The sequence below is a fragment of the Mytilus trossulus genome, chromosome 10 (assembly GCF_036588685.1).
Source record: "Mytilus trossulus isolate FHL-02 chromosome 10, PNRI_Mtr1.1.1.hap1, whole genome shotgun sequence".
Taxonomy (NCBI): Eukaryota; Metazoa; Mollusca; class Bivalvia; order Mytilida; family Mytilidae; genus Mytilus; species Mytilus trossulus.
This window is the reverse complement of record NC_086382.1, coordinates 19,139,783-19,259,904: the sequence shown is the minus strand read 5'-3', so window position 1 is coordinate 19,259,904 and position 120,122 is coordinate 19,139,783. Positions and strand designations below refer to the sequence as shown.

At 31.7% G+C, this 120,122-nt stretch overlaps 3 protein-coding genes across 6 annotated transcripts; 2 read left to right on the top strand and 1 right to left on the bottom strand.

Moving 5' to 3' along the window:
- The first annotated feature begins 10,643 nt into the window (after window positions 1-10,643).
- Window positions 10,644-78,625, top strand: LOC134687012 (uncharacterized). Of its 2 annotated transcripts, none has more exons than XM_063546922.1 (40): window positions 10,644-10,858; window positions 24,778-24,956; window positions 25,270-25,397; window positions 31,557-31,627; window positions 32,237-32,294; window positions 33,012-33,215; window positions 34,025-34,120; window positions 35,545-35,695; window positions 37,247-37,314; window positions 37,517-37,717; window positions 40,119-40,214; window positions 41,006-41,156; window positions 41,522-41,616; window positions 43,887-44,087; window positions 44,725-44,820; window positions 45,260-45,410; window positions 45,805-45,956; window positions 46,215-46,415; window positions 47,874-47,975; window positions 49,451-49,601; window positions 50,539-50,618; window positions 51,083-51,289; window positions 51,768-51,866; window positions 52,380-52,533; window positions 54,924-55,042; window positions 55,555-55,752; window positions 57,266-57,361; window positions 58,400-58,556; window positions 59,262-59,398; window positions 60,250-60,447; window positions 62,134-62,229; window positions 65,933-66,089; window positions 69,276-69,389; window positions 69,777-69,892; window positions 70,424-70,510; window positions 72,468-72,548; window positions 73,806-73,905; window positions 75,084-75,224; window positions 76,485-76,531; window positions 77,859-78,625. In XM_063546922.1, exons 2-40 carry the CDS (start codon window positions 24,788-24,790, stop codon window positions 77,949-77,951), a joined length of 5,019 nt encoding a protein of 1,672 aa, XP_063402992.1. In that variant the 5' UTR covers window positions 10,644-10,858; window positions 24,778-24,787; the 3' UTR covers window positions 77,952-78,625. The 2 variants fall into 2 exon arrangements, with proteins under 2 accessions (XP_063402992.1, XP_063402993.1); XM_063546923.1 differs by lacking the exon at window positions 10,644-10,858 and adding an exon at window positions 17,335-17,411.
- Window positions 78,626-83,466: 4,841 nt separating this feature from the next.
- LOC134687014 (uncharacterized) lies at window positions 83,467-100,670 on the bottom strand. Of its 2 annotated transcripts, none has more exons than XM_063546927.1 (5): window positions 100,566-100,670; window positions 89,312-89,590; window positions 87,919-88,053; window positions 87,275-87,365; window positions 83,467-84,198 (listed from the first exon to the last, which is right to left on the bottom strand). In XM_063546927.1, the coding sequence occupies exons 1-5, from the start codon at window positions 100,594-100,596 to the stop codon at window positions 83,784-83,786; spliced, it is 951 nt and encodes a 316-aa protein (XP_063402997.1). In that variant the 5' UTR covers window positions 100,597-100,670; the 3' UTR covers window positions 83,467-83,783. The 2 variants fall into 2 exon arrangements, with proteins under 2 accessions (XP_063402997.1, XP_063402996.1); XM_063546926.1 differs by lacking the exon at window positions 100,566-100,670 and adding an exon at window positions 90,358-90,536.
- Window positions 95,994-115,416, top strand: LOC134687013 (meiosis-specific protein MEI4-like). Of its 2 annotated transcripts, none has more exons than XM_063546925.1 (4): window positions 95,994-96,093; window positions 110,416-110,652; window positions 114,076-114,455; window positions 115,031-115,416. In XM_063546925.1, exons 2-4 carry the CDS (start codon window positions 110,436-110,438, stop codon window positions 115,397-115,399), a joined length of 966 nt encoding a protein of 321 aa, XP_063402995.1. In that variant the 5' UTR covers window positions 95,994-96,093; window positions 110,416-110,435; the 3' UTR covers window positions 115,400-115,416. The 2 variants fall into 2 exon arrangements, with proteins under 2 accessions (XP_063402995.1, XP_063402994.1); XM_063546924.1 differs by lacking the exon at window positions 95,994-96,093 and adding an exon at window positions 108,316-108,369.
- The last annotated feature ends 4,706 nt before the right edge of the window (window positions 115,417-120,122 follow it).

The following is a 120,122-nucleotide window of genomic DNA, read 5'->3' as shown; positions in this document are numbered from 1 at the left end:
GGAAAACAGTGTTAATGAGTTTGACAAAGAACAACATCTAGTAGACTACTTAACATATAATTAAAGTAAACAAATATATGTTTAAAGATTTGTTTAAGTGTAATATGAAGGTATAAAACTGCGGTTGTTATTTAAAGTCTTAGAGTGCGAATGATGTGTTGTCTGAGGATGTTGTCAGTGTCTTACCAAGGCACATTGATTCTAGACTGAAAATGCTGACCTACCTAATGTTACTTATTGTTCTTTTCCGGTACATGATCCTCAATGTTCCTCTTTACCATAACAAGAGTAAGTTCTGATGTCAATTATTTCAGTTGCATAAAAATCGATTTTTTCGTTTACCCAATGCTATTACCAATGTTATTTCAACTGATCGGGCGGAGCTTACGTTTTAATTTGCATAAGGACAGTCTATTTGAAGATGTGTGTGATAAGGATGATTGCCGTTATACCTATAAACGATTTCTAATCACCTATCAGTGTCATCAAAGGAATTTACAAAAGAATAACTGGACACTTCATTGATGAGTTTATTCTAAAATACCTATCTATAGATGGACTAGTTTATTATGAGCGAACCGGTTAAACTCCGCCCAGTCAAGTGAAATAAATTGAGTAATAATAAAGTCAAATCTTGAGAGCGCTCATTGATTGAGTTTTTGTTACTTTATCTGGTAGCTTGTTTCATATTTTTGCAATTTTTATTGCAAGGCTATTTTCTCTCAAATTACTTTTAAAATGTTGGTGAAAGATTATGTTACGATTAAAATGATATCTCTTTTTTCTTCGTTGATATTGATTTGAAAAATGGACTCCTTTTTTGGACCGAATTTTCTTTAGGTATCTTATACACTTAATGAAGTTAGCCTACATGCAAGAGTTCAGTAGATATCACAAAGTTAATTTAGATTAATAACCTAAACTTTGTGATATCTAAATGGTGTTTTAATTCAAAATGGGACTTCACAAAGGTAGTTTGACGATAATAATATATTTTCATTTTTTTTTCTCAACAAATTTAAGAAACTGACCAAATGATGAATACACAAGCCTATAATTCACCACATAAACCAGGGGGCATAGACTATGTTTTCAAAATGGCTGATCCAGTTCAAAATGATGTATTTGACAATGTCTTCAGTTTAAGTTAATGTTTACATTACTTCAGAAAATATTTAAATTTATTAGCAATGAAAATTATCTATGAAACCATTTACATATACAATGCTAAATATTTCCATTTTTATAAATGGGAGCTAATGCAGGATAATCAAAATATACCATATACTCAATAATGTTCTGTCTCAGTTTGTTGAGCCACAGTGATTGAGTTCTTGACACGATATTGCACTTTCTGAATGACCCGACCAGGAAGGTACTTATCTTGTTATGGCGTACCAGGGTTTGCGACGAAAGAATTGACTCAAATAGCACTGCCTAGTTGAGCTAAACCTTTCCTATGATGTCGTAGTGCATCTCGTACTGGAGGTATATTGCCATTTGTCGTCTTCGTCTGTGTGGATAAACGTGTTTGATAATTCATTAACTGAATTAAATGAACTAGACCGAGCATACAGAAGAATAACATACAGTTCTATATTCTTTATAACTTTTAACATTGCTCAATGACCATTGAAATTGAAAGTTTTATCACTGTTCCATGCCTTCACCGGTTGTGACATAGTATCACCTTTCTGGAAGGGTAAGAAATCAGCAAGTGACACATTGCCTGTCTATGAAAAAATGCCAAAAACATGCAGATTATTAAAAATTTAAATGCAGCAGAAGTATTAATTGATAATGAATTTATCGGCAGGAATACAAAGCTAGCTCGTTGTTAAGAGTAAAAATAAATTGAAATAGTTATGAAACCTATCATTACGCGTTCACCACGTTGGGATATTTTTGTTCGGTTGTATGAATGAAGTAGCGTCAATTCCGTCCTATGGACCTTATCTCACGACCTTGCTGCACTGATATATGCCGTCATTGCCTTAAGTTTTCGAGTATCAAATCCTGTCCATGATCGGAAAAATATTAGGCAATTAGATCAAAGCGAAAATGTACAAATTGGCGATAAAGTGGTTTTTGTCACCGGTATTATGCGTCTCAATTCCGTTTGATCAATACAATACTAGTTTTGATGCAAGAACTTAATAAAGTTGACCTTTAAAGAGAAGTAATACTGTTCTTGGTTAATAATGACCTGTCCTTTCAGGGAGGTGAATACTAATAGTTATTAAAGGTACCAAGATTGAAATTTTATACGCCAGACGCGCGTTTCGTCTACATAAGTTCATTTGTTTTTAAAAAATTCAAGGTTTGTAAACAGGAAATTTAAAAAAATGAACATATAATTGATATTCATGTCAACAACGAAGTGCTGACTACTGGACTGGTGATACCCTAGGGGACGAAACGTCCACTATCAGTGGCATCGACCCAGTGGTGTAAATAATAAAAATGACAAAATTGATCAAACTTGCAGAAAAGTCATAATTCTATAAATTGTTGTTATCGAGAAAACAAGGTTGAACGACTTTAGGGTGAGGACATTTCGAATCATATACAACTAATGTTTAAGAAAACAATTTTTATAACCATATACACTTTAAAACTGAATAAAAAATTATCAAACACATTTGAATTAAGAAAAGGTTATGAACATATATTATATAATTTTATTACTAGTATTGAAAATATGTATAGATCTTCATTAAATACATCTATAAAACAAAATCAATTACAAAGGGTTTATTTCAAAATTGCAAGCACCTGTCATGAATAAAATATGACGGAAAAAGTGTATCCTCTGTTTATAAACATATTTCCCTGATCAATATAGCTATTTAAGAAACCTATGCAATTCGAATGTAGTTTATGTAATACGTACTTTACTTCTTCCTAGTAGCAGTAAGTGTTTTAAGAATGGTAAGAGTAAACCGATATCACATTCACTTCCTGGTAGAAAAATGTTTGTTTCTATACTAGTACACCAAAACAAGCTTTAAACCATCCGAAAAAAGTAAACTATCAGTTTGACTTCAACAAATATGTCATATATAAAGATATAAGTGTTTAAAGATAACAAGAGTAAACTATTAACACGTAATTAGTTATTTCATAGCGTACACTAGTTTTTAATTTAAGCAGTTTTTTTAAACACATCCAAACCATATGTTGTATCCAAAATCTAAATCTTCAAAATTATGAACTGGACGTTGAATCGGCCATGATGTACTTTGAAACATTGAATTTTAACAGAACGATCACAATTGGAATGATATTAGCATTGTCATTTGTTACAACATCATTTCCCCCCAGTCAAAACTAAACAAATGGAATAACCATGAAAAGAAACATGAACAAATCAGGACACCATATATATTACAAAAAGTACAGAAACTTATTACTAAAGAAAAACAAATCCAGAGTGTTGGCATTTATTGACAATAAACCGCTTTTAAGAGTATATTGTTTTGTATATCAATTTAATTAAGCACTATTGGTCTAATGGTATGATAAAAATACCGAAGATATTGTGTGATGAAAATTCGCGCACTGTCGTGCTGGATAATTATTTCTGGACCCTTTTCACCACCTTTTCCCATGTAAAAAAATACCTTTAAAAAAATATCCACAATATAAAAATAGTAGTCAACAATATAAAATTATTACTTTGAATTTTACTTAAAACATGCTATACCGAGGATCAAGTGATCGGTATGTTTCTGTACCGTACTGACAATATATATTGCGTCCCTTTGAGACATCTATCTCGACTTGACCGAAGCAGTCATTTCAGTACCAGAATCTGTGACAAACGACACTTTTTATTGGTCATTCAAATTCTTGCAGTTGTTTATCAGAAAACGTCATCATTGTCTGAGTAGAAAACTGATGAAACTGGGTTGCAGCAAATATCGTCCGGTCCTTTTTCAAACAAAATAGTTCAAGACTTTTTGATAAATAATCTGTATTAACTTCACTAAAAATACATGTTGGTCTTGAAGTATAGATTCTAAGTGCTGACGTTATTTATCATTTTAATTACGTTTTAGTATTCTCTTTTTTGTCTTTGTATATTTTTATCCTTTACTGTTCATTCCATTATAGGCTCATCTTTCCTTAATTGAAATGAGGGATTTTGTCATCACTCGGCGCTCGTCATCGAAAGTCGTTGTTGTTGTCCCTCCGGTGCAAACTATTCCAAATATCTTCTCCTCTGAAACTTCTGAACCAATTTCAACCAAACATACGCTGAATGATCCCTAGAGCATCTTGTATGAAGCTCATATATTTTTTTTGGTATCTGTTTCGATTAACAAAAACATGGCCGTCATTGATAAAAAAGAACATAAGTGTAAAAAATAAAGCACTTAGAGCAAATCTGACATTGGGGTAAACGTGCTACTTATAAACTACCTACCCTGAATTTTCAGACGGAAGACGATAAAATTTTGGGTTATTGCCCCTCAATTTATAGTTTAAATGAAATTTTGCAGTTTTTTTGTATTATCTAAATGTTCAAAACAGTTCGATATTTTTTGTTATTTTATAATTTTAAAGAGAGGAAAAAAATGTAAGTTGAACGCAATAACTTTTTAAACAAGTGAATTTTGCGGAGATATAATTCATTACCATGATTATATGGTGCACATGTGAAACATGTTTCGTGCATTCGTAACGCGCCACTTGCCGATATGGTACCATATTACTGACTTCTAATTTTGAATGCAACGAAAAGATATTTATATCACCCTCAGCATCTGATACTAGTAAGTGGTATATTATACCTTAACCGATATACATTTTATCTCAACGTCATGTGATTTTTCTCACGATTTCAAAGACGTAAATATGTTTTCTCATACCTGCAGCGTCAGTTAGAGTTGATGGTTCAGGATGATATGGTAACGAATAGTGACAAAGGGGCAAAGAAGCGAGGAAAAGTTAGCATTTTTCAAGGAAGTTCTTAAACAATTAATTGTCTGTAAATTAATTACTTGTATAGGGGAAATAATTAAGGATGTGACAAACATTTATTCAGCTTTTTAGCGGTAATGTAGTTTACAAAACATTCCCATATTACTAGGTGATATTGTGTGAGTCAAGTTAGGACGATATCATTTCCTTTGCAAGAACAAAGTCAGCTTTCCGTTCAAATTGCGTAACATAATTCGTTACATTTCCATTAAGCACAAGGAAATGTCCAACCTATTCATTATAGAATGACAATTTATCGAATACAAGATAAGCGGTATCAGTCGTAATTACTATTAATCTATAGTTCGTAATTTGTATTATAAAACACATATCAGAAGTGAAGTAATCTGAAGAAAAAGACTGATCTATGGTAAGTTTGTTTTCCTTATATAACAAGTTAACATAAAAAATATTACTCATAGAAATAAATAACCTATTCTATTCCCCCTTTGCCCAAAGAGAGGGTATTATAGTTAGATAGACCACTGACAAATTAAAGATATTTAATTGGTTTTAGGTTCATACCTTAATTCAGACGGTTACATATCGTGAAACGTATTTTTCACTTTCATTGAACCATAAAAGCAAAGTTAAAGTTTTGTCCAAAGACTACAAAAAGATTCAAATATCAGAGATTTTTTTTTCTTCTTAAAAAAACCCACATGCTTCAGTTCTACTCGAAAAGCCTGTAACATGTAGGTTTCACTATTTCCCGTTTGAATACGCAGTTCTCTACATGTGCGTTGGTTGCCAATGGAACAACTAACCTTTTAAGCAACCTACAAAAGATCCGAATGAGTCTTCTGAACGCATAACAAAATTGGGGAACTCGATTTTACAACAGAACCAGCACAACCCTTTCAAATACGAATAAGACATTTGGTATGACATGTTTGATGGAAGAACTCCTATATATCAATTCATTTGTGAGAAAACCCCTTATAGTTATGTTCAAGTTGCAGAATAAGTGCTCATTGAGATTATCTAAAAAATCAATACACCGTGCAAGTATCAGTCAATATAAAAACATCTAGATCTCTTTGGAGTATATTTCTAATGCTTCCACATTTAGTACTCAAGACATTACTTATCTAAGGACTAAGTTATAAATTAACGATTTGATAAATAGCTAGTAAATAGTATCTTTATGATATTTTAAAGTTTATAGGATATGTGATTTTAAGAACGTAATCGTCTCCCTGTTTACACGTGAAGTAACAGTAGACGATCGTTCCCTTATATTTGATGCGTTTCACTCAGTTTTAGTTTGTAACCCGGATTTGTTTTCCTATCGATTCATGAATTTCGAACAGCGGTGTCTCATTTTTTTTATACTTATCCATTCGTTTGAACTGTTTAACTTATTGTTTTGCTATTTAGCTCTTGATTTTGCCATTTGATTAAGGACATTAAGTTTTGAATTTTCCTAGGGGTTCAGTATTTTTGTGATTTTACTTTTTTCTAATAATTTTTACTTTTTTTACCACCGATATATATGATGTTTTAATATTTTTTGTAATAAAAGCATTATAAATACATGTATATGTTTATATTTTTTATATGTATTTATACACACAGTCCTCGGTTATGATTTTAACAATTTAAAAATGTATTTTTCCCATTTCATGTTCATTGCTTTTCTTCTATTTTGAAATAATTAGTTCAATACTATTTGAAATGTTTTAACGTTACAAAGCAGACACGTGGTAGAATCACGATGTTATCAAGATATTGAAAAGTAAATTTCTTATGGTTTATTATGGTGTTATCTTCTTGGTTTTGGTATTTTGTTCTGGAAAAGGTTCTCGTGTGGTAGTGGTTTTTGAACAGCGGTAAACTACTGTTGCCTTTATTTAGTAACACATGTAAAGGAATGGTTCGTCCTGAATACAGTGTATAGGGTTTATTTCTAGGCAATTTAAATAATACTCAAAGCAGTAAATTAGATAACAATTTACCGGAAAAAAAACCTTCATTAAATGGTGTCTTAAACCAGGTTAACGAAGCCATCAAGTCGCAACATAGCTTACATGTAGTGATTAACATGCTTCGCAAAACAGACAAGCAACCCGACTTCACCCGTTTTATTCATAATGTGCATTATAGTGCACACAGACAGGCAAAAACGTCTTCAGGTGACTTATTCATATTCAAATTATGATATTTCATTGATATACGTTTCAAAATGGTCAAAACAAACACATAACAATGCAAACGTCAAATATATTGAGAAACTCAAATGTCATTCTTGCTCAATGTATAATACTAAATAGAATAAAGCAAATAGAAATGAAATATTATCAAGCACATACATTTACAGCCTGAAATCATTTCTATATAAAAAAAAAATTGCCTGTACCAAGTCAGGAATAGTAAAGTTGTTATCTATTCGTTTTATGTGTTTGAGCTTTAGAATTTGATTTTGCCTTGATTAAGTACTTTTGTTTTCAATTTTACCTCGGAATTCGGTAATTTTGTTACTTTACTTTTCACAACAAATAAGAGGAATAATCCATACCTTTCACAAACAAATGTTTGTTACTCATTTATAACGAAAACCTACTGTTTAAGGTAGTGACACATAATCTAGAGACAAGGAACACAGTGATTTAAAAACTAATATACACTAGAATTAATTACAGTTTTATTTTCGATTTATGAGTTTGCCTGTTTCTTTGGTATCTTTCGCTCCTCATTTCTTTTGAGATGAACTAATAAGAAAAAACTAAATTATGCATTTTCTAATGTATAAAATGGAAGATGACATGTCTAATACTGTATTCAATCAACACTGAGTTTGTGAGTTCGAACCCCGCTGGTTTACTCTACTCAAATCTTAATTGACTAGGACTATCAGTTTTCCTATCGAAGGTCGCTAGTTTTCCCCGGACAATCGGTCTCCTTTCACCAATAGAGATAGCCAAGAAGTGGCGCCTAAAAGATAGCATTAAAACACCAACAATCAATCAATCATTATATATAGAGAAAATGATCTGTGAGCAAAACAAACAAACATAATAGGTAAAAATGTTAAAAAAAATAGGGGTACACCTATCAACATTAATGTATGATCTTAATCACTGTAAAAAACAAACAAATATATGTCATAAAAGAAAACAAAAAGTCATATCGCCGAAACAAAAACGAATGATGAGAATTTAAAAATTTAATTTAGCACAATAACACAATGACGCGATGTATTAGTACCAGAGTTGCTTGAAATTTAGTTTTAAAAATATGAAAAAAAGTAGTAGAATATATATACCACTATTTAAAAAATGTCATATTTCAAGCGACCGTGATAAGTACCGAGCATAGTCAAAATAATATTTACAAAATTAGACTGAACAGAAAGGTAATAATAAACAAAGACAATAAAAGAATGATATAACACGTAGTTAATATGATAAACAAAGTCAGTACCTAAAATCTATACTTTAAGACCATCGTGCGTTATTTTTCATGTTGATAAGGAATATTTTGTTCATCAACTTTCTGCTCAGATACTGGTGACGTTTAATAAAGTCTGAATAGCAGCTGCAAGCTCTTGAATGCCGAATGAGTGAAGAAATGTACACCCCTATGCATGGGAGCTTGAATTTTTGCTACTACGGTGGGGGAAACGGATGATTTTAAAAAAAATACTCTCGTTGGTCATAGATTCTGGTACTGACATAACCGCCTATGTCAAATTCTCAAATACAAAAAATGTAGAAGAAACAGGAGGACGTATTTGTTGTTTCTTTAATTTCTTGTTCTGGAGGAAATTAATAGAACCCGATCAGAAAAGTTTGTATTGTTAATGGAAAGATAGTTATCAAAAGTACCAGGATTATAATTTTATACGCCAGACGCGCGTTTCGTCTACATAAGATTCATCAGTGACGCTCAGATCAATATAGTTAAAAAGCCAAAACAAATACAAAGTTGAAGAGCATTGAGGACCAATAATTCCAAAAAGTTGTGCCAAGTACGGCTAAGGTAATCTACTCCTGGGGTAAGAAAATCCTTAGTTTTTCGAAAAATTCAAAGTTTTGTAAACAGAAAATTTATAAAAATGACCATATAATTGATATTCATGTCAACACCGAAGTGCTGACTACTGGGCTGGTGATACCCTCGGGAAAAGAACGTCATCACTTTATCTAAATTTAAAATTAAATCATCTGGCTTCTTTGATATTCTTGTTTTTGAAAAGTTTCGTAAGGAACTCCGACTCGTATGAAAATAAGATTTATGTTGGACAGCATTTGGAATTATTTCTTTTAGATGATTTTTCGATTTCACATAGAGAATGGTGGTACAAGTATACAGGGTTGAACAATCCGTTGTCAAACTCTATCACTAACAATATTTAAGGTAGCACAATACAAAGTTTTTTTTTATTTCCAATCTCCAACCTTTAAAATGCTGTTACTTTCTTTATACTGCATATAAATTAATAAAAGAGGGATATATAGATAGATAATAAAAGATTAATCTTTAGGTTGGTATTTTTGTTATGCAATCATTATGTAATCAATTAAAATGCAACAAATGAAAGTGAAAGTGGAAATTTATTGAAAAATTTTGTAGACACTGTTAACATAATAAATGATTAAATAATTGTTGTATAATACTAACATTGCATTATTTTGAAAGAGTAATCTGCTAGCTATCCATAAATACCATTTTTATAAATTTTCAAGCATTATAAAGAAAGTAACAAAATTTCAAAGATGGGGGGTTGGAGGTATTAAATATTTGTAGTGTGCTAACTTAACAGAGAATGACGTATTATATTAGGTGGCGTCTTAAAGTGAGTGAATACAAAAACTCCGTGAAATCAATTGTCGAAAACTTGTCATAGAAATAAAAAGATGTGGTATGAGTGCCAAAGAGACAAATCTCTATCCAGGTAACAATTTGCCAAAAAAATCAATTATAGGTGAAAGTACGAACTTCAACACGGAGCTAAATTCCAAGCTATAAAGGGTAGCAAAATTGTAAAACAATTCAAACAAGCTATTTGTGATAATTGATTAAAAATATGTAGGTTTTGTAATTATTTTTGTATTTCAGTACGACATAGATTCATAGTCGAAAATAAAAATTACTTGTTTTCACTGTTTGTTCTAAATAAATATAAATCATCTGTTATGTTTGCAAAACCCTCGCATTCAAATAACTTGACGTATGCAATTCTAAATACGGAACAGAACTTTGAATGTCTTATATTTAATTGGATAATCTATTTCATCTACGTTATTATAAACATAATTTGTATCGGTTTTTACAGCGTTTCTAGTTTTTAATAGTGAAGGTTCGGTGTGTTCTATACTGTTGTTTGTGTTTTGGTCGTTTTTCTTAGTTGTTTTTGCCATGACATGGCAGACGAACTACTATTGTAATTGACAGTTTGTTCTCGGCTTTTTTTTTTAATGTTTCGAATATCCTAAGGAATGTGTCGCCTCCTTTTTTTTTTGATAGTGTAGCTGTTTCCAAACGTAGGTTAAATTATCGATTTTATAAGAAAAATGAATGACAAGATAAACAAATATTTTCTTAACAATTTCATTAGATAAGTATAAACCCCGTCTCGATCCTCTACACAACTAGACATGAAATGGTTTTCCTTTGCACACACGTCATATTACGATAACATAATATGTGTCACACGGTGATATATTATGCACAGAGAATATTTACACATCGGGAAAGTGAAACAAAGTAAATATAACGTCGTAGAAAATTTAATTCCTACTAGCAACAAATATTATAAATTAATGATTGCATATATGGATGGACACACGCACAAGAAACGACGACCAAAAAATAATGCCTAGCCTGCAATCCAAATTCTATCACAAAATCATAATAAAGAAGAAAAAAGGTCAGTAAAATATACATGTAAGTGAAAAACCTAACTATCTGGATAGCTCTTTATTTAATAAGTTACAGTGATAAGTGCAAAAAAAAACCATTCTTATCGAATCAAACAAGAAATTAAAATCATAAAGATGTTTTCTTACAAAAATGAGAGGTGTGCGCAAGGATGTCCTATATTTACACTTCTCTACACCACAACTCCCTCTTCCACCCCTAATTCCCAACGATAATCTGCCAATTCTTTACCTAATCTTATCCCTATTTTTACCATTCCTCTAAAACTCACGTTTCCTTATCCTGGCTCCCGCTTTCCTTATGATATATTTTGGAAGATGTGGTGTGAGTGCCAATTAGAAAACTCTCCATCCAAATAACAATATTTGAAAGTTAACCATTTTAGGTCAAGGTACGGCTTTCAACACGAAGCCTTGGCTCACACCGAACAACAAGCTATAAAGGGCCTCAAAAAATACTAGTGTTTAACCATTCAAACGGGAAAACCAACGGTCTATCTATATGAAAAACGATAAACGAGTATAAATAACATAAACAAACGACTACTACTGTACATCAGATTCCATATTTATTAAAATATAAATAAAGGCAACAGTAGTATACCGCTGTTCAAAACTCGTAAATCTATGGACAAAAACAAAATCGGGGTAACAAACTAAAACTGAGAGAAACGCATGAAATATAAGAGGAGAACAACGACACTACAGTAAAATGTAACACACACAGAAATCGAAACGGACTATTAACATTAGACAAAAACCGATGAGAATAACAAATATAACATCAAAACCAAATGCATGAATTTGGGATAGAAAAGTACCGCGACACGTCTTATAGTAATGTGAATTCACACTCAAATATAAGAGAAAAAACAAACGACACAACGGAAACACAACGTTTAAATGTAACACACACAGAAACGAGTTTAACAATACATAAACACAATATGCTAACACATACTTAATAACATAGAATGTCATTTGATGAGTGAAATACCCTTCGTGTACGGATAAAATCTTCTGATATTTTATCAGGGTTAACACATAAAGCATTGAAATTGTTAACAATTGGGTCCCTTCATTTAACACACAACTTTATCTGAAAAAAAAATCATCATATATAAATAAAATTTATAAAAAAAAATTTGATAATATAAAAAGAAGTCTGAAGAAGCTTCACTTTAACTTTTGGTCAAGTACTTTTTGATACTCATTTATTTTTAATATATTCATGATATATATTTTTTATATATTTTATTTACATTATTTAGCATTATTTATTCTGGGTTGAACCCAGAGGTTATATTCACTTAGTGTTTTTTCTTGTGAAATTATGATGAAAATGTTTCACCTTTGTTACCCCATTGGAAATAAGCTTGTTTGCTTTCGTGGATAAATAGTTATCAACGGTACCAGGATTATGACTGAGTACGCCAGACGCGTGTTTCGTCTACATAAGACTCATCAGTGATCAAATTTGGGTTCAGGCATTAGTGGTATCTATGTAAAACGGTTTATTATTTTTACATAAATAAAGCCGTTAGTTTTCTCGTTTGAATTGTTTTTCATTGTCTTATCGGGGCCTTTTATAGCTGACTATGCGGTATGGGCTTTGTTCGTTGTTGAATGCCGTATACGGTGACCTATAGTTGTTAATGTCTGTGTCATTTTGGTCTCTTGTGGACAGTTGTCTCATTGGCAATCATACCACTTCTTCTTTTTTATTTTTTGTGTATTATGTATTGGTAGATATAGCCTTTATCTGAAGGAATATTATTTTTATTATTATTTGTAAAAATGTATATACATATAAGTAGGACAATTGTAGTTATAAATTTAATGAACATGGTTTAGTCTTTTTAATCTTTACTTTTCTATTACCTATTGTCATCTATATCCATTTTTTTTTTTACAATTTAAGACATTTGGTGTTTTTTTCTATTTTTTCTAACACCAGCATACCATGCGTAACAATCATAGTCCAAACGACATTGAATCAAATCTTTGACTAAAGTTTTCCTAGAATCTTATGATAAACATTTGACCTGTATAGGAACTTCAATCATGAAATTGTTTTTTGTTTTGATATTATTTTTAAAAAATTCTCCAGAAAGAGATTTATCAATATTTAGTTCCTAAGATTTCAAACAATACTGTGATGCAATTGTGTGTGATTATTAAAAGAAACATCAGAGTGTCGATTATAGATAACTTTAATACGTTTAGACCCAAAAAGAATAGTCCCTGTTTGCCCTTAATGAGGTGATAATTTATTATTGATCAGCCATTTTCTTCGAGATTCAAGTTCCGTACCCAGTTTCTGAGATATAACTTCTGTGCTCTTATAAGAGTTTAAGATACCCCCTATCTTCTGTTTCCTGTCTTCTTATTCCAATCTTCCATTAGTCGCCCTGTTCACCCCCTTAAAACTGAACTATCAACATGGCAAATTATTTTCAAATACTCTTATAAATAAAATGTACAAGATTTGTCACAACCATCTGCCAAATTGTGCTCCTGTAATCTGTGATATTAATATCTTACATTAAGATTAATTTTGTTCATAAATAATAAAACCTGAGCGGTGAGAGCGTCTTCAAGATACTCATTTATTTGAATTTTTCACAATTTATAAAATACTTTTCACAATTATCAACAATTACTGCACTAGCGATTTTTTTATCATTATTTTTTAAAAAAGAATGTATATGTCAATTATTTCATAATTATTACAGTATCAATTATAAAAACTTTCTTTTGAAATACAGTGTATTTGTTTCGGTAGGATATTTTCCAATCCTAGCCCCTACTGATAAGGAGCCTGTTTATTAAAGCACTCTTGGGACTGTTAAATGTACTATGATATTCTTATGACATATCTTTGTTCTTGGTGCGTTTAATATACAAGTCGGAAAAGACATAGGAATCGTCGTAGCTTTATGACACCTTTTGACACCATTGAAACCATTGGAGTGCCCTCTCCACACTAAGAGGTAGTACAGAAATAATCACATGCATAAACAGTCAAGAAATTCATCGCTTCGTGTTAAAAGTAACTTGACGTATGGGTATCCATAGCTCTATTGTTTGGGTATCAATAGCAAGTGTTTTCTTAATGGCTAAGTTCGGATGGATCTCGAGTTCTGACTAGAGTTTCATATGAACGGTAAATAATTTTGAAGAGTAAGGTCTCTAGATTACAGGAAGTACAAGGACCCTACTCTGAAGATGTTTACATTCAAAATGGATTGGATTGACGTCATAACATCCGGGATATCGAGTCGATCTCTAGGAACCCTGCCACAACACAGGGCTCCTCGAGTGTTAATGGCGGGAAAGCTATATGCAATCATAACAGGTGTTATATATGACCATGTCAGTCCCAACTACTCTATATATCCATCAGAACTTGGTAAATGAGATGCTTCATCAAATTTTAAGAAATTGCACCATGCTTATCATTGAAAATATTTAGACTTTTCGACATGGAGACTAGACAATTTTCCATCAAACTTTAGGTTTTAAGAAACAATAAAGTGAAAAGGACTTTTTAATTGATGTGCATTTTTTTTATGAGTATTAGATAATCTTTCTAAAGAATAGTTTATATCATGACGTTGGTATATAGTTATAACAAGTTTTTTTGTCTCATCCGTAGTTTTACTGAGTGTTGCTGGTAGGCTTGGAGTAAAAGTGTGACCTGCTTTCCGACTGATAAATGCTGCATAATTGCATCACAACTTGAATTATAGATACGTCATTATGTATTGGGTGGGAATAATAAAGGTTTCCATTTCTCAATTTTTCTCCATTCTCAATTTTCTTCTATAACGTAATGTGGAAAATACCATTTACAATCAGTTATACATTGGAGGGGGTTCAAGGATCTTCTATTGGGATATTTTACCAATTGGTTTTGATACATTATGCCTTCGCCAATGAAATATGTTTATTCATAAACATAGATCAGCTTAAAATTAAAAATAAAACAATAAAAAAACAGAACAACGGATAAATATTGTGTTCTGCAGCGCCAAACAGGTTAAAAAGATTTATATGTGAGATATGTTGCGAAGATAAGATACGATAAGATTTAATTCCGACTCGAACGTTCCATATATAGATATAAAAGGTTCTGTATAAACTGAATACATTGTTCAATCATTTGCAGTGTTAGTTATAGTTAATAGCACGCTCTTAACAATGTTGAAAATTCAATAAATCACTCCTGAAAATTGCTTTTTAAAGACATTTATATTCTTTTTTGTTTGTTTCAAAACATGCATTACTACTTGTGGTTAACACAATTGGAATCGACAAAATGACTCTTGACATGACACATTTTAGAACATTATATTAGTTCTGATTTTCATCTTCTATGATTAGTTCTGATTTTCATCTTGTATGATTAGTTCTGAAATTCGACCTTATATTTATATTTTGATTGCACAATCACACGACATGACTTGCATTTAACTGAACACAATTGTTTGTGCCGGCCAACTGTTTTGTTTCGACCTCTACCTGCGTATGAGTTTACGCGCGTCTTGTGTACTTTGTTAAAAGCCTGTTTTCAAAGATATTTCCCGAATTTGTGAGTCCACTATGTTGATGCTGATTGAACAAACAAAAGAATAAAGTTCACTAGTACAAATGCACTTTACTAATTTTGTTATGTCATTAAATAATTGTGTAATCAGCTGACAATGACCCTTATTATCAACGTCATGGGAAGGGTCAATAGTATACAGATAAACTACTTTATTTAAAATATATTTAAACATTATCTCTTCCTAAGAATAGAAAAAAATATCAGCATACTCGATTATACTTCTTTGGAATTAGAAAACTGTCTTATTATTGGTGTGGATATTGTGAAGGTAATACTAAAGCAGATTCAGTAATGATACTAGTAAGTTTGTAAGAAATTGTTAACACAAGACGCTGTTGTGTGATTGCTAATGAGATAATCTTCCGCTAGTGCCTAAATGAAGTATAAGTTAGCAAATTACCGCCTTCAATAATGAGTAGAACACATATCAAGCTATAAAAGGCCCCCAAATGACAAATGTTAAACAAATAACGGCCTATAACATGTGCAAAGGAATAAACGAAAAACAAATATGACATATAGCAATATACGTAAATGACATAATGGTTTCGGGCTACCAGCTCTTCCCCTAACTTCGAACAGTGGTTGGACACAACAACATAAGTCCAATTAAAATCAGTTGAAAAGATAACTCATCAGATCAATCAACAACACACAAGACATAACGTTCACATCTGAGAAAAACTGGCAGTTGTCTTTAGATTATAACACTATGTTGACAATTGAACCCATAGTTTTGACATTTTGATATAATGTCTGTGTATTCTGTTCACACATCGTTGTCAATTGCAATATAATGCAGTTTTATGCTTTTTTATCCGTTTTGAATTTTCCTGGGAGTAACCCGGAATTATTTTCTTTCAATCGATTTATGACTTTTGAACAGCGGTATGCTACTGTTGCCTTTATTGAACCATCATAGTCCAATTCAGAAAGTGAAGCGGAATAAATCATGCAAAACTAAAGGTTTGTTATACCAATTACAAATATAAATGAGCATTTGTAAGATGTGATAGTTTTCATGGATTTTATCCCAATAACGAATAAGCGGGAACAGATATATCTTTCGCCATCCTTTTTACGAGCATCAAAATATGGTACACGATCATTCACTTTTTCTTTTTACAAATATTACCTTTTTAGCAAAGTTTCTAATTGAACTAAATAAAATAACCATACAGCATGGATAACATTTTTCCAAACTAAAACAACTATTTTAAACAGTAATATTGAACGATATTTTTAAGAAAAAGTAGTATGAGCATGAAAATTTTTAAAAATAAAATGTTCGTTTACATTTTTATTCGATGAGCAATCTGCCTTTTGTAGTTTTAGAAAAGCAGTGTACATTTACTTTAAGACTTGATTTTTTTCTTTCGGATACTGCTGGTCATAATGTTTAACTATTCTGGACAGACAGTTTTATTTACCGATATTTGTCTTAAATATATATTTACTGACGTAGCATGATTTTTCTCGAAAAAGATTACCTTCATGATCCTATACTAGATCTTTCACGATCCAAACAACATTCTTGATCGCCGTTACGTATTCATTTACGATTTTTCTTGATATACCAAATGCCGGACGTGATAGCGGTGTATCAAGAAACTCAATGAAGGAAGTAAGTCAAAAAAGTAATATCGACGAATCGTCTTGCTCTGAAACTATCAGTTGTTTTAGATACAGATATTTGACAATTTATCTACGAAAACTAAGATAATGGAAATTAGTAACCCTGTCAACGTAAAAATTAGTGAGTACATTGTGTAAACATTAATAATCGACTGTTACTAAACTCTAGCTTAGCACGTTTGAAATCACAATCAATAATTTCATTTATAAAGATAACAACAAACAACAAACAAATAATGTCTCGTGACGAGACCTGACCGGTGATAATTTAAGGGAGATTGTATCTCATGTGTTAGGTAAGTTGATATTTATTGTTTCAGTAATTTTGTCCTACTTATATATTTCGAAATAATGCGGGGTTGTTCATGGAATTAATGAAGTATCCAGGTAAATGTTTAAAAAAAACTACGGTTTGCCTTCAGTGATAGTTAATGATTATTTTCGCTTTTTGATCCAGTGTTCAGAAACCAAATACTAAGTTTCTTGGTTAAAGATAAATTAGTGGACAGTACAGGGTGTGTGTTTCATTCACAATTTAAATCAGGACGATATTCAGAAAAATCTTCTTGTAATAAAGTTATTTCAACAACTGAACGTGTTGATAACGTGAACTGAATGATAATGACACTAATTTACTGTAGAATAAGACCCAATTCATAACAATATTGAAAAATTAACATGTTTTTGTAGAACTTTGCATCGAAGGGTACACTAAAATGAATAAATTTTGTATTTTAAAAGTAATAGATTGCAATTATCCAACAGAATTTTGTTTTTGACTATATTCCTCTATTAACTCTAAACACATATCAATGATCAAACACAATTTGCTAAAACCTTCAAAATTGTAGTTTTGAGCTACATAGAACTATCCAGTAATTTGAGTCAACGAAAAAATAAACCCTTCATATCAACTAACGATACGTTGTCATTTCGAATACATAAATAAAATAAGATAACACATTTCTTGTTAACACAACGTTCACATTTAGTGCTTAATGGTACTTGTTATTACTTTTTCTTCGCCTATTGTATTATGTTGTCATTTCAATGTTATATTTAACATTGCCATTAAAGTGCGAGGTTTGGCATGCCACAAAACCAGGTTCAACCTACCATTTTTCCTTTAAAAATGTCCTGTACCAAGTCAGGAATACGGCCATTGTTATATTATTGTTCGTTTCTGTGTGTGTTACATTTTAACGTTGCGTCGTTTGTTTATTCTTATTTTTGATTGTAAATTCACATTGCGTTAAGACGTGTCACGGTACTTGTCTATCCCAAATTCATGTATTTGGTTTTGATGTTATATTTGTTATTCTCGTGGGATTTTGTCTAATTCTTGGTCAGTTTCTGTGTGTGTTACATTTCAGTATTGTTTCGTTGTTCTCCTCTTATATTTAATGCGTTTCCCTCGGTTTTAGTTTGTTACCCCGATTTTGTTTTTTGTCCATGGATTTACGAGTTTTGAACAGCGGAATACTACTGTTGCCTTTATGTAATAATGGAGGAGCGATCTAAACTTATAAAATTTAGGATATATTGAAATTAACTAGCTATCCACCAGAGTGCAAAGTAGTCAAGGTTAAAATATAGACTACGATTTTTATTCTGAGACCATGAACTCAAATTCAATGTCATATAACGAGAGTATCAAATAAAAAAGGTCCGAGTCACTTACAGCATGTTGTTTTTAAAATAAGTTACACCAAAAGACGTCTTATGTAAAATAAACTTCAGTATATATTCCAGTAGTCACCGAATCACCGGATTAATATTTATTGGTAGATATCGCACCGATCAAATCAGAACATTCTTTTGGTATTTCTAACTGGTCACAAAATAACATGTTTGGGGACAACACTTTTCAAATAAAAAGATATCCATGTTAAAATTTTGGTTTGAAGTATCATTTTCAAAAGTTGTGTGCGCTTACGAAAAGGAGGTGTATGTTTAGGAATCGCATTATAAAAAAAAATCAGAAGGAATGCAGCAACGTTTTGCTCGGAAAAGGGAAAAAACATGGTTCAAATTATAGCCTTACGAGTTATCATTTGAAATATCATTCTTTTTTTTTATGGATATGTGATTGTTTAGCCAAGTATTTGATGTATTTTTTTTGTTTGTTTTCGAAGTTTATAAGGTCATTGCAACTTATGTAAATTGAGACCCATTTTAATGAGAGAGGAAGAAAAAAACGATTAAGTAAATTAATGTGAAATGAAAATAAATAAGTTTGGAATGTGTATGAGTTGTACTGCCCACAAAGATTAAATCTAGTTGATTAGGCATACTTTAAATTTATCAGGGACGAAACTGTCGAAATGTTTCCTCCTTTTATTAATATCCAAGCAGAATGAGCACTGTGGGAAAATTTATTTTATTGTAAGTAAAAGGATTTTTGGCAGTAAATTTAAGTTCTCTTGTTAATCTGATCCTCACGGTGGGACAATCCTTATCAATATCGTTGTATGAAACTGGTAAATTTCCATATCCACGGTCTATGTATTACATGTATTATGCAGTTCGTAATCAAATGTAGTCAAGGTCTACATGGTCATCTCATGATCATGGTAAATATTAGTTGCAATTGACTATTTACAATTAGAGTGACCAATCAGGAAACCGCGCATGATAGCATCATTGCATGTGAGGGGCCGCTTGGTCATTTACGATTACGTTTTGAAAGCAGCCAGACGCCATTTTGTGATTTCAAGAGAGAAAGCCAATTCTGATAACCCACTCTCCCACACCTTTGAAAATATTGTTGATATCATATGTATAGATATTGTAGTGTTTGTACTGACGGTTTTTATTCGCCACCTTTGCTATTTTTTTGTCATTTATTCATGTGTGTATTATTGCATGCATTGCATAATTGATTATATAATTCAAACTATTATGATATTATGGTACTTTGAATTAATTACCTTTATCGCAAATTGTTATTTGATTTACTGCAAATGAACTCAAACTCCTTGGAGATTAAGGTATGTTTTTTTATAAGACTGATACTTCTGGGTTTTTTTTCGGAGGTTGGGTTTGATCCTCTTTAGTTTACTCGACTGTATTGCTTATCCCTATGATTGGTATGAAAATTTAGATGAAAATTGACATGTCACCTGTTTTACTCGCGGGATCTATACACCATATTTATAAATTCTGAAGCTGGGTCGATATATCTCCGCTATAGTTGGGTATTTGAGGCAGAGGGTATCATCGGTTCAGTATAGTCGGTACTGTCCTTTCAGTATCATGATTCATCTATTACTTTCCTTAAATTTTCCGGATATACACCAGGAATTCATATATCGAATGCTTTCAAATTTAAGGCTTGGTGCGTTCTTAATGAAGGTTAATAAAGAACAGCAAATGTTAGAGAACTTAAATCCGGACGCACGTCTTAAATTTAATTTATTTACATGATACATCTGTACATGATATTTGTTCATAATCCCTTTGATTGACAATACATCAATCGAACACTACCTTTATATAGTAAAAATTATATTCTTTTGATTGAAGTTTCTTACCTCATAAATCTGCAAATGACTCAGCTAAACGTTAAATCAATATCTGAAAATGAAATTTCAATATTCATGTTACCTCCTTGGTTTATCTGTCATACAACACATTCCTTTGATTATCTTTTTTTTTATGTTCATTGTTAAAAAAAAAAGTTCATATCCGAACTAAGTGATTGTCTTATGTCATGTAATACCTGCTATTAGGTTACTCTGTTGAATTATTGTACGAATTGTCATTTAATATCTTAAAAGATATGTTGTTCCTTCTTTAAGGTTATTAGATATCTGGAGATATGTTGTACCTACTGTGTGGTTATCTTAAATATGGAAAGATGTTGTCCCTGATGTATGGTTATTGTAAATTTGGAAAGATGTTGTCCCTGATGTATGGTTATTATAAATTTGGAAAGATGTTGTCCCTGATGAATGGCTATTTTGAATATGATGTTGAAAGGAACTTTTTGAATTTTGGGTCCTCAATGATCTTTAACTTTGTACTTGTTTGGCTTAGGTAGCAATACACAGTTAGGAGTTTAGTTTCGCATTATGGCCGCATTATGGCCCCTGTGGATTTTTCAAATAGGAAAATTATTGTGCAATAAAATTCATTTTTAGACAGATGAGTGCTTATTTAGCCTTCAAATATGGTTTATAAGAGCATCAAGATTATTTTTTACATGTTTTATGGGCTGTATTCTGTTTGACAGTCCGTATTTTCATAGCTAGCCCGGCCATCGGTCCAGAAATTTATGTACTGTTTACAAACACTCTTTTTCTAGAGGGGGGATAGGAGGGGTCCTGATCCCGAAATCCCGGGCTTAAAAATACGAAATCCCGGGGTCCCGAATTTAAATAAAGTAAATCCCGACATCCCGAAATTCGAAAAAAAGAATTCCCGGATCCCGAGAGGGTCAATCCCGAAATCCCCAGCTTACAAACACCCGATCCCGGAGTACCGATAATGGTCCTATCCCCTCTCTTTCTACACGAAGTTTTTGACGCAATTTTACAAAAAAATGAGACGAAAGACATATGATTTTCATTGGATTTGCTGAATGATATATGTACACAGTTTCAGAAAAGGTATTACTTAAAGCAATTGAAATTCTACCTTTAGACAAATTTTGGGGAAATATGTGACATCTTCCCCCCCCCCCTTTTTGCAATATTTTATAACTAATAAATGCAGATTGTTGCCATGGATACACCAAAATGAAATAAAATTTTATCATTTTATTTACTGGAAATAAAATCTATGGAAGATTCTGATCACATACATATGCCCATATATGACACAAACAGTAAGCTTGATATTGCAAGAAAGCATTGAAAAGGGAATGGTAAAATTCATAAGGGCAAATTTTAGTGTTTTTTCCTAACTGTTTATTGCTACCTTAATAACTATTTTGATCTGAGCGTCACTGATGAGTCTTATGTAGACGAAACGCCCGTCTGGTGTAATGATTTATAATCCTGTTATCTTTGATAACTATTGTCCCTGATAATATGTTTTACCTACTGTTGGCTTATTTTACAATTGGAAAGATGTTGTCTCTGATGTATGGCTTTTTTAAATCTGTATATATGTTATATCTTCGCAGGGTTTGTTATGATATGGAGAAATGTATGTATATGTGTGTGTTTTGTTTTTGTTTATATCTTAAAAGATACTGTTCTTACTGTTTTGTCAATCTATCCCTGCATTTTGGTTATTTTAATTCAGTAAAGATTTTATAAGTCTTGTTTCGTTATTTCAATTCAGTAAAGGTTTTAAAAGTTTGGTTTGTTATTTTAATTCAGTAAAGATATTAAAAGTCTTGTTATGTTTATTAAGTCTCGAGAAATGTTGCACTTTATCTGCGGTTAGTTTTAATCTTAAGAGATGTATTTCCTGTTTTGTGATTATTTTAAAAATGTTGTGCATATTGTTTTTATCATTTTATATATTGAGAGATTGTTCGGGTGTTCTTATCCCAGACATAGATAACCTTAGTCGTATTTGGCACAACGTTTTATGAATTTTGGGTCTTCAATGTTCTTCAATTTGATACTTGTTTGGCTTTCTAACTTTTTTATCTGAGCGTCACTGATGAGTTGTATGTAGATGAAACGCGCGTTTGGCATAGCAAACTATAAGCCTGGTACCTTTGGTATATGTTTACACCACTGGGTTGATGCCACTGCTGGTGGACGTTTCGACTCTGATGGTATCACAAGGCCATTAGTCAGTCAGCCTTTCCGTGTTGACATGAATATCAATTGCATGGTCATTTTTATAAATTTACTGTTTGCAAAAGTGTAAATTATTCGAAATAATTAGCCAGGTATAGATTACTTAAGCCTTATTTCGATAAACTTTTCGGGAATTTCGGGTCTTCAATGCGCTTCAACTTTATTCTTGTTTGGCTTTCTAACATTTTGGTTATTCAAAATCATAGGGAGGCTATATACAATGTTTTATTTTTCCACATCTGCACCAATGCTGTACCTTAATGTTTGGTTATTTTTTATCTAGTGAGATATTGTAAGTAATGTTTGGTTATTTAAAGGATCAGGTGGTCTTCCCTGGAAATATCTTAATTTGTACTTTTTTGTAAAGGTTAGACCAAAGAAGCCTGAGCGATAACATCATTTAATTATACATACAGGTGTATTGAAAATGTTCTTTCTATCAACAATACGAACTTTTCTGATTTGGTCCAATAAAAACTCATTATCTGAAGATTAAACATCGCGTTTACAGCTTCTTCTGTCTCGTTTCTAGACATTTACCCCGAATCTACATGTATTTGACTACAATGATTATTTCACTTGATATTGGTTATCAATTCGTTTGATGTGTTTGAGCTTTTGATTTTGCCATTTAATAAAGTACTTTCCGTCCTGAAATTTCCTCAGAGTTTATGACAAACTAGATGATTTCAGTTTTGAAATTACTAGTTTTCCTCACCATAGCAGCGATTTCCAATATCATTCGTGTATAAATAGATATAGGAAGATGTGGTGTGAGTGCCAAGTATATATTTCTCAACTAATACGATCTTCATTTAGATTGCAGCTGCTACTCAGAGTTTGTAAAACGTTATATACCAGTGACTGGACAATACATTAATGAGTCAGTCTCTTAGGGAGAACTTCTCGTCAATTTTCTTAAAATTTCAATTTGAAGCTACCAAGAGCTATTAAGTGAATACTTAACATATAATACAGGATAGTCTTGAGTTATAGATTCTAGGTACTGACTCTGTAGAATTTTATCAACTTTACAGTTTTACCGCTATTTGTGTTTGTACTGTTATGTTCTATTTGATCTTATGATTCTTGGTGTGGTTCGGTATTTGTGAATCCAGCTTTTATTTTTTTATGTCTTTTCTTATGCGGATTGGTACAGCAATGCGATTCGGACACATGTTTTTTTTTTATAGTATTGTTTTATTTTGTATACCATCGTATTTATATTATACTATTATGTATGTTATCATGAAAGTGTATATGGCACCCAGATTTAACCAACTATTTCTTATGAAAATGCCTGTAGATTTTTCAAAATGTTTTTCTTTTATTTTGTCAAAAAATCTACAATGATCTTCGTATTAAAGATATGACTGCATAAAAAATAATTGAATTAAAATCCGAAAAATCAATTGTTTACTACATATATCACCATATCTGCAAAGTTTCTGCTTAAACTAAGTCAAAGTGACTTAAAGAACTATTTTAAACAGTTATGTTGAGCGATATTTTTAAGATAAAGTAGTTTATGCATTAAAAATTTGAAGAACTTTTAAAGTGATCATGTTTGTTTGCGTTTTCATTTCTCTGAATTGTCGATGAGCACTCTGGCTTTTGTATAGTTGTGTAAAAAGTAAAAAACGTTGTTCTTTTAAGTCTTGAATTTTCTTGGACACTGGTCATAATGCTGAACCATTTTGACAGTCAGTTTTATGATTCCAATATTTGTCATAATTAGACATTTTAATTGATATAATTTATTTACTGTCTTCTCAATAAGATTTCCATCACAATCCTGTACCAGATCTTTCACGATCATCTTTCTTGATATCCCAAATGACAGCCGTGTATAGGGTTGATTTTAATCTGCAAAAATATTATAAGTATTGTATTTTTATTTTAGATCTGGGAAGATGTGGTACCTGTTGATTACTGTTATAGCTTTATGTCATGGTTATCCTTATAATGACCATCATGAATTTTCATGCAAAGAAAACACAGAACATGCTAAAGTTGGACCTCAGGGATCGAAGTCTCCGTATGTTTTATCAATTGAGAAAGGAAATACTCATGTTTTATTAGGTGAGAACAACTACAGCAATTTATTTAACAAGATAGTTGATCTATTTTACTTGCCTTAATTTTTTTATAGTTATACATTCCAAGATTTACAATAAAAAAGAAATAATTATATTGAAATTGTATTACATGTATTTGAAACAAATCATTGTTACTTTCTTTGAGATAACATTTTTTCTTTGTAAATATTTCGGTTTCACGTGAAAAGAGAAGTCTGAAATGAATATTTCAGTCCAAAATGTGTAATTGTGATACAATCAGTGAACTTAAGCAGACAAATAGCGAATATAAAATTTATGATAATATTTTGTTTCAGTGACGATACATTCACTGACAGATCTTCCCTTTAAATGGTTTACTATACAATCCAGTTCGATGTCTAATTTACATTCCCACTTTACTTTTGTTGGTGATAGTGGAGCGCTGCATAAAAATTGCAAAGAGGTAAGTATATCATGACATTTCACTGTTCAATAACAAAGTTATGAAAAAGATAGATTATAATCGATTTTAAAGAAAACTTCAAAAAATGAATTAAAAAAAAAAATAGAAGAAAAAACGCGTCTACAGAAAAACTCAAAACTCAATTAATGTACAGCAACTGGTCTTAAAATAGATTTGTTTAACATGCAGTGACATCAATAAATGAATATGTCATCAATGTGTGTCACCTACTTTATCAGTAGAAAGATATTTTACCGAGTACAGGTTCAATATATAGGATACTGTATAGTTGCAATGGGAAAACTAGTGATTTCTAATTTATCATTCTTTCGGCTAAATACATACTGCACCCAACCTCCAAAGTTTCAGTTTTATCTGCCTAAAATTGACTTCATCACCTCTTTCAAATCCCAAAACTATACGTATCAGTATAACATGTATAACATATTATCAATTTAGGGTTTATACTAATGTAAGAATTTATAGTTTGAGTATGCTCACCATAATGTTATATGTGATCACATATTTTATACAGGAACAGACTTCATAAGTGTTGAGACGTGCTTGTTAATCGGTTCATGTCTGTCACGTTACTGTTTTCGTAAATTGCCTCGTTGAAGTATGTCTGTCAGTTGTTTCTATGTCTGGATCTTTTGTTGCCGTTTAACTCGGAGGAGGGGGGCTACTAGTACGATTCTTAATTGATAGGGTTGCCGCTGGAGTTCTGTTACCCCACATTTTTCATATAATTTAGATTAAAAAATACATATCTTTCCCGTAAAGGTAAATGTAACCTTTCCTCATATTGTTTTGGTTTCGTGTGGGTTGTAATCGAAGAGTGGAATACTAAGTTGGCAACCTTTTGTCAAAAGAGAAAAAATGCGGTTGAAAAAACACATCCAGATACATCCTTGTAAAGATAACAGATGGAGTCATGGGAGCTTTATTGACCTTATCATATATTTTTTTATAGTTTTTTCCGACCTTTTCAAATATTCTAAAGCTTGAAAAAGTGCCCTTTTTTAGCGGCGCCGTTCATTACCATTATACATGTATATAGGAAATGAACCCCACCCGAGCCGTTTAAACGTAATTGGTTTTTCTCATTGCTGTATGCCTATAATTGCTACAATGTTTAAGGGATATATTATATATTATCAAAGATTAATTTCAAACAAATTCTTTGTTTTATATATATATATAGCCTACGTGTAAAGTAACTATGATATGAAATCTTTAAAAGTTTTTTTCAAAAGTATCGTGACAAGATATCATATAAACTTTTTAAGATATTTTCTAAAATACAAAATATATATTTAAAAAAAATCGAAATGGAGCTCCAGCTCCACATAAACCTATCACTGTGTAACCTATGATCACCTATCAGCTCAGTCCTATCAATAGTCATGGACTTTCTATACTAGTATTAGTAAGCTATAGCAGAGACATATATACACATGTGTATATATGTCTCTGGCTATAGAAAGTCCCTGCAATATTTTTAAGATCTTTTTTAAAGCTTACTATGATTTGTTACTTAACTCATGCTATTCCGACTTATAGTTTCAATTTTAGATTATGGATTTTTTTTGTTAATTTCACCATAAGATCATCTAAGACTGAAGAAAGTTCTAAGATATTTCAAGGGTGTGTAACGTTACTGTGTAGCAAGATCTAGCAAGTCTTTAATATTTCAGATATAAAAAATATAACAGTGCAATCGTCGTTCCATTCCCCGGTCTTAATTTGCCCGCCCAAAGTGATTTTGCAAATCCGCTATTAATGTGGTTTGCTCGTTTGCTGGTAGTTTTTGCTTTAACTGGACGAAGAATGTTCCATATAAAACCTGAATTTAAGTTAACTCATCTATGGATCATATTTGGTTAGTAAAATCAGAGACTTTAATTTTTGGCTTTTTCCCTTATCCCCCCAATTAATTATTTATGTTTTATATATAAGCTATAAATCCTGATACACACCAAACAGGGTGAGAAAATTCTTACATGGTTTACCTTTTTACATAACTTTGAATTTTTCGAAAAACTAAGGATTTTCTTGTCCTAGGGATAGATTAAAGGTGCTGATCCAGGGGGGGGGGGGTTCTGCCGTTCTGGTGGTTGGAACCCCTCTTTTTTTTTTGACGATCAATGCATTTACCCCCCCCCCCCCCCTTCCCCCCTTTTAAAATGGCTGGATTACCTGAGATTTACTGAGTGTATTTGGCACAACGTTTTGAAATTTTGGATCCTCCATGCTCTTCAACTTTGTACTTGTTTGACTTAATAATTATTTTTGATCTGAGTGTCCGGGGCTGGCATATTAAATTATCATTCTGGTACCAAATACTAATTATATAATAGTGCTTGAAAAACTGGTCATTATTGTGATATATGGACTGCCCACAGGACAGTGGTATTGACTAAGATAGTGATAATAACTGAGCCGAAGGCGAGGTCATTATCGCTGTAGCAGTCAATACCACTGTCCTACGGGCAGTCTATGTATCACGATAATGACCAGTTTTTCAAGAACTATTATGTTTATTTCATTGAGAAACCATGTTTTGGAAAATTCTCATAAATTCAAAACGCCTAAAGCGAACTTAAGTAGTTGTACGATTTCTATAGCAAAGAGTGAAGACCAGTCGTAGTAATATTGCCATTTATTTTAGTGCAACTGTTCAGTATATAAATTCTTAATTAAGTTCTCTTTTATTTCACAATTAACGAAAAAATGTAATAAACAATTCAACAACTTAAATGTAATATTTAAAACAGGAACATGTTTTATAAAAGGTACATCTTTCTAAACAGAGAAACCATGCCCAACCGGTCATTAACAGAGAAACCACGCCCCAACAGTCATTATCAAACGGAAACCACGCCCCAACGGTCATTATGAGAGGTAAACCACGCCCCACTGGTCCATATCATGTAAAAGTTCATTAATGACTGGTTTTCTGGTCCGTATTGATCTGTTAATGACCGATGGAATTTATTACTGAAGATTAATGAATGTCATATGACCCCTTTTTATCCAATAAGATAATCTTATTCTCAACCGATATGAAATAACTTTTTTTAAAGCAACCGGAATCGGTCAATAACACACTGTCAGAAAGGTGCAATAGCAAGAAATCTTCAATTGAAAATAAATACAAATCTTTTAACCACTTTCAATGGGTCTTTTAAATTCTTTAAATTTTGTGGGTTCTAACCTTTGTATTTAGGAACTCCCCATTATTGGGTACTGTAAATTCAGAAATTATTAATATTTTGCATTTTAGACTGAAATGCAAATTCAAGTTTTGGCAATATAGAGAAGTCTTGTTTAAATCCTACAAAATAATGGGACTGATCTAGGACATGATGAGGATATTGTAGAGGGAGAAGTGACTTCTGCTTTTTTTAGATAAAAGGGAGAAGTGAAATTCATTACCGATATTTGGTGACACAGAAATAGGGCGTCCATCCGTCTGTCCAGTCTTGTTAGCTCTTTCACATGTGACATTCTTGCCAGATTTTTATGAAACTTTTATCATAAATTTCTTTTTGTTCTCTAATTTAAGTTTGCCTCAACAAAATGTTATCAAACTTACATTTATACACAATATTTATTACCACAAAACACTGATCAAGCTGAAATTTGGATGGAGTAACTTTAGTTTTCTAGAGTAATGTCCCTTTACAAATTGAAAACTTGCTGAACTTTTCGATTCCTTTCTCTAACTTAAGTTTGCCTAAACCAAATGTTTTGAATCTTATATATCAGATTTATTGAATGCTTATAACCACAAACACAAATCAAGATTGGATTTTGGTTGTGTAAGTTTTACCGTTATAGAGTTATGCGGCAGCCCTTTACAAATAGAAAAATTGCAGAATTTTTATACGACCGCAAATTTTGAAAAAATTTCGTCGTATATTGCTATCACGTTGGCGTCGTCGTCGTCGTCGTCGTCGTCGTCGTCGTCGTCGTCGTCGTCGTCGTCGTCGTCGTCCGAATACTTTTAGTTTTCGCACTCTAACTTTAGTAAAAGTGAATAGAAACTTATGAAATTTCAACACAAGGTTAATGACCATAAAAGGAAGGCTGGTATTGATTTTGGGAGTTTTGGTCCCAATATTTTAGGAATTAGGGGCCAAAAAGGGCCCAAATAAGCATTTTCTTGGTTTTCGCACTATAACTTTAGTTTAAGTTAATAGAAATCTATGAAATTTTGACACAAGGTTTATGACCACAAAAGAAAGGTTGGGATTGATTTTGGGAGTTTTGGTTTCAACAGTTTAGGAATTAGGGGCCAAAAAAGGGCCCAAATAAGCATTATTCTTGGTTTTCGCACAATAACTTTAGTTAAAGTAAATAGAAATCAATGAAATTTAAACACAATGTTTATGACCACAAAAGGAAGGTTGGTATTGATTTTGGGAGTTTCGGTCCCAACAGTTTAGGAATTAGGGGCCAAAAAGGGACCCAAATAAGCATTTTTCTTGGTTTTAGCACCATAGCGTTAGTATAAGTAAATAGAAATCTATGAAATTTAAACACAAGGTTTATGACTATTAAAGGAAGGTTGGTATTGATTTTGGGAGTTTTGGTCCCAACAGTTAAGGAAAAAGGGGCCCAAAGGGTCCAAAATTAAACTTTGTTTGATTTCATCAAAATTGAATAATTGGGGTTCTTTAAAATGCCGAATCTAACTGTGTATGTAGATTCTTAATTTTTGGTCCCGTTTTCAAATTGGTCTACATTAAGGTCCAAAGGGTCCAAAATTAAACTTAGTTTGATTTTAATAAAAAATGAAACCTTGGGGTTCTTTGATATGCTGAATCTAAAAATGTACTTAGATTTTTGATTATTGGCCCAGTTTTCAAGTTGGCCCAAATCGGGGTCCGAAATTAAACATTGTTTGATTTCATCAAAAAATGAATAATTGGGGTTCTTTGATATGCCAAATCTAACTGTTTATGTAGATTCTTAATTTTTGGTCCAGTTTTAAAATTGGTCTGAATTAAAGTGCAAAGGGTCCAAAATTAAACTAAGTTTGATTTTAACAAAAATCAAATTCTTGTGCCTCTTTGATATGCTGAATCTAAACATGTACTTAGATTTTTGATTATGGGCCCAGTTTTCAAGTTGGTCCATATCAGGATCTAAAATTATTATATTAAGTATTGTGCAATAGCAAGTCTTTTCAATTGCACAGTATTGTGCAATGGCAAGAAATATCTAATTTCACAATATTGTGAAATAGCAAATTTTTTTTTAATTAAGAGTTATCTTTCTTTGTCCAGTAAAGTAAGCAAGAAATATCTGCAAGAATTTTTTTTAATTGGAGTTATCTTTCTTTGTTCAGAATCAACTTAAATCTTTGTTATATACAATATACAATGTATATTCACTTTTTACTACCAACTGATAAATTTAAATAATCTTTACCATTCAGTGATAACAAGCAGTTTTTTTACATCTTAATATTTTATGATGTATTTAAATGAGTAGTAATTGTTGCAAACTCCATTAGAATATTTTAATTGGAATTAGTTTTGGAATAAGGGAAAGGGGGATGTGATTAAAAAATTGGGTTCAATTTTTCTCATTTGAAATTTCATAAATAAAAAGAAAATTTCTTCAAACATTTTTTTGAGAGGATTAATATTCAACAGCATAGTGAATTGTTCTAAGAGAAAATAAAAATTTTAAGTTCATTTGAATACATTCATTCTGTGTCAGAAACCTATGCTGTGTCAACTATTTAATCACAATCCAAATTTAGAGCGGAATCCAGCTTGAATGTTGTGTCCATACTTGCCCCAACTGTTCAGGGTTCAACCTCTGCGGTCGTATAAAGCTACGCCCTGCGGAGCATCTGGTTTATTTTTGTTCTTTACTCAACTTAATGTTATATACCTATACACAATTCGTGTAACCACAAAACAAAGATCAAGTACAAATTTTGGTAGTGTAAATTTTACCATTCTTGAGTTATGTCCCTTTATAAAGTTATATGAAATTGAGGGCATCATCTGAGTCCATTGACATATTCCCTATTTATTTTTGTTATTGCTCTTGTACCTTGGATAGATAAACTTGTTGATAAATTATGTGCCACAAGAGATATTGTAACACATTTCTTTAGATTTGTTCTCTTATTCTTAGGGAAAAGCAGAATACAAAAGAACTCTTCATTGGACAACACAAGATGAAATGAAGGAAGATATCAAATTTACGTAAGTCTCCTCTATCTTAATAAACCTTTTTTTTCTAAAATGTATTCATCATTTAGTGTACTCTTTGAAAGAGAAACTGTTGTTTACTTTTTTATTTCATCTGTGATTCATTTGTTATTTGTACCTGAAATGTTAATGATAAAAGTTGTTCATATCCTTATACCCAATGTTTATCACTTTAGCATGTTAATGATAAAAGTTATTCATATCCTTATACCCAATGTTTATCACTTTAGCATGTTAATGATAAAAGTTATGCATATCCTTATACCCAATGTTTATCACTTTAACATGTTTAGATCAGTTTTAGAATTGAGGACAATAATATGTTGAAGTCATTGGGTCATCTTAAAGTTATTATTTTTACCCCCGACATAGAATAGATATCATTTGTTCATTTTACCATGTTTTATCATGCATGACACCTTCAAAATTCTGAGACCATTTATTTTTGGTTGGTAGTGTACACAATCATGCAACAAACGTTTGAATAAAACCAATTATAAGAAAATCGTGAAAAATAATGCCATACAATTGTAGAAAAAAAGCTTAATACTAAAAAGATATTCATAAAATAAGTTTGGTGTACAATATTTGTTTTATTTACAGGGCATCTGTGTGGTATAATTCTACAACTTATTGGTCTGACATCAACACTGTATTCCAGGTAATACTTAGGATAAAATAAAGTCGGGGAAACTTTCAAATTCAAAGTGCTTGACAGGCATGCATATACAAATATATACAAGTAGAAAATGAAAATGCCAAATTAAGAAAAATGGTATAACAAAATAAAAGCAGACCTGCCCATTTGTAAGTTGTTGCGTTGAGTCTGGTCAATCAAGATTTAAACCAAAACATGCACACTACATTTGAACAAATATTACATGATTTTTAACGAACTTTTCCTATATTCTTAGTTGATATACATTTACTGGACTTAAATTTATGAGCTTAAACATCAGGATGGTGTCTTATGTCTGTTTTGTGAATAAATCAAACAGAATATAGCTACAATCTGCCATCAACTCCAAATACTAGTTCTCAAAAAGCAACTTAAACTTGTCCAATGGGTCACTTGATATACTGTAAATTCACAAATTATTGCGAGGTTTTTATTATTGCGAAAAATGCGACAGAGTTGTAAACGCAATAATTTAAACTCTCATTTTGAAATACTTTATATGAATTAAACAGGATTTTTCTCAAAATAGTAAAAAATAAAATTGCACTTAAGTCTAGAATTACAAAATCGCGATAATAAATGCACGCAATAATTTCTGAATTTACAGTAGCCCAATAAATAGTAGTGTAAAGATGTGTAGGATTGCCTTAAATGCTTTATGGAGATCATATTTTATTTATCTCTATTTATCTTTTATAGTCTCAAGCTGTACTTCCACCCAATCCTTCATGTGGAAAAACAATTCGATGTTTATCCAACTGTTCAGCAGATGATTGTGACTACATTGTCGGCTGGTTACAACAAGACAATGAAACAGTAACCATCAAAATACAAACCAAGGTCACACCAGGAACAATTAGCAATTCATATGCAGCACTTGGTCTGTCAACAAATCAGTCAATGGTGAGAAGATTGTTCTTGAGTATTTATATTGTTTCAACATTTTATTTTATAACTTGCTATTTTTAATGTAGAGTAAAACTTTAACTGAATGGAACATAAGTATCAGTACTAATTTGGTTAATGATAATGTTAGACAATGTATATGTTGTGTACAAAATATCATTGAATTACACACATATATAAATCACTCATAGCTAAGAGGGTGATAGAGCAGATTCCCCATGAGAAAGCACTGTTAACTGAGATTAAACCAAGGTTCACAATTAATGCCTTTTCAAGGGTGACAATCTGCTCTGTTACCCTATCTAAATATGTTATTTGATTTATGTTGCTAAAAGTTCTGTTATTACTGTCTTTCAAATTTCAAAGTAACAAACTATGATGTCTTGTACATACCATGCCAATCATCTGTATTTTTTAAAGCACACACTTCAGCGTCTCCATGAAGGGTAATAGAGTAGTTGTCATGGAATAGAATAAATTATCTCCCTTGTATTAACCAATCAATATCTGGCATTTTGACAAGAAGTATGGCAATTTTATGAAATATCTCTAGTAGGGTACTTAACACATAAGTTTGATATATTCCATACATTGTTAATCACCAGCTTCAGGATTCTTATCATCTTTATAACACTTTCAGCGTTGTAGAGATGTAAATTTAAAATATATAATTGTGTGTATGGTTTTTTTTTAATGATTACATATAAAAAAGAAGATGTGGTATGATTGCCCACTTAACTCATTGAGACTCTATTTGCTTTCATTTTCAGCCTGTATCCAGTATAATAATGTGCTTTTGTTTTCAGCCTGGGTCCAGTATAATAATGTGCTTGAATACAAATGGGAAGATGTCAGCTGAATTAGGATACACAAACGGTCATAAATACTCAAAAATAAGTGATGTATGAGCTTTTTCAGTAATGTTTTACTTTTTGAGAGGAAAAATTGCCAATGTTTATTTTAAAATGCCCCAGTTGACAATAGCTATATCTCTATTTGTCTGTCTGTCCATCCTGCAGCACTTCTATTTTGTAAGATGATTTACAATGACCTCAACAGATTTAAATAAAAGTTGTATGAAAAGTTATACTTTATTAATCTTCTATACCATCATTATATGCCTATTTACGGGACGTATTATGGTATACCATTGACCGTCCATCCATCGTCAACATGTTCGACATTAACTCAATAAAACCTTTATCCAATATGCATGAAACTTTGGTGAATTATTTATATTGAGCTTGTTTTTGTTTTTTTTTTATAAATTTTGAATTTCTTGTCTCTGAGTTTTTTTGTTTTTATTAAAAAAAAGGGATGATTTTGAACAATAACTCAAAAACAATTTCAGCAATTAGCAAAAATCTTTTGTGATTTGTTTATTTCTATTGACATGCGTTTGCTTTTGATTTTTATGAATTGTAGACGATAAGTTTTCGATTTATGGGATTTTTTTCTGTACTAAAAGATTGTTTTTCCAGTTTTTTTATGAAACTTTGGTAAAATATCTATTGTTGTAATCTCCCCTGATTTTTATAGATTTAATACTTTACGTTTCTGACAATGCAGTTTCTGTTTTGTTGTTGTTCAAAGTTTACTTTATGGAAAGGTTCTGTAGCAATCATTAAAGTTTCCTTATCTGGTTCAACATGATTTATAAGAATAAAAGAATTATAGGAAGGAATACAATGTAGACAAAAAATGAGATAGTGTCATAAATATAAGTAACAATTGATCATAGACGTAACCATACTTAACATGTAATATCTTATCTGGACAATAGTTTTATCAGGTCCCTAGCAATGAAGTACATTATTTCAGGCTTTCTTTCAATATTGGATGCAAAATAATAACATTTAAAGCAGGGTTCTCACTTAGGTGAGTCCATGAGTCTTGGACTCATCAAAATCTGTCTGGACTCATCATTTCCAAAACTGGTGAGTCCACAGATGCATCAAGATTGAAATATTTTGTATAAACTGAACACAGTTAGCACAAATATCATCATTTTATAGCTTTAGTTTAAAAGAAATCTGAATTTAATGTTATTTCATTGCTGTGGTAGGCCATGGAGACTTAAATACTACATTATTATATTGCAATAAATTATCTTCTTTTTGCTGTTGGACTCACCATGGCCAAATATGACGAGTCCCTGGAAAAAATCCTTAGCGAGAACCCTGTTAAAGGCAGAACTAAACTGATACTTTTTGCAAATATTACAAAATAATCATCCTTATGTCCACTTCATTTGAATTTGGGGATAGTTGACTCTTTGGCAATCATGCCATATCTTCTTATATCTATCTATATGCTACACTTGTAGACAAAAGGAATGCTTCAGTATGTGTCTGGAGAAACAAATGGAGATATCTTTCAGTGTGAAATAAAGAGAAACATTGTATCCACAGATGACATGATATTTGATCTCAGGAAAAATTGGTACCTACTGTTTGCTCATGGAAATGTCAGTAATGGTATGTATAACTCTGCTGTAGATGTTTACATGGTGGTCTGCACAGTTAATAAATGTAAAGATTATTCAGTAACTCACGTCGGGTATTAAAAAAAGGTTTTCCACTGTGTTTGTATAACAGTAACATAATACTGAAAACCAAATTATTTAGTTTTGGCAAATTTTATGTGTAGAAAGAAAATGTAAATATAAATTTTCATGAATATTTATAATCTGGATCCTCCCTTGAATGAATTAATGCATCATGAACATAACCCCAAAATCAGCTAGAATGTGCTCAATGTTAGATAAAACCCCCAAATCAGCTAGAATGTGCTCAATGTTAAATAAAAACCCCAAATCAGCTAGAATGTGCTCAATGTTAGATAAAACCCCCAAATCAGCTAGAATGTGCTCAATGTTAGATAAAACCCCCAAATCAGCTAGAATGTGCTCAATGTTAGATAAAACCCCAAAATCAGCTAGAATGTGCTCAATGTTAAATAAAACCCCATTATTATTTAATGAATATTATTGAAACAAGCACTAACTCCTGTATATATAAATAGCATTCCTAATGTTATGGAGGATTGGATAAGATACCAATATTTTAAACTATCAATTGTACAGATTTCAATAGATATGAAGAAAAAAAATAACAAGATGCATGTTGGTAAAAGATTCCAGTGTGAACACAACATTTACAGCCTATATTCATTTCCAGAAGATTCTAATCCTGTTATATAGTTACATTTGTATGTACATCCTTGGCATGGTTTGGTGTCTGAAAACTTTCATGTTAAGGTCAAGGTAAATGGACTATGTGGCAGATTTTGCTACAACCTTGGCTTATTGAACTACAACTGAAAATCAAAAAATATATTGCATTTATCTCTTTTATTATCTGAGATCTTGCAGATTGATTTCTTTTAATATGGGTGAATATTTGAATAGAAAGCACAAAAAATCAGCAAAAAAACCTTCTAAAATTTGTCCTAAGGTGATACATAACACTACAGGGAGATAACTCTGTAAAATCAGTGAAACATTTTAATTACATTTTATTGATAACAAAATATAAAGCTTCTTAATGATGGAAATGAGTGTTTGTCAAACTGCTATAATAATATCCAATTTTATACGAGATTGATTTTTTCGCTTGAGCTGGTACAGCGAAAGTGAGAAAAGCAATCAAGTTGAGATGACCAATGATAATCTGTTTATCTCTATTTTACCTATGAGGACATTGTCAATTTCATGTCAATTTCGTTAGCAACAATACATGGCCTCCTTAGTTTCTAGCGATAATGTTTCCATCTCAAGCGAGAAGCATGATATGAAAATTAACACAAAAAAAGATCAAAAGAAAAATGGACAAAATAGAAATAATAGATAATAATACTGATTAATAAACATAATTTTTTATTTTGTTGAAACTTTAACAAGTTTAATGGAACAATTATATTTCACCAGTTGATTCAAATACTGGAGGCTTCAGTTTAAGGATTTCATTAAACTTGTTGCATGTTTTTAACAATATCAAATTATTCAAGCTACCATTTTTTAATTCTAGGTATTCCAGTTCACCATGATTTTAGAACAGCAAGCAACACTACAGTTGAATTTATTGGACCATTTGAGGTAAATTGTAAAGTTTAATTTATTTTTGAGGTCAGTCTAAGTCTTCAACCATTGGATCAAATTTGTATTTTGATATTAAGTATATGAAATAATAATTAAAACATATGATGCCCAAATGACATCAGTTACTGCTAGAAATATGGACTTCTTGTGAAAAGTCAATTGATAGACATATATCTGTAAACAATGATGTATTTTTCAGGTCAGGGATTTCATTAAACCAGATCCATGGTGTGGTAAAGCCAAGGGCTGCTTTATGAATTGCACAGACACAGAATGTGATTACATCATCAGCTGGACTCATGATTCACAAACTATAACATATGATATACAAACCAAAGTAAAGACGGGTACTTCTTTCAATTCATGGGCTGCCATTGGGTTATCAACAAATCAAGAAATGGTAAGCCTTCATAATTAATATCTGACAAGACTATGGTGTATCTTCTATAGAGTTAAAGTCTTGGATTCAATGAGGTCATATTATTTACTTGCAAGTTTCTTAGCTTGATTTAACAAAATTGAACAATACTGGCTGGTAAAGGCAAATTATTATTTCACCTTCATCAATGATTGAACAACAAAAAAACATGTATGTTTTTTTCAGGACAGAAGTAGTATTATGATGTGTATGTCACTATGTTGTTTGTTTTTCAGGATGGAAGTAGTATTATGATGTGTATGTCACAATGTTGTATGTTTTTCAGGACGGAAGAAGTATTATGATGTGTATGTCACAATGTTGTATGTTTTCAGGACGGAAGTAGTATTATGATGTGTATGTCACTATGTTGTTTGTTTTTCAGGACGGAAGTAGTATTATGATGTGTATGTCACTATGTTGTTTGTTTTTCAGGACGGAAGTAGTATTATGATGTGTATGTCACTATGTTGTTTGTTTTTCAGGACGGAAGTAGTATTATGATGTGTATGTCACTATGTTGTATGTTTTTCAGGACGGAAGTAGTATTATGATGTGTATGTCACTATGTTGTTTGTTTTTTCAGGACGGAAGTAGTATTATGATGTGTATGTCACTATGTTGTATGTTTTTCAGGATGGAAGTAGTATTATGATGTGTATGTCACTATGTTGTATGTTTTTCAGGATGGAAGTAGTATTATGATGTGTATGTCACAATGTTGTATGTTTTCAGGATGGAAGTAGTATTATGATGTGTATGTCACTATGTTGTTTGTTTTTCAGGACGGAAGTAGTATTATGATGTGTATGTCACTATGTTGTATGTTTTTCAGGATGGAAGTAGTATTATGATGTGTATGTTACTATGTTGTTTGTTTTTCAGGACGGAAGTAGTATTATGATGTGTATGTCACTATGTTGTATGTTTTTCAGGACGGAAGTAGTATTATGATGTGTATGTCACAATGTTGTATGTTTTCAGGATGGAAGTAGTATTATGATGTGTATGTCACTATGTTGTTTGTTTTTCAGGACGGAAGTAGTATTATGATGTGTATGTCACTATGTTGTATGTTTTTCAGGATGGAAGTAGTATTATGATGTGTATGTTACTATGTTGTTTGTTTTTCAGGACGGAAGTAGTATTATGATGTGTATGTCACTATGTTGTATGTTTTTCAGGACGGAAGTAGTATTATGATGTGTATGTCACTATGTTGTTTGTTTTTCAGGACGGAAGTAGTATTATGATGTGTATGTCACTATGTTGTTTGTTTTTCAGGACGGAAGTAGTATTATGATGTGTATGTCACTATGTTGTATGTTTTTCAGGACGGAAGTAGTATAATGATGTGTATGTCACTATGTTGTATGTTTTTCAGGACGGAAGTAGTATTATGATGTGTATGTCACTATGTTGTATGTTTTTCAGGACGGAAGTAGTATTATGATGTGTATGTTACTATGTTGTTTGTTTTTCAGGACGGAAGTAGTATTATGATGTGTATGTCACTATGTTGTATGTTTTTCAGGACGGAAGTAGTATTATGATGTGTATGTCACTATGTTGTATGTTTTTCAGGACGGAAGTAGTATTATGATGTGTATGTTACTATGTTGTTTGTTTTTCAGGACGGAAGTAGTATTATGATGTGTTTGTCACTATGTTGTATGTTTTTCAGGATGGAAGTAGTATTATGATGTGTATGTCACAATGTTGTATGTTTTTCAGGACGGAAGTAGTATTATGATGTGTATGTCACTATGTTGTATGTTTTTCAGGACGGAAGTAGTATTATGATGTGTATGTTACTATGTTGTTTGTTTTTCAGGACGGAAGTAGTATTATGATGTGTTTGTCACTATGTTGTATGTTTTTCAGGATGGAAGTTGTATTATGATGTGTATGTCACAATGTTGTATGTTTTTCAGGACAGAAGTAGTATTATGATGTGTATGTCACTATGTTGTATGTTTTTCAGGACGGAAGTAGTATTATGATGTGTATGTTACTATGTTGTTTGTTTTTCAGGACGGAAGTAGTATTATGATGTGTTTGTCACTATGTTGTATGTTTTTCAGGATGGAAGTAGTATTATGATGTGTATGTCACAATGTTGTATGTTTTTCAGGACAGAAGTAGTATTATGATGTGTATGTCACTATGTTGTATGTTTTTCAGGACGGAAGTAGTATTATGATGTGTATGTCACTATGTTGTATGTTTTTCAGGACAGAAGTAGTATTATGATGTGTATGTCACAATGTTGTATGTTTTCAGGATGGAAGTAGTATTATGATGTGTATGTCACTATGTTGTTTGTTTTTCAGGACAGAAGTAGTATTATGATGTGTATGTCACTATGTTGTATGTTTTTCAGGACGGAAGTAGTATTATGATGTGTATGTCAGACTTTGGATTAATGAGAACAGAACTTGGATTTACAGCTGGTCATACCTATTCTAAAATTGATGATGTATGTAATTTAATTTGATTTATTTATATTGGATGACTCAAAATGTTTAGGCAAATTTCTGTCTTGCCTTTTAAAAGATGTCCAGCTATGTTGGATGCATAAACAATTTGATAAAATTTGTGATTAGGTCAGTTATTAGAAGGGAACTATAAATGGTGCATCAATGATATTTGATATGCAGTTGTATTAACCAATATACTTCCGACTCCCTTGGATATTTTTTGGTCTTGTCTCCTCATCCATTTCCTTATTGATTTTGAAACTTTTTCAAAGTTAACATGATATAGCTTGAAATTTAAAAGTTTTGTTTAAGATTAGCAAGTTAAGATAAATTCTTGTGTAGAAATTCCCAAAAGGAAACATACATTACATTATTATAGTAAATGTTTGGCCACTGGCCTTATTTGGTTTCCCTATTTTCTATATAAACTATATGGGAGACAAGTTACTTTTGACTTTTTTCAGTTCCTTTAGTTTTAAACTTCTATTTTGCAAAAAAAAAAATCTTTTAAAATTCCTATAAATTTTCATTATCCTAGCCATCAACTTTTAAGAAGTATAGTTAGTGACCTTTCATGGTGCATCTTTTATACCTGTGAAGATTTGAACTTCTGTGCAGTTGTAGTTTCCTAATGATAAAGATACATAAGCATTTGTAAGAAACTGTTTTTTTTCTTTCTTTTCTTATGAAAAAAGACCTTTTATTTTCTATGTTCTATGTTGTATAGTATGAAAATCAAAATCTATTTCAGCAACAGTTTATTTATCAGTCTAATCTTTTGTTTATATAGGTGAAATATTCTCTAACTTTTCTCAATGGAAGTACTGATGGAAATATTTTCCGATGCAGAATGAAGAGAGACATTCCATCAACTAATGAGAAAATCTTTGATTTAAGGGATAATTGGTATCTTCTTTTTGCCCATGGATCCCTGAGTAAAGGTAAAGAAAAAATTATTCTAATTTCTAAACTTTTTTAATTTCAAACTACATATTCATTTAAAAATCTATAACATTAAGAATAGAAACAGTTACTTACCACTTGAGGCAAAACTTATAATGCATTCTACATTGTTTTTCTTTGACTGGAAATATAATTAGGAATCTCATATAAGCTTCAATATCAAGCTTTAAAACAAAATAATAAAACAAACTTGGAGGAATTGTATTCCAAAAGAAGTGAGAGATTGTGATTTAAAAATGACAGAGATTGTTTTTCCTGCTATGTATGTATTTACAATGAATGATTATCTTTTCAAAACATGTTATCACTATGTTATAAATGTCAAAATATGTTTTATTTAAAGGTTTTCCCCAACATCATGAGTATAAGACTACAACAATGAGACCAATGAACTTTCTTGCACCACTTTCAGGAAACCACTTCACATCTAAACAGTATGTAAGTGCTACATTCTATGTGACATCTAAAGGGTATGTTAGTGCTACATTCTATGTGACATCTAAACGGTATGTAAGTGCTACATTCTATGTGACATCTAAACAGAATGTAAGTGCTACATTCTATGTGACATCTAAACAGTATGTTAATGCTACAATCAATGTGACATCTAAACGGTATGTAAGTGCTACATTCTATGTGACATCTAAACAGTATGTAAGTGCTACATTCTATGTGACATCTAAACAGTATGTAAGTGCTACATTCTATGTGACATCTAAACAGTATGTTAGTGCTACAATCTATGTGACAACTAAACAGTATGTTAGTGCTACAATCTATGTGACATCTAAACGGTATGTAAGTGCTACATTCTATGTGACATCTAAACAGTATGTAAGTGCTACATTCTATGTGACATCTAAACAGTATGTAAGTGCTACATTCTATGTGACATCTAAACGGTATGTAAGTGCTACAATCTATGTGACATCTAAACGGTATGTAAGTGCTACATTCTATGTGACATCTAAACGGTATGTAAGTGCTACATTCTATGTGACATCTAAACAGAATGTAAGTGCTACATTCTATGTGACATCTAAACAGTATGTTAGTGCTACAATCTATGTGACATCTAAACGGTATGTAAGTGCTACATTCTATGTGACATCTAAACAGTATGTAAGTGCTACATTCTATGTGACATCTAAACAGTATGTAAGTGCTACAATCTATGTGAGACATCTAAACAGTATGTTAGTGCTACAATCTATGTGACATCTAAACGGTATGTAAGTGCTACATTCTATGTGACATCTAAACGGTATGTAAGTGCTACATTCTATGTGACATCTAAACAGTATGTAAGTGCTACATTCTATGTGACATCTAAACAGTATGTAAGTGCTACAATCTATGTGACATCTAAACAGTATGTTAGTGCTACAATCTATGTGACATCTAAACAGAATGTAAGTGCTACATTCTATGTGACATCTAAACAGTATGTAAGTGCTACAATCTATGTGACATCTAAACGGTATGTAAGTGCTACATTCTATGTGACATCTAAACAGTATTTAAGTGCTACATTCTATGTGACATCTAAACGGTATGTAAGTGCTACATTCTATGTGACATCTAAACAGTATGTAAGTGCTACAATCTATGTGACATCTAAACAGTATGTTAGTGCTACAATCTATGTGACATCTAAACGGTATGTAAGTGCTACATTCTATGTGACATCCAAACAGTATGTAAGTGCTACATTCTATGTGACATCTAAACAGTATGTAAGTGCTACATTCTATGTGACATCTAAACAGTATGTAAGTGCTACAATCTATGTGACATCTAAACGGTATGTAAGTGCTACATTCTATGTGACATCTAAACGGTATGTTAGTGCTACATTCTATGTGACATCTAAACAGTATGTAAGTGCTACATTCTATGTGACTTCTAAACAGTATGTAAGTGCTACATTCTATGTGACATCTAAACGGTATGTAAGTGCTACATTCTATGTGACATCTAAACGGTATGTTAGTGCTACATTCTATGTGACATCTAAACAGTATGTAAGTGCTACATTCTATGTGACTTCTAAACAGTATGTAAGTGCTACATTCTATGTGACATCTAAACGGTATGTAAGTGCTACATTGTATAAAAATCTAAGTAAAGACTTTAAGAAAGTTTATAATGTATAAAACATCTGTTTCAGTTTAATAGTTCTTGTGTATTTTTATGCCCCACCTACGATAGTACAGAGGCATTATGTTTTCTGGTCTCTGAGTCCGTTTGTTCATAGTACTGTTCGTCCGTTAGCCCCCTTCTAGTTAATGTTTTTGGTCAAGGTAGTTTTTGATAAAGTTGATTCAACTTCAAACTTAGTACACATGTTCCCTATGATATAATCTAACCAATTTTAATGCCAAAAGAGATTTTTGACTCCAATTGCACGGTCTACTGAAATAGAAAATGATAATGCAAGTTTCAGGTTAAAGTTTTTGGTCAAGGTAGTTTTCGATAAAGATCAAATCAACTTGAAACTTATTTCACATGTTTCACATATGAGATTTTTTATTTCTAGAAATGAATCTCATGAAAGTTTTACAGTTTACTGTGAAACATAAGGAATATATATTGTTTGATGTCATGGCATATAGGTTGCATAGAAATGTATATGATAATACTGACATATTTTGTAGAAAAAATAGCCTTAACCTCTAATATAAAGTAATATTTTATTGATTAATCAGTCAACAGATATGATTCCACCAGATCCTGCATGTGGTAAGACAAAGGGTTGTCTAACCAACTGTACAAACACAGATTGTCAATATATTGTCAGCTGGACACGTGATCAAGAAACTGTCACTTTTGAAATGCAGAGTAAAGTAGAACCAGGAACTATAATGAACTCCTATGCTGCTATTGGACTATCATCAAATCAATCAATGGTGTGTATCATACTAAAAGTAACACTGTTTATATATTATTGACTGTTATGGTTATAATTCTTTATATATTTTAGAAAGTGCAAAATAATGTACAAACATTTAAGGGTTAAACAAAAAAATCAATGGACAACTTATTCTTGTGTTTCAAATAGTGCCTGCATGGCTAACCTTCTTTAATTGGGTTAGTTTCCATCATATACATTTCCTATTGACTTATTGAGAATTCAAAATTATTAACAATTCAAATCATCTCTTGTTTTGTGTATATTCTATTTTTGATCTGTTTTAGTCTAAGGATTTTGCTATAAGGAAAAAAACAGGATAATAAAAGGTCAGGATAAAATAGCTTTTATTTGTCACAGAAATTTTAATTAACTTAAAATCAATAGGTCCACTTAATAAAAAAAACACAACAAAAATACAAAATTACAGAAAGAAAGATAAAACTGAAAAGAGAACAATAAATGAAATTAATTTGAGGTCACAACAGTAAACGGATCTAAAAAATTTAAGAATTCTTTCAATTAATTTTTTTATCGTGATGAGCCATAAGAATGTAAATTATATACTATTCAGAATCTGTGTAACTTAGTTGCATTTTTTTATACTAAGTTTCAGTTTATTTCAACCTCTTTAGGCAGGTTCTAGTATAATGATGTGTTTAGTTAATGGAGGAAAGATGTCAGCTGAGTATGGATATACAACTGGTCACTCATATGCAAAACTTGATGATGTAAGTATTAAAACATATACTCATTAACATTTAACAAAAATATTACTATCATTACAAAGTGTTTGTTGATTTGTTTGTCATTTGTATCAGTATTACCAGAAAGATGTGTATTTGTTAATGCTTTTTATTTGTATTTGTTTTATTGACAATATTTCATTTTACTTTCCACTGATGAATTAACTCAATCTTTACCCTTCTGTGCTTACAAGCGCTCTGATTTAATCATATTAATACTGAGAGATATCATTCAATTAAAAATGCAAGGACCAATTCCAATATGGATTGTGTGTGTGTGACCCCTATTTTCCTTTTGGACTATATTTGCAGATATATGGAAAGACATACCACCAACAATAAGTCAAGTGTTCAGATGTTTTCAAAGCATGTCATCCTTTGTATGTAATTTTTTAATGACTTTTAGTATGTTCTCTTATTGTAGATACAGCATACACCAACTTTGATAAATGGTAGCACTGATGGTAATATATTCCGTTGCACAATACAGAGAGACATAAATTTATCAACAGATAAAATATTTAGTCTTAGGAATGAATGGTTCCTTTTATTTGCCCAGGGTAATGTAACCAAAGGTAATCATTTATTTTTATTATTCATGCTTTTTCTATTCACAATTACTTCAGATCTATGCATAGGACTCATACCACATCTTCCTATATCTATAGCAGCATACTTTTTCTATTTAATACTGTAAACCAACTAATTTTGCAAGCAATTTATTTTTGCGACTTTCAATAGTTGAGAAACTAAGCTAATATAAATCAAAGCAAATATGTAATACATGATGTTTACTGTGATTTATTTTCATCAAGTAAAGGTTTAAATCAAGAAATTGAATTTTAGTTCCCTGATATGTTTCAATTAGAAAAGTCCTTAGTTAAATATATGATTATTCTCTCTGTGAAAACAGACATTGTTCAGGGTAATATGGTTGCTATTTTGTAATATTAAGCCGTACATTAACAGGAATTCCACTACATCATACAAACAGAACAGCCAGTAATTCTAGGATTGACTTCCTTGCTAGCTTCAGAACGGCGTCATACGAAACCAGGAATGATGAGAAAGTTCTGTTTACATCTTTGTATGATGTGAACGTTCCAGTTGAACCAGATCAGGTACTGTAATATGATAAAGACATAATATACAACTATCAAAATTTAACCGTTGTTTTATACTTGCACTTCAGAACTCTGTCATGAACATTTAAATGTGTCTGAATTCTTTTCAAATTTCCCAAAATTCAATATATTCAAGTCTTCCATAAAGTTTAGTATTTGTATAGTTATGTTGTTTGAATGCTGTCTCATTGATGGTAACATCTATCATTTTATTCATTTGAATAAGTGGCATTTTATTAATTCCTTTTCAAATAGGTTTTCAGAGATTTAATGTCAGATAGTCTGTGTTCAACATCTAAGAATTGTTTCACCAACTGTAAGGGTGCTGGGTGTTCATATGTAGTAACCTGGTTAGCAGATGGTGCAGACATGGTGTTCAACATAACTGCAAAAGTAGAATCTGGAACAGGAAACATGGCATGGATTGGCATTGGTTTTTCCTCTAATGGAAAAATGGTTTGTATGCAATATTGATAAAGCTTCTAGTTGTTCCTTGCAAATAATTCCTGTAATATGTTCTTTCAACAAATAATTCCTGTAATATGTTCTTTCAACAAATAATTCCTGTAATATGTTCTTTCAACAAATAATTCCTGTAATATGTTCTTTCAACAAATATTTCCTGTAATATGGTCTTTCAACAAATAATTCCTGTAATATGTTCTTTCAACAAATAATTCCTGTGATATGGTCTTTCAACAAATAATTCCTGTAATTATTCTTTCAACAAATAATTCCTGTAATATGTTCTTTCAACAAATAATTCCTGTAATATGTTCTTTCAACAAATAATTCCTGTAATATGTTCTTTCAACAAATAATTCCTGTAATATGGTCTTTCAACAAATATGACTGCTTTTTGGTGTTCTTGTGTTTGTTTGATTGATTTAAATGAAGAAGAAAAATATGCTTTAATTCCAAAATGCAGTTTCCTGGTTTATTTTCAAAGGTAACCTGAATTTAGGGAACTAAGCATAAATTCCAAAATATGGCTATCACTTTGCATTAATCATTACAAATTACAAAAGTTTCTCTCCTTAAATCTATTTGACCAATTGTAACAAAAGTTAGCCAGAATCATTTTAGGAGTATTCAGTTTAAAAGATATGATCTATGATCCACCCTGCATGAATATCAAATTAGAAATTGATACAGATGAAGAAAATCTGACAAGCATTCCTTTTGGGTACCCATTGTGGGTTTTTTCAGATGACTCAGCATAGAACCTAAATAATTGCTATTCAATGATGACTTTTTACCCATTTTTTTGGCATTTTGGGTGATCTTAATATTTTGTCTGGAGCTTGATATTTTTTGCATTGGTTAATATTACTTGTCTGGTGATTCAATCTGCCAACCGCAATGCTTACCAAGGCTTATAAGAACTGGGGGTTGGGAAGGGGGAGAGAATATAATGATTATTTAGTCTAACTGTTGTATATGAAGAAAATTTGACAAGATAAGAAATGTTAAAAAAAATCTTATGACTCATCAATATGTTTATATTTATACTGCAATTATTTTCCATATAAACTTTAAACTTAAAACAGTTACTGACCATATAAATTAAATATAATTTATAGTGTTTTTCTGTAGATTTTTATAGACATTTTATAGAACGTAGGTAGGCAATGCAGAACTTTCATATTCATAATCTTTTTATTTTTACCAAATATATATCACTTCTAATAGTAATTTAAGAGTTATAGAAAAAAAAGCAGCCATGCATTGTCTCAAAACTTTTTTTTAATTTGTTACCCAATTTGGAATAGGATAGACAATTTGTTTTGCCAGGAATTTTACCTGTTTTTAACCCTTGAACAAATGAATTTTATATTTTTGATAGCATAGTTATTCTTTGTTTTTGTTCAACATAGTATTGTGAGTGTAGTAATTGTTTCTTTCCTTTTTCAGATTGGTTCAAGTTTTTTGATGTGCTTGAACATAAATGGTAATTTTAAAGGTGAATACGGAAATTCACCACAACAATATGAAGATTATGCTCCTTTGAAAAATGTAAGTATCAGACAAGGTGAATATTTTGTAAAACAAACAATTATACATTTGTAGCAGGGTTCACCCTCCTGGGCTTCTTTGGCATAAAATTGCTTTCTCAAACATCACTTTGCTTTTCAACTTTCAAAAGCTTAATTGAATCACCCAAATGTTCACTTTTCGTTTATCAAGGTGATGAAAGGCTAGTTTTTCATTTATAAAATAACAGTTAGTTTCTTTATAAACTAGTTAAAACCATTGACTTTGTAGATGGAATATTATTTCAAAGAAACAACTATTTATGCAAAGTAATTTTATATCACGTACTTGTAACTGGAGCATACATCTAAAGATTTTGATTTTCACTAAGAATAAATTTGTTTCTTCATTTAATAGAATGTATTTAATTCCCTACCATCTGTCTATCTGTCTATCCCTATGCCCACCAAATCATATTGTTATTTGTGCTTGAAGATATTCATTTGATATATTGTTTTATCATGACAAGTTACAGATCAAGTTCGAATTTTGTTCCATCTGATAATTTTGTGCAGAGTTTAGTTATATGGTCCTTAGACTTTGAAAATTCACTTAGGTAATCAGTTTTCCACTTTTTGTTTCCTCATGCTCGCAGATATTGATTTGAGTTTTGTAATACAGTTTGCTATATGACAAGTTATAGATCAAGTTTGCATTTTATTCCAGTACAATTATTTTTTACCAGTGGTGTACTATTCAATACTCTCAGAATGCTTGTTTTAAATGATCCTTTGATAAGTGATCTATTCATTGCAATGTTTCCTTGCCAAATTGCTAATTTTTGTAACTTTTTCCGTATTACATTGAAATATGCACTACATATCAGAAGTGGATTAACTGTGAGAAAAAGTGAAAAATAAACATTCCACAGGCAAAAATAGACAATTGGTTAGATCCCCTTAAAAAGGATATATTTTAATACAAATGCCTTGTTTCATAATTTCATTTTTATTCCCCCACTTAAAAAAAAAATTTACTCTTTTACCTCTGTCTATCCTTCCGTCCTTTCCTCTGTCTCATGAATATTTTTGGTCTTCGCATTTTTCTCAGGAACTGTATAACAATGACAGTGGAAACGTACATTTATTGTCTTCTGCTTTGTCCAACCATTATGCAAACAATAATTAAATTTGCAGGTCATTACAAGAAATTAATGTTCAACTGTTTTGAAATCCCATAGTGGTGTATATATTTTGCCCTACAGCTATAAATGGTAAATTTTGAACAAATTATGCTAATGTTACAGAAAGTCATTCATATAAGATGGCAGTTTCTATTTCCTAAACCCATTTGAAAACTGATCAATGGTACCAGTACATATTTTCCACACTTTTAAGTGGCATTTATATTTTTATCATCATCAGATTTTCTTGAAATTAAGGTTTAGCTATTATTTAGGAAATTATAGATTTTGCTATACTTTACAGGAATTAAACATTATATTATATATTTTACAGATTTCTCTTCCAATTATTGAGAGCTCTGCTGATGGAGATGTCCTTTATTGTTCTGTGCGAAGACCAATCACATCTCATAACAACAACATTTTTGATTTAACAAAACCATGGTATTTGCTTATTGCCCATGGATCTATTCGAAATAGACGAGGTAAAGTTTCCTTAACAGATCTATTTACATATATGAATAGTCAGTAGGAGATACAGGGTCAATGATTACACAAGTTTTTTTCAGATTGTTCACCAAGGATTTTTTGTAGTTATTAACATTATAAAAAATAAATAATTCAAGGATTTCAGTAATATATATTGATTAGAACTTAATTATTTTTTTTAAATGAGATGAGATTTTCTTATCACTTGGCATCTGTCATTGGTTGTTGCCCTTCGTCGTTCACTTTAACAAAAATCTTCTCTACTGAGCCAAATTTTACAAAACTTGGCCACAATCTGCATTGTGATACAATGTATCTTGCTTTAAAATGTGTTAATTAAGGATGTCTGCTGGTCATGTTTTTGAATTCTTGTCATATTTTCGATTTTCTCAGGTTTTATCCATCCAAATGTATTAAATTTTTTTTTACACGACACCCCACTTTTGTCTTCATAAATCTGTTCAATAGATCATTTCAGATTTAGTGATCCGGCGGCATGAAATCCTTGTTATTTTTTCTTGGTTTAAAGGGTAAAAAACAATTCCAATGTTAACAAATAGTAAAGTCTGAAGAAAACCCTTTTCCCGCCATTTTCTAAATGTCTCGTATTTTGAAAACTACACACGAGACTAATGATTTTATTACTTTATTTTGTTTAAATATCAAAGTTGTTTTCATTTTAAGCAACCACATGAAATCCTTGTTATTTTAAATTAGAGCAGCAGACATCCTTAAACAAAGATTTTTGACTTGTGTACAATGTTGGAGAGTTTCCTGTTTTGACACAGTTTATAGTGTGAGGTCAATTATATAAGTAATAGATACACTTGATAAGACAGTAGATACTCTAATAGAACAAAAGTTCCTTGATTTAGATCCATGCTTAGAAGTCAACTGGTACGTCTTATATTTTGAGTGCTATATATATTTCAGGACTCCAAATAAAGCCTACTATGCACACATTTAGAGATCTAAGTAACAACAGTGTAACTTTTCTCACAGTTCAAAAAAATGTAAGTTGAGCTATAACATAACTGTTTTAAGAATTCTTTCAATACTTAATATTAATTATTCAACATGAAATCTTTACAAAAATGTGATGAATGATTTAAGGTAGCGATCCACCCATTTTTAAAAGGGGGTTTCAACACATGCAAGACATACAAAATGGGGGATTCCAACCATATGACCTCATTCAAAGCCTTAGTTTTCAAACAGATAAGGCGTTCCAACCCCTGGAATCCCTTATGGATCTGCCACTGTTATCAATCAACAGAGGCTTCTTTTATAAATGTTTATCTATATACATTTTTTATGACATCCAATATCACTGAGCAAGAACACATTTTTATTGAGGGGCCAGCTGAAGTATAGTGGATCTCACATTAATTTAACTTTTTGAAGAGTTTAATAGTGATATATTTAAACTTTATTATTGCTGACTTCTCACCTGAATTATATCTCATACACTTTGTAGAAAAATATACCTGTGAAAATAAATCCTGACAGTGAATGTGGTCTATCAAAAAGCTGTTTTCATGATTGCAATGCAACAGATTGCCATTACTTAGTTAGCTGGACCAGTGATTTGAATGATATGACATTTAACATAACAGCAAGGGTTACAGGAGTTCAGGCATATGAGAGTTGGGTAGCATTGGGATTTTCACCTGATGGTGCTATGGTAAGATTATAGATTTAAGAAATAACAATTGAAGATGCCACAAAATGTAGTCAAAAAGTAAAATATTTTTTATCTAGGAATACAGAATACTGATTATATTTAAATAAAGGATATTTCAATTTTTGGGGTACAAATCCAGAATAAATCACTGGTAAGATTGCTAAATTTTTAAGTGCTCATCTGTAATTTTTCAATGTTTTCAAGTTATAAAATGATGTTTTATTATATAAGCAACTATTTTAAAGAAATTTACTTTATGTGTACCAACCTATCCAGTCTAAAATATAGGTAATAAATTCACCAATATGAATATTAATAAAAAAAAAAATGAAAAGGAATAGCTTTACATGAAAATAAGCAACAAGGTTCACAAGATGAACATGCAATGACTGAAAATGCACCATGTGAAAAGATGAAAAAGTTTGTAGATTTGTGTATGAATCAGCAAAGGAAGATTTGATTATTTTTATATTTTTAGCCCAATTCAAGTTTTATAATGTGCAAGAATGGGAAAGGAACATTTTATGGACAGTATGGATATTCCTCACAGTATACACAGTTTTTTGGTATAGACAATGTAATTATGTATTCCACTTATTATATTTTTATGTCCTGCCTATGCTAGTAGGGGATATTATGTTTTCTGCTTATATGTCTTTACCAGTTCCTTTCGCCAATATGTTTGTCCCTCTTCATGATTATGACTATGTTTTGATTTAATCAAGTTTGGTTCTTATAAACATAATGCGACTTAGAATTGAGAATGGAAATGGGGAAAGTGTCAAAGAGACAACAACCCGACCATAGAAAAAACAACAGCAGAAGGTCATTTACATATCAGTGTACATATAAAAACAAGAAGATGTGGAATGATTGCCAATGAATAACTCTCCATGGGAGATAAAATAACATAGAAATTAAAAAATAAATGTGAGGCCTAAGATTATGAAATGATTTTCTAAGATTTTTTTCCCCAATTTCAGAGTTAACATATCAAGTTAAAGTTTTTACTTCAGGTTTTTAGATATGAAGTTGCAGTCTGACTTAACAAATATTCATCATTTTTTCATATAAGATATTTTATTTACAGGTTACTTTACAAATTTCTGACAGCTCAGTAAATGGTGATATTGTTCAGTGTACAATGAAAAGACCATTAATATTTAACTCAGATAAAATCTTTAATTTAACTGAAGAGTGGCATATCTTGTTTTCCTATGGTGATGTAACACTTAACCCTAATGGTTAGTATGACAATTTCTTATTTATATTAGAAATCAAAATTAAACATATCATGTTTGGTCAGTAGGTTAGCTAAAATGATGAACAAGACAAGATTTACAAATAAGTAGGTATAAAATAATTCTCGTCTTGATGAAGTCAAAAAGCAAGAAATAGGTATGCTGTTTCATCTGTTGCGATAGAGATTTACACAATATATAGGTTTGTGATTAGTAAGTTTATAGGGACCCACTAGTGGTTGGTTGATGATATTTGTTATACAATTGTATTGACATTGGCACATCTCATTTTCATGACGATTATTTGGTCTTTCTGTTTAGAAAAATCTAATACCTGACACAAAGTTAATAAAATTTGATTATGCAACGTGAATTGCAAGACATACTTTTTACCACCGCAACCTCACCTACAAACTAAGTTATAGAATGCATCAAGAGACAGATATTAGAAATTAATGTTTCCTTAGTACTAAAATGCTCAATAAAATTGACTGCAGAAAAACACTTTAAGCCCTAAAGTTTAACTGCATCATTGCAAAAAAACACTGTAATGGGTCGACCTAGCCCAAATCAGAAGGTACAAAACAGAACTCAAAATATTCCCAACAGAACTGGTTGGCTTTTCTGTCAATCATTTAGGCATTAGTTACAGGCAGAAATTACTTCCATTGTGATATACCCATTGGTGAGAGGAAAACCAGGGTTTCAGTGAAAACAACATAATTTGAACATTTTAAAACATGACACAACCATTTCAATTTTCGAACTGTAAACCTTTTTTAAATAATGAAATTACAAATGAATTTTTTTCTTACAAGAATTGCATATTTTTTAAATGAAATTCAATGAATGATGTATAGGTGAAATGTCATGCATTTCTGCAAATGTCACTACTGAAAGGGTAAATAAAAGATGTCATTGTGCATATTCCCCATAAGTGGTAAAATATTAAAATAGAATAACAGAAAAATAAAAAAATGCACGAGCTTTTCAAAATCCAGGAAACATATATAAGATTAGTCAGTGACTGAAACTTGGAGTTTATTTGTTTCCACACTGTACCTTAAAAGTTTGTCTCATCCAAGTATTTGAAACTTTTTACAGGAGTTATTGCCTAGATGATTTTTTTAAGTTTGTTATCTTATAAACTTAAATAGATATATGAAACAGTAAACAGTAAAAATTATCAGCAATACAAGACCTACAAAACTCAAAATGATGAAAACCATAGGAGGATTACTTTGATGAGTTTATACCCTTACTGTGCCTATCCAATAAGCTTTGTGGTAGTGAATTACCTATTGCCTGACCAGTTTAAAAAATTGTCAATACAATTTGTCCATTTAAATTGTACAATAGGTATTGTGAGAGCTATTATCAACAGGTGGTCATTTAACTGTATTTATTGTAAATTTATTCATTTTGCTTACAATCTAAAATAAATCATTGCTGGTATATCCCACTTTCATAATGAAGAATAAAGCATTGAAATTTCTATTCACTAAGCCATTTGTACTTTTTTTGATATATTGAAAATAAATTTTTAACAGTAATTCCAATTGAAGTAGATCCTGAATATTAAATGAAACTCAGCATCACTACTATTCCATTTCAGGAAACTTAATATAACATAAAATTATATCCCGTTAGAAAACACTAAGCCACACATAATTCATCTTGTAGAATTATTCACAAATAGATGGGCTTATATCCAAAAAAATCCATTTCACAAACACTTTAATTCCATTCAGGAATCAAAAACTTAAAATACATCCCACATTAAAAACACCATGAAGCAAACATATATCTCCTTTTTTATAAACTAAATCCACTGATTGAAATTTCCATCTTGACTATTTAGAGACACAAAAAGAAATGGCTTAAAATGTCCCATATCTAAATAGAATAGTCTATTCAGGACATTGGTCATGATGCATGAGGAAAGCAAGCTAGCTATCGGTCATATAAATTTTACCTTTTAGAAATAGTGAAGATTTTTTTACTGGGTAGTTAAATGACCACCTGTTGATGAGCTCTCACAATACCTATTGTACAATTTAAATGGACAAATTGTGTTGATAATTTTTTATTCTGGTCAGGCAATAGGTATTTAAATACCTCAAAGGTGATGGGATAATGACAGTGATTACAAACATTTATTATTTTTGTGTTTTACCCTATTACATGTACCTTTAAAACTATCGATTGGTAGAAACTGTAAACAGCAAAAACTTACCGGTATTAGGAACGCAAGATATAATTTTGGTTCTATGCAAGATCAAGGGAGTCTTTTGTTTCAAAATCATTTTGCTATTTACTTTATTTTATAACAGATTTACTATATACTCACTTAAAGTTGTCTTGTTATGTTTTGTTTTTTTGTATCATTAAAGGTGAACCAACAGCTAATTATCATAAATTTAGGATTGGTAGTACCTTTTTGACAGATTTTCAGAAGATATCAAACATACCAACCACAATGGCACCTTCAACAGACACTACAGCAGCAAATGTAAATATTATCTGTAAAAAAGAGACAAGATATACATGATCAATGATCAAAAAAACTATAACAATAAGAAAAGCAGATAACACCATGGCAATAAACAAAAAAACAACAGTTCCATTTAGGGCATGGTCTTGCATCAGTAGTGGCAGTATTGCACACATCATGTTGCTCAATACAAGTTCAAATTGTTGATAAATTGTGTTATGTGATATCCCAATCATAGAACAGAGTTTAAAGACTTGCAGCAGGTGAATTAGAACGTTTTCAGGAGATAAATATTTATGCGTTGCATTGACAAACATTCTATGTCTGAATGTTACCAGTTTTGTTTATTATTGTATCACCTCAATATAATCTGAAAGCTATATTACACAAACTGACAAAGTTAACAAGAAAGTTGAAAAGTTGTTACCTATTATTTCTCAGTTTGTTGTTTTACATTGTTAGATAGCTTAAAGTATTGAAAAAAAATACAGTTACTAGAAAGACATGAAATCACATGTTATTTATTTCAGTCTCCAGATAAGATAACACTTGATCCAGAGTGTGGTAAAACTAAAGGATGTTTCCCAACATGTTCTGGTTCATCATGTTCATCACTGGTCACATGGCAAAAAAATGGAGATTACATTCTATTTGAGATAGCAGAAGAAATTTCATTGACCATCGACAACAGATGGATAGCTATAGGATTTTCTGGAAATCAGCTAATGGTATATAATTTTTATGTTATTGTAAAATTCTTTGTGAAAAATAACTTCAGTACAATAAATAAAAAAAAAAGTTCAAAAGCAAAGGACAGCTATTATTTTGCTCAAAGTCACAACGAGGACTTCACCACTACTCAAAATAAAATTGAGAATGGAAATGTGTCAAAGAGACAACAACCAGACCATAGAAAAAAACAACAGCAGAAGGTCACCAACAGGTCTTCAATGTAGCGAGAAATTCCCGCGCCTGGGGGCATCCTTCAGCTGGCTCCGAAATCAAAAGTCTGAACAGACATTCAAGCCCATGATGGCCCATGGTATAAATTTACCCTCCCAACCCAGATATAAATGAAAAGGTGGTATAAAATTAAGATTGGAAATGGGAAATATATTAAAGAGACAACAACCCGACCAACAGCCGAAGGCCATCAATGGGTCTTAATTGCACCGAGAAAATCCAGCACTAGTAGGTGGTCCTCAGCTGACCCTTTATTAAATGGTGTACTAGTTCAGTAAAAATGGATGTCACACTAAACTCAAAAACATATAAATGAGAATAAAATAAAAAAAACATACAAGACTAACAGAGGCCAGAGTCTCCTGACTTAGGACGGATGCAAAAATACACCAATGAGACAACTCTCCACAAGAGACCAAATGACACAGAAATTAACAATGGAAGGACACTGTACCGCCTTCAACAATGAGCAATGCCCATACCACATAGTCAGCTACAAATCCCCCTAAAATGACAAATGCTAACAACTCAAACGAGAAAACTAACGGCCTAATCTATGTACCAAAAAATGAAGGAAAAACAAATATGTAACACATCAACAAACGACAACCACTGAATTACAGGCTCTTGACTTGGGACAAGCACATATATGCAGAATGTGACTGGGTCAAACAAGTTAGCAGGATCCCAACCCTCCCCTTAACCTGGGACTGTGGTGTTACAGTACAACAGAAGAATGCACTATAAAAACCAGTTGAAAAAGTCATCAGATGGATACAAATAGAAATACAAATAACAAAAGCTCAGAACGGACATGGCTTAGTATTTGTATATCTCAACAACAAAAAGACACAAAGTACATATATAAGAGTCCTCACAGGTACTGAAAGCTAGTTCAACGCTATTAACAACTTGTAAAAAAATCATAAATCTAAGACTAAATAAAGTATATCTAAAGCCAGTCAAGGAATCAGACCCTTGCATGAGGGAGATTATTATATTCCTTTAATTAAAACAATTTCAAATTTTTTTTTCAGCAAATTTCATAATACAATATCTGTATTTTCATGCTAGTGTTAAGGTACTGTCTACTGGGCTTGTGAATCCCTCGGGGACTAACAGTCCTCCAGCAGTATATGAAGTACATCTCTTCTTAAACTCAATAATATGGTTTATTGGGAAACATAAAGTTTTTGTGGATAAGTCTGAAGAGATGTGTTTTGTGATGAAGAATTCAGTTTAACTTGTTACTTTAATGATAGTTTTGTATGATTTCAGGGAAATACAAGTGTTATAATGTGTCAGCATAAGAATGGTAATGTTTCCTTTGATCTTGGATATAATAATGGTTATAGCTTTCAAACATTGGCTGAGGTATGTTTACTTTATATTACAGTGTACTTATGTATTTATTAACTCTTCAGATATCATTTAGTCCTAAATTTCCTGTTGGTATCAAGGAGTTTGCTCTAAAACCAAGTTTCCTTATAGGGGGTTTAAATCTCCTTTGATAATCAGTTTCCTGACAAGGTGTATCTATTCCTAGTTTGATTTAGATGGGTGATGCACATGCATAGCAGGAGATGCTTAGCCTGTTAACACAACTTGTTTTCTTAATTGTCTTATTAAATTTGTCATGGATTTGTTATGGTCTACGATGTTTTCGAGAGTGTCCTTTGTTTCACATGCAAATAAACTGAGTGAGAGACAAAGACTCTTTAGAGCCTCTACTTTTGATCTCTTTGGCAATTTTTTTCCTGTACAATTAAGAGATAACTATTGTATTTGAAGCTTTAAGGACGTCCATCGGTAGTTTTACTGTCGCAAATTTAGTTTACCTTGCAATCTGTGATAAGACAGCATAGTAAGGCCAATTGAATAAAAGTAAAATCAAACACATAATCGGTGCAATTTGGGGTGAAAGTTGACTGTTTTCAGATAATTTGTTGTATACAGAAAATATACAACAGTACATTCCCCTTCTAAATTGTATCGATTTTAAGCTTGATCTTTTCTTTAAGTTGCTTTTACTTGCTTGCTTCTTTATGTACAATAGATATATTAAGGGGGTACCCAACACTTGTACTAAAATTAATTTGGTTCGTTTAATTTTTATAAAGATTTGACAAAATATTTACTTTAACCTCAAATTTGAACCGCACAAAATACAGGGATAATTTTGTTGGCTATAAAGCAGTTTGACAAATACTACTTTTGATTGTTGAAAATCTTGATTTTTCCTTACTAATATTATGTGATTAAAACGCTCAGCAGATTTTTCAGAGTTGTACCCCTCTTAATTTAACTTATATTTTCATTTGTTTAACATTGGCTTAAATGAAATGCTCTTTTAAACATTTACTTTTCAATTGTTCTATAATTAAAATGGAAATAGTTATTTTTCCTTTACAGAATATGTCATCAAAAATGATCAGTAATGCATCCCTCACTGTTTCTGGGAAAGTTATGAGATGTACTCTTCGTAGAACAATTAATTCAGCAGATCCTCAAGTATTTGATCTAAACAATGAATGGTTCATTCTGATGGCAAATGGACCTATAAATAATGGTTTGTTTATTTAGATAATTTTCTTTTCATATAAGCTACAATTGTTCTATTTGCCTTTATGGTCCAATATTTTTTAGAAGAATTTTTTGGATTGAATAATTCATCACCTTTGGAATGTAATCTTTAGTTTAAGATGCTAAAGGTTACATGATACATTTGCAACCTTCTTACGATGAAAGAGTGTGTTTATAGATATAAGAAGATGTGGTATGAGCGACAATGAGTCAGCTCTCCATCAAATCCATGTTATAACAGTATTTGTCCTTTATGGGTATGGAATACTTGGGCTGACTGGAACAGACATCAAGAATCTTTGAGTTGCATAAAGGGATTTCTCTATGTACTGAATTTGAGATACGGACCAATATGTTTTATATTAAAAAAAGGACAATTCTTTTTAAACAATAAGAATGTTCTACTTTATTTCAATTTCTGCCATAATGTTATTTTATGTAGTGAGTATTTCTATAGCAAACCACCCAGATTTAATGATGATTCCAAAGTTAATTTTATAATTTTCCAAATACATTTACTTTGATGATATGCAAAAAGCACAGAATAAACAGTATTACAGCATTAACAAGAACATAATATTATTAGTCGTATCCTGAATGTTTTGTATTTTTTTCATCTTTTATAATATTTATTTGTTAATACACAACTTTTGCAACATTGATGATGAATCATACCAGTGATTTTTTCCAGGTAATCCAGGTCATCATGAGGTTGACCCAAAATCAACTGCATCTAAAGAAAACTTTATTAACATCACTAGAGTAACCACTGCTGGACCAACAACCAGTCCTGAGTCAACAAGTCCATCTACACAAGTAACAACACATGTAATTAAAACTTGTCTTTTTAAAATACTGCACTGTATTATTTTTTAACTTCTCTGTAACCTTTATACTTGCATGGTTTTAGAGAATAAACTATCTATCTATCTACTTATTATACTTCACTGCGGTTGACAATGTTTTCTCGGGGTACCAATCTGCTCTATCACCCTCTCAGCTATAGGTTATTTAATTCATTATACTGAATGTCCTATCGTTATTGTCTTTTACAGATTAATTGTATTTCAAAAACATTTTTATATGACGTCCCATACATAATGTTCAACATAACAGGCATTTGAAAAAACCAACAAAAGTCAAGCAAGATGTTTTATTTTTTTTATTTTGACAGTTAAATAAATAAAATCTGAGCCAAAACATAAAATTAAGCATTGTATTCAATTACATGATGTAAATTCAATTCATTAATTGTCCTATAAATTGTCGATTTTTGATTGGTCTGGACGAGAGGGTAACATTCTAAAACAATTGTCGCCATGTAATAGAGTAAATTAAAACCCTCATACAAGCCAATCCAAATATGGCATTTAAACGTGAAGTTTAATAATATAAAATATTAAACAGCAGAGAAAGCCCAATAGACAAAACAAACCACCTGATTCCTTAAAAAAACAACAATGAACAAAACTTGATTCAGATAGCCTGACTTGCTATAGCGACAAACTGTATCAATTTTCTCAGAATATTTGGGTTGAATCACATGACTCAGACTGTTTCAATTATAACTTTTGCAGAAAACAAAACAAATAGAAATGAAGATCATAATAAACTTCAAATCATATATTTTACAATGCCTTCCTGATTAAAACATGCATTGATCACCTTTAATATTTCAGTCTCCAGATAAGATAACACTTGATCCAGAGTGTGGTAAAACTAAAGGATGTTTCCCAACATGTTCTGGTTTATCATGTTCATCACTGGTCACATGGCAAAAAAATGGAGATTACGTTCTATTCGAGATAGCAGAAGAGATCTCATTGACCACCGACAACAGATGGATAGCTATAGGATTTTCTGGTGATCAAGAGATGGTATTTTAACCTTCACATTTAAAAGGCTTTTTGCTTAATAATTTCAACCTTTTTGATTTAAAATACTGACATAGTAACACTAACAATACTGAAACATTAGCTAAGACAGGTGTAATAACTTAATTTTATGAAACAGTAGATATTTTTATTTGTCCTATTCTCTGTCTGTTTTTTTATGTGGTTTTTCAAAGTGAAAAAAGCCAATTTTCATACAATGTTATCTCCAGGAAAATGAATTCTTTTCAAACAAGTAGAATAACAGTGACCTATGAAAGAGTTGATGCTGTCAATTGGGATAGGCAACAACATTTTCAATGTAATTCACAAATCTTGATAGTATTCTTCACTCCTATGCCCATTTGTAATATTTATGTATTTAAACTTAAGGTAGCACTCCACATTTAGAAACTAAACATAAAATTGAACCATAGAACTAAGGAATAACAGTACTGTAGTTGAAGAGTTGCCAACGTCAATTGTAGATTTGACGGTCGCAAATGCAGTTTTACTGGCGACGCCTAGCATCAATAAAAGATGTGTTTTTTTCCTCTTTTTTTCGTAAAATTTAATCACAAAGCTCTTGCAACAAAAAGTGGAGGAAAAAAAACAACAAATCCAGACCAGTGTTTGGTATGGATATGAAAATTTGGACTGTCATACAAAAAAAAGGCCATTTTACATACATTACATAATCTTGATGTTCTTATAAACCCACTATGATGGCTATTTTTGTCTCGCCTTGACGGAGTCAAAAAGCAAGACATAGGTATGCTGTTTCCGGCGATGGTGGCGACGGCGTCAACAATGTATTAATTTGTGATTAGGTCTAGTTTATGGTGAACCACAAGTGGTAGGTCAATCATATTTGGTATTGAGTGCATAAGTATTGGTACATCTCATTTCCATGGAGATTATATGGCCCTGCCCCCTCAGTCATGGTCTATTGACTTAGAAACTTTTGATTATTCTATATGTTTAAGTTTGGGATTAGCTATATCTCTGTGATAACAGTTTATAATCTTCAGCTATCCAAAAATGAATTTTATTGCACACTAGCTATCATAATAAAAATATGCATTTCATTGGGTACAAATACATAAAAAGGAAAGGAAAAATCGCCAAAATATATTTAATTGTACAAGAAACCAGGCCAGCCACCAACACAAGACTTTTCTGAAAAATAGACATATGAATAAAAGCAACAACACATGGTCCTACAGACAACCTGACTTGGTACCGGGACAACAATTAGTGGGATCAAACCATTTTGATGTTAATTGTCATGTTTTCCTGTGCAAATCCATAAAAATCAGTGTCATTAAGAATAAAAATAGGTTGATTGATTGATTGTTGGTTGCTTTACGCTGCATTAGCACAAAAAGGCTATATCGCGGCAAGCGATGAAAATAGGAGGTTCATAGCTACAAGTGGAGTCTGGTATAAAATCCTGTCCATAAATATGTAAACATAACTGCTGTTCTCTGATGCAGTATATCAAACTTTGATTTAAGGTCCTATAATGATATCAGAAATGGAAAGTCATTTAATTTATATATCTTAGTGTTTTTCTAGAAAAAAGAAGGCTCATCATTACTAGAAAAAGGAGATAAGTTTATCATGGGTTTTCATGTCCATTATTGACCTTTTATAAATATCAGCCTGTCATTTTGTATTTTATATTTACAGGGAGCAACTAGTGTAATTATGTGTGAACATAAAACCAGTGGTGATACCTTTGTAATGGGATATAATGATGGCTATACATTTAAAACTTTGACTGTGGTAAGTAAACTTGACAATAAAGGTGTCTTAGAGAATGGTATAATCTTCATATCTAACTAGCCATTTCCTTGTTTTATAACACTACAAAAGCATCATATTTCAGCAAAGCCATAAAGAATATTTGTTTTGATAGCTTCTTTTATTTTATTGATATTTACTTGCTACCAAGGAGGTTATATGAAAAGGAGAGAAGACGAAAGACGATATATACACTTAAAATGTTACCGACTTTTCTGTAAGTGGGTGTTAATAAGTTTAGATCGACTATGTAACAGAGTGAGATTTAGTCCTAATTACATACTGGAGTAAGAACGGAAACACCTGAGGTGTCATAAGCTGACCGAATATACAATTATTAACATGTTGCATATTCATATATTTTCTATGATTATAATTAACCTGCCAATTCTCATAAATAGAAATTGAAAGGTGAAGTGAAAATCTTATTTAAAGCAATGTAGTGTTGATTAAAAATCGCACACTGACTTTTCTTTAAACCATCATAAAACTTTGTCATTTCTTTATCTTTTTTCAAAATAGACAGACGATTGATTTGACATTGCGCGTCAAATTTTTCCATATCACAAACACCTATACACTGCATTGTTACCAAAAATACATCTGAACTTTAATGATCCTGGCATCGATAACAATCCCATGACATATGCGATTTATCTAAGAGCCCAAACTGCTCATGGTAACAGCCCGGTACATCAGAGGGCTATGTCAAGTGGGTGATAAACATGTCGGTTTCTCTATAATTTTATCATTTTTCTCTAATCGAACTGATATCATGGGGATGCTAATTTTGTATCAAGCAGAGTGTTTACTCTCCTTCTCATATAACCTCCTTGCTTGCTACTAAATAGTTATTAAACAAATAATAATCTCTTCTATTATGAGACTAAGGTAAGGTTTGCATGAAACCTGGATTTTTTTCTCAGTGACATTATACCAATATGATACATCATTTTGTTCAGGGAGGAGTATCCCCTGGAGGAGTATAATGAAAACAAATTGAACGTTGTCTATTCTGTTTTTTCAGGTGAAAAGCTCCAAATTCTGAAAATTGTATTTGATCTCTTCTGAAATAATAATAATGTTTGCGAGTGACTATAAAAAATAATACTGATTAAAACATGTATAAACAGTTCAGGTCCATTTATTAAAAAATAAATTTTAATTAAAAAAAAGCTCCTAAAAACAAGATTTTTTAATTTTTGGGTTCAAAAAAATGTGTTCCCATGGCAACAAAAATCCAAAAATATCTGTTTTTGTAAAAAAAATGTGAACTTAAGGATTGAACTATTTGCATTATAATGAGCTAATACAATTGGTATGTCCCTGAAATTGTTTTTTTTAGAAATTGGTGTTATGTGTTCATCTTGTCATTTCTGTAAAACACAAAAATAATTTTTAGCTCACCTGGCACAAAGGGCCAAGTGAGCTTTTCTCATCACTTGGCGTCTGTTGTCCGTCGTCTGTTGTCCATCGTCCATCATCATCATTACACAAAAAACTTCTACTCTGAAAAAACTGGGCTAAATTCAACCAAACATCACTAGGGTATCTAGTTTTAAAAATGTGTCCGGTGACCCTGCCAACCAACCAAGATAGCTGCCATGGCTAAAAATAGAACATAGGTAAAATGTAGATTTTGGCTTATAAGTCTGATACGGAAGCATATAGAGCAAATCTTTCATGGGGTAAAATTGTTTATCAGGTCAAGATCTATCTGAATTTTGAGGTAGGTGTCGTTTTATTTTCGATAATATTGTAGTTTTCGAACATTGGTTAATCAAAGCAATTCAAAATGGTGGGTCCCTCCTTTTGTCAATTATTTGAATTCGAGTTATCTCCCTGTGTACACAAACCTTACCTTAAACAATGGCTGTTTCTCACTTCCTCATGATGCAACACTAACAGAAAGTGTGGATTGATAAGGTCCTTATATGACCCCTGTTTTCCACTTATGTTTCAAATTAGGAATTAACTGCCAACATGAAAATGTAGCAATTATATGAAAACAAGAGCCAGGTAGGAAATAGGTCTTTCTTTAAAATTTGCTTATTTTGTCTTCCTATCATGGCACCACTGAGTGAATCTGAACAATATTTTATTTTTCAGGTTTCTCATGCTTTCCACATTGTAAAAAAAAATTGGTTGAACATCAGTCTGATTTCAAAACTTTTTTTTATGTCACAAAAGACTCACAATATTTGAAACTTGATTTGTGAAGAGCTAAGCAAAAATAAATATATATTAATAATTGACTTATTATTCCATTAGATTTGTGAATTGGTCAGCTGTATCATAATGACACATTCTATCAAACTTTGTTTTATAAATTTACAAAAGTTAAAATTAGTACATTTTTAGCTCACCTGGCCCAAAGGGCCAAGTGAGCTTTTCTCATCACTTGGCGTCCGTCGTCCGTCGTCGTCCGTCGTCGTTAACTTTTACAAAAATCTTCTCCTCTGAAACTACTGGGCCAAATCAAACCAAACTTGGCCACAATCATCATTGGGGTATCTAGTTTAAAAAATGTGTGGCCTGACCCTGTCATCCAACCAAGATGGCCGCCACGGCTAAAAATAGAACATAGGGGTAAAATGCAGTTTTTGGCTTATAACTCAAAAACCAAAGCATTGAGAGGAAATCTGACATGGGGTAAAAATGTTTATCAGGTCAAGATCTATCTGCCCTGAAATTTTCAGATGAATCGGTTAACCTGTTGTTGGGTTGCTGCCCCTGAATTGGTAATTTTGAGGAAATTTTGCTGTTTTTGGTTATTATCTTGAATATTATTATAGATAGAGATAAACTGTAAACAGTAATAATGTTCAGCAAAGTTAGATTTACAAATAAGTCAACATGACTGAAATGGTCAGTTGACCCCTTTAGGAGTTATTGCCCTTTATAGTCAATTTTTAACCATTTTTCATAAATCTAAGTAATCTTTTACAAAAATCTTCTCCTCTGAAACTACTGAGCCAAATTAATCCAAACTTGGCCACAATCATCTTTGGGGTATCTAGTTTAAAAAATGTGTGGCGTGACCCGGTCAACCAACCAAGATGGCTGCCACGGCTAAAAATAGAACATAGGGGTAAAATGCAGTTTTTGGCTTATAACTCAAAAACCAAAGCATTTTGAGGAAATTTGACATGGGATAAAAATGTTTATCAGGTCAATATCTATCTGCCCTGAAATTTTCAGATGAATTTGACAATCGGTTGTTGGCTTGCTGCCCTCCAATTGGTAATTTTTAAAGAATTTTGCCGTTTTTGGTTATTATCTTGAATACTATTATAGATAGAGATAAACTGTAAACAGCAATAATGTTCAGCAAAGTAAGATCTACAAATAAGTCAACATGACCTAAATGGTCAATTGATCCCTTAAGGAGTTATTGCCCTTTATAGTCAATTTTTAACAATTTTCATTAATTCGTCAAATTTATGTAAATTTTTACCAAATATTTTTCTCTGTTACTAATGGGCAAGGTTCAGTATAGATATAATTGTAAGAAGCAAGAACGTTCAGTAAAGTAAAGAACTTCAAACACATCACCATCACCAAAATACAATTTTGTCATGAATCCATTTGTGTCCTTTGTTTAATATGCACATAAGACCAAGGTGAGCGACACAGGCTCTTTAGAGCCTCTAGTTTAATCATGTATTATCTAATTTTTTGTTAGAATGGGAAATCTTCTTTGATAAAGGATCCATCATTAACTGTGACAGGAAATATTATGAGATGTAGTCTACAACGTGCAATTAATTCAACAGATCCCCAAGTTTATGACTTAAATAGTCAGTGGTATGTTCTGATGGGTAATGGACCAATTACATCAGGTAAGCTTACACTGTTTACAGTCAAACTCTTGACATATATATCTTTATTTTCTTAAACCAAATTACAATGATACAGAGACATTTACAAATAAATTAACATAGCATAAATTTTAAATACAAATGTAAAGTAGAGACATAACCATCTACTTTTTCTGGTAATGATGAATCATTTTTTTTTCTTCTAGAAAAACACTTAGATATATATATTAGATGACTTTCCATTTCTGATATCATTATAGGAACTAAAAATCAAAGTTTGATATACTGCATCAGAAAGCAGAAGTAATTTTTACATATTTAGGACAGGATTTTATACCAGACTCCACTTGAAGCTATGAACCTCTTACTTTAATTCTACACTATGCATTTATATCGAAAAAAACATGACACTTAACTTGAGCAGTTTACTACATATGGTATAATTCAGTAAAGGATTACACCAAGTCAAACTCTTTGGAATTTAAAACTTGCTTGCATGGATTAAACAAAAGATAAGAAATATGTTCTGATTGTCTTAACTACTATCCTTTCTTTGAATGTGACCTACTAAATTATACTTATGACTAAGTTTGTACTTACACGAGCAACATAACAGGTGCCACATGTGAAGCAGGATGATCAGCTTACCCTTCCAGAGCATCTGAGATCACCCCCAGTTTGTTGTGGGTATGTGGTTGTCTGTTTTCCTTCCAGAGCACCTGAGATCAGTTTGTTGTGGGGTTTGTGGTTTTCTGTTTTCCTTCCAGAGCACCTGAGATCAGTTTGTTGTGGGGTTTGTGATGCTCTGTTTTCCTTCCAGAGCACCTGAGATCAGTTTGTTGTGGGGTTTGTGGTGCTCTGTTTTCCTTCCAGAGCACCTGAGATCAAGTTGTTGTGGGGTCTGTGGTGCTCTGTTTTCCTTCCAGAGCACCTGAGATCAGTTTGTTGTGGGGTCTGTGGTGCTCTGTTTTCCTTCCAGAGCACCTGAGATCAGTTTGTTGTGGGGTTTGTGGTTTTCTGTTTTCCTTCCAGAGCACCTGAGATCAGTTTGTTGTGGGGTTTGTGGTTTTCTGTTTTCCTTCCAGAGCACCTGAGATCAGTTTGTTGTGGGGTTTGTGATGCTCTGTTTTCCTTCCAGAGCACCTGAGATCAGTTTGTTGTGGGGTTTGTGGTTTTCTGTTTTCCTTCCAGAGCACCTGAGATCAGTTTGTTGTGGGGTTTGTGATGCTCTGTTTTCCTTCCAGAGCACCTGAGATCAATTTGTTGTGGGGCTTGTGGTTTTCTGTTTTCCTTCCAGAGCACCTGAGATCAGTTTGTTGTGGGGTTTGTGGTTTTCTGTTTTCCTTCCAGAGCACCTGAGATCAGTTTGTTGTGGGGTTTGTGGTTTTCTGTTTTCCTTCCAGAGCACCTGAGATCAGTTTGTTGTGGGGTTTGTGGTTTTCTGTTTTCCTTCCAGAGAACCTGAGATCAGTTTGTTGTGGGGTTTGTGGTTTTCTGTTTTCCTTCCAGAGCACCTGAGATCAGTTTGTTGTGGGGTTTGTGGTTTTCTGTTTTCCTTCCAGAGCACCTGAGATCAGTTTGTTGTGGGGTTTGTGGTTTTCTGTTTTCCTTCCAGAGCACCTGAGATCAGTTTGTTGTGGGGTTTGTGGTTTTCTGTTTTCCTTCCAGAGCACCTGAGATCAGTTTGTTGTGGGGTTTGTGATGCTCTGTTTTCCTTCCAGAGCACCTGAGATCAGTTTGTTGTGGGGTTTGTGGTGCTCTGTTTTCCTTCCAGAGCACCTGAGATCAGTTTGTTGTGGGGTTTGTGGTTTTCTGTTTTCCTTCCAGAGCACCTGAGATCAGTTTGTTGTGGGGTTTGTGGTGCTCTGTTTTCCTTCCAGAGCACCTGAGATCAGTTTGTTGTGGGGTTTGTGGTTTTCTGTTTTCCTTCCAGAGCACCTGAGATCAGTTTGTTGTGGGGTTTGTGGTGCTCTGTTTTCCTTCCAGAGCACCTGAGATCAGTTTGTTGTGGGGTTTGTGGTTTTCTGTTTTCCTTCCAGAGCACCTGAGATCAGTTTGTTGCGGGGTTTGTGATGCTCTGTTTTCCTTCCAGAGCACCTGAGATCAGTTTGTTGTGGGGTTTGTGGTGCTCTGTTTTCCTTCCAGAGCACCTGAGATCAGTTTGTTGTGGGGTTTGTGGTTTTCTGTTTTCCTTCCAGAGCACCTGAGATCAGTTTGTTGCGGGGTTTGTGGTGCTCTGTTTTCCTTCCAGAGCACCTGAGATCAGTTTGTTGTGGAGTTTGTGATGCTCTGTTTTCCTTCCAGAGCACCTGAGATCAGTTTGTTGTGGGGTTTGTGGTGCTCTGTTTTCCTTCCAGAGCACCTGAGATCAGTTTGTTGTGGGGTTTGTGGTTTTCTGTTTTCCTTCCAGAGCACCTGATATCAGTTTGTTGCGGGGTTTGTGGTGCTCTGTTTTTAGTTTGCTTTGTTGTCTTTTGGTAGTTTTTTTTTTCTTCAAATGTACAAAAATATCTACAGATCAATTATCTTCTATAATGTTAAACACTCAATAAAATCTTTACACCACCATGCAGATAACAATTTTGTAGTATTTGCAGTCTTTCACCATATATGCCTTAACCAGATATATCTTTGTTCTTAATATTAGCACCATCTGCTATTTCACCCAAGTGGTTACCAGTACACCAGACTCACATGTTATTTTATTTCAACTGTTCAGGAAATATAATGACTTGATGATATCCGATAAAAGCAGTGAATAGTTATTTATTGTAAGATATAGTATGAGTGCCAGTGACTCTCAATCCAAGTCACAATTTATAAAAGTAAACCACTATAGGTCAAAGTACGGTCTGCAACACAGAGCCTTGGCTCACACCAAACAGCAAGCTATAAAGGGCCCCAAAAATTACTAATGTAAAACTATTCAAACAGGAAAACAAACGGTTAATATAAAAAAGGAGATGCAGTATGATTTCCAATGAGACAACTCTTCACAAGAGACCAAAGTGACACAGAAATTAACAACTATAGGCCATTGTATGGCTTTCAGCAAAGCTTATACTGCATAGTCAGCTTCTGAAATGACAATGTTAAACAATTCAAACAAAAAAACTAACAGCCTAATTTAATAATGAATGAAAAACATTCATTGTCTATGATGTATTTATTGTATAAGTGTCATTGCACTTTATGTTATCAATGTAGGTACACCTGAAAGACATGAGCATCCACCAAAAGTCACCTCTTCCAAAGTAAACTTGCAGGGATTCAGTAAAGAGGAGGGAGGAGTACAGACATCAGCAGTTATAAAGATTCATGGTAAAGAATATGCTGCCATATTATTAATTTCCACCTGTTTTTTTGGCTGTTAGCAATTAGAGCATGTATTTCATTTCAAATTGAGAACTGGTGCAGTTCTTTATGAATATACATAAATACAAAATTTATTTATGAATAAATGGAGATCTGGAATAAGTATACTTTAATAATAAGAAAGAAACCAAACAGCAAATATGAATAAAAGACATCTAGAGGAGAATTAAAATTTGATATGTGGGTGAAAGATATAAATGGCACCTGGTGCTTAAATCATGATACTCCTCAATTATATATTTGTTATTCTGGCTTCACAGGGGATATGGGCTCGTATTCTCTTTGAAGATCCTGAATAAAACTTAGACCTCAACTGTTTGAACCTTTTTACAGGATGCCTGATGATAATAGCCTGGATATTATTCTCTAGTATTGGAATCATACTTGCCAGACACTTTAAGAAGCATTGGTCAGATTCTTCATGCATGAAGCAGAAAATTTGGTTTCAGGTAGGTTGTCAGTTTCAGAATTGTTCCTTTATCTGCAGTCCATACTGATAGAGCCATAATTTATCTTTTTAACCTTTTTTAAAATCAAGCCTTTATTTTGGGTTATCTACAATATAGTATGAGAATTATATTTTACCATGTGCATAACAATATTTCAGTCAAGAGTTTGACTTCGTGTAATGTTTCTGTCCTTTATCCATTTAATTTCAGACTCAAGATTTTCCATTTGAACCCAAATAAGAAGATGATTCCTTACAAGAGCTATTGCCCATAAATGGTGAAGTTGACAAATTTTAGAGTGTTTGTTAATTCACATGCAAACCATTAATAATTATGTTTAATGTGTGAACAGCAAAAATGTTTAGCAGCACAATTTAATAAAAATGCCCTATGAATGAAAACATGAATTGGCTTCTTATAGGAGTTATTGCCCTTAAATGGGGAGTTAAAAAAAAAATTAAGGATATTTGAAATTTTAATTTGTAAGCTTCAGTTGTGTATTGTCTCATGACAGTTTATTGTATATTTCAGATTCACAGAACATGCATGGTATTGGCAGTACTACTGACCTTAGTAGGCTTTATACTAATATTGGTGCATACTAAAGGTTATAGAGAGGTAGGATTTTCAATATTAAACAATCTCTGTATCATTTTATTCTATGTAAAATCCAAAGAGTTTTGATTACAATATTATCATTTAAGATGAAAGATAAATCATCTGATAGAATTTTGTAATATATGAAATGTATGCTAACTGTTTTGGTATGTATAGAGAAAAATGGTCACCTCCAGTTGAATTCTTTGATTTAAGTACATGTATATAGTTTGTAATGTAGATTTGGTCAAAGCCAATAGAAACTCGGAATACACGGTCATTGTAGTTGAAGAATTTTTTTTTAAGATTACCAATACCGGGTAACAATATTTTTTTTTTTTCTTTTTATGTGTTGTCTTTCATCTTTAAAACTACAATACATAGATTGAAACAGTAAACAGCTAAAAAGGATTATTGATATAGGATAATTGCATTAATATTGTTGCTAGCTCTCCTGGCCCGAAGGGCCAAGTGAGCTTTTCTCATCACTTGGCGTCCGGCGTCGTCCGGCGTCGTCGTCCGTCGTCGTCCTGCGTTAACTTTTACAAAAATCTTCTCCTCTGAAACTACTAGGCCAAATTTAACCAAACTTGGCCACAATCATCATTGGGGTATCTAGTTTAAAAATTGTGTCCGGTGACCCCGCCAACTAACCAAGATGGCCGCCATGGCTATAAATAGAACATAGGGGTAAAATGCAGTTTTTGGCTTATAACTCAAAAACCAAAGCATTTAGGGCAAATCTGACATGTGGTAATATTGTTAATCAGGTTAAGATCTATCTGCCCTGAAATTTTCAGATGAATCTGACATTCCGTTGTTAGGTTGCTGCCCCTGAATTGGTAATTTTAAGGAAATTTTGTTGTTTTGGGTTATTATCTTGAATATTATTTTAGATAGAGATAAACTGTAAAAAGCAATAATGTTCAGCAAAGTAAGATCTACAAAAAAGTCAACATGACCAAAATGATCAGTTGACCACTTTAGGAAATATTGCCTTTTATAGTCAATTTTTAACCATTTTTTTCGTAAATCTTAGTAATCTTTTAGAAAAATCTTCTCCCCTGAAACTGCTGGGCCAAATTATTTGAAACTTGGCCACAATCATCATTGGGGTATCTAGTTTAAAAATTGTGTCCGGTGACCTGGCCATCAAACCAAGATGGCCGCCACGGCTAAAAATAGAACATAAGGGTAAAATGCAGTTTTTGGCTTATAACTCAAAAACCAAATAATTTAGAGAAAATCTGACATGAAGTAAAATTGTTAATCAGGTCAAGATCTATCTGCCCTGAAATTTTCAGATGAATTGGACAACCTGTTTTTGGGTTGCGGCCCCTGAATTGGTAATTTTAAGGAAATTTTGCTGTTTTTGGTTATTATATTGAATATTATTATAGATATAGGTAAACTGTAAAAAGCAATAATGTTCAGCAAAGTAAGATCTACAAATAAGTCAACATGAACGAAATGGTCAATTGACCCCTGTAGGAGTTATTGACCTTTGTAGTCAATTTTCAATCTGCTTCCTTTGTTTAATATTCACATAGACCAAGGTGAGCGACACAGGCTCTTTAGAGCCTCTAGTTATATTACACAAGCTTGCAGGGGATGGAGTCATTGTAGTTGGATTTTTATCAACTATTACAATGTTTATTTGGTCAAATTTGATTTAAGTTGTTTCAGAGAACAATTGGCTTCTTATTTATTGTTAGGATATTTCAACTTAAATCAAACCCTAAATAATTATAAACGGGTTTACATCAGGTGAAAACAAAAAACAACAGAAAACAACCAATTACCAAATAAAAAATAAAATTAAGAACTTTTTTTTCATTTTCTGGTTTGAAAAGCTCAACAAAAACTGTCAGAATAATATTTTAGAAAAAAAACATTTTTATGTGAATTACATAGGAATAAATTGTATATGAGGAATTCTTATGCATTGTAGTACCTCTATTATGATTTTATTTTTCAGTTAACAGAAATAGGAGACAAGAGTTATGTTAACTATCATCCTATACTTGGAATAGTTGTTTTTTCACTTGCACTTTTAAATGTAGGTACATGTATATATATAATAGTAATTCTGAAATACTCCTCATAATCATGCATTTCAACATACCATAAACATATATAGCCTTATTCTTATCAATTGGTGATGAATATTTTGACATGTATGGTTGTCTGTTATATCATGTTTATTAATATACCATATGTATTAAACATATTCATCCCGCAGTATCATATCTTTAGTCCTAAGGAATGTTGATTTTTCGGATTCATTCATTACCTGTAATATACCCCCGCTTTTGAAAAAGGGGGTATACTGTTTTACCTCTGTCTGTCCGTCAGTCCACCCGTCCATGAATATTTTTGTCACATTTTTCTCAGGAACTACAATATCAGGATATCTGAAATTTGGTTTCAGGATTTATACAAGTCTGCTATACCGTGTGATGTGTTTACAGATCCATCACTTGACAACTTCCTGTTTTCCTAACACTTGTATGATTTGACACATGATAACCAAGTTGAAAATTTTTCGTCACATTTTTCTCAGAAACTACAATACAAGGATTACTGAAATTTAGTTTCAGGGTTAATATAAGTCAGCTATACTGTATGATGCGTTTTCAAATTCATCACTCAACAACTTCCTGTTTACCGAACACTTGCATATTTTTACACTATTAAAATTATTTACTTGAGGCAGGGGGTATCATCAGTGAGCAGTAGCTCGCAGTTTCACTTGTTCTTAATGAAATCTTTGTTCGTTAATTGTGTCCAGTTTGAAGTAAATAATGATTTACAAAAGGAGGGATCAAACTTTAGCACAAAATGGCGCAACATTTTAAAAGATTTTATCATTTATTTTTAAATTATTGTAAAAGACTTGCTTTAATAATCTAATCATTTGAAATTTGTGTATACCTTTCTTAAATTTTGTATCATATTCTTTTTTGGAGGAAAAAAATATTGTGAAACCAGGGCTTTCATATATAAAAAGTGTAATGCAGTAGAATTGCCAATTAGCTATCTAAAGGATAGAGAAGTAATCAATAACAGGTCGCCATATGGCATTCAACATTCAGCAAAACTTATATTGTATAGTAGACTTTTAAAATCCTTAATTCAGAAGCAACTGCCTAATTTATGCGACAGCAATAGATGAAAAACAAATATAGGATTGAAATAATCTGACTTGATATATGTTTCATCCACCCAGACATTAATGTGCAATTTTCTATTCATGTTACTTCAGAAGACAGTTTTTGACACATTGTCATATTTTTTATGTAACTTTCTTTTCCAGCCAATAATTGCAATGTTTCGTTGTGCACCAGACCATGAACACAGACCTTTATTTAACTGGTTTCATTCAATAGTTGGAACAAGTGCACATATAGTTGGAGGTAACAATTTAATTGCTAGTCATTTATATTACTTTTTTACCTCTAATCTATGGAGATATTATTTTCGTCCTGCACCAACTTAAAAGAAGACAAGACTTATGTTTAACTATTTGTCAGTGGTAAAGCAGTTACAAATGATACCATCTCCATTTCCAAAGAATAAGGTGTTTAAATTGTGATGAGACTATGTCACTTTCTGGTGAAATCATTTTCATTAACCATATAAAAATCTTGTTTTAGGAAGGGACAAATCATACTTTAAAAAAAAAAACTCGGATTCACTTACTCTGATATCCTTAAGATGTTTTTTTTTTTATTGAGAGGACTATTTTTTTTTAATAGACAATCACTATTTATTTGTGAACCAACTGTGTCTCTCTGCTTGTCAAGTTGTTATTTTATTATATTGAAGACAGGCTCTACATCCACCTTATTCGGTCTCTCATGATCTAGTTGTCTCATTTGCAATTTTACCATGTCTTATTTAATATATAAACAAAAACTTCTCAAGAAAATTAAAAAAAGAAGGTGACATTAGATACTTTGTGTTCTGCTAATAATTCAAATTTCATGACTGTTGGGACTCCATCTGTCGGAAAGAACTTGATATTTTGGATACCACAAATACAGTTAAGTCTGCTACATATCTTGACTTTTATAAATACATACATATATGTAAATTGAAAATGAAGGTTGGTTGAGAGTCTACTCATAATTTTTACAACAGTAAGGTGATTTTAATTTTCTCATTGTGAACTTTTTTTTGTACATAAATTATACCATTAGTTTTCTCGTTTGAATTGTTTTACATTGTCATTTCGGGGCCTTTTATAGCTGACTATGCAGTGAAGGCTTTGCCCATTGTTGAGGGCTGTACAGTGACCTATAATTGTTAATTTCTGATTTAAATTTATGCAAAATGAAAGCAAGTGTGCATCACATTTTACATGAATTGTGAAAGGTTCTTGCTTTCCCATGACATGGGCTGCTATCTTATGGCATTGCTTGTTTTCATACAAAATGAAAACATAAGAAGAAATGGAACATATTTTCGCCAATGAAAGATCATCATTTGCATGAATTGAGCACTTACTGTACAAATTGTGATGTAATTGCCTCCTAACATGTTAATTTGTAATAGGAAAATAAAAATTAATTTGAATATGTTCTTTTTTCAGCTATAACTGTTGGATTTGGAGTGAATATATCTAAAGCTAATGTAGATAGTACTGCAAATTACATTTTGATAGAGTATGCTATTGCCTTTGTTGTTATAGAATTTTTCCTAGCTCGTCTTTCACAACAACCAAATACTCCAGGTAATTAGTTCTGTTCTTTAAAATATCACTCACTAGTAACTTTAAGGTCATAATTTGAGATGATATGTACTTTTGAGGTCAAAACTTATTGCAAATGTATTATATTTTACAGCTCAATATTTATTATTAATATATTTGACAATTGCACAAATTGAAAAATTAAATGTTAAAATATGGTTTAATAAAGGTCTTTTTTTAAAGGTTACATATTGCTCATAAAGGACAATAGATTAATAAGAAGGCTTTTAAAATGCTGAAAATATATGCATAGCAAAACTTCGTCCAAAGTTATAATTCTTTTAAAAATGCATTTTCTTAACTATTTTCTACAGAAAATAGACTCATTGTTCGTTCAATGACTTGTAATAGAAGTTTTAAAACATAAAACATAGAACATTGCGATCATTTGTGAAGGCTTAAATGGTTCTTCATTGAAATTTTTTGCGGTTGTATATTGATATGACGTTGGTGTCGTTGTCATCGTTATTGTCGTCCGAAGACACATTTGTTTTTGCACTATAATTTTAGTTTAAGTAAATAGAAATCTATGAAATTTATACACAAGGTTAATGAACACAAAAGGAAGGTTGGGATTGATTTTGGGAGTTTCGGTCACAACAGTTCAGGAATTAGGGGTCAACTAGGGGCCCAAATAAGCATTTTTCTTGGTTTCCGCACCATAACTTTAGGGTCCAAAATTAAACTTTGTTTGATTTCATCAAAAATTGAATAATTGGGATTTTTTTATATATGTTGAATCTAACCATGTAATACTATTGAGATTTTTGATATTTGGGCCAGGTTATCAAATTGGTCCACATTGAGGTCTAAAGGGTCCAAAATTGAACTTTTATTTTATTTCATCAAAAATGAATTCTTGGGGTTCTTTGATACGCTGAATCTAATCATGTATTTAGATTTTGTATATTGGACCATAATAGGTAAATGTACAATTTAAAATTTTTAAGTTTTTAAGTTAAAGTTCTTAGACCACATCCATTCTTTGTCAGAAATATATGTTGTGTCAACTATTTAATCACAATCCATATTCAGAGCTGTATCAAACTTGAATGTTGTGTCCATACTTGCCCCAACTGTTCAGGGTACAAACTCTGCGGTCGTATAAAGCTGCACCTTGTGGAGCATCTGGTTTATCAGTTCATATAGGACACTGGATGACAGCAAGGTAAGAGACAGAGGTGCATGTTTAATAATCCATATCTGAAATGTTTCCAAATGACAGTTTTTTGTTATTTTCAGATAAAAACGTTTTCAATCTTTCTGCTTCAGAAAAGGAAAAACAAAATGTAAGTAGTAGTGCATCATCAGTTCATGTATACTTAGTGTGTAGATAATATGTCATCTATTCCCATGTGTAGAGTCCATGTATAACATCACATCCATACAGTCAGTATACTTAGTGTGTAGATAATATGTCATCTATTCCCATGTGTAGAGTCCATGTATAACATCACATCCATACAGTCAGTATACTTTTAACATCTTCTTGATATAGATACATCAATGTAGTATAAAAGGGGGAGTAATTAAAAAAATTGCTTAACAAGTGTTTTGGTATTGTGTATTGTGGAATCTCATTAGAGGTTGATATTTTATATCTTTGTATTTTTGTTTTATGCCTTAAGTGTAGATTCCAATCAAAGATTGATATTTTTATATCTTTGGGTTTTTTTTTCATCAGGAATATGTGTTGATAGCAGATTTTTTGATAGTCTGATAAAATTCAGAATGGAAATGGGGAATGTGTCAAAAAGACGACAACCCAACCATAGAACAAACAACAGCAGAAAATCACCAATAGGTCTTCAATGCAGCTAGAAATTCCAGCACCCGGAAGGCATCCTTCAGCTGGCCCCTAAACAAATATATATACTAGTTCAGTGATAATGAACGCCATACTAAACTCCGAGTTATACACAAGAAACTAAAATTAAAAATAATACAAGACTAACAAAGGCCAGAGGCTTAAGGACTACTTGAGAGTTTTACATATGACTTTTGACACCATTATTGTCCTTGCATTGTTATGTAACTGTGTCAATGAATACTTCATATTTTTTTCATATCTACATCTGTAAACAAGTATGATAAATATCATTATAACTACTCTATCTTACATCCATATATGCATCTTTCATATCTACATCTGTAAACAAGTATCATAAATATCATTATAACTACTCTATCTTACATCCATATATGCATCTTTATATTTCACACCTGTAATAATGACCTAGAACATAGTTGCATGATGCCTGAAGCATTCAACAATTATGTTTATATAATTTCTAAAGCTAGTTTTCAATGTATTACTGTAAACCAACTAATTTTCACACACAATTTATTTTTGCGACTTTCACAAGGAGAAATGTAAGCTGTCATATCTACAGGTATCATTTCATTGCTGAATTCGAGAAGCACTTTATTTTAATTATTTACTGAAAAGCATATATAAAAATGAAATGCACCAATATGTAAAAAGTCCAAAATGGAATAATCATATATATGCAAGTGAAAAACATATCAAAGAGTTTTAAATTTGAAAAAGAATTCTAATAATACTTTTGGATTCTTTAATATCTAAATATTAATAAAATCTCATTTTTTTTACAGGAAAGTGGTGCTATGAAGTTTGTTTTGTTTCTTCATGTTATTGCCATGACAACAAGCTGTGCTATGTTGGTTTACCTTGTGCTACAGGCTTAGACTATAGATGATCAAAACTTCTCACGGATGTCATAAATTAGTCTTTCATTTTCCTGATTTTAATCTTTATGAAACAGTACTTCTAATGATTTTGTTTTTCATTTTTCTGTATGATCTTTATAAAACAGTAGAAAGTGTCTGATAATTGTCACATAAAAGTCTTTCTTATTTCTGGATGTGATAATTTAGATGACTGTCAAATTGAATGCTTTGTGTTCTTTTTATATATTGGTTAATCTGCCTAGTCATATGAAATATTTCTAGACAAACATAACTATCTCTTTTGATAGTTTTGAATATAAAGAATTAAAGAAAAATACCATTTTTTTTCAGTTTATTAACATAATTTCTAGCCATTCACTTATGGAATAGCTTTCATTGAAGAACAATATCTTTACACATTTTTATCTTAATTGGTAACTACATGTATTTAGTATTAGGGGCTAAAATACTAAAATTTTGTCCTCATATAAATTTAGTCTTTGTAAGATGTAATAGTTATTCATCAGCTGAAAATTTAGAAACCATATTGTTCATTGATTTAAAATTTAGAAACCATATTGTTCATTGATTTAAAATTTAGAAACCATATTGTTCAATGATTTAAAATTTAGACACCATATTGTTCATTGATTTAAAATTTAGAAACCATATTGTTCAATGATTTAAAATTTAGACACCATATTGTTCATTGATTTAAAATTTAGAAACCATATTGTTCAATGATTTAAAATTTAGACACCATATTGTTCATTGATTTAAAATTTAGAAACCATATTGTTCATTGATTTAAAATTTAGAAACCAAATTGTTCATTGATTTAAAATTTAGACACCATATTGTTCATTGATTTAAAATTTAGAAACCATATTGTTCATTGATTTAAAATTTAGAAACCATATTGTTCAATGATTTAGAAACCAAATTGTTCAATGATTAAAAGTCTCCTGATATTGAATTAATTTTCCACATTTAACTAATTTAAATCTTAATCAATATAAAGGAGGATGTTATTATTTATGATAGATTCTCATATTTCTCAGGCAGATTACTTTTAATAGTGTATCAATTTTATCCTGTACAATATTTTAAACAAATACTAAATTTAGAACAACAACAACCAAATACATGGCAAAATATAGGTATTGAGAAAAACCATTTATATGGATGGATATTACTTTCTTATCTCTTGTAATAAAGTGAATCTTGTTTTATTGATATCATATAAGAAATCTTTTTTATATTTTTATGTCTGTGACATTTTATAAACATACAACAATAATGGGTAGAAAGACTGTGTTAGTAAGCTTTGTTGTCAAGATAAAATCGCTATATGAAAAAATAATGATTAAATGAGACAGCAACCCAACATCTTAACTAAGACATAGAAGTCAAAGTACAACAGATGTATATACAATATTTTAAGTTCAAAAGTGTCAAGTCTAAAAAGTTGGGAATAATAGTATTAGTCCAGTCAAACTAAATTTGAACCTCATACTAATTGCAACAGAAAATGTTTTAGTTCTAATCTATAGCATTAGGCCCATAATATGCACAGAAACAAATCCCCAAAAATATAACTTGAGAAAAACTCAAAATCAGCATTTTTAATTACTTATGGAATTTAATATTGGAAAGGGAGATAACTCTGCCAAAATGAGTTTTTTGTGATCAGTTTTTGTTGATTTTCTTAAACTTCCTGTAAAATATGATTTTTGAGGGGGTTATAAGTTTGTATTTGTCTATTTTATGTAATCTTCTGCTCATGAAATGTACAAAACCTAAATGTTATGGGGTTTTTTTTTAATTTTTTTGCACATTGTTTCGAAAAGAAATTTCAAATTTATGGCTTTTTGACCATATTGAAAATATGATGTGAATATTTGGTATTATTTATATTTGTAAATTATATTTGTTCAGCATCTACCTTGTTTCAAGAAACTTTAAACAACAAAAAAAGAATAAATGCTTAATTAGTTTTATTTAATTTGAGATTCTTTACCTTGACATGCTGAAAAATCTAAAACATGGTCAACTAATTATGAATTATGAAATCTAGGTTTATAGCTTGATATATATGAAAACACCTTTAGAGTTGTTTATATTGTTATACTGTAAAGACAGCTAAAACATCATGAATCAATACATGCTTTGAATAGAAGCAGTACAATTATACATTTGTATCAATTTTTATTGATATTTCTGCCTATTTTGCAGAGTTATCTCCCATATCAATGCAAGTCTCCATAGGAATTATAAAATCACATTTTTTTAGTTTTCCTTAAGGGCATACGATACAGTTACAGGGAAGGTAATGAGGTTGCTAACGTAATTTGTTATTTTCGCGACGTCAAACTGTGACATATTGGGAAAAGATGCATTTTTCGACTGGATTTTATCATTCAAACTGATTCAATTTGAAAACGAGTTCATGGACCCCTGTTTTTCATAACGGCATTTGGTTTCATTTTGCAGAGAGATTATTCGACCCAAATTTTATAAAACTGTAAATAGAGAATTTTTTTTAATTGTGATAAACATGCAGTAAAAAATTACGTTTTTTCCTCAATTCATGAACAAATGATAAATATGAGTTATTTCTGAATACAAAATTGCATATTTTTTAAAGATATTTATAAAATACAGAAATTTTAGATTATTTAACCAGCAAAAAAATTGTTTTTTATCTTTTATATTACAAAAAAGTTATGTCTTTCTTTCGAAAAAGAAATTACGGCCACAAATATGAATTTCGAGCAAATATACAAAACTTCGACCTCATTTTACTCAAAAAGTAGCACATGAAGGTATATTTTTTATAACATATTTGATTTAATCAGGTGAAAAATAGTCTATATGCAAATTTTCATGAACTTGTAAATACAGGATCAAAACTGTATCGTATGCCCTTAAGTAAGATTTTATGGGACTTTTTGCTGTGTTTTAGGGTATAGTTCTAAAGATTAAAATTTACAAATCTTCTGTTGCAATTACTTCAAGGTTAGGGTCAAATGTATGCTAGATTGACTGGACTTAAAACAGAATTATCAAAGATCTGCACCAAAACCAAATTCCTAAGTTAAAAAGAACTTTACCATTTATTGCGCACCCTATTGAACCTTTCCATAGATTCACCTGATAGTTACCTGTCCATTTAAACTTTTGGCAGTTCTATTGTCCCATCTAACAAATACAACAGGTTTTGTTCTCTGTATAGTTTATTCACTCAGACCTTTAAATTTCTTCTAACTGAAATCTATCACTCATTGATTAATCCACCTGAGTAAAAAGTTTATCTGCTAAACTGGTAGAAATTACATGTTGACTTTAAGTATTAAAACTGTATATTAGTTTGAATGTAGTATATTTTCAAACTGTTGAATGTAAACACTGATTCAAACATTTAATAAAAGATGATTTTGAAAAAAAATCAATATTATTCCTATTTCCAAAAAAATATTGATAAAAAAACCTAAAATGCAATGAAATGGCGATTTTTATATACTTAAGGCCTTCTTAAAAATATTCTATAACTAAACATAAACTAAAAGATGCAAATTCTCATACGAACAATACTTTTTTTTTAAAACAAACTTTTTACGGTTAAATTGTTATCTATTTTGAACAGATTGAAAAAAATATAATAACTGTTTAATAAACATGAAATCACAAGCATTTTTTTTATGTGTAACAAGAAATTTCTATCAGTTTAGCAGGTAGAGTAGGGTGCTCATTTTCGCCGGGGACATAATTTCGCCGTTTTAGGATTTTAAGGTGTAAAAACTTCAAAGGATGGCTGAAATGGAAGAAATCTACTGGTAAATTATATATTTATAACAAATATGATATTTTTTTAAACTGAAACAAAATTGCGGCTCCTACTGAAAATGACCGAAAAAGGACAACGATTTTCGGACAATTTCCTGAATAAAAAATATGATTTCAAAGCAGTGAATGCCCTAATTTTGAGTTTACACCTTTGAAAAATCTGCTATTCATCTATAATGCAATTGATTTGATAAAAATTGTTAAAAGCTGCGGTTATTTGGTTTTAGATAGATGTGTAAAAACGGCGAATATGTGTCCCCTATTGACAAAATATCCTGAAATTTCAAGCACCCTTTAAACTAACTTTTCAGATGATTTTTTTCAAACAAACACGTTTTCAAGCTAAAGAATATTTTGCATTTGAAGTTATCTTCAAATAGAAATATCAGTATACTTCAAAAACATTTAGATCTGACCATAAACTGTAGAAAACATGGAAAGATGTGGCGAAAAATGGGCACCCCACTCTAAACTTTTTACTCTGGTAGATTAATCAATGAGTGATAGATTTCTCTTAGAAGAAATTTAAAGGTCCTGGTGAATAAACTATACAGAGAACAATACCTGTTGTATTTGTTAGATGGGACAATAGAACTGCCAAAAGTTTAAATGGACACGTAACTTGCAGGTGAATCTATGGAAAGGTTCAATAGGGTGCGCAATAAAACAACCACTGACAAGGTCTTGCCTAAAGACAGACTTAGTCTTAGATACAGGAATCTGTTATTGGCTTTTAACTGCTTTTAACTAGCTGTCAGTAACATGGAGTACTCTCAGATCTGTATTAAGTGTCTTTAAAGTTCCCTCTCAACATAGACGAAGGGGACTTTGGTTTGCACTCTTTCCCTCTATCTGTTCATCAGACTGTCATTGGATAATATCAGTTTACCACTTTTTATACTTTAAATATAAATGGAACCCCTTCTAAACTTGTCTATTAATAAATAATTAAATAAAATTCTTAGTGTGCTTGGATATAATGAATCTAATAGCTGATTAGGCGGTATGGGCTTTGCTCATTTTTGAAGGCCGTACGGTGAGCTGTAGTTGTTTTAAATTTCTGTGTCATTTTGGTCTCTTGTGACAGTTGGCTCATTGGCAATCTTACCACATCTTCTTTTTTATACTAACCTTGTAAATGTATTTACATTTTGGATATTAGACCATAAAAGGTAAAATCCAATTTTGAATTTTGGAACATAAATCAAGCAATTAACTTTCTTGCTCGAATTATTTAACTGAAATATGTTTTGAATTGAATAGCAAGTAATGTCTATTTGATAATCAAACCAACACTAACTCAGATATTCTGTATAGTATGTGATGGTGTTTAGATTTATCTTCAACACAAACTCAGATATTCTGTATAGTATGTGATGGTGTTTAGATTTATCTTCAACACAAACTCAGATGTTCTGTATGGTATGTGATGGTGTTTAGATTTATCTTCAACACAAACTCAGATATTCTGTATAGTATATGATGGTGTTTAGATTTATCTTCAACACAAACTCAGATATTCTGTATAGTATGTGATGGTGTTTAGATTTATCTTCAACACAAACTCAGATATTCTGTATAGTATGTGATGGTGTTAATATTTATCTTCAACACAAACTCAGATATTCTGTATAGTATGTGATGGTGTTTAGATTTATCTTCAAGCACAAAAACATGACACAAGAGGCAAGCTGTAATAAAATATTTAAAAGGAGCAGCTACAGACATAAGAAAGTACATAGAGAATAGTTATAAACATGTAGTTAGCTTGTTCACATTAGTTCAATCTGATTCTTTTTAACTCTTGAGTCTTTGATTATCATGATTAAGGCATCAGTTCTTTGGATCACTACCAATGACAAGAAGTAAATAAATGTCTTGATTTCAGAACTGAACCCTTCAGCAAACTGGACACATTGCATAATTGACATACTGTAATAAGTCAAAGATAACATATTATGCTGTCATTAGACTATTCAAATGGCAATGGTAATTGGTTTGATGTTACACATCAGTAAATATACCTTCTGCTGTTGAATTTACTGAATGTATTCCATGGATTGATTGATTGTCATAACAAATATTGTCGATTTTCACATTTTGACCTTTTTCATTATATACAGGATCATTAGTTATACCCAAGTTAGTAATGTGTTGGTTTGTTTTCTCACATGACGTGTGTATGCTGTTATCGGTATTTAGTTGTTGATTGACAGGTCTTGGACTATTCACTTTGTTGTCTTTATTTATTGTGCCAGCATTTGTTATGGTTTCTATGGTGATAACCTGTTGGATCTGGTTTAATGAACTTTTATCTTTTATGTTGATACTTGTTTCTGTGGGATATTCACATCCATCTGGAGGATGACGCTTACATAGTCCCACAAATATCTCCAGAAGACACTGCTTTTCACCATGCCTGATAGAGATAAACAAATTGTATAAGTAGTTACTACATTTAATTTTACAGGAAGTAAAGCTGGTGACTGAAAAAAACACACACTTAAGATAAGAAATTAAATCAAGAGACTTAAGAGTATTTTTTTCAACTGTATATTTAGTTATTCAGCTATATGATTTATTCCGTTTCAGTTTCTTCAATCATTTGTCCTTTATCCTCTCAATTTCAAGGCAATGAGCACATTAATGTATTTTTTAAGTGTTAAATGATTATATTTGTTTTAAGTTTTTGGAATGAATCTTGAATACAGTTTTGCTAGTCTTGATCACATGAGACCTCTTTCTTTTAATTATAATTGATAAATGTTAATGGGATAAGTCAAAACGTGACAAGTAGTTAATTATAATTAGAGAGACTTATGATGTATCTTAATCTAACTCTTGAAAATTGGTATTTGCTGCCTTTTCACTAAATACATGCCTTGGGTAGTGGCAATTAGGAGTTATAGCAAATATTGAACAGTTCAAGGCCAGAAATATGAGTCTTGGTGGAGGGAATGTCTTCCAAAAGTCCGTCCGTCTATCCCGTTTCAGGTTAAAGTTTTGGTTAAAGTTTTTGGTCAAGGTAGTTTTTGATGATGTTGATTCTGTAATTCGGATCAACTTGAAACTTAGTAAACATGTTCCCTATGATATGACCTTTCTAATTTTAATGCCAAATTAAGAGATTTTATCCCCTTTTCACTGAACATAGAAAATGATAGTGAGGATGGGGTATCAAATTCTTCAAATTCTTCAAATTTGATAAATATACTGCAAAAAATGCTTTTTTTTCTAAAAATCTTGAAACTTTATTAAAAAATAATTATTTGCAAAGAACTGTTGTACATACTAAGAGCAAAGAACTGTTGTACATACTAAGAGCAAAGAACTGTTGTACATACTAAGAGCATATTTATGATAAGAAGATTTTCATATTTTTTTTTTACAAAAATCCGCTCGTGTATCTGTTGAAATAAAAAAGCTAGATGTGTCTATCCAGGGTTTGAAATGTCCATAAAAAACGAAATTTAGAAAAATGTTTAAAATTTCGACCTATTTTATCGCTGAAAGTAGCACATGTACCGATTATCAGGTTATCTGCATGTTGATATCGTAAAATATCAGCTGCGAGACATGATATGAAGCTTTTTGTCGAGTGAGCGTAGCGAACGAGATCAAAAAGCTTCATATAATGCCAAGCAGCTGATATTTTACAATATCAATATACAGATAATCTGATAATCGATTTATCGGGCTATATTTGCGTGTTTCGGAGTGTTTTCTTTGTTTCGCCAGCACACAAAAGATGACTTGATAAGTTCGGGTCAAAGTTATTAACGTCGGTTCAAACATTATGACGTCGCTGATAAGTCCGGGTCAAAGTTATTAAGGCCGGGTCAACGTATTTGACGTCACAAAGACATGATATTAAGAGCTGAACAGAGTGATATAGACAGAGGGACGACCGATAAGGAGGTTTATTGGTAATTCGTATATTTTCCCTTTGATCTTACCGCCTAATATTTTCAAGTATCAACATACTGGCTGTATCACTGAAAATATTAGGCAATACATTGTGTGATGTCATAATTACCGATGAACAGAATAATAGGTTGTTTCGTTTTTGATACATATTTGAACAGTGTAGGTGTAAAATAGCTGGTATGCAAATTCTCGTAAAAAATCAACATGGGATAGTAACTGTATTGTACGCCCATAACTAGGGGAGTTGCAACCTTAGTTTTAGAAAAATTACATACTTAGTTTATCAGATATCTCATATAGTTTATAAGATATCTTGTATAGTTTATAACTTAAGATATCTTGTATAGTTTATAACTTAAGATATCTTGTATAGTTTATAACTTAAGATATATTGTATAGTTTATAACTTAAGATATCTTGTATAGTTTATAACTTAAGATATCTCGTATAGTTTGTAAGATATCTTAGTATACATATTAAACTAAGGCAGTGTCTGCGTGTACCTGCATATATGCATATAATTTTTTAAGAAGAAGAAAAAACATGGATTAAGGGCAACAGTACATACAATTGATTAGGCTAATAGTATTCTCGTTTGAATTGTTACACATTTGTCATTTGGGGTCATTTTATAGCTGACTATGCAGTATGGGATTTTCTCATTGTTGAAGGCTGTACAGTGACCTATATTGTTATCATTTGATCTGATGTGGAGAGTTGTCTCATTGGCAATCATATCATACATTGTATCTTAATTAACAATAGTATTTCATACAAAAATTCGTAAAAATATACAATGAAATGTTAGAAATACGATCACATAGGATAATGGTAAATTAGAAAATGTAAGAAGGAAAATCACTTGAGGAAATAGTTCAATCGTGAAAACACACCATTAGTGTTTCATAAGAAATATATTTACTAGAGTGACATTAAATTCGTAAATACACACAATTAGTGTTTCATCAGAAATATATTCACTAGAGTTTCATTAAATTCGTGAAAACATACCATTAGTATATATTCCATAAGAAATATATTTACTAGAGTGACATTAAATTCGTGAAAACATACCATTAGTATATATTCCATAACAAATATATTCACTAGAGTTGCATTAAATTCGTGAAAACATACCATTAGTATATATTCCATAAGAAATATATTTACTAGAGTAACATTAAATTCGTGAAAACATACCATTAGTATATATTCCATAAGAAATATATTCACTAGCGTTGCATTAAATTCGTGAAAACATACCATTAGTATATATTCCATAAGAAATATATTTACTAGAGTAACATTAAATTCGTGAAAACATGCCATTAGTATTCTATTAGAAATATATTTACCAGAGTAACATTAAATTCGTGAAAACATACCAATGGCATTTCCTTCGGAAAATAGTCGCTTGAGGGTAACAGTACATTCGTGAATACATACCATTGGTATTTCCTTAGAATGAAAATTGCTTGAGGGTAACAGCACATTCGTGAATACATACCATTGGTATTTTCTTAGAATGGAAATCGCTTGAGGGTAACAGTACATTCGTGATTACATACCATTGGTATTTCCTTAGTAAAAATATCGCTGCTATAATAGCTGCCAATAGAACGGCCACTGTAACAGCAGAACCAGCAATGATAAAAACATCTACAATTAAATATTTCATTCATTTCATATTGTAAAATCAAATTGTGACTATTGAAACTGTATTAATTTCATGGCAGTGGCTACGGTTACATTGAAATATAACAATAAAAAAAGAAGTTATTGTTACATTGGAGACTAATTGCTGGAATGCAGGATGAATGAAACTACCACTCCAGCTACAAAACAAGATGACCACTCACTAGGGTAAGGAAAACCCGACTGTTTAGTTGTAGAAAGGTAGTTATTGTAGATAACGTTGTCGGATGAGTATTGTCAATCAAGATTCAGAAACATCTCCTTAATGTGTCGCAGGAAAACAATGGCTATAATGGTGTACTTGCATAAAGATTTGGAACTATGCATGCCATTTCAGTAACCAGTTTCAACTTTTTTTATTTGAGGTTTCATATTAATAGATATATTGTTAACTGTATACTGTTTTCCAAATATGAATTGTCATCTGATTCATTGTATAATATTTCTTTAATGTGTCGTTCAATGTAAATACTAAATATAACACATTTAATGCGCTCAAGTTTAGAAAACAAACTACCTTTCGAGACAGCTGTCGAGTCTGATGTTGGACCTACAAAATCAGGAAATGTTGGAGAAAGTTCGTTCGATTGCTCTCTATCTTTTCCTGGTTCTTGGATACTGTTTCCATTTACACTACATGTTGATTCCTCAGCTTGAAAGAAATGTAAAATTATGTAGTTAACTTTAAATCATACCCGTAGCCAGGGGGGGTCGACCCCCCCCCCCCCCCCCCTTGAAAAAAAATAAGCACTGTTAAAGTTAATGTTATGTTCGAATTGTGACTGTTAAAGTCGAGTTAGTGAGTCCAACGAACCCCCCTTTGGAAATAATTTCCTGGCTAAGGACCTGTAAATACATGATTATTTTACAATGATCCAAATATGTGCTAATTACAGAAAAAAATAGCTAATATCTTGTAATTTTATCATTCTATTCCGAACGTAAATTCGAATACGAATTGAAATGCGCATCAAATTCGCTTTACTGTCCAAACTTTACTTTTAATTCGCATTATCAATTAAATTAATTATAACTTGATGTGAATAACGATTTAGAAAGTGTCCACATCATAGTTTAATTCGATCGTATGCATATACCTCAACTAATGCCAATTGAAAAATCCGAATTAGACAATTCGAATTCGATTCAAATTAATAAAAATAAAAAAAGAAGAATGTGTGATCGCTATTGGCAAATTCGATTCGCATTAAATTCAATGTACGTGTGAACAGAGACATATAATACTGTCTCTGGTGTGAACGAGGCATTAATGTTGAATAAAATCATTGGTCGCTTTTGAAGAGTTGTGTCTTTGTATTAGAAAGCATATAGTTATAACAGCACAAGCACCAATAAGTGACATCATGTGCACCTATATATAATCTGCGAGTTTACGTCTACTTTAGATTTTTTCTGTAAAACAGGCACACATTTTTTCGATTTTTCGAGCATCGCCCTCTTCAGCGACACTTTAAGTATGTTTGATTTTTAAACTTGTGGACGTGTCTTTTGCCACGAAACAAAACAAGAAACCAAAATCATGATATTGAATTCCGACGGAAAGATGTAAACGTTTAAATACACAACATAATATATTCTTTATTTGCAAAACAGACAAAAACCAATTTTGGTTATGGCTAATACATTGACAAAACAAACATGATCAAAAATATAAATTATTTTTATCTTTATTACAGTAATTCAGTGTTTCCAAGACGATTGGAAAATCACTGTTTATCTTTTCAAAACAATTAAATATTAAAATTATTAATGTGTGTGCTTGAAAATATATATGCATGTTTTTTTAATAGAATGTTATAATCTAAAGACTTCAAATCAGTGGTGTCTATCCTCTCGTTACATTTAACAAGTTAAAAAGATATTTGTTGAATATAAATCATTATATATACCTGTTTCACATTCGTAAATGATTCTGAAGAAGGATACATAAGCCAAACACTTTATAGAATAAATCTTCCTTACAACTAAACTACAGTCATTTCTACCACAACACTGGTCGTCAACATTGAACACTTCTGTACAGTTGCCCACAAAATACTGACAGTCATCCCACTGGTTTCTCCCATACAGCGCCTCCTTTACATTGATATACAAATTTGGAGGGCACTTCAAAGCAACTGTTTGTGCTTCACTTGAATTTTTATTTGTACATCGAAATTCTGTAATCCCTGAAATATATGTGAAATCATATGTAAAATCTTCCCTCTTTATACTAATTTTACTATAATCCCATAGTTACCACAAATGCTATTTTCATGTACTAAGTGAATATCGGTCAAGCCGGGTCACTTTTGTAAGAAATATTTCCTGTTATATCACTGTGAAATCGTTAACAAATCAATATTGAATTACGGGATGACCATTTGACTGTCTTGGGACAGGAGGATTTTGGAAATGGTATATTGACCTAAACAAAAAATCTTCAACAAAACAGAGTGTATAAGTAAATATAAGTTGCCTCCCAAAAATCATGCAATGATTTTGTACAAAAGTAAAACCATTTGGAGAGTGTGACAACAACCCGACCAAAGAGAGCATTTGGAGAGTGTGACAACAACCCGACCAAAGAGATCAATGTAGATTTGGCAGTTTTGAATATTTTTTTCGGAAAACTCTACAACTTCGAAAATAGATTGCATCAACAGATTTGCTTCGAGTGCCACGGGTTAGTTTATTTATTGAAGAACATCATGGGGTCTTAAAAAATAATCACTTTTGTTTTTATCTCGAACAGTCGACACATCTTAATAGATTGATGACATTTTTTTTATATATTGAATGCACAAGTTAAAACTGTGACATACCCATGCATTCTCCTGACTGTCATGCCAGTAAACAACAACTCTTTCAAAATTACCATACATGTCAAAGTCAACTTGACGTGGTTATATTTCAAAAAGTATGTACATCAATTAATTATTAAGTTTTTACTCACCTTTACAAAGCTTTATACACCCTGCTGTAAGTACAAACATAAAATAAAAGGATTTCATTTCGTCATTTTCTGTCAAAAGTTTAAGACGTTCTCCTTACAGTGTTTTCCTTCATTTGTTTCATTCTTTGTCTGGAGAAAGTTCAGTGAAGTGTTAAAGGTGATGTCAGCTGGGTGTTGTAACCAACCGTCGTTGGCCTTTATAAAAACACCTGTCGGTCAGGGTTCAAAAAGTTACCTGCTATTGTTAACTACAATTTTTGGTAGTGATTGTCAGATAATAAATAACGTATTAAAAATCTGATTGCTAATAGAATAAATACATGCATTTCTTATACAGATTTAAAACTTGAAGTATTTTAATTTGTTAAAAAAATTCATTAAAATTTATGATTGTATGTGTTTGATGTAGATTAATTTTCACATGCAATCATCTATTCTACTAGCTCTAACTCTCGAATTTTGACCCTCTAAGTAAAACAATTACAGGAAAAACGTAGTATGCCCCTTTTATGTTTATATCAGTTTTTAGCTATATCATTTATGAAAAAAACTTCCAAAGACCAGCTTTTGATTTCGATCCAGATTGTATTGTAATGTTTTATGTGACATCATTGTATTCAACAGGCTTGTTTTGCGCTGGAATTACTGAGGGGGGGCAAGGGGGTCCCAATAACAGCAAAACAGCAAATTGATTTGGCTTATAACAGATAACAAGGAATTAAAATGGACAAAAACAGATAACAGTAAATCTTTATGAAATATTGAAATAAGTTGGGTATTATCCTTTGTTATGAATTCCATTTTCTATGAACATGGTTTTTAGAATTATGTATCTAGATATGTATTTGGTATGTTCTTGTCCGTCCATTGTCAACATGTCGGACATTAACTCAAACACTCTTTAACCAATTTACATAAAACTTTGGAAAATTGTTTATAGTAAGTAAGTAAATAGTTTATTAAAGTGTCACATATTGATTGACATAAATATAAGCAACATTATATAAATATATACACATAAAACAATCAATATCCAGCCATAAAAACGACTTATGAGACACCAAAAAGCTTAAAATTCTATAAAAATTTCAAATATATTCCGTAAAAAACTTACAAGTCACACAAAAAGTCACCATTAAAATTAAAAATCGCTATATTCAATAAATATATATATATAAAAAATTGTCGAAATTTGACTTTCCTGGTAAAATTAAAATAATAAAACTCTGAAGCTAGTAAAAATTTCATAAAGAGCAGTTAACCAATTTTCTTCGGCAGAAAAATTTATATAAAAATTTGCATAGGAAATATTGTATATCAGAACAGTTCATAATTTCAATAAATTTGTTACCTATATCAAGGCTGAAAAAATTTTGAATTAATTTTGAACATTCATGAAAAAGGTTATACCGAATATCGTCAAAAAGTGTGCATTCCATCAGAAAATGTTTTTCAGTCTCTACACTGCAACTTTCACAAAACAAACAAAGTCTATATTCTACGGGTGTAGGCGGCCTGGAGTATCTGCCAGTTTCGTGCGGTAGCGGCAGAGCCATAACACGCCTTTCCTGTTTAGAAATGTTTAAAAGCACATAAGGTTCTGTTTTCACACATTGTTTATAACATCTGTAAGTGCGCAATTTGTTTCCGTTTTTTATATTACGACGGTCATCAAAAAGTTCTTCATACCATTCTGTGTTGTCCAGCTCACATAGTTTTTCACTTATCATATGCATAACTAATTTAGTCGATAGTGTTAAGTCATACGCCGGATCCTTTAGTCTGATCCGGTCAACAATCTTATGCACTTCAAATGACCAACCCTTTCTTCTTCTAGACGTCCATTTAAAAGTTTTGTATGAAATTCTTTGTTGGTCAGTACGGATCAATTTGCACAAAAGTCTACAATAATTTATTCGTTGTTTGGTTATTGGCGAAGTCCATCCCATATCACCGCGTGAAGCTACGTTCGATGTGCGCTTTCCCACCGATAAGAAAAATTTACAAGCTCGGTTTTGTACTGCTGATATGGCACTGAACGATTTTGTGCCCCAGATACCACTACCATAAAGTAAAATTGGTTCAACAACGGACGTATACAGTTTATTGTACACTTTAAAAGTCATCCCTCCCATGGATTGGGTTTTTGTAATTAAAGCACCCAAAGCACGGCTCGCTGCTTTGGCCAGTTCTTTTGCATTTTTTGCGAAAGTTAAATGTTCTTCCATCCACACTCCAAGGTATTTGTATGAATCAATGTAGTCAATATTTTTTCCAGAACATCGAAACGTAAAATCTGAACGTAAGAATGACTGTGGACGGAAATGGACAATTTTAGTTTTGCCAATGTTTACGGATAACTTCCATTCAGCGCACCATTCGGTTACTACATTTAACATACGTTGTAGACTTTCTTTATCTGGAGCTATTAGCGCTATATCGTCTGCGTAGAGCAATAAACTGAGACGGAAATCGTCAATATGCACTCCACATTCTAGAGAGTTTATATATATATACGATCTGCCAAAGTATTGATGTAAACTGAAAAAAAAGTGGGCGATAGGATACAGCTCTGCTTCACACCGGCATCTACACTGAACCAAGGGGTCTGGTCACTATTTTTACGAACGGTACATTTTAGGTCATTATACAAGGATTGAATCGCAAATAAGAACTGTCCACGGACACCAACACGTTGTAATTTAAACCACAGAAGATGATGTTCAACGGTGTCAAAAGCTTTCTTCATGTCTACATATTTTTCTGTCGTTCAGAATAGAATGAAGCGTGTGAATATGTTCTTCGCAACTACGGTTACGGTGGAACCCATTTTGTTCATCACACAGAATTTCGTTATTTTCCATCCAAGAGCTTAGTCTCGTGTTTAAAATGTAACAGTATATATTACACGGCACTGAAACCAAAGTGATTCCTATGTAGTTCATAGGATTTCTATCGTCGTCAGATCCCGGTTTTAAAATTGGATTGATGATACCACTATTCCACTGATACGGAACTTTTCCAAGATTAAAGCAACCACTGATAATTTGATAAAGTAAGTCTATTGCCGCGTCATTCTTTAAAACTTCCGTCGGAATTTCATCTATTCCCGTGGCCTTTCGTAATTTAGCGTTTATTACGGCATTAACGACCTCGTCTCTTGAAATTGGTTGATTTAGCGGCGTAACGTCTATTTTTTTTTATATCTATTGACGTGTGCTCCCTATCGTTTTTTTGTTTTTTTATAAATTTTAGATTTTAAGTTTCTGTGTAATTGGGTTTTATTCAATAAAAATGGTGTTTTTATTTATAAGTTTTCTGATAGTATCTCAAAAATCCTGTCACAAATTTGCAAGGAATTTTGCTGAATTGTTTATATCTATATCGACATGAGCTTCCTTTCAATTTTTATAAATTTAAGATTATACGTTTTCGAGTTTAGGGGTTTTATTAATTAAAAAGGGGTCCGGATTGTCTAGTTTTCGGACATTAACACAATTTTTTTTCTGAATAAGACTATGAGGCAAAGTTGTATATAGGGTAGAAAAATCCAAAGCACCACTTATACGCTTGCAATGGTGTCTTCCTCCTATTCCCACTATTTAAAAATACTATTCCTTCTATTCCCACTTGCAAATAACAATAGATGTTTTGATAAATAATTTGTTTTTATAACAATTAAGGTTATTAGAATGTCACCTAAGGTTTATCTGTATTTATTTCAAAGCATAACATATTTGGTACACTGTTTATGTATAATACCTTGTTTATTTGTAATGTGTTTCTTTTTTCATCAAAGAAATACTTAAAAATAATGAAAAATTATGTTAAATAGATTGAAGTTAAGATTTATTTAAAAAAAAAAAATTGTACTTAAGTGCCAGTCTTTGTAAGAATCAGGGAATTTAGGTAAAAATAAAAACATGATTAGAAAAAAACCCACCGAGATTATCATGCTTTTTAAAACTAACCATCATCCTGAGTTAAAAATTATTAGTCTTTCGTTTGTGTGTGTCTGGTAATATCAAATAACTTGGTTAGAAAATTGGTTAGAATGATTTATTTAAGAAACGTCGCACGCTACTGGTGTTACTTAGGTGAAATCACGGACAAGACACATTCATCTTGTTAATTTTTAAACATAAACAATGATATTATAAGGTGTTGTATATCATTTTAAAGCTTTTAAACTCTTCTTTCAGATTATTGCAATTTTGTATATGTAAGAGACCATTTTCATTAATCAAAACTCAATAAAACTTTTATTTTGCAACATGATTTCCTTGTCCCGCGTTACACTTTTAGTTTTGTGAGATTCTGAATACCGTAAAAAACATATATTTTTTTTTTTACCAAACGATATAAAAGTTTGTTTAGAACAAGCTATTTATAAGTGGGCGATGACGTAATGTCGATTTTTTTCTCTCAAAAAGACGGAACTATAAGAAAAAGGGATCAAGATGATACAAATTATGTGTCCCATGCACGAAAGGTTGCCGTAATTTTTTTTAAATTGTCCCAAAACGGGAATTCCAGAGCAATCAATCCCCATGTCGAAAGTAAATAATTCTTATACTAGTATTTTGTACAAAGATCACACTTTCGCCTCATGCAATAATCAGGAAATTTTAAAACAAATTCTTTTTATTCGAGTTGATAAGCAATGTCCGACATTTTGTCCCCTTCAAACCAAATTAAACGTATGGTTACGTTTTCTGTGTTTTCATGATGTTTATTTAATACAGTGCCATTCGCTACATAATTTTTTTTATAATGGATAAAAAGTACAAAAATTTAACTTTATTTTGATATCAAATTCCCATAAATTAAATCTAATATACAAGATATCAGATAAAACTAAAATGTCCGATACAATGTCCCCACATACGATTTTGACGTTATTTAATAAAATATGCTTCTAACGATCCATCTGATTGTCATGATTGCAGTTTTCACAGACGATTTGGAATACGGCTATCTTAATTTGTTGCTTAATAAGAAAACTTTAAAATTAATGTTTTATTATGAAGCTCTACCGATTCACAAAAGAAGGGGTGGGGAGAGATTTCCTCGCGGAACTGAAGTGTTTTCCGGACTATAATAGTCCGATACGCTATAATACAAATTAATAGAAAAAAAAACAGCTATAATAATTGTTCCCGCTAATTCCCTTGCATATATTTATGCAGAACTGCCATGCTAGATATGCCGTAGTCCTTTTGCCTTGACATTCTGGAGTGCAAAAATGATGATGCATTTGCAGTGCATAGTTTATCCATTAAAAAAAAAGAAATCGATTGCCCTTATAATTAAAATGTATATAATTAAATGTTTTCAATTCAAGTTACTTTTTTATTTTTTAATTTGTTAATAAAACTGAAGCTTTACATCTTTTATCTAAGAAAAAAATCCTTTCTTAGGAAAAAAATCAATTCTTTAAAATTTATTGTAAAAAGTCATCTGAACAAAATGCCGATTCCAACGTTTTTATTTTGTCTTACGTCTTTGAGTGTGTAACGTTAGGACAAGACAAAGACAAAATATTTTATTTCCTCAGACACGAACGTGTACAAGAGGTCAAAACATAATAAAGTATACATATAAATCGACAGCAGAGTAGTGTACGATAATAGCACGTGATTTTCATGACATTGAGACGTATATACATTTGATATATTACCTATTGAGTTTAAAGGATTACATATGTACAGAATTCTTTCTTATTTATCAGTGATTGTGAGTACATAAATATATATAAATGTATAAAAATTGCATCTACAAAAAATAAGTAATCTTTCTAAGGAAAGTACATACTTTCCTATACACCTTTATGTTGCAAAATGAGAGTAAACCGATCAATTTTTGCCTTGAGGGATATTGTAGGTAATAATTAGGTACAAGATTTTGTCTAAGAAGTGATATACTAGGATGTGAACAAACACACAAATAGTGATATTCGTCGCCAATATTTTGATTACATAGATAACATATCCTATTTTCTTTTAAAATATTTTTCCATCTTCCCGTTTCAATTGGGAATTTAAGATTTGAGCATCTAAATTTAGCCATATACAATCTATCAGTATTTCCCAATCGAAGTAGATAGGGTTCTAATTCAAATATACTTTTGAATTTACCATAGAATTCTCCTCTAGAAGAATTGTTAATTACAGAAAACCATTGTTGTATAAACTGATCAACAAGTTTTTGTTTGACAAGAGATTTCAATATTTCTCTATTCGTAGGTATTTGATCATTCCATATAAAAGTAAGACCACATTCATCAAAAATGGATTTAATGTACGTTACCCATTTAAAATGTGTGGGTTTACTCTGGTGAAGTTGTATCATAAGTCTATATAATGTATTAGATAATTTATTCTCACTTGAGAGCATATCATTCCAAAACATAACCATACGTAGCTTAATAGTAATATCAATGGGATAACGACCCAGTTCCTCGTAAACCATAAAATTTGGCGTACTTTTCCTCACGTGCAGAATATTTTTACAAAACTGCAAGTGCATCCGTTCCAATCCCTGCTTATTTTCAAATCCCCATACTTCACTAGAGTAAATCATTATAGGTAAGATAAGACAATCAAAAAACTTAAGCTGTATATCTACGGGTATTGCAATATTTCTAATCTTTCTATATAGTGCATACAATGCTTTATTGGACTGTTCCAATAATTTCTTTCTAGCTGAACAGAAAGAGCCGTTATAATTAAATACAATACCCAGATAAGTATATGAGTCTAATACATCAATATTTTTACCATAGATTTCAAAATCTGCTTTAACCTTGAATTTCTTTTTGCTGAAAATTACAATTTTTGTTTTACTTGTATTAACTGTGAGTTTCCACTCATTTCAGTATTTTGCCCACAAACTTTCAATGCTTGTTGCAGATCCTCCTCTGACTCAGATAAAATAACTGTGTCATCTGCATATAATATTATAAATATTTTTACATAACATAATAAGGTTTCTTTGCATTTATCAGATATCTTTTCAAGGTCTTTAACATCATTATCTAGTAAAAATTTCTCCAGATCATTCAAAAAGAGAGAAAACAGAAAGGGAGATAAATTCTCCCCTTGTTTCACTCCTATATTACAACTAAAAAATGCAGAAATATCCTTTCCCATTCTAATAAATGCCTGGATATTCTGATACATAGTATGTATTACTCTCAATATTTTGCCTTGAATATTATATTGTAGCATCTTTTGCCAAAGTCCAGCTCTCCAAACTGTATCAAATGCACTTTTGAAATCAATGAACGAGCAAAATAATTTTTTACCAAATGAAAAATATAGAGAAATAAGTGAATGTAAAATAAAAATATTATCCATAGTAGAAAACCCTTTTCTGAACCCAGCCTGTGCTCCTGTAATTAAGCCTATTTCATCTGACAATTTATTCAATTACACCAGTATCGTGCGACGTTTCGAACAAATTACAGAGTTATCTTCCCTTATTCGTTAATTTCTAGTGCATTTCAACCAAATTGTATCTTCTATTACCAGAACAGAAAATGGAAATAAGTGTTATTTTTGTGCATAACTACATATTATGAACTGAAATCAATGTCAAATTGGGTGGGTTTTTTTGTCATGTTTTCACCACTGCCTGATTCTTAGGCAGACTGGCACTTGAATATAAAGAAAAATTATGCCAAATAGATTGGGGTTAGATTTATTTTCAAATTTTTGAGTTTTTACTAAAAAATAAAGAAAAATTATTATCATAAATAGATTGGAGTTAGATTTATTAAAAAAAAAAATTAAGATGTGGAATAAAAGTATACTCTAAAAATATGATTACTTGGACCAATAATCAAAGATATGACTATGTAACAACATACTGGGTTGAACAGAACAGTCACTTTTGGAAACACTTCTTAACAAGGACAAAGGACAACACTAGAGGGATGGCACAGCAAGCTGAAGAAGCAAGTCACACATCCACATCCAACATATTTCAACTTATCAAACTTCTGAAAAATGAGGAAGCCTTCGACACGGGTTATGTTCTTCTCATATATTTTATGATAGTATGATACTAAACCCTTAATGGGAGGGATTGTGCCTGATATTCATATGCTGAAGACATAATCTTTCAATCAGTTTAATTGATGTCTGGAGCTGGCATGTCAGTTAACTGCTAGTAGTCTGTTGTTATTTATGTTTATGTCATTTTATTTATTTTCTTTTGTTACATCTTTTGACATCGGACTCGGACTTCTCTTGAACTGAATTTTAATGTGCGTATTGTTATTCTTTTACTTTTCTACATTGGCTAGAGGTATAGGGGAGGGTTGAGATCTCATAAACATGTTTAACACCGCCGCAATTTTGCGCCTGTCCCAAGTCAGGAGCCTCTGGCCTTTGTTAGTCTTGTATGATTTTAAATTTTAGTTTCTTGTGTAAAAATGGGAGTTTAGTATGACGTCCATTATCACTGTACTATTATGCATATTTTTAGGGGCCAGCTGAAGGACACCTACGGGTGCGGGAATTCTCACTACATTGAATCTACCCATTGGTTGCCTTCGGCTGTTGTCTGCTCTATGGTCGGGTGGTTGTCGCTTTGACATATTCACCATTTCCTTTCTCAATTTTATTCAACGCCCTGACCATGATCCATTATGCAGCCGGTGGGAAGAGAGTGGCCCCAAAAAAGGAAGTATGTAGAAATCAACAACAGATTAGACAAACTTAAGGTTAGACACTGCAACCAAGAAGTCCCAACAGCAGAGTTTGGTGATTTTGACACTCCAAAAGTAATTTATTCCACTATTTTCAAAAGCCTTATTTGAAATTTTTTTATCAGGTTTTTGATTGTACCAAGTCTATACGAGTAAGTAGAATACATAGTTTAGTAGGGGAACAATGGCTTGAAGACGAAGTAAATCTTTGTTATGAGTTATGTGCAGCTTCGTAACCCAGTACAAGGTGGGAACTTTGATTGTACAATGCCTTTGGTTTTGCTTTGAAAAGAGCTGAGTCTATGTACCATATAATATAAAAGGTTAACTGGTTGTAAGGACCTAGTTCTTTTAAAATTTAGATCCTTGTCAGATACTCCTGGCCATATGCTTTCCTTTTTGTCATATTAAGAATTGTTCTAATTTAAAAAATAAAAAAATGGAATTTATTACAATTTTGGCTGTCAAAAAAATGCTAACATTCCAATTTTCAACAACAGTTAACAGCAAATACAATAACACAATAACAGATAACAAAAAATCTAAAAGTCCAAGAACAGCTAACAAAGAATATATTTTCAGAATAACAGATAACAAAGAATTAAAATGCCCCATAACAGCATAACAACCCTTCCCCTTCCCCCCCCCCCCCCTCAAATATGGGGAAACCAGTACAAGCGACTTAATAGCTATATATATACATGTATATATATGAACTTTCAACAATATTATACTCATATTTATAATAAAATGAGCGGTTGTCTCTGCAAGTGGCGTCTCCCATGTAAAAGTTTGTGGTTATTTGATAAATATTTTATGTTCGTTTGAGTTTACGAATTAGAATTTAAATTGATTACGCTTCTATCAAAGTACTTTTTCTTTAGATCATTACTTAGACGTTTTAATATGCATGATGCGAGGATATGAATTTAGCATGTGTAAAAGTTCATATAATCATCAAGATAAGATTGCGTCTTATTATACAAAAACATAGGTTATTGTGCTTCCGTTGGTTCAGTGAAAGTCAAAACGGTAATTTGTTGTTTTACTGATGAGAAAAACGGATGCAAAAAATGTAATACCTCTAAAAGTATTTTCTAAACTTCGGTTTCTTTTGTGTATTATAATAAGTAAGTCTTTTAATAAGAAAGATTAATCGGATTTACGGGGATGTAGACAAAAAAACGATTAGAAATCTAGCCGGACATTTACTGCAAGACAACCGAAGCAGTTATTGAAAATGCAACTAAGCACCCATTTGGTATTGTTATACTCATGACTATATTAAATATACAAGGCACATAGTTATTGAGACACCGCAAATACATATAAAAAGTTTTTGTAATTAATAAAAAAACTTTAAAAAATAACTAATTATAAAAAATACCAAAAATATTAACAAACTCCACATACATATATGTAATCATGGAAGAAAATTAATAAATATACCGTGAAGGTGAAAATGAGTAAATATGGGTAAATAAATAATACCTACATAAAAGATAGAAGTGAAATAAACTCCTCATCTCGTACAAATTTCATCGGATAACCATTTTACACAGCAATTCCGAAGTAGGACAAATTTTTATGAGCTATGGGGACTTCTGCCAATCATAGTATTTTTAAAAAACAGATATAAAACTCTACAGACCAAGGCATTTAAATTCAGGAAGTAAAATTCCCTGGTCGTTAAATGAAACTGTCAAGACACAGTATTAGTTTTTGACTATAAAGAAACAATCGAATAATTTTGATATAGGTAAAATTGATTTAAGAGGCAATGCCAGAGAAAACCAGGCAGGACTGTTCAACTAAAAAAAATTAATTTGGTCAAACTTATATTTTTCCCTTTCAGTATAACATACTGACTGGGAATATATAAAAAATTTTTCAATTTTTTGTGAATTTGACATTTTTTTTAATGAAATTCAATATTAGGGCTCAAACCGCTATTTTCCATTGAAATGTATGGGGAAAAAGCCAGTTTCTTACTGTTTTCAATTATCCGTCACCAGAGAAAAACAATACTTATGACAAAACTACCTATATGGAAGTCTAGTACTATGTTGGTGTAAAAAATAATGAGAATAAAATTTTTGGTATCTTTTTGATTTTTTTCAAAAAATAAGGTAAAAAAATGCTAAAATAAGGAAAATTGAGAAAATTGAGAAATGCCAGTTTCTAACCGTTTTCAATGAACCATCATTGGAGAAAAACAGCCCTTATGACTAAACTACCAATATGGAAGTTTAGAACTATGTTGGTGTAAAAAATAAAGGAAATAAAATTTTTGGTATCTTTTTGATTTTTTTCAAAAAATAAGGTAAAAAAATGCTAAAATAAGGAAAATTGAGAAATGCCAGTTTCTAACCGTTTTCAATGATCAATCATTGGAGAAAAACAGCCTTAATGACTTAACTACCTGTATGGAAGTCTTGTACTATGTTGGTGTAAAAAAAAATGAGAATAAAATTTTGGTATCTTTTTGATTTTTTTCAAGAAATAAGGTAAAAAAATGCTAAAATAGGGAAAATTGAGAAAATTTGAGAAAAGCCGTTTTCTGACCGTTTTCAATTATCCATCACCAGAGGAAAACAACACTAATGATTAAACTACTTATATGCAAGTCTAGTACTATTTTGGTGTGAAAAATGATGAAAATGAAATTTTTGGTATCTTTTTGATTTTAAAAAAAAAAATAGGTAAAAAAATGTTAAAATAAGAAAAATTGAGAAAATTTAAGAAAAGCCAGTTTCTAACCGTTTTCAATTATCCATCACCAGAGGAAAACAACATTTATGACTTACTACTGGTATGGAAGTCTAGTACTATGTTGGTTTAAAACAAGAATGTGTCCACAGTACACGGATGCCCCACTCGCACTATCATTTTCTATGTTTAGTGGACCGTGAAATTGGAATAAATTCTCTAATTCGGTTTTAAAATTATAATGATGTTATCAAAGGGAACATGTACACTAGGTTTAAACTTCTACTTTATCAATAACTACCTTGACCAAAAACTTTAACCTGAAATTTGCACTATCATTTTCTATGTTCAGTGAACCGTAAAATTGGGATCAAAACTCTAATTTGGCATTTAAATTAGAGAAAAACATATCATAGGGCACATGTTACTAAGTTTCAAGTTGATTGGACTTCATCTTATCAAAAACTACCTTGACCAAAAACTTTAACCTGAAGCGGGACAGACGGACGGACGGACAGACGAACGGAGGCACTATCGTAGGTGGGGCATAAAAATAATGAAAGTACAATTTTTGGTATCTTTTTTACTCTTTTTAAAACAATTCAGTAAAAAATGCAAAAAATAAGGAAAATTGTAATATTGAGAAAATTATGCTTTGGCAAACCAAAATAGTATTACATGGATTAAGTTGCAAAATACCATACACTTTTGCATCTGTATTGTATTTATCATGTTTAAGTGAGTTTTTGATGAAAAAAAATAAAGAAAAAAAGTTGTAGTCTTGTCGCCACTTTGTTCCTTTGGTTGCCATAGCAAGCATAAAATGTACACTATTCATTTCCTGTTACTTTTTTGTACAAATTTTCACCATGAAAGAATTGAACCTTATAACAAAATTTCATAGATATCCATTAATTTAAACTGAAGGTATTGTCCGGAAACCAATGTGTCTTCAGACAATAACAATGACGACATCATACCATTATACATTCCCAAAAATTGTTTGCTGTCGAATAATAAATGATTAGATCCTCATTTCTCAACCGTATATATTCTGAACTCCCACTGAAGCGTGACTGGAGGGGGCCCCCTTAGGTCAGTCAGTGGGCCCCCTCTTATGAAAATTTCTGTATCCGCCACTGTTATACTACATCTTCTGATTTTTATTGTGTTCCTTAGCAGTTTCTTCCAAACCTTTGGAAATAGAAGCACCCTTTATCTTCATCACTTGGTTTGTATAAAAGTCAGAATATGACAACAGAGAATTATTCCCATATATCACAATGATTATGGCATAAAGAGAACTGTGATAGGTACATGCAGCCTTGAAATTGGCAATCATATCAAACCTCCTTTGTTAATAAGAAGGATAACTTGGCCTGATTAAATGTGACATATACTTTGCAACAGTGTTAACATAACAATTAGTTTATTCTGTTTAGTAATTCAATCCATAAATTTTGATCAAGATTCAAATGCATGTACTGCACAAAACAAAAAATAACAAGGGCATACTACATTGATACTTATATTAAAGTTTATTTTTTTGGTGTACATATTTCTAAATAGCACAAAAATGTTAACACAATTATTTTAAAAATACAATTTTTGACTTTTCATTCCCTTTTATCAGATTTGTTTTAATATAAATTGATCCCATTTTCTGTTACTCTGTAATAATTTGGAACTTATTTTATCAACACATATATATACATCTTTTTAGAAATTCATATAAACCCTTGCATAACATAAATGACATGTATAAACATTTGCCTATATAAACACATGAAACATGATAAATATCTAAATAGTTTCAGAAATTTTTGAAATATTCTTTCAGACACCCAGTAATATTTTAAAAGATAAAGATTCATAAACAACTAAGTTGATTTTCCTAAAATTGTCCTCTACCAAAATTGTCATTTTCAACATTGAGGTCTCTCAATTACTAAAGTAACTTCCAAAATATTACCAAAAGTCAAACATATACATAAAAAACTTAATAGGTATTGAAATGTTCTGTTGTATGAGTCTCCCAAACTGGTTACAGTTTCATGTGTGATTTTCTTTAAGCTCAGTCACCTGAAAACAAATGAAGGAATAGTCAAGCTATACATTTATACATCAGATTTTTTGAAAAATGTATTGCCTTATGACCATTTCCATTGATGGGTTAAACTTGTAAATGTAACGGAATTTGATGAGACTGTTATTAAAGTGAGAGGGTTAGCGCTATAGAACCAGGTTTAATCCACCATTTTCTACATTTGAAAATGCCTGTACCAAGTCAGGAATATGACAGTTCTTGTCCATTCGTTTTTGATGCGTTTTGGTTTTTTTATTTTGCCATGTGATTATGGACTTTCCAAATTGATTTTCCTCTGAGTTCAGTATTTTTGTGATTTTACTTTATTTTGCATAAATCATTTTCAGATCCTTTTTAAGAAAATAAAGGAATGGGGAGTAAATGTGCACGAAACCTAATCGCACACAAAGTTAATGCATAAAAAGATTCTTATGACCAAGCATTTGGTCAAAGTTGCTGGAGGGTCTTCAACAATAAAAGAATCATTAATACCGTAAAACAGGGTCAAGATGGTCCCTAATGTCGACTTAAGTAGTACTAATATTTAAAGCATAATACTGCACTGTCGCTTTATTTCAATCTAGTCATAAAAAAAATAACCAAAGTCTAAGCACAATACAAGACTAAAACAGACAGACAGATTCGGTATTTATGATTATGAGAATTACGAAATTTGCTTTGTCCTACATATATATCTTTCAATGTTGTCCATAAAACATTAAAGTCTTAAATTACAATGAATCTATGTTTTTGCTTTCAGACCAGAATATTGTCGATAAAAAACTAAAAATTAATTGCGTTTCAATGTTAGAATAAGTCCCGGAAACGCTTAAAATGCACGATTTTGCATAATTTTTCTCAGAGCTTCTGGGGGCCTTGAGCGGCCCCAGTCCCCTCGCCATTTTTTTTCGACTCGCTCCGCTCGGCAATATATTTTGCCTCACTATAAAGCCATTCAATCTGAGATCCGATATCACATATTTGTCTATCTGATGTCACAGACAAAGATCCGAGATCATAGATTAGCAATTTGAGATAATGAATTGTCAATTCGATATCACGGATAACCGAGATCACGTATTATCAATTCGAGATCGTGGATGTTTATATGTGTTTCCCTTTATGGCTTTCTTATGCATACGACTATACACCATTTTCCCTTGTTTTTACAAGATGTTAAATCAAGATAGATTAATCACAAGATTAATATTAATTTATCTAAAAATGTATTCATTGTACCATGTAGACTCGATCGTGACGATTAATACGATTCTGGAATCGAAGACTGGGAATGAGTGGGAGTTAGGTTAGAGGGAATTGAGAGTGAGACTGGAACCCGGTGACGAGGGTAGTAAGGCAGCAACCATTGGTTTTTTATGGAAAAAGTTTGTTTCCAGTTTTTGGAGAAAAAAAATAATTTGTTTTTTGATTCTGAGAAAAAAAATTTGTTTGTTTCACCCTCAGCTGCCACTATACTAATGCTAAAATTGAAAAAAAAAATTGTCCAAAAAAAAACCCATAGCCCCCCCCCCCCCCCCCCCCCCCCGAAAATTAAATGGTTACTGCCTAAAGGGATGATTTATGCTTCTCCTAAAAATGGTAAGGGGGAGACTAGTAGGAATCATCCCTTGTTCACCCTTCAATTACATTGGTCAGCTAGTGTATTAAGTCACTTATTATTTTTTAAAGGTTTCCTGCAATAACTTAAGCCCGACCAGCATGTTTTTTTAACTCACAACCAAACATCCGACAAACTTGAAAAAAATAATGATTCAGCAGTATGTTTAAATGCCGGTGTTTTCAACGGGACGAATAATGGTAAATCGTTGTCCACTGGGTATACACGATTGTAGAATCGAACCCTGTGAATAATTGGGGTGAGATTGGAGGGAATCAAGAGTGATGCGGTAGCCACGTGACGAGGGTTGTAAAAAAATGCAAAACTGAAACAGTACTTCACTAATTTATGCTTCACCAAAAACAAAATTGTAAGAGGTGGGAATCATCCCATGTCACAGTCACCCCGGCCGGCCCTCAATTACAGTGGTCAGTGTATTGAGTCATTTTATTATGTTTTGAAGGTTTCCTGTAATTACTTTGGTCCGTCGAGATTTTCATTGAAAGTAGTACTTTTTAACTTTCAATCAAACATTAGATAAATCTTTAAAAAAAAGTGATTTCAGATTTAAGCTTTATCTTTTTTTAAAGGCCTGTTTTCTAAACCGGGACGAATTATAATGCACTGATGTCTGACCGTCTGTCTGTATGTCGTCAACATGTCGTTCATTAGCTAAAACCTGATTTCACGAGTTCCCATAAAGCTTTTGGTGGATTGTTTATATCTTTAGATGTAAGCTTACTCTCGATTTTAAGAAATTTCAGTTTAAACGTTTTGGATCAAAAAGGTCTTACAGTTTTTATAAAAATAAGTCCAATTGATACAGGTAATAGCTTTTCGAAAAAAGCCAGCCGTCTTTTCAAGTTAAATATATGCGATTACTCATTTGTGACAGCGTCAACACAATTTCAGACAACATCGTCGATATCCAAATTTTGAACGCAAGATTTATTTTCTGGGTTGAGAATCATAACATCCAATGTTATATTTCATCTTGCATGTATTGTGAAAGACACATTACATGATTATTTCTCATTTTATATAATTATTTCATTTTTCTTGACGAAATCCAAAGTCTTACAATATAAAGTAACAGTTCCTCTTAAAATACTTACATATATGCTTCCTAGACTTACTGATATCAAAAAGGTTATAATTAGTTATGATGCTGTCCAATCGTTGTTCTAGAAATTTAGAAAAATCAAATTCTATGTTTGGAAGAATTGTATGTTTCTTCTATTTTTTCTCAGGATAAAGGTATTAAATCACGCGCATTAACACAGATACGGTAATTTTGTGTACTGTAAATTTTGAAATTTTGCTGTATCGAATCTATTATGAAGAAAACTAATAGATGATAAGCCATACAATTGGTGATTTCTTATTTAACGACACATAATTAACCAAAGACAACAAGGTTCATAATACCGACTGGCATGGTTTTTTTTTTTTGGGGGGGGGGGGGGCTTAATTGCTGTTCGGTGTTGAAGGCCAAACCTTATCCTATTATGGTTAACTTTTATGAATTGTTACTTGGATGGAGTCTTTTACGAGAGTTGTCTCATTGGCACTCATACCACATCCTTCTATATATACTGACGGTTATAATATATCATATGTCTTTGGTCTTGAACAAGGCTTGTTCGATAACATGAGCCCACTCTGTGTTGTGTTAGATGTATTTCTATTTGTATCCTTTTGATGAGTTCAGCCTTTTCAACTGCTTTTTATAGTTCGTTCTTATGCTGTACTGTTACACCACTGTTCCAGGTTAGAGGAAGGGTTGGGATCCCACAAACATTTAATCCCGCCATTCTGTTTTATGTGCATGTCCCAAGTCAGGTGCATGTAATTCAGTGGTTGTCGTTTGTTTTTTTGTTCATTTTTTGTACATAAATAAGGCCCTTAATTTTCTCATTTGAATTGTTTTGATACATTTGTCATTTAGGGACTTTTATAGCTGACTATGCAGGTTGGGCTTTTCTCATTGTTGAAGGCCGTACGGTGACCGTAATATGTTAATTTATGTCTCATTTTAATTGGTCCCTTGTGGAGAGTTGTGAATGTCTCATTGACTATCATACCACATCTTCTTTTTATATATATACATGTACATGTCAGGCCAGCTTGTAAATCCATTGACTTATATAAAAAGGAAGGGACAGGACCCCCTCCCCCCAAAAAAAACCCAAACCAAAAAAGAACCAAACAAATAACAAAAACAAAACAAATCAGTTTATAAATTCGCTCAATTGTTTAACTTGCCGCGATTTTTTCACGTGTCATACCAAAATTCTCTGCCTCGCCAGCGTATCTAAGTGTTTCTAGTCAATTGGTGATTTCAATGTTGAAATATATCTCTAGTGCTGACGGTGGAGTTGTTTACCAGACTTTTTCTCTACATGTATATGATTAACAATAAAAATATATTATATCTAGGACTAGTATATTATGTGTAAATGTCCAAATCATATGTCTTAGGATATAAGTTACAGTCGATATTTTTTCCAAAGACAATATTAATCAAAGACAACTTGACATTATGTCTGTTAAAAGCTCTTTATAGACATATAGACTTATTTTATATTTCCAATCCTTGTTTGTATACTATGCAGCTGACTCTAAAAGCTTAATATATATTTATTTATCAAACATAAAATGATTGCTTGCACAGTCCCAATTGCCAAACTGGTGATCATAGGTTGGATTGGAAACACGCCAACGTGTGTCTTCTATTAGAGATAGAACTGTATCTTTTGATATTTAGGTGCACAGCTTTTTACGATATGGGAGATAACTCGAAATTTCCGGATAACTTTTTCAAATCCATCCCGCCTATCAACTTTATATAACTTTTATAAATGAAAATGGCAACAACTGAAACTGGTAAATTTCATTTTATGACCTTTAATGCATTTACAAACAATTCATATGAATATGAACATTATTTTAACATGTAGATCTACATCTGTGATATTCCACTGTAACTTGGCAAGCTGAAAATCCTTGGTTTTGTAAATTTTTTCCATTTGGAAACTTATTTTAAAAATGGAAATGGGGAACATCATGAACATGGGAATGTGCCAAAGAGACAAGTATTATGTCTGTTATTCCTGATGAAGGTTATCTTATGTCTGCAACTCACAATAACTCCACTATAAAGAAAATAAAGTTGATTGCAGTCGACTTCAAGTCATTTTAAAGAGGGCAAGCAGTTCCATTTGAATACAGTCATGTTCTATTCAAGGTAGATTTGCAACTTACAGTATAACAGGCTTCATGCTTAACCACAACACAAGTCCTACATCATTGGCTTGTTAAATTGCTTTCAGACTTGTATAATTCCTCTGTACAAGTACAAGCCAACATAATCCAACTGTGGACTCAAAAGTTAAGGGTGCTGGAAGAAATTAAAAACACTAATGCAATTAAAAAACTCATAATCTTGAACTTAATTTGTACAACCTGCCAAAAATAATTTTAAGGAAATTAACTTAATCAAAATTGAACCAAATGAACTTAATATAAAAATTGAACAAAATGAACTCATTCAAAAATGAAAAAAAAGATATTTTTACAAAATTGTCTTCAATCTTCAATCTTTGTCGTGATGACAGAGTAATCTCTCTTGTAAAATAATTATCACTAATGTAGTTTCTCCTTTGTACAAAATTGAAAAAAAAACTTTTACAAAATTGAACAAAATCAAGGAAGTTTAACTAACATATACGTCCTTGACACAATGAACTTGTACACAATTGAACCAAATGAATATGTGCAAAATTGAACAAAATGAACTGATACAAAATTTATATGAAATACAAATATTGAATATATACATGTTCTTCTCCCGGAATATGGAATACATGTATGTCTGGAACTCACAATTTTTTTTTGAAAACCTGACAGGTTTCAACCAGGTTTTATTGCATGCAGATAACTTGACTAAGGTTTCAACTCCCTCAGGCAAGGTTGACTCTAGATGAATTTGGCTATCAATATTAGGTATTTTTGTCATATCGCTCTTCAACAGTTTCGGTACTTATACTTCCTCGGATTTCTAATGTTTGGCTTTGAGCGTTGCTGATGAAGTTAAATCCAGAAAAGCGCTTCAGACACATTGAAATTATTAAATGTGTTGTTTTCAATTTTTTACCTAACTGGGTTGATACCTCTGCTGGTAGACTTCCAGTCCCCGAGGGTATCATCAGCTCAGTAGTCAGTACTTTGGTACTCACATGATTTAATTTATGATAATAAATTTTGAAATTATTAAGAAACTAAGGTTTCAACTCCCTCAGACAAAGTTGACCTTAGATGAATTTGGTTATCAATTTTAGGTATTTTTGTCATATAGTTCTTAAACAGTTTCGGTACTTATACTTCCTCAGATTATAAATGTTTGGCTTTGAGCGTTGCTGATGAAGGTAAATCCAGAAAAGCCCTTCTGATGCATTGAAATTATTAGAGGTGTTGTTTTCAATTTTTTTACACTCTCCAAACAAGTGCTTTTTAGTAGATTTATTCTAATGTTAAGATGACATACCAATGAAGCTATTGATTCATAATCAAAAGAATAATATACAATTACTGTCTTTTGATGAGGTAAATATGCAGTTTAATTGACTTTTGAAAAAATTATATTCACTGGGGTGAATATCAGTTTTTTTTAAGTCAATCAAACCCCATATTTACCGAAACAAAAGACAGTAATTGTTTTATTCCATATTCCAAGAGAAGAAAATGTATTTAATGACAAACATATACCCAAACACATTTTACATCAAACATTTTACCATAACGTTGCATGTAAAAGCGTGTGACATTTATCGCGGTGAATAACACTTTCTCAGGTGAATACGCTTTTTTATTCAAAATCCAATTCATATACTAAAATAATACCAATATGAAATAATTCTTTTTATTTATCAGATGAAACCTACATAAAAACCATGAAAATGGCAATAGCAATGGCCTGTATAAAAAGTAAACCAGAAGGCTTGACTGCTAAAGAATACACTGAACAACTTTGTCAGAACTATTTACAGAAACAGCAAGAATGCCAGGATAAACTGAAATCAGCAGAAAATGAAATCCTTCAACTGCGACAACAATTAGTTCTACAGTCTACACTTGGACAAAATGCATTTTTACCTTCAAGAAACACAGGTATTTGTCAATTTGTCAATTTACATATATAAATTTGGCTAATTTATTTGTAAAGTGTATTATGAATGACATTTTGAATTTATATCATGTTGATCATTAAGAGGAGCTCTGTAGGGAACAATTGATATTCCAAAACTCCCTGAACACCAAATCTTTTGCATATTTCAGGTGATGGTTTTTTTTACATAAGCTTTTACTTATCTCATCACAAGCACTAGTTTCAATTAAGAGGTAAAGTTGTAATAGCTTTTTATATGCATGTATATAAATACATCATACATATCGGTGACATAATATCTGTTATTTCTATATCTTTTGTTTATCTTATTCATGAGGCCTAGTTTCTAGATGGTTTAATATAATTGATTTTCAATTTATCAAAATCCATGTGGAGTAATTGTCACATAGATGTGATGATAAAAATGGATGTTATGAAATTTTTACAGTTTAAAGTATACAAACATAAGTCAAAAATCAATTTCATGAAATCAATGACATATTTTTTTTAATCAATAACTTTCATACTTGGCAATAAAAAAATCTTAAAATGCAACTTAGGAAATTAAAGTTTAATATTGCTCAGTTGGTTTGGAATCAAAGGATTTAAACTAGAATAAACATTTTACAAATTAACACCTAAATTACAAATTACAGGTCTGTATAATTCATCCTCAAAGACTAAGTATGAAAAAAAAAAACCCAGAAAAAGAGCCTTTGTTTTGTGGGGTGTCTACTCACAAAGATTTTTTTGTTTGTTAAAGCTTAAAATTTAATTACCGGTATATCTAAAGTAATGTCCGGTGTCCGTTGTCGTCATCTGTCTTCATCCATTGTCGTTAACTTTTACAAAAATCTTCTCCTCTGAAACTACTGGGACAAATTTAACCAAACTTGGCCACAATCATCATTGGGGTATCTAGTTTAAAAAATGTGTCCGGTGACCCGGCCAACCAACCAAGATGGCCACCATGGCTAAAAATAGAACATGGGGTAAAATACAGTTTTTGGCTTATAACTCAAAAACCAAAGCATTTAGAGCAAATCTGACAGAAAAAAAAATAAGGTCAACATCTATCTGCCCTGAAATTTTCAGATGAATTGGACAACCCGTTGTTTGGTTATTATCTTGAAAATTATTAGCTCACCTTTCCTAAATGTGAGCTTTTCTCATCACTTGGGGGCCGTTGTCGTCGTCGTCTGTCGTCGTTAACAATTTTTCAAACATCTTCTCCTCTGAAACTACTGAATGGATTTGGATGAAACTTAGCATGATTGTTCCTTAGATTATTCTGCACAAAGTTTGTGCTACAATTTTTGATCCGTAAAAAAACATGGCCGCCGTTACTTAAAATAGAACAATGCAGTTTTTGGCTTATATCTCAAAAACTAAAGCATTTAGAGCAAATCTGTCATGAGGTAAAAAATTTCATTTTGAAGGCGAGTAATTTTACATAATTTCTCATTTACAGCTTAACAAATTGAGTGTGTAGTAGTGCATGAAAGATTTTGGATGAAAGTTAATGTCGCTTGTGTGTTAGGTAAACCAAGAATTGTTTTTAGCTCACCTGGCATAGCCATGTGAGCATATGCCATCACTTGGCGACTGTCGTCGTCCGTCGTCTGTCGTCGTCGTCTGTTGTCGTCGTAAACTATTTCAAGAATCTTCTCCTCTGAAACTACTAGGCCAAATACTTCCAAACTGTAACTGAATGTTCCTTATGGTATCTAGTTTATAAATTGTATCCGAGGTTTTGATCTATCAACAAACATGGTCGCCATTGCTAAAAATAGAACATAGAGGTCAAATGCAGTTTTTGGCTTATATCTCAAAAACGAAAGCATTTAGAGCAAATCTGACAGGGGTAAAAATGTTCATTAGGTCAAGACCTATCAGCCCTTAAATTTTCAGATGAATCAAACAACCCATTGTTGGGTTGCTGCCACTTAATTGGTAATTTTAAGGAAATTTTGCAGTTTTTGGTCATTATCTTGAATATTATTATAGATAAAGATAAACTGTAAACAGTAAAAATGATCAGCAAAGTAAGATCTACAAATAAGTTAATATGACCAAAATTGTCAATTGACCCCTTAAGGGGTTATTGTCCTTTAATGACAATTTTTCACAATTTGTTCATCATATTTGCTAACTTTAAAAAATCTTTTCCTCTAAAACTACTCAACCAAATTCAACCAAACTTCATTTGAATGATCAGTAGGGTGTATAAAATAAATTTGTGTTTTATTTTCTATTTTGTCAAAAAACATGGCCGTCATGGCTAAAAATAGAACACAGGGTAAAATGCAGTTTTTGGCTTATATCTCAAAAACTCCAGCATTTAGAGCAAATAAGACAAGAAGTTAAATTATTTATTAGGTCAAGGTCTACCTGTCCTGAAATTTTCAGCCGAATTGGGTAACTGGTTTTTCAGGTATAATGCCCCAGAATTGATGATTTTAAAGAAATTTTGCAGTGTTTGGTTATCATCTTGAATATTATTATAGATACAGATAAACTGTTAACAGCAAAAATGTTAAGCAAAATAAGATCTACAAATAAGTCAATTTGACCAAAATTGTCAATTGACCCCTTAAGGAGTTATTGCCCTTTAAAGACTTTTTTCACAATTTGTTCATCATGTTGACTTACTTTAAAAAATCTTTTCCTGCTTTAAGCTGCTATATCAATTTCAGCCAAACTTAGGCTAAATGAGTTTCATAGTATCTAGTATAAATTTTATATTTTATTTCCTTGTATGTCAAGAAACATAGCTCCTATGGCTAAAATAGAACATAGGAGAAAACGATTTATTTTTTTTGCTTTTGAAGAAAATAGGACGATTCAAAGAACATTTAAATAAATTGAAAAGCCAAAATAATCATTGATGAGAGATTTAACCAAAAAAAATTAAGGTGAGCGATTCAGGCTCTTTAGAGCCTCTTGTTATAGATAAAGATAAACTGTAAACAGCAATAATGTTCAGCAAAGTAAGATTTACAAATAAGTCAAGATGACCGAAATGGTCAATTGACCCCATAAGGAGTAATTGTCCTCTTTAGTTAATTTTTATTAATTTTCAAAAAATTTGTGTAAATTTTTATTAACATTTTCCACTGAAACTACTGGGCCAAGTTCATTATGGAAAAAGATAATTGTAAGCTGCAAGACTGTTTAGTAAAGTAAGATGTACAAATACATCACCATCACCAAAACACAATTTTGTCATGAATCCATCTGCAGCCTTTGTTTAATATTCACATAGACTAAGGTGAGCAACACAGTAATATTCACATAGACTAAGGTGAGCGACACAGGCTCTTTAGAGCCTCTAGTTATTCTTTTTACTTAGTATCACAGTCAAAAATAGTTTTTTATCCCCTCATTTATAGATTTATATATTTTTTTCTTATAATTTATTTCAGTACAAGCAGAAGAACCACTATGCCTGACCCCGCCATCATCTGGGACGACTACATGTACAGTACAATCCACAACAGACAACAGCCAACTTATTCAAAACACTGCCTTTTTACAGAGCATTTTGAACCTACAATCAATCACCAGAACACCTCAATTAACCTCAGTTACTTATACAACACTCAAGAACAGTTTGACCATGGTTAAATACTGTATTGAAAATGAGGCTAATATTCCTCTATCGTCAATCCAGAAAAATGTGCATGTTATTATGGGAGTGTTGGACTCAGAAAAGATTGTTGACTTGGTACAAGTTGTTGACTGTATTATAGATATTGTTATGTGTATACTGAATATGCTGCTGTTTAAAGAACATGAAAGTATGGTAAGTAATATTTAATTTACAAACAGTTTAAATGCTTTAAAACTTTTGAAATATTCATAGCTGCTCAGTAGTTGCTTAAACATTTTCCTTAACAATCAATGAATCTATTTGTGTATGAAGATGTTAAACACATGATTACAACAAGTAAAAGGAAAATGACATGGAAACAGTTTAAAAAGCATGAGCTCATTTTACAAACAAAAAGCATGCATTATAAAAAAAAAGATGTGGTACGATTGCCAATGAGACAAATCTTCACAAGTGACCAAATGACACATAAATTAACATCTATAGGTCACTGTATGGCCTTCAACAATGTACAAGGGCCCAAACAACATAGTCCGCTATAAAAGGCCCAAAATGAGTAAAACAATTCAAACAAGAAAAACTAACGGCCTAATTAATGTAAAAGAAAATGAACGAAAAACAGGTATGTTACAAAGCAACAAATAACAACCACTGAATTACAAGCTTATGAAGTTTCTACTATGTTATTTATTTTATGGTCATTGTTTATAACAATTATAATGAACATAATGTATCATAAAAAGGTCTTATTATTTGTATTTTTTCAGGAGGAAGCAGAATGTCTAGTGACGCTTGTTACATCCTTTTGTCATGTCAAATTATTTGAAAGAATTGTGAAAATGACATTAACAGTTATTGAAGAATTTTCAAATCACCTACGAAATGTACAACAAAAGAAAGAAGATATTGATCTTTTGAAATACTGGAATTTAAACAACGTCTTCAAAATTCTGGAAAATATTTTTCACAAGCATAGAGAACATAGTTTAATGATGTCATCAGATTTCGTGGACAAGATAAATGAAAGACTTGACGAGACATTGCTTCATTTGACAGACCCTTTTCCTCTGTTTGCGCATGCTGTGTGGAAAATTCAAGGAATTTTAAATCAAATTGTTTCAGAAAGTCAACCATAATAATATTTATTATTTTGTGTTTTTGTCATTTGTTATAATATTATCAAGTGTTTTTTTTGTCTGAACTGAATTTTACTTCTGGTTTTTGTCTACACCTTTTGTTTGTCTGTTCTGTGAGTCTTGGTGGTTATGATTCTCCCAGATATTTTATACATTTGACTTTTGACCTTTTCATCCTGAGCAAATTTATAAAAATTAATACATAGAACATATGTTACAAGTGCAATAAAATCAGTGCCTTTTTTTTTACAAATTTATAGCAAATAATACTGGTATATCTAAATGCTTGAATTATTGGTACTTATATCATGAATCACTGTACCATCAAAATTAGCTAAGAGACTATCCATCAAAAAGACTTTTTCTACACAATGCATCATATATAAGAATAAGCAGATGTGGTATGATTGCCAAATTAAACAAATATCCACCAAACCGTGACCAAAGCTCAAATGAAGTGGATGTAAGCAATTACAGACAACTGAAAGGTCTTCAAAAATGAGAAAAAAACCATACCATTGTTTATCTTTCAAACTTACATAATAATTAAAACTTAGGATATATGCATCTTACAACAAAGCTTATATTGTATTATTTGTTGTAACTAAGAGACTGATTCAACCATAAACACTTGTTACAAATAATTGGATTTTTTTTAACTACAACAAGAGGCTCTATAGCCTGTGTAGCTCAGCTCAAACTTAGTGCATATTGATCAATAAAGGACATTCCAACATTGTAGACGAAGAATAGAATTCATGACAAATATCTCTTTTTTTATGATCTATCTGTATTGCTAATCATTTTGTTTGTTAGTAGCTCTCTTTTTCTTCTTTTGAATTTTTGCTCATAACACAAAAGATGGTAAAAAAAATCCTCAGTTCAGAGCAATCACTTTTATGGCGATTAACAGTCTACTATATCTGCAAAATTTGACTTTTGTAGATCTTGCCATGCTGATAATTTTTTGTGTATAAAGTGTCTATATATCTATTATAATTTTTATCATACAAGGCGAAACAAAAGAATATGGTAAAAATGGGCAATAATTCTAATAAAGAGTCGCTGGAGGATTTCCTCCATATTTATCTTATTTGTAGATCTTGACTTACTGATCATGTTTGCTTGTTTAAGTTTCTATATATCTATTACAGTTTTTAAGGGCAAAAAAGCAAGCAATTTGTGAAAATTGTTGTCAAAGGGCCATAAATTTAAGAAACAGTTGACTGAAAATTTCCACCATGCTGAATTATTTGTAGAACTTGTCTAGCAGATACCTTTTATGTAATTTGTAAAGTTTCTCTCTTTCTTTGATAATTTTCAAGATAATGGGCAGAAATAAAAACAAATCATCAAATTTGTGATTGAAGGGCATTAACTCCTATAAGAAGTCCTCTGACAGTTTTGAGGTATACACAATAGATAGAGCTCAAATTACTTGTGGTCCACAAATCTGAAAATACATAATATGATTAATAATATTATTTATTTTGCAAAATGCTACTGTACACTTTGACTGCAATGGCTCCAATGACTTTAAACCACCTGAGTTCACTCGTGCATGAACTCGATATCCCAATCGAACCGACCTTACTTAATAATTAACCAAAGACGTGTTAACCGGCGTTTTGCATTTGCGCCGATATGCATTTCATTTGCGCCGATTTTTTCTTTCATTTGCGCCGATTTTTGTTTTCATTTGCGCCGATTTTTTTACAGGTAAATTACAGGTAAATTACAGGTGAAAAGTTGTAAGAAGATCTGATATGAGTGCCAATGAAACATTATACAACTCTCCATCCCAGTCATGTTATGTTTTAATTATCATTAAAGACATCTTCCGTTAGCCAGTTGTACAAATGTTATGAATTGTCAATAATATAAAATTGAGAATGGAAATTAGGAATGTGTCAAAGAGACAACAACCCGACCATAGAAAAACAACAGCAGAAGGTCACCGACAGGTCTTCAATGTAGCGAGAAATCCCCGCACCCGGAGGCGTCCTTCAGCTGGCCCCTTAACAAATATATACTAGTTCAGTGATAATGAACACCATACTAATTGAACGCCATACTAATAACATGTATATAGCTTGATAACATCCAAAACACTTATATGTTGGGGTGGTGTGAATAAAATTGTTTGTTGTAATGGGAATGAACAGATCCTGGGCCGTTATTCGTCCTCTTGCAGTTTTAAACGGATGCAGCTTCCCATAAATGAGGTTGATAGCTTGACGTTGTGCATATGTACATGCACTTAGTACGTAGTCTAAGAATGTATGACATTTGTAATCAGAAGGAGCGTCAGACTTACTGTAAAATGTGAATCAGTCATCGATTTCATTTAGGGGAAGAAATGGTAACCACAAAAAATTGAATAGTCATTTACCAATGACAATTGATTTGTCTTTATACCTTGTGCTCAGCCCATGTTAAAGTATTAACTTACCTGTAAATCCAATTAGGAGAAAATATAAAATCGGCGCAAATGAAAGAATGAAAATTTTCAAAATCGGCGCAAATGTCATACGCCCGTGTTAACTATAAACAAACAACTTTACATGTTCGATTTTGTACAAATTTGATAAATACATTTAAATTCTAATTCGTAAACTCAAACGAACATAAAATATTTATCAAATAATCACAAACTCTTACATGGTAGACGCCACTTGCAGAGACAAGTGCTCTCGAAACACAAAGAACGGGAAAATAGCATTGAATATTTATCTAATTTTTGAATTTCGATGAACAGATAACTGACTGTGCTGGAAAGTCTTCTCTAACGTTACCATCGTTTCCTCTGGCCTGTTTTAACCCGTTATGTTTCAAAAAAGATCTTATCAGAATTACAGGTGTTAGCACTGGCTCTTGTATACGAGAGACGAAACCTATGAACATTTGACTACTTGTTGAATGTTATTCTAACTAGATATCAATCAAGGTGTATGACAGCATCTTTAATATAACTATTCAAAGAAATTTGTTTTGGTAAATAACATACAAATATACATGTCTGAAATTCAGCCTTATAGCTTCAATAACAATCAGTATTGTCGAAACATTCGCCCTAGTAACTTAAATAATAATATGCTAAGTTACTTAAATAATAAACAGCCTAGTTGCTTCATCAAAAGCCACATGCTTAGTGTCTTCAACAACAACCAGGCAAGTGCCTTTAATTAAAACTTGCCCAGTGTTTTCAACGATAAACAGTCTAGTATCTTTAACAACCAGCCGAGAATTTGAACAACCAGCTCAGTGTCTTCAATAACTAAACAACCTGTCCAATGTATTCAACAACAGTCAGCAGTATCTTCAATAACAACATACAGAGTCTTCATCAACAAACATGCCAAGTGTCTTCAACAACAACCTACCCAGTGTTTTCAACATCAACATGCCGAGTGTCTTGAATATCTACCAGCCAAGTGTTTGTAATAACAAAATGCCCAGTGGCTTTAACAACAACAAGCCAAGTCACTGCAAGTGTCATCAACATAAACCAGTAATTCAGTAAAAGAATTGAACGATGCCCAATGTCTTCAAAAACAACATGCCCATTGGCTTTACAAACAACCTGTCCAGTGGCTTTAATAACATGCATGGTGGCTTAATATAACTATCAGCCTATATCGTGTAACGACATGACCAGTGGCTTAAACAACATCATATAGATATAGGAAGATGTGGTGTGAGTGCCAATGAGACAACTCTCCTTCCAAATAACAATTTAAAAAGTAAACCATTATAGGTTAAAGTACGGCCTACAACACGGAGCCTTGGCTCACACCGAACAACAAGCTATAAAGGGCCCCAAAATTACTAGTGTAAAACCATTCAAATGGGAAAACCAACGGTCTAATCTATATGAACAAAACGAGAAACGAGAAACACGTATATATAAGATAAACAAACGACAACTACTGTACATCAGATTCCTGACTTATAGTACTGCAACCAGAGGTCATTTTTTAAAACTTTAATGGTCCGGAAGAACACACACCTAAATTATATATCGATGGAAAGAGGAAAACGTGTACAATAAGAAAAGTTGGGTCGTAAATATCCAGATTGGTCACAATTTTTTGAAATTGAGGTCAAAGGTCAGAGCTAAAAATATCAATATTTCAACTACAAGGACAAAAAGGAGAAATATTCTGATATTTATTCAATAGAATGCTACTAAAACAATTTGATCATAAGCATATGCTATAAACGATGTTAAAACGACAAATTTGACTACTTATATGAAGAGCTGCCATTACAAAATGGCGTCGATTTGGAACCTTCTGATTTTTTTTCCATTAAAGACATAGCAAAAGAAGAAGTGGCCTTGTCCTTTTCACATCCATAAACTTTCATATCGTGTATAGTGTTTCACTAAAGTATATTACAAAATTATTTTCTAAACTATAAAACACCAGTTTATCAAGTTATATCAATATTTTTTCTATCTTTGAAAAAAACAAAATTAAAGCGCTGAAACAGTGTTTTAATTTTGCATTTTAAAGGTTGTGCATTTTGTAAAAAATAGTATCTACTTATAGATAAATACATATTGTGTATTTGCCAAGTCAAAACAGAGCAGTTATAACACAAAATTTACTAAAGTCACCCGAGGCGAATGCGAGGTTTATAAAAAAAAAATCAGTTTGGTGCATGTACATTTTTTAGTGGGATTATCCTGGTAAAAAAAGTCAACTTATTAATTAGTTAA

Excerpts from the sequence above, each read along its gene's own strand:
- LOC134687013 (XM_063546924.1), top strand. The coding sequence starts at position 108,345 with ATGAAAATGGCAACAACTGAAACTG. Across the intron at positions 108,370-110,415 it reads AATGGCAACAACTGAAACTG|ATGAAACCTACATAAAAACC; the intron begins GTAAATTTCATT and ends TTTATTTATCAG. Across the intron at positions 114,456-115,030 it reads TTAAAGAACATGAAAGTATG|GAGGAAGCAGAATGTCTAGT; the intron begins GTAAGTAATATT and ends GTATTTTTTCAG.
- LOC134687014 (XM_063546926.1), bottom strand. The coding sequence starts at position 90,415 with ATGAAATCCTTTTATTTTATGTTTGTACTTACAGCAGGGTGTATAAAG. Across the intron at positions 88,054-89,311 it reads CATTTACGAATGTGAAACAG|CTGAGGAATCAACATGTAGT; the intron begins GTATATATAATG and ends ATTTCTTTCAAG. Across the intron at positions 84,199-87,274 it reads TTACTAAGGAAATACCAATG|GCATGGTGAAAAGCAGTGTC; the intron begins GTATGTAATCAC and ends TATCTCTATCAG.
- LOC134687012 (XM_063546922.1), top strand. The coding sequence starts at position 24,788 with ATGTGGTACCTGTTGATTACTGTTATAGCTTTATGTCATGGTTATCCT. Across the intron at positions 40,215-41,005 it reads CCTATTCTAAAATTGATGAT|GTGAAATATTCTCTAACTTT; the intron begins GTATGTAATTTA and ends TTGTTTATATAG. Across the intron at positions 52,534-54,923 it reads TGTAACACTTAACCCTAATG|GTGAACCAACAGCTAATTAT; the intron begins GTTAGTATGACA and ends GTATCATTAAAG.